Genomic DNA, 144,179 nt, shown 5'->3' on the forward strand with positions numbered 1-144,179 from the left:
AATTTGCTTCATACGCAAAAAACAAACTTGTAATAAATAATTCGTCCTATAACCACACAATAATTCTTTAGCTAAGTGGTAAAAGCGTTTGCTCGTCACACCATACATCCGGGTTCGATTCTCCACATGGGTACAACGTTTTAAACTCATTTCAGGTGTCCCCCGCCGTCATATGGCTGGAATATTACTCAAAACGACATAAAACTATATTCACTTATATTTCAGTTGCCATCAGGCTTATTATGATCAACGCAAATTAAGTTTACATCCTGAATTCTAACGGTTAGGCTGTAATGATTATTATTGTTGCTACTATGAAACTCTTAATGTCACTTTTTTCTCAGTTTGAAAGAGAAACAAAAGTACTTTATTACTTTGACCACATATTGACTTTTCCTGGAATATATGCACTGTTATTTTTAATTATTCTCATTTCTCAATATCAATTACAACAGTTTTTAACAAAGTATTAATCAGATAATTTTAATGTTTTTTGGTCGTTTTTGAAATGGTTTCATTTATATACTACTCAAAAGAAGTTAAACAACACTCGATGTTTTCATATGACTATAGTTAATCTCTCATGACGTTACAGATTAACCATTCACATGAAAAAATCGATTGTTCCTTAACTTCTATTGAGTAGTATATTGCTTTTTGTATTGAACCGATCCACGAGTGAGAGAATAAGTGAGTGAGTGAGTGAGTGAGTGAGTGAGTGAGTGAGTAGTAACTCAAACGGCTTTGAACACTATCACAGCGGTGGACACCAAGAATGGTTTGTTAGAATATGTCAGTGCTGGGACTTGAATCTGTGCTTTTGACGTGACAAGTGAGAGCCTTTAACACGTACCCACTCGTTCCTTCCATCTGACTCACCTGCACTGACTAACTACCATTAAAACGATGCTGTACTGACATGGGGAGTGGATGGTTACTGCGAACGCCACGTGTTTGCTTGGTTCACAGACGATTACCCGACCGCCATGTGTTAATTAATATATTCCTCTGTGTGGATGTCAAGAAGTCCCTTCTCGATCACTACTCTCCCGAATCACCCCACCCAACATTTTGTCCCTAACCACTCTATCCAAACCCCCTAGCTCCAAACCCTCTCCGCAGCAAATCTCCTCCAAAACCTCCAACAACTCTACCCAAAAACCCCAACAACTCTACTCCAACCCCTCCCCCCCCCCCCCCCCCCCCCCCAACAACTGTACTCACCCAACCCCCAACAAATCTCCTCCAAACCCTCCAACAACTCTACCCAAACCCTCTCCCCAACAAATCTCCATACAGTGAGCATACTTCCACTACCATTACTAGAATAGGCTTGCGAAAGTCGTAGTGATACGGTCGCTTTGATTCCTAAATTGTTATTGTTTCTGTTAAAACAACAGACATGTAATCTCAACTCACGAATGCAACCAAAACGGCCAACTAACTGGCATTACCCGCAGTGGTGAATTTACAGATGGACAAAAGTACAAGAGACCAACAAGAATAAAACACATATTACCGTCGACCCCGTCGTCTTCCAGTAGTCGCTGCCGGGTCGGGTCACCGTCCCCTCCATGTGCTGGACCCATAGCGGCTTGTCTGACTTCATGGCTACCGAAGTCAATAACACGTATCACACACAAATTGTTTCAGGAAAATATATGAAATCAATCCACTTCGTCACATCCCTATTCCATCCGTGATAGAATAACCATCCGACCTCTATCCGGGTTCAAATCTCCCGTATATATGACGGCAGAATTGAAAGTGTTCACCAGATCTTCACCCCGTGTACTTAATCCACCCTTGGTGCAACGCTTTAAGCTCCCTTTACCCTGTAGATGGCGCTGTGGGTATCGCGAGATGAGCACGTTGTCCGAGACGAGCACGTTGTCACTCCGGTTGTGTAACGGGCCCTGGTCTCCACTCCCCTTTGCACGTGCCCCGAGGGTGGACTTTGATTCTTCATCACATGGTAAGGAGGCAAGTGCCCCAGCAAGATCTGCCGGATATTTCAACACGATCTTCAGGGCGGAACCAGTCACACACCGAGTCACGTGATTAATGACTGTCATGGCGGCTTACGTGGCGTAACTGCAATTTCGAAGTCGGAATCGAGAGCGGCGGCGTTTGATGCTTGCGCAGGGATGACTGTGGAGCCGATGTGACGGGGTTGGTGATGGATGAGGTTGTCGGAGTGATGCTGATGGGGATGCTGATGATGGTGACGATGATGGAATTACATACGTACAATGCCAGACATGGCAGTTGACAAGGTAGCGGTGATTTGTGTGCTGGATGTATTAATGATGATCAGAGATGTGATGATGTTGAGGATAAAATGGCTTGTTAACAGATCCATATTAACGTAACGCTGAAGATAGATTGAGTGCGTTTCCATGTTGACATAATGTGTACGTATCAACGCAATTTAACAGAGTTCATTACTAACGGGGGTCACGGGGGGGCCCAGTCGTCTAAGGCGCCGCGATTCGCTGTGCAGAGTTGCGGCCCTTTGGCATGCCAGAAACCTATGATTGTGGGTTCGGATCCCGGTTCGCCCCAATTGTGTTTCTAGGTTTGTCAGCACCATACCCGTGCTCGTGGGTTTCATCGAAGTGGTAAACGTCTGAGACACGCATCACTTCGGGCTTTCCTCCCACATTAAGCTGACACGCCGTGATATAACTGGAATACTGTTCAAAGCGGCGTTAAACCCAACTCATTCACTCACTCATTTCTAACGTTGTTACTATGCAGGAACATGTAGATCATTCGACTTTTAAATATTTCAACCTCTAAGACTAACAAGCTGGTTAAAAGCACACTTTACAGGGTTATATTAAGGTTTCCCCTTTGCTGTGATGTGACTTGAATATTGTTAAATCGGGCGTACACTTCCACTTGCTCACTCTCTATTTTAGAAAGAAATATTGAACATTTAAAAAAAATTCGGACTTTGTGCCCACATGGGACCCAACTGAAAGCGGGAACGCGTTAAGAATATCTGTCAGGGAACCTTAAGATCCAGATAACGGATACGTCTAAACTGCGAAATGATTTTACGTATAACTACTATTTTAAAATGTTGAAGACTGCCTCCGTGGGTCCGGAATTCGATCCCCGGCCGCGTCATACCAGAAGACGTTAAAAGATGGTACTTGTTGTTCCCCTGTCTGGCGCTCGGCATTAAGGGGCTAAAACAAGGACTGGTCGGCTCGGAGTCAGTATACTGTGTCTGAATGGGGTAATCATGTTAAACTGCGGCATAGTATCTCAGTGAGCTAGCACTATAAATCGGCATCAGTCCGGTCTAGTACAAGCAGCCACACACACACACGTGCATGCACGTCGCTATATAAGTGCAATAATCTTGGACGCGACGTTAAACCCCATTTCACCTCACCACCTAAAATGTTGAAACCTTCTCAAACTACAAACACCGATTGCTATCCACATAACGACAAAGACTTCCATGAAAAATGATTATGCGTGTTCGTGCGTGTGTGTGCTTGATGCGTACCTATGTGTGTTTGGGAGTGATGTTTAAAGCCGCTTTCAGCAATATTCCAGTTTTGTAAAGGCGGCGATTTGATGACCAATGTACCACAGAATCGCTTGTGAAAAATGACAAAGTGTATTATCTTTTATCTGTCTATTTGTATCAAATCATTACATGCTCTTACGTTCATCACTCCCAGATAATACTCAAGAGGACACGGTGCTAACGTATGACAGTATTATCTTAGGCCTGTTTCAATTCAAATTAGTTGATTTACGAATATTGTTCTCAACCTTGACGCTTTGATCGATATGAAATTAATTTTGGACTCTTCAATCCTATTGCTCTGCAAAGAAAGGGTAGGAGAAAGGGATACAATTTCTCTACAATACAATCTCATTTGTCTCTTTGGTGACAGTATTGTGATTTTTGTATATAGGTTTCAATGGGAACAAAGTCCCACACTAATTGTAGTACTGGCAAGGTTACATAAACTGTATCAATTATGGCTTCATGTCGTACTCTCAGCAAATGTTCCACGTCAAGATCCGGGTTAGAATTGGTCGCCAGGAAGCCATTCTTGTCATATATCGTACGACGTCTCAATTGCGTAGATCGATCTCATGATAGTCAATAACTGGACTAGGTCTGGTCCTGGAATATTGCTGAGTGCAGGTAAACCAGACATTTGTTTTTGCAAATATGGTGCGTCACTTACATGAGTCTCGCAGAGCAATGATTTGTGACTGTATTCTGTAAGTGTTTGTTTCGGGATCGGCGGTCAATACAAAAGTCTTCAATAGTTTCAGTTGATTTTTGGGGTCAACAGACCAAAATAAAAGCTTAAACAAGAATGCATCTTTATGTATAACAAGTTCTTGTTTATTGCACGTAGCGACGTTTCGATGTAGCTTCTTACACCGTTAACTGGCTGGAGAGATGCGCGAATGAGGCAACTCCATGGTCCGTCATGTTCAAAGCGCGTTTAAACAAAACTCACTAACTCACTAAACCCACCCCTGAATTGTCTCCAAGATAGCATGTGTACGAGGATTACATTCACATAATATATTGAGAGTATGTATACGAGGATTACATTCACATAATATATTGAGAGCATGTATACCAGGATTACATTCACATAATATATTGAGAGCATGTATACCAGGATTACATCCACATAATATATTGAGAGCATGTATACCAGGATTACATCCATATAATATATTGAGAGCATGTATACGAGGATTACATTCACATAATATATTGAGAGCATGTAGACGAGGATTACATTCACATAATATATTGAGAGCATGTATACCAGGATTACATTCACATAATATATTGAGAGCATGTAGACGAGGATTACATTCACATAATATATTGAGAGCATGTATACGAGGATTACATTCACATAATATATTGAGAACATGTATACGAGGATTACATTCACATAATATATTGAGAGCATGTATACGAGGATTACATTCACATAATAAATTGAGAGCATGTATACCAGGATTACATTCACATAATAAATTGAGAGCATGTATACCAGGATTACATTCACATAATAAATTGAGAGCACGTATACGAGGATTACATTCACATAACATATTGAGAGCATGTATACGAGGATTACATTCACATAATAAATTGAGAGCATGTATACGAGGATTACATTCACATAATACATTGGTAGCATGTAGACCAGGATTACATTCACATAATGAATTGAGAGCATGTATACGAGGATTACATTCACATAATAAATTGAGAGCATGTATACGAGGATTACATTCACATAATACATTGAAAGCATGTATACCAGGATTATATTCACTTACTACGTTAAGAGCATGTATACGAGGATTACATTCACATAATACATTGAGAGCATGTATACGAGGATTACATTCACATAATACATTGAGAGCATGTATACAAGGATTACTGTCACATTATACAGCAACCCATGCGTGCCGTAAAAGGCGGCTATGCTTGTTGTAAGAGGCGACTGACGGGATCGGGTGGTCAGGCTCGCTGACTTGGTTGATGCATGTCATCGTACCCCAATCGCGAGGGCCGATGCTCATGATGTGAATTACTGGATTGTCTAGTTCAGACTTGATTATTCATAGACCGCCGTCATGTAGCTGGAATATTGCTGACTGTGGCGTTATACAACAAACAAACAAAACAAACATTATACAATGATAGCACGTGTACAAGGATGACATTCACATAACACAAAAGGTCGACATGACTGCAATATTTGCATTAATGTAAGGTTGGTTGGTTTGTTGTTTGACGTCGCACTCAGCAATATTCCAGCTATATGACGGCGGTCTGTAAATAATCGAGTCTGGACTAGACGATCCAGTGATTGATATCATGAGCATCGATCCACGTAATTGGGATACGATAACATGCATCAACCAAGTCGGCGAGCCACCGATCCCGTTAGTCGCCTTTTACGACAAGCATAGTCGTCTTTTACGGCAGGCATGGGTTGATGAAGACCTATTCTACCCCGGATCTTCACGGGTGCCTTGATGTAAGGAGCTGTGGGTTAGCAATATTGATAAAGCGTCCATTAACTGGTACAAAGGTTGATCAGGTCGGTGCGACACGGCAAGACTATTACTAAACACTGCTATGAGGGATATATACTACTCAAAAGAAGTTTAGGACCACCCTATTCGTTCATATTTCTATGGTTAATCCGTCATGCTATGGAAATGTCCCCCTTAGGTACCCCATTTAGTTTATATGACTTTATGTTTATACGGATATAAATAGATCGGCAATCTATATCGCGGGGGAAAGATTCCTAATATAAAAAGTGATGATATTAATCTAGGTGTGCTTAAATTGCTCTATCATTTGTAGTATGGTTACAACAGAATTAAATAATATCATAATTAGATGAGAGATGTTTGTTAAGAAGTACCACAGTACACACTAATACATAATACATGATACATTCAAGACGCCAATGATCAATGTGACGGGAGTGATTTTCTTCGTTGTCCGTGAATCTGTGGCGATTATGTGTTGGTCACCATTGATCAATTGGACGATCATTCGGGGGTGATAAAAAGTCTGTGTTGAATAGATACTGAAGCTATTTCATCGATTGCTGCCGATTGCTGTAGACTGTCACTGTCAGTGTAGACATAGATCGAGTCCATAGTTTGGTACCCGTGAAGATCCGGGTTAGAATAGGTCTTCAGCAACCCACGCTTGTCGTAAAAGGCGACTATACTTGTCGCAAGAGGCGACTAACGGGATCGGGTGGTCAGGCTCGCTGACTTGGTTGATGAATGTCATCAATCCAAATTGCGTGGATCGATGCTCTTGATATCAATCACTGGATTGCCTAGTCCAGACTCGATTATTTACAGACCGCCGTCATAAAGTTGGAATATTGCTGAGGGTGACGTTAAACAACGTCGTTTTGTATTCTAGGGTGGATCGTAGCGAGGGTAGTCAATTAGAGGCATTCTGTCAAACACTTTGACTTCTTCTAATGTATCCTAACACGCCAAATTCAGGATTTAAGAGTATAAGTTTCAGAAACAACGTTTTTGTATTTGTTCGTGCTAGGGGCTCCCCGGGGCTTCGTATGAAAGTAGTCAGTCAGTGTTTACATCATTTCAAGAATATAGTATTAACGTTAAAGTGTGTCGGTCATACGCTTATGAACGTCAGTTTCGCGGTCATGTGACCGGCCCCCCATCCAATGAAAGAACCGTATATCGCGTAACCTTGACATTGAATTATTGTTTATTTATACACAACTTCATACCGAGCTCGAGCTGTCAAGTATATTTGAACTCAAACACTTTTAACCGGCGGTGAACCCAAATAACTAACTTATTATTCACATCCCACCACGCATCAATTCAGTAAGGACTACCGTCAACTCACATACACCCAATAATCCGTTAAATACTTCCCATCTACGTTAAAAATAGGACGACATCAGTGTTAATTCCGTTTTCCAAATCCCAGCTCTTAACGCCAATTGAGGTGAATCGCCCCATCGTGAACCTGGCACATTAGCCTGACATCCCCGGGCAGGTACAAGCGGTCAAAACAAGCACTTCCACTTCGGCGTGACTGAAGATTGTTTTCGTCTACGTTTGCAACCCTGTCCCTCTGTAAACCAGAGTCCGCTCGTCAATCATGGCAGGCCATGTTGATATGCCCACACACACTGGGATCAATACCCCGACAATTGCTATTGATCGAGTGCTTCAGACAATCTGATCTGCAGGTCGGTCGTGTTATACAACAGGGCGGCATGCCAGATGCAATTGCTTTAACTTTGCAAATTCGAGGTCGACAAAGATGGCATATGAGTGAGTGAATGTTGTCAAACGCCGCAGACAGATTAGTCCAGCTATATCATATCGGTGAATAATCGAGTCTGGACAAGGTAAACCAGTAACTGGATGCATGAACAGCCATCTATGCCCTTCGCGACACGGTGACTCACAATCAGCACGTACCAGAGCCTGATTTTACGGATCCCTGTTGTAATCGTCTCTTACGACGAGAGGGGCGTGAGGTAGCTTACTGGTTAGTGCGATCGCTCCTCACGCCGAAGGCCTGGGTTCGTTCCTCACATGGGTAAAACGTGTGAAGCCAATTTCTGGTGTCCCCAACTGTGACGTTGCCGGAATATTGCTAGAAGCGGCGTAAAACCATACTTACTTTCTAACAAGCTTTTGGTAAATGGAAAGCAACTGAAAGAAAGTCCCTATGTTGCTTCAATTTGTTTTACAAGATTTGTTTCTCCTTTGTGATTTATGTTGTGCTTGTTTGTTTGTTGTTTATGCCGCACTTAACCACATTCCAGTAAAATGACGGCGGTCTGTAAATAACCTAGCCTGGATCAGACAATCCAGTGATCGACATCATAGCATCGATGTACTCAGCAGGGATCATGCTTCCCATGACCCTCTTACGTCAAGCATGGGTTGCCGATGACCAATTCTAGCCTGGATCTTCACAGGGGTAGACAAGTATTGGTTGCTGATCATGAGGACCAATTCTAGCCTGGATCTTCACAATGGGAGACAGGCATGGGTTGCTGAAGACCAATTCTAACCCGGATCTCCACAATGGGAGACAAGCATGGGTTGCTGAAGACCAATTCTAAACTGGTGTCAAATCTGCTATCGTTGTTTGTTTCATTTTAGCAACGAAACATAGGTGTATACCTTCTTTTGCCCGGCAGGTTACTTGATCATTGACATATCCAACGGACTCCGTTCCACAAATATCCTTGGTAACGTTCCTTGGTAACGTTCAAATGAAAATAATAACTGGAATCTCTTTGACTCAAACCCAATTATCTTCTGGGCGATGTTGCTTCGTGCATATTTCTAATCCATGTCCCATGTCCAAGGAGTTAATTAAGAAGCTGCATCTGTAAATGATGAGGTGAGGTGAAATAGGGTTTAACGTTGCGTTCAAGATTATTGCACTTATATAGCGACGTGCATGCAAGTGTGTGTGTGTGGCTGCTTGTACTAGTCCGGACTAGTACTCGTGCTGGTTTCATAGTGCTGGGTTTCATAGTGCTGGTTTCATAGTGCTGGTTTCATAGTGCTGGTTTCATAGTGCTGAGTTTCATAGTGCTGAGTTTCATAGTGCTGGTTTCATAGTGCTGGTTTCATAGTGCTGAGTTTCATAGTGCTGGTTTCATAGTGCTGGTTTCATAGTGCTGAGTTCCATAGTGCTGGTTTCATAGTGATGAGTTTCATAGTGGTGCTGGTTTCATAGTGCTGAGTTTCATAGTGGTGCTGGTTTCATAGTGCTGAGTTTCATAGTGCTGAGTTTCATAGTGCTGAGTTTCATAGTGCTGGTTTCATAGTGCTGAGTTTCATAGTGCTGGTTTCATAGTGCTGAGTTTCATAGTGCTGAGTTTCATAGCGCTGGTTTCATAGTGCTGAGTTTCATAGTGCTGGTTTCATAGTGCTGGTTTCATAGTGCTGGTTTCATAGTGCTGAGTTTCATAGTGCTGAGTTTCATAGCCCACTGAGATACAATGTTACAGTTTAACACGAATTCCCCACTCACACACAGTATACAGACTCCGAGCCGACCAGTCCTTGTTTTAGCCCCTCAATGCCGAGCCCAGGCAGGGTAACAACAGGTACCATTTTTAACGTATTTTGTTATGACGCGCCCAGGGGATCAAACCCACGACCTTCCGCTCTCCGGAGAAACGCTCTAACCACAAGACCACAGAGGTGTTCCTTTAACTAATAGTGAATTAGGAGATTCGGTCTGTAACGAAACTAAATAGACAGAAAGAATACCGGCAGCGTGTTCCAGAATGTTTATGTCAAAATTGTACAATTATTTTCCTGTTCCGGACTTACGGAAATGACGAGTGATTGATGACAGTGCATGTCGTCCGCTCAACACTATAATTGAAACTAGCAGCTTCACCCTCGTTAATGCTCATCACCACCAAAGTAGCCGCGATCACGTATTGTCGCCGTTGTCGTCGCACTGTTTTTAAGCATAAATATATCATTAAATCACTCTCGGCTCTGAACACTAATTTTCTGGGCTGTCGTCATCGAACACCAACGTGCTGTAATGTCACGTTACATGTGCATGCATCCAAACTAATCGATGCTGTGGTGTATTTATGTATCGATTGTTCAACGGAAGTCAACGCCAGTGCAGATTGACCTCCTCACACTTATTTAGACCATCTGTTGGGAGGTCGAGTTGTTCGTGCATTGCAAGCAATTTCTGTGACATTTGTCATAAGAAGTAAATGTCTTCCTTCACACGCATGTGCAAAATGATGACGTCCCTTGAACGTGATAACATTAACGTCATGATCTGGTCATGTTAATATCATTTCGTGCTACATCTATGCCTTTCTATGCTGGGGGCACGGGTGGCCCAGTCGTCTAAGGCGCCGCGATTCGCTGTGCAGAGTTGCGTCCCTAGAAACGCCAGAAACCTATGATTGTGGGTTCGAATCCCGGTTCGCCCCGATTAGGTTTCTAGGTCTGTCAGCACCATACCCGGGCTCGTGGGTTTCACCGAAGTGGTAAACGTCTGAGACGTGCATCACTTCGGGCTTTCCCCCTCACATTAAACTGACGCGCCGCGATATAACTGGAATACTGTTAAAAGCGGCGTTAAACCAAACTCACTCACTCACCTTTCCATGCTTCAATTCAGTAAGAATAATTCATGTCCAAGTACCGTTATCCCTCAGAAATATTCTCACCTGAGACATGAGTGACACCCTACTTTTATCCCTGTCTCAGCAACATTCCCACATGTAAGTGAAAGTTTAGCCTTTTCCGTGTCTTTCAAAACCATTTTCATATTCATAAGAAATCTCTGCTAAAAGAAGAGTTGATTGTACGATTCCGACCATACCATGAATATGTGTTTATGAATCACTATCAAACAGTGAAGATACCAGGTGTTCGCGAAATTGTGAGCGTATCCTCCCCCATCGGTGGCATCCGCCACAAACACATGCCAAGGCAAGTCAATTGTTCACCTGCGAAAACACGGGAACATATAGTACAAGTCAAAATAGGGAATTGCATCGGTATCGATTTCAATTTTGAATACCTTATCTAACTGTCTACATTTCATTGTTAACAAAATAAATATGATAACTTGTCTAAAATGCGAACTGATTTCGTACATTTTGTTCCTTCATTTGTTAGAACCATTTCAAGCGAACAATCAAATTTATTCTCCACACTACCAACATAGGTGCATAAGTATATCCCTATACAATTATACAAGAATGATATCAAAGACGGCATATATATATATGCTAATTATTCTATTTAATTTTTTAGTTTTAAGTTGCAAAATGAATTTCTCGAATTCATAATGATACAATAGTTGAATAATTTACCATTTTTAAACAAATTTAGCCGCATTATACATTTATTAGGAATTAAGACGATTCTTCGAATGCGTTGGAGGGGAGCTTCACATTTTGAGAGATAACGAAACTCGCCTCCAACTGCAGTAGAATTACATCACTGGCAACGGCGATCTCCTCCAGGTACAGGACGCCAGTGGCCAGCCTCAGTGGGTAAGTTATGAGTAGATGTGCGCAATTTTAGAATAGGGATGAAAGTATTTTTGTAGAGAAGAAGATAAAGTTCAAAATGTGGTCTTGCTTTGAAGTGTTCATGATATAGTCCCTGAGGAAGCAAGTACTGAAAATAAATATTCATAATCCACTTGTCGTTATATAAATGCATAAACCCACCTATGTAGGACCAATAGCTAAATTGGCATGAATACTTCATTGCATCCTATTGGGGTTACTGGCTGAAGCGAAATGAGTGAGTATGTTTTTTATTCGCTTTTAGCAATATGCCGGCAATATCACGACGGGGGACACCAGAAATGGGCTTCACACATTATACCTATGGGGGATAGAACCCGGGTTTTCGGCATGACCAGCGAACGCATTATAATTAACCAGTAGGCTACCCCAGCGCCCCATACTGAAGAATAAGCCTCTCCCCAACCGTGAAACGCTGTTTGCAGTTGTTTATTGACTTATGCAATATGAAAGATTAACGTCGTGTTTTGAAGCCATTAATAGCTGAGGTGTTGATTACCCCCAACCTCGCCATTTCCGACATGATGAATGGAACTAGCGCTGTATCGATCACAGCCCTCGACAGAGTGACGCACAATGACAGAAATACCAACACAACCTACACATCCGAATTGACGGAATAATTGTATTTACCTTCCTCAGTCCCGAACAGTCAAGGTCAAGGTCACATGCCAAGCTCGCTAACGTGATGGCTCATGGCTGATGGCTAGTGTTTGTAAGGCCGTATTGTATTACATTGTAGATCATTGGCCGTAAAACAAGAGATTTATCCACGGTAACAGGTCTAAATGGCGGAAAAGGCTATTATGGGATTGGCCATTGAGTGTGTGGATGTTAGCATCGGGTCCAGATGGCGGCGAGGATGTGACCCGAACGGGGAAAACAATTCAATTAATCATCAAAAGGCTGTCGTGTTAGAACGGGACTATTGAGGGACCACAACGTAAACCTGTCAGTGTTGGGGTCAGCATGTGCGTCGGTGAGACGTCATCATCACATCAACGCAACGGTGTCCTTGAACTTGTTGATTTAATTGTGTCCTTACCTTACTCTGTGTTTGTGGGGATACGTTGAACCAGTATCGCCATTCTTAGTGAGTGAGTGAGTATGTTTTTTACGCCGCTTGTAGCAATATTCCAGCAATATCACTGCGGGTGACACCGGAAATGGGCTTCACAATCATGTTGTCGGGAATCGAACCCGGGTATTCGGCGTGACGAGCGAACGCTTTAGCCACAATGCTACCCGACCGACCCATCTGTATTGTGAGGTTTTATTGAAAACATTGTACGCCTAAATGCATGAGGTGTATTTCGGTTGAACATTATAAGGCGGTTGTTAGTCAGGGTCCCTGTCCCATCACACATCTTGACTTGCGCAATAATTTTTAGTTTGAATCTTTATTTCTTGTTGAAATTAATATTAAGAACAAGTTGTCCCTATAAGAGACTGGCGTTCTTGTACTGTCCACATATCTAGACTTGCCTATTTTAAGGATAGAATTACTACACATCCATGGACTTATCGTTCAGTAAAGCCTTTGAGCAAGGCTATTCATACACCCTACACTGTAAAAAATATGTTTAGATCCAAAATATGTGGTGATAAAAAAATGAAAGAAATCACACAACTCTGTGACTGAATTCTTGATTTCCTCCAGAGCCAACTGAATTCAGATGTTTGGTTCAGCATAATAGTCTACCCTGGTACTCAGATATATTTTCATTATCAGCTTTCCTGTATGACAAATTCTATTCTAACACATTTTTGAACACAACACTTTAATTGGTTGCTTTGTTGTTAACGCCGCGCTCTGCAATATTCCAGCTATATTACGGCGGTCTGTAAATAATCGAGCCTGGACCAGACAATCCAGTGATTGATATTATGAGCATCGATCCACGCAATTTGGATCGATGACGTGCATCAACCAAGTCAGTGAGCCTGACCACCCGATCCCGTTAGTCGCCTTTTAAGGCAAGCATGGGTTGCTGATGACCTTTTCTACCCCGGATCTTTCACAAAACTTTAAAAAAAGCAAAAACAAAACAACAACAACAACAACAACAACAAAACAAAAAAAGGCGAGATATGAGCCTCCAATCTATTTGGTTTGTAGTCCGCCACGCTTCCACCTATTGTTTTCACAAAAGTCAATTTTTCTATCAACCGTTTATTTGGCTTTGTTTATTGTCAACCTTTATGTTGATATTGTACTAAGTTTTTGTAAGTCCTGGTGGTATATGTGTTATGCAAGTGCACGTGAATCTGATTTGCACGCCTAATTTAAATATGTTTCCGACCCACCAGGAAAACATGGCCTTTATGGGTGCTAGGATACAATTGTACTGTGACGTCATGAAGAAAGGCGTTTGACGTCAATTTACTTCCTTAAAAATCGCCATTTGTACTGTACAAACATATTTTATTTTTTCTCGTTACTTCGTAATGTAATGAAAAAAATATTGCAAAGATTTTAGCATAAATCTACATGTCTCCGTTCAGTTGAACAGATATTATATCTAATAACTACATTATAACGTTAACGGTTATATGTCTGAAAATGGGAAAATTGATTCCAATGTTTGATGTCATGTTTCTCTGTAATATATATAGATTGAAGCTGTTGAATTGTATTGTTGTATTTCCAAGATTCCAACAAACATACCTAAGTGATTTATTTATTGATTGAGTATGGTGATACGCCGCGCTTAGCAATATTCCAACAAAATCACGGCGGGGGACACCAGAAATTGGCTTCATACATTGTATCATGTGGGGAATCGAACGCGGGCCTTCGACGTGACGAGCGAACTTTTTAACCTCTAAGCTACACCAGCCAGTCAGTCAGAGTGAGTGAGTGAGTTGGGTTTAACGCCGCGTTTAACAGTGTTCCAGTTATATCGTGGCGTGTCAGCTTAATGTGGGAGGAAAGCGCGAAGTGATGCAGGTCTCAGACGTTTACCACTTATGTGAAACCCACGAGCACGGGTACGGTGCTGACAAACCTAGAAACATAATCGGGGCGAACAGGGATTCGAACCCACAATCATAGGTTTCTGGCGTGCCCAGGGACGCAACTCTGCACAGCGAATCGCCATCCGTGCCCCCAAGTCAGTCAGAAATTAGTGGCCACAGCGGTCCCCAATCACGATACAGACAGGGGACTGCGGTCGATATTGCCTGGATATGGAATAGTCCATATCATTAAAGCATCCCTGTATCCGACAAAACCATTATCATATGTTCAAACGCCAGTGGGCAACAGGCATATTATTACGCTAATGATTATTATTATCGTTGTCGTCGTCGTCATCGTCATCATCATCATCATCATCATCATCATCAAGTAGATCAATGTTTGCAGAAGCTGATAGCAGCAAGTCATCATTACCCTCGGTCTTGTTAAGCATTTCGTCCACACAGACACGTTCATATGATACGAAGCTTGATTGATAGTTTAAAATTTGTTGTTCAACGCCGCACTCTGTAACAAGCCAGCTCCTTGACGGCGGTCTGTAAATAAAGCGAGTCTGGGTCAGAAAATCAAGTGATAGACAGCGTAAACAGCGATCTATACAATGGAATCAATATACGCTTACATGCACCAATTATGTCAGCGATCCTGACAACCTGATCCCGTTTGTCGCTTCTTACTACAAGCATGAATTGCCGAAGACCAATTCTAACCCGACTCTTCACGGGGGAGAAGCTTGATAGGGAGATGCTATTATGCACACTGTCTAGACGTGAACAATCTCGAAGAATAAATGGAAGTTTATTACAGTGGATTATCCTGGTTAATCTGTATCCCCCTCGTTAATCTGTATCCCCCTCGTTAATCTGTATCCCCCTTGTTAATCTATATCCCCTTGTTAATCTGTATCCCCTTGTGAATCTGTATCCCCTTGTTAATCTGTATCCCCTCGTTAATCTGTATCCCCCTTGTTAATCTGTATCCCCTTGTTAATCTGTATCCCCTCGTTAATCTGTATCCCCCTTGTACAGATTAACAAGGGGATTAACAAGGGGGATACAGATTCACGAGGGGGTTACATATTGTATCCCCCCTCGTTAATCTGTATCCCCTTGTTAATCTGTATCCCCTTGTTAATCTGTATCCCCCTTGTTAATCTGTATCCCCTCGTTAATCTGTATCCCCTTGTTAATCTGTATCCCCCTTGTTAATCGGTATCCCCCTTTTTAATCTGTATTCCCCTTGTTAAGAAAGACAAATAGACTAATTTGACGACCATTAACCATATCTTTGTGGAAGACTGGTCAAATGTGTTCTGCCTACTGATTGGCTGTTTGTTGTCAGTGTGTTTGTGTCGACAGACGTCCTATCTATAATCATTCACTCGGCTGCATCGCCGTCCAGACCCCTTTGGACGTCATTGAAGACTTTGAATCCCAGTTCGTTTTGTTGCTGTTTTCATCTAGAATCAAACTGCCTCTACCTCACTGATAACAAAGCGTAATTTGTTTGTTTGTTGGTCGGTTAGTGCCACACACAGCAATATTCAAGCAAATAATCGAGTCTGGACCAGACAATCCAGTGATTGATATCATGAGCATCGATCCACGCAGTTGGGATACGATGACATGCAACAACGTCAGCGAGCCTAGTACGTGAAGGCATCACTTTGTGGAGATCACACGAATCTGTGTTTGCGTTGGGATTCTGGGTTAGGATATGTTAGCAATCTGTGATGTCGCAAGAGGCGACCAAGTGGATTGGATTGCTTTTCCTGTGACGTGGTTGAATACATCATCGTATACTCCGACGTGGACGTTACTCATTACTGTAACCGCCATGTCGTTGCAGCTGTCTACAGCCGGCAGCAATAGAGCTGTAGCATTGAGTGCTATATAATTAACCAGCACCGATCAACTTGGGTACCAGAATACACGGGGAATTATGGGTCTGCAATGTCCTTGGCCAACTTGTGCTTGACTTCACGATGAAGACACAGATCAGTAGGATTGTGTGGGTGTTGTCACGATACTGGTGCCTGACCGTTTCATCAATAACACATGTCAAACAAAATCTCCTGTGGTAATAGTCAGCCAGAAATATGTTATATAACATCATTGACCAGAGTGCATTTCTTTACATGGAATTTTTTTCTATATGTGTTTCCGTGACAATGCCTATTATTATATATACGGATTGAAAAAAAGGGAATGTGAAATATTTTTCGGTTCCTTTTATAAAATTTAGTTTTATGTCTTCACTACAAAAATAGCCCTCAACATATTAATGATCCCTAGATTATATTGTTCAGTACATTTTATACAGCGCTTTAGGTCATTAATCACTATTTGCAATACGACGTTTAACTGTAATACTCACGCACGCCAGATGACGTACATTACAGCAACTGTATTTGAATCTAAACTGAGGGACAAAGAAGTACACCGAGTTGGTTTCTTATGTAACTGAAAATTGAAGGAACAGTTGCTAAATTTGGTTACGTCTATTTAGCCATCATTCATTCCGGCAACAGTTTGTAAAAAGTAATCTGTGATTGGTTATTTTGTGTAAAAACATATTGGTTTAATGACGACTGGAGTAAGTTTGTTTGTTTGTTTGTTTGTTTGTTAGTTGTTTAACGCCAAACTCAGGAATATTACAACTATATGACGACGGTCTGTAAATAATCGGTCCAGACAATCCAGTGATTGACATCATGTGCATCGACCAACGCAATTGGGATACGATGACATGCATCAACCAAGTCAGCGAGCCTAACCACCCGATCCCGTTAGTCGCCTCTTACGACAAGCATAGTCGCCTTTTACCTCAAACATGTGTTGCTGAAGACCTATTCTACCATAGATCTTCACGGATCGACTGGAGTAAGAAAAGAACTTGTAACCACATGACCTGTACGATGTTTGATATGTTGTAAATGTGGGCCGATGAATGTACATTTATTGTTTTTCAAAGATAAGATAATCTAAGATACCCATCAGTAGCTGTGTATTATGCGAGATTTATAGTTGTTAATCGAATCCCATTTTATAAATAAAACCATATAGAAGTATTTTTTGATTGCTGGGTAAGCTCAAGTATAGTTCATGTTTTGGATATGATTATATTTAATTTATTATAACTTAAGATAATTTCATTTGAAAATCAAACATACAATTAAATCAGAGAGGTATCGTTTCTTTTGCTATAGAATCAGTTTAGATCATAGTTTGGTGCTTAAATCAAACATATAATAAAATCAACTGAGAGGTATAATTTCTTTTGCTATAGTATCAGTTCAGATTCATAGTTTGGTGACTTGACACCCGACCAAAAACAACTTTACATGATATTTAGATTATGAAACTTCTAAATATCAACCAAGGCTGATTTCTCCGTTTGTTCTGGGAACGTAAGGGGTCTCTAATCGAATGTAACAAAACGAAGAGATATCTTTAATTTCTTGCAAAAAAAGAAGTTATCAATTGCTTTTCGACACAAAACCAATAGCGTTGTTAAAGACGAACAAATTGAGACTGTAGAATGGGGACATCGATGTTATTATTCACTCAGTACTAGCAACAGTACTGGAACTATGACACTAATAAAAGATTCAACCTTGATTCATGTTGCCGGCTTATTTAACGTATACGTTTAATTATAACCATACAATAATCCATTTGCGAACATACAACTTTCTAAAATTAAAAAGAAATTAAAATTAGTCGACCCATGGAGAAAATGTAATGCAGATAGAACTAATAATCATGACGACAAAAGAGTCCAGTTGAACAATGTCGAGCGGGCTATTTCTTCAGAAGCCATAATCTCATCAGTTACATTTGCTCCATAGGAATTAGCTGTTACAAATCAGATCACTCTTTTATATCTCTGGAGCTCAAATTATAGCTGATTGAGCGAGGTCCTGGGTACTGGGAATTTAATACATCACTTCTGAATGATATTAAATACACACAGTTGGTTAAGAAAACAATCTCAGTTACTTTAGAATTAATAGAGTTATAGAAAATGTCAAATATTAGGTAAATTATCAAAACTTGTTTGAAGTTATTAAAAATAAAAAAGAATACAACTGACAAAGAAGAAGAGAGAAAAGATAAATTAATGAAATTCTTTGGATGATGTTGAATTGAGTAACCTTAAACATTCAAGGGAAAATCTTGAAAATATCAGAACAAAAAATTTAAAAGGTTTATATTTAGAAGCCAAGCTAAGTGGTATGCAGATGGTGAACAAATTACTGAATATTTTCTTAATTCAGAGAAAAGAAACTATAAAAATAATCATGACGGAAATTATTAAAGACGAGATATAGGAACTAGCAAACAGATAAGACATACAATTTTTTACGTAAAATTATATAAGAGGCAACACATGAATGGGTGGGATGCAAATATAGACTTAAAACCTACGGAAGAAGATTATGGTTCATGTGAAAAATGTACTAGGCAATACAAAATATGAAAGAAAGAAAAAATCCGCGATCGGGTTGTTTCTTTGTTTAATTTTATAAATACGTTTGAAAAATGATATTGGTACTGTCCAATGGACACCTGTTAAATAAGCGAATGAAAACAATAGTCTTTCGGACTTTCAATGCCATGGTATCAATACATGCTTGCCTAAAGAGGGTCGGGACGACAGACATATAAAAATACAGCGTCCAGTAAGTTTGTTAAACGTTGCATAGAATGAAACAAGTATTCCTTAAAAATATTTGTGAAACTTACACTGGATATATGAAAGGCCAATTTCTTGGAGAAAATACTAGAATTCTATATGTGCTTATAAACTATTGCTGTACACAGTGTTCAGTATATGATGTAGCACAGTCCGCTGTACACAGTGTTCAGTGTGTGATGTATCACAGTCCGCTGTACAAAGTGTTCAGTATATGATGTATCACAGTCCGCTGTACACAGTGTTCAGTATATGATGTAGCACAGTCCGCTGTATACAGTGTTCAGTATATGATGTAGCACAGTCCGCTGTACACAGTGTTCAGTATATCATGTAGCACAGTCCGCTGTACACAGTGTTCAGTGTATGATGTAGCACAGTCCGCTGTACACAATGTTCAGTATATGATGTATCACAGTCCGCTGTACACAGTGTTCAGTATATGATGTATCACAGTCCGCTGTACACAATGTTCAGTATATGATGTAGCACAGTCCGCTGTACACAGTGTTCAGTATATGATGTAACACAGTCCGCTGTACACAGTGTTCAGTATATGATGTAGCAAAGTCCGCTGTACACAGTGTTCAGTATATCATGAAGCACAGTCCGCTGTACATAGTGTTCAGTATATGATGTCGCACAGTCCGCTGTACACAGTGTACAGTATATGATGTATCAAAGTCTGCTGTACACAGTGTTCAGTATATGATGTAGCACAGTCCGCTGTACACAGTGTTCAGTATATGATGTGGCACAGTCCGCTGTACACAGTGTTCAGTGTATGATGTGGCACGGCCCGCTGTACACAGTGTTCAGTATATGATGTAGCACAGTCCGCTGTACACAGTGTTCAGTATATGATGTAGCACAGTCCGCTGTACACAGTGTTCAGTATATGATGTCTCACAGTCCGCTGTACACAGTGTTCAGTGTATGATGTGGCACGGCCCGCTGTACACAGTGTTCAGTATATGATGTAGCACAGTCCGCTGTACACAGTGTTCAGTATATGATGTAGCACAGTCCGCTGTACACAGTGTTCAGTATATGATGTAGCACAGTCCGCTGTACACAGTGTTCAGTATATGATGTCTCACAGTCCGCTGTACACAGTGTTCAGTGTATGATGTGGCACAGCCCGCTGTACACAGTGTTCAGTATATGATGTCTCACAGTCCGCTGTACACAGTGTTCAGTATATGATGTAGCACAGTCCGCTGTACACAGTGTTCAGTATATGATGTCTCACAGTCTGCTGTACACAGTGTTCAGTGTATGATTTGGCACAGTCCGCTGTACACAGTGTTCAGTATATGATGTCTCACAGTCTGCTGTACACAGTGTTCAGTGTATGATGTAGCACAGTCCACTGTACACAGTGTTCAGTATATGATGTAGCACAGTCCGCTGTACACAATGTTCAGTATATCATAAAGCACAGTCCGCTGTACACAGTATTCAGTATATGTTGTAGCAAAGTACGCTGTACACAGTGTTCAGTATATCATAAAGCACAGTCCGCTGTACACAGTGTTCAGTATATGATGTGGCACAGTCCGCTGTACAAGGTGTTCCGTATATGATGTGACACAGTCCGCTGTACACAGTGTTCAGTGTATGTTGTATCAAATTCCGCTGTACACAGTGTTCAGTATATGATGTGGCACAGTCCGCTGTACACAGTGTTCAGTATATGATGTGGCACAGTCCGCTGTACACAGTGTTCAGTATATCATGTAGCACAGTCCGCTGTACACAGTGTTCAGTATATGATGTAGCACAGTCCGCTGTACACAGTGTTCAGTATATGATGTCTCACAGTCCGCTGTACACAGTGTTCAGTGTATGATGTGGCACAGCCCCCTGTACACAGTGTTCAGTATATGATGTAGCACAGTCCGCTGTACACAGTGTTCAGTATATGATGTAGCACAGTCCGCTGTACACAGTGTTCAGTATATGATGTCTCACAGTCTGCTGTACACAGTGTTCAGTGTATGATTTGGCACAGTCCGCTGTACACAGTGTTCAGTATATGATGTCTCACAGTCTGCTGTACACAGTGTTCAGTGTATGATGTAGCACAGTCCACTGTACACAGTGTTCAGTATATGATGTAGCACAGTCCGCTGTACACAATGTTCAGTATATCATAAAGCACAGTCCGCTGTACACAGTATTCAGTATATGTTGTAGCAAAGTACGCTGTACACAGTGTTCAGTATATCATAAAGCACAGTCCGCTGTACACAGTGTTCAGTATATGATGTGGCACAGTCCGCTGTACAAGGTGTTCCGTATATGATGTGACACAGTCCGCTGTACACAGTGTTCAGTGTATGTTGTATCAAATTCCGCTGTACACAGTGTTCAGTATATGATGTGGCACAGTCCGCTGTACACAGTGTTCAGTATATGATGTGGCACAGTCCGCTGTACACAGTGTTCAGTAAATGATGTAGCACACTCCGCTGTACACAATGTTCAGTATATGATGTAGCAAAGTCCGCTGTACACAGTGTTCAGTATAGCATAAAACACAGTCCGCTGTACACAGTGTTCAGTATATGATGTATCAAAGTCCGCTGTACACAGTGTTCAGTATATGATGTAGCACAGTCCGCTGTACACAGTGTTCAGTATATGATGTAGCAAAGTCGGATGTACACAGTGTTCAGTATATGATGTAGCAAAGTCCGCTGTACACAGTGTTCAGTATATGATGTAGCACAGTCCGCTGTGCACAGTGTTCAGTAAATGATGTAGCACAGTCCGCTGTACACAGTGTTCAGTATATGCTTCATGTCATCACACTGTACAGGGTTTTTAGTATATGCTTCACGACAACCCTGTAGAGGGTGTCTAGTGTATGCGTCACGTCATCTCAATGTACAGGGTGTTCAGTATATGCTTCACGTCATCTCACTGTACAGGGTGTTCAGTATATGCTTCACGTCATCTCACTGTACAGGGTGTTCAGTGTATTGCTTTACGTCACCTCACTGTACAGGGTGTTCAGTATATGCTTCACGTCACCTCACTGTACAGGGTGTTCAGTACATGCTTCACGTCATCTCACTGTACAGGGTGTTCAGTATATGCTTCACGTCATCTCACTGTAAAGGGTGTTCAGTATATGCTTTACGTCATCTCACTGTACAGGGTGTTCTGTACATGCTTTACGACACCTCACTGTACAGGGTGTTCAGTATATGCTTCACGTCATCTCACTGTACAGCGTGTTCAGTATATGCTTTACGTCATCTCACTGTACAGGGTGTTCAGTATATGCTTCACGTCATCTCACTGTACAGGGTGTTCAGCATATGCTTCACGTCATCTCACTGTACAGGGTGTTCAGTATATGCTTCACGTCATCTCACTGTACAGGGTATCTAGTATATGCTTCACGTCATCTCAGTGTACAGGGTGTTCAGTGTATGCTTCACGTCAACCCTTGTAGAGGGTGTTCAGTATATGCTTCACGTCATCTCACTGTACAGGGTGTTCAGTATATGCTTTACGTCATCTCACTGTACAGGGTGTCTAGTATATGCTTCACGTCATCTCACTGTACAGGGTGTCTAGTATATGCTTCACGTCATTTCACTGTAAAGGGTGTTCAGTATATGCTTCACGACATCTCACTGTACAGGGTGTTCAGTATATGCTTCACGTCATCTCACTGTACAGGGTGTTCAGTACATGCTTCACGTCATCTCACTGTACAGGGTGTTCAGTATATGCTTTACGTCATCTCACTGTACAGGGTGTTCAGTATATGCTTCACGTCATCTCACTGTACAGCGTGTTCAGTATATGCTTTACGTCATCTCACTGTACAGGGTGTTCAGTATATGCTTCACGTCATCTCACTGTACAGGGTGTCTAGTATATGCTTCACGTCATCTCACTGTAAAGGGTGTCTAGTATATGCTTCACGACATCTCACTGTACAGGGTGTCTAGTATATGCTTCACGACATCTCACTGTACAGGGTGTTCAGTACATGCTTCACGTCATCTCACTGTACAGGGTGTCTAGTATATGCTTCACGACATCTCACTGTACAGGGTATCTAGTATATGCTTCACGTCACCTCATTGTACAGGGTGTTCAGTATATTCTTCACGTCATCTCACTGTACAGGGTGTTCAGTATATGCTTCACGTCATCTCACTGTACAGGGTGTTCAGTATATGCTTCACGTCATCTCACTGTACAGGGTGTCTAGTATATGCTTCACGACATCTCACTGTACAGGGTGTTCAGTATATGCTTCACGTCACCTCATTGTACAGGGTGTTCAGTATATGCTTCACGTCATCTCACTGTACAGGGTGTTCAGTATATACTTCACGTCATCTCACTGTACAGGGTGTTCAGTACATGCTTCACGTCATCTCACTGTACAGGGTATCTAGTATATGCTTCACGTCATCTCACTGTACAGGGTATCTAGTATATGCTTCACGTCATCTCACTGTACAGGGTGTCTAGTATATGCTTCACGTCATCTCACTGTACAGGGTATGTAGTATATGCTTCACGACATCTCACTGTACAGGGTGTTCAGTACATGCTTCACGACAACCCTGTAGAGGGTGTCTAGCATATGCTTCACGACATCTCACTGTACAGAGTGTTCAGTATATGCTGAACGACGGCGTTCTAGTTGTTCAGTACATGCTGCGCATCATTTCACTGTGCGTGCACTCGAATCAATACCTACTCTTATTTAAGACCACGTCTTCTTTTCCCATGTGTTCAAAACCTGTCTACAATGCTCAGCTGCATTTCAGCTCTCAATCACTCACAGCAACTCTGGCAAGTATTTCTCGTACTTAGTCAAATCTGTGATGATACTGGAGTCAAGGCTCCTCCCGGCGGAGTCTGGTGATATGAATGTACACTGCACAATGAACATCAGCCGGTTATCTCTCGGTGTATTAGCGTCGGGCACCATTATCTCTGGAGAACCAGCTGGTGGAATCCTCAGAGATATTTACTGTAAAGGCCTGAGCTGATGTGGATTAACAATTGATTTATTAGAAATCGATTTAAAGGGATAGTTTGCAACGAAGAGTATTTTTGGATAGTATGACTGTATGAATAGATTTATATAACTCATTTATACTAATGGACATATGATTTTCTATACCTAGACGCAAAAAGGTTAGAGACCATGAATATTTTTGGGGAATGTTTTTTTTATGAAATTGTGAGCTCAGTCTTGACTAGACCGCCTCCGTGGTCTAGTGGTAGAGCGTCCGCCCGGAGAGCGGAAGGTCCGGGATTCGATCCCCGACCGCGTCATACCAAAAGACGTTAAAAGATGGTACTTGTTGTTACCCTGTCTGGCGCTCGGCATTAAGGGGGCTAAAACAAGGACTGGTCGGTTCGGAGTCAGTATACTGTGTCTGAGTGGGGTATTCATGTTAAACTGCGGCATGGTATCTCAGTGGGCTAGCTCTATAAATTGGTATCAGTCCGGACTAGTGTTTGTGTTTGTGTTTGTGTGTTTGTGTGTGTGTTTGTGTGTGTGTGTGTGTGTGTGTGTGTGTGTGTGTGTGTGTGTGTGTGTGTGTGTGTGTGTGTGTGTGGTTTTTTCTCTCTGTGTGTCTGTGTGTGTGTGTGTGTGTGTGTGTGTGTGTGTGTGTGTGTGTGTGTGTGTGTGTGGTCTATTCGGTACATACATTTCATATATCATGTGTTATATGGACTGCATGTATCTCAACCTTGAGTCACTGTGCGTATACATTGAGAAACATGAGACAGTTAGCGTGACGTATATACCGGCTATGTTTGCGTGACCTGTTCTATTCCTGCACATCTATAACAGTCGAGTAGACTAGCATATCTCACTCACATTCTGTGTTGGTCGTGGAGGGCAGCTGACTCCGTTGCTGGCAGCGTGGTCAGGTTTCTCCGCATCCAATATTGCACTGCTAATTTGACGATTACAGGTTTTCTATCGCCAGCGTTCTAATGACACGTTCAGTGTCTAAATATGTTTTGATAAATTGTAACCATGTTAATTAATAAACAATTATCAAAATATCTAATCTCCAACCCCAAAACAGCAATCTGTGTGAAACTATGGATTTGATGCTGCGATTTGATGTTGTATTGCGGCGATTTGGTGTTGTGATGCTGCGATTTGATGACTGTTGTGATGCTGCGATTTGATGTTGGGATGCTGCGATTTGATGTTGTGATGCAGCGATGTGATGTTGTGTTGTGGCGATTTGATGCTGTGATGCTGCGTTTTGATGTTGTGATATTGCGATTTGATGTTGTGATGCTGCGATTTGATGTTGTGATGCAGCGATGTGATGTTGTGTTGCTGAAGACCTATTGGACAGGTAAGTGGTGATGGTTATCAAAATGGGAACAACTGCCGTTTGCCGGTATGGATATCCGTTAGGATTACCTTACACAGTGTCCATTACGTCAAGTCCACTACTGAAGAAACACATCCCCATACGGGGGCACGGGTGGCCCAGTCGTCTAAGGCGCTGCGATTCGCTGTGCAGAGTTGCGTCCCTTGGGCACGCCAGAAACCTATGATTGTGGCTTCGAATCCAGGTTCGCCCAGATTATGTTTCTAGGTTTGTCAGCACCATACCCGTGCTCGTGGGTTTCACCGAAGTGGTAAACGTCTGAGACCTGCATCACTTCGGGCTTTCCTCCCACATTAAGCTAACACGCCGCGATATAACTGGAATAATGTTAAAAGTGACGTTAAACCCAACTCAATCACTCACACACCCATACCATTACCGATCCCCCACCACATGGGTGGGTCTCTAGAATGCTGTGTGCAGCCATGACTGTAGTTGCCTGCCTCCAGACACTTGTATGACTATCTACCATATATAACAGGAACTGGCTTTCATCAGAGAAATGGACACTCCGCCATGATGCAATATTCCAGTTTAGGCGTTGATGATAAAATCATACCAAACGAGCCGCTTTATGGGCCTGAGTTAACGCTGGACGTTTGATTGGTCCTCTGGCTCTGTATCCAACTGTTTTGAATAGATTTCTGATGGTTCTGGTAGAAATCGCTCTGCCTGTGCTTTTAAAACTGTATTATTGTGAAATGGACGTCGACTTAAAGCCTTATATACGATTATCGTCTCTCCTGGATGTCGTGCGAGGCTGGCCTGTACTTAACGTCATTTGTTGTTCGGTAGTTCTGCACTTATCTTAGAATTGCAGTATGGTGACGCCCACATTCCCTTCAAGACATTCCTGCGTTTTTCACTTTAGTTATCTGCCATCTTACCACTTCAGACAATCTAAGACGTGCCAGGATAATGCTTTGTAAATAGCATGCAGACTTTGTTGGGAAATGCGTACCTGCAGTGTTTTGGGACATTTCACTGGTATTGTGCTTCACGTGCAGTATGTGCAAAATCAAGCGCGTTGGTGGTGGTTTTGCACTGGTATGGTGCGGGAAAAGGGCCATAATATCTGATATATGGATAGATCTTACTCATTTTCCAAACTTATCATTCTGTGTCATTTTGATTTCTGTGGCGTTTACATATTTTCCAGGTATTTCAAACATCAAAACAAATTAAACATTTACAGTGATTGAGTATGGTGTTGCGCCACTTTTAGGAATATTCCAGCAATATCACGGCGGGGGACACCAGAAATGGGCTTCACACATTGCACCCATGTCGGGAATCGAACCAATGACGGGCGAACGATTTAACCACAAGGCCCAGCATTATCAGTATACAGCTCTGATCCACTGACTCAAAACGTCCTTCCCACAAATCTGGTCGGCCATGACGTCGTCGGCGATGTTGTCGATTGTCACGTCGCCCCGTCCATCAGTCGCCCACGTGCAAATGCGATTTCACAATATCCTTTGTGTAACTCTGTGGTTAAAATCGGAATCACTCGGGATTCATCGGAAATTGATGTCGATTGATTCTCCCATGAGAAAGGTCTCTTGTACTCGGAAAGGAGGCGGTTCATCAACCATCAGACTTGATTTCCTGCTTGCCATCCCCCGGGTCCCATCTGAAAACATGACCCCGCTCCATCCGTGCTTGGATGTCAACGTTTAATTCAATACTTCAGGAATTATCCGAAATACCATCAGTAAAGTGTTCTACACAAAACTTTAGGTCCAAATGCATGTTTAATAGGAAACTGCTGTGGGTGCAGAAATTTGGTGAGTTGACACGTCAGATTTTTCAGCACAATAACATAGCTCTACAGGCGGCTCAAGTGCGTGTATGTAGCAGTTGTTTTTGTTTGTTTTTTTGTTTGTTTGTTTGTTTGTTTGTTTGTTTGCCGCACTCCACAATATTCCAACTATATGAGGGCGGTCTGAAAATAACCGACTCTGGAACCACATCCATGTAATCCTGTGATTTACTGATGTCACGACCGCCTCCGTGGTCTAGTGGTAGAGCGTCTAGTGGTAGAGCGGAGAGCGGAAGGTCCGGCGTTCGATCCCCGACCGCGTCATACCAAAAGACGTTAAAAGATGGTACTTGTTGTTACCCTGTCTGGCACTCGGCATTAGGGGGCTAAAACAAGGACTGGTCGGTTCGGAGTCAGTATACTGTGTCTGAGTGGGGTATTCATATTAAACTGCGGCATGGTATCTCAGTGAGCTAGCACTATAAATCGGACTAGTACAAGCAGCCACATAAACACACACACGTACATGAATGTCGCTATATAAGTTCAATAATCTTAGACGCGACGTTAAACCCCATTTCACCTCACCTCACCTGTGTTTGACATCATCAACATCGATCCACGCAATTGGGATACGATGACATGCATCAACCAAGTCAATCAACATGCATCATATCAGTTATATGGTATTAAGCAAATATTAGTTATATAAGATTAAATATATCACTATCAGTTATGCAAGATTAAACAAGGAAACTGTCAATTCTATAGGATCAAACAGAAAATATCAGTTATATAGGATTAAACAGAAAATATCAGTTATATAGGATTAAATATATTTATTACTATCAGTTATTTTAGATTAAACAGAGAAAATGTCTATTCTATAGGATTAAACAGAAAATATCAGTTATATTGGATTAAATATATTTATAACTATCAGTTATTTAAGATTAAACCGACAAAATGTCAATTCTATAGGATTAAACAGAAAATATCAGTTATATTCCATTCTTCCACCTATCAGTGCTAACTACCCCGTCCTCCCGTTTGTCCAGTGTCCATTACCTATTACTTATCTATGATAACTTAAGTACTGGTTTCCATACCTTCAGCGCTAATTACTGTAAAGTGTTAAATTCCATTGTCCATTGCTGATCACCTATCAGCGCCAATCACCTGGCTTCCCTTGTTATTTTCTACCCTTTGTTATTTTCCACCTTTTCTTATCTTATCAATTTTGTTGTCCTTACATGTACATATATATGCTCTCTGCCTCATGGCATTCATTCAACTGATGAAGGAGTAAGCATATACTCCGAAACGTTGTGTTCTCTTTCTTATGTGCATCACTTATAAATGCCTTTCAAAGACCTGTTATGTAGGTTTAAACAAAGAATATCAATTACAGAGGATTAAACAGAAAGTATCAGTTGTGTAGGATTAAACAGAAAATATCAGGTAAATAGGATTAAATAGAAAATATCAGCTTTGTCACATGACATCATTACTTCGCAATATGCACTTTGTCACATGAGATGACAACCTAATATGCACTTTGTCACATGGGATGACAACGCAAAATGCACTTTGTCACATGAGATGGCAACGCAATATGCACTTTGTCACATGAGATGACAACGCAGTATGCACTTTGTCACATGAGTTAACAACGCAATATGCATTTTGTCACATGAGATGACAACGCAACATGCACTTTGTCACATGAGATGACAACGTAATATGCACTTTGTCACATGAGATGACAACGCAATATGCACTTTGTCACATGAGATGACAACGCAACATGCACTTTGTCTCATGAGATGACAACGCAACATGCACTTTGTCACATGAGATGACAACGCAATATGCACTTTGTCACATGAGATGACAACGCAATATGCATTTTGTCACATGAGATGACAACGCAACATGCACTTTGTCACATGAGATGACAACGCAATATGCACTTTGTCTCATGAGATGACAACGCAACATGCACTTTGTCACATGAGATGACAACGTAATATGCACTTTGTCACATGAGATGACAACGCAATATGCATTTTGTCACATGAGATGACAACGCAACATGCACTTTGTCACATGAGATGACAACGCAGTATGCACTTTGTCACATGAGATGACAACGCAACATGCACTTTGTCACATGAGATGACAACGTAATATGCACTTTGAGAAACATCTAGGCGTCGAGATACGGTTACGCCATGTCACCGAGGCTGACCACCAGATATTTAGTTGCCTGGTAGACAAACATGTGTTGTTTGGTACCTAGTCGGACCAGGATTCCCCACTGGTGAGCGTAAATATAATATATACCGTCCACTCTGTGTCTTGTGCTGATGCAAGTCCCAGATGAGGTGATTGTTCTACTTTAGCCAACGACTATTAATCCCGATGACCGCCTCCGTGGTCTAGTGGTAGAGCGTCCGCCCGGAGAGCGGAAGGTCCGGGGTTCGATCCCCAACTGCGTCATACCAAAAGATGTTAAAAGATGGTACTTGTTCTTACCCTGTCTGGCGCTCGGCATTAAGGGGCTAAAACAAGGACTGGTCGGCTCGGAGTCAGTATACTGTGTCTGAGTTGGGGTATTCATGTTAAACTGCGGCATGGTATCTCAGTGAGCTAGCACTATAAATCGGCATCAGTCTGGACTAGTACAAGCAGCCACACAAACACACACACGTACATGCATGTCGCTTTATAAGTGCAATAATCTTGGACGCGACGTTAAACCCCATTTCACCTATCCTTCATCCCGACATTCTGAGTCATGTCTACAGACATACTGAAGGTGAGTGTGGCAGCACTGCGGCAAAAGCTCTTGCTCGTTACACCTAAGTCCCCGGCTAGATTCCCACATGATCCATCGTGAAAAGACCCATGAAGTTCCGGGTATTAGTACAGGTGTTCAGCAACCATCCTTGTCGTAAAAGGCGACTAACGGGATCGGGTGGTCAGGCTCGCTGACTTGGTTGATGCATGTCATCGTATCCCAATTGCGTGGATCGATGCTCATGACCCAGACTCGATTATTTAAAGACCGCCGTCATATAGCTGGAATAGTGCGGCGTTAAACAACAAACAAACAACACATTGTGAAAACTCCACTAGTACTCTTTCGATCCCTCTCTGGAATATTGCTTAAAGCAGCGTAAAACCATTCTTGTCCAATCCACCCTGGGTGGACTGGGATCTGGATGGGGTAAAACGTTCACACGTCACGCCCAAGGCCTGGGTTCCATTCCTAACATAATTACCGTGTTCTAAGCCCCCTTCTATTGTCCGCGCATTTTTGTTGCTGGAACAACCCTGAAAGCGTCGTAGCACTGCACTTTAATTGTCTTCGAAACATTCAAAGCTAAATAAACATACACTGATCATGAACCAGAAAAGTTCATTCATGAAATGTGAATGATAAATATTATTGGGCATATTCACTCCACAAAACTTCTTTTGTTCCGAGGGGCGGTCGGGTAGCCCAGTGGTTAAAGCGTTCGCTCGTCACGCCGAAGACCCGGGTTCGATTCCCGACATGGGTACAATGTGTGAAGCCCATTTCTGGTGTCCCCCGCCGTGATATTGCTGGAATATTGCTAAAAGCGGCGTAAAACCATACTCACTCACTCCGTGAATTACATCCTGTAAAGTAAACAAACACAAAGCCATTTATCACAGTCATTTATTTTCAACAATAATTTACAGATGGATTTTGATTGATAGACAGCAAACTTGGCAGAAATAACAGGGTCAACAATCAACACGAAACAGTATCAGGAGTGCTCGAGTAGAAAAGCAGGCTTACTGAGACAATGTTAAAAGCGATACAGTAACCCTACACTGTCTAGATAAACATAACAATTTTCTAAACTAACAAAAATATTCGCAAAAAGAACGTTAGAATGGTAACCATGGAAACACGTGTACGAATACAGCCCTCTATTGTTCATCATCGATGGTGCGAATACGTGATACAGATCAGAGGGTTTTATTTGAAACAGAATCCTGAATTAACTGATGCAGTAAAGTAAAACATATTTGGGCTTGTTCTATGTCTTATTCATGTCATTGTTTTTATCATTATGTTCTAACCAGTGTGTGGTCAGCTGTGGAGAGATGGTTGTTCAATTTCTCAGTCGACTGACGACTCGCCGGAGTTTGGAAACAGAAAAAATGGTACTTTCAAGTATGCTTCTATCAACACCACATGAAGGATGTATATGGATGTTATATATGCACAATCGACGGTTAGACGGTTAATTTGTCATACGTTGGAACAGAGGTGTCAAATACATGATAAACACCATGTCCCCTGTAGTGATAATTTTAATTAGGGTTTTGTCGCGTTTCTTACGAATTTCAGCACTATGCTTGTTTCTGTGTCGGAAGAAATCTGGTTTTGACCGGTTTTTACAGCTTTACATTTTGTTTGTTGTCTTTAACGCCGCACTCAGCAACAGTCCGGCTATATGACGGGGATATGTAAATAATTCGAGTCTGGACCAGACAATCCAGTGATTGATATCATAAGCATCGACCCATGCAACTGGGATACGGTGACATGCACCAAGTCAGCGAGTCTGACTACCCGATCCCGTTAGTCGCCTCCTACGACAAGCATAGTCGCCTTTTACGGCAAGTATGGGTTGCTGACGATTTATTCTACCCTGGATCTTCACGGGAACATCAGATTAACATGTTCCGGTATCTCAATGACCAAAGACAGTTCAACCTGTCCTTAGAGGGCACATTACTCCCGTAGAAATCATTCATCACAATATATTGTGGATAGCTAGAAAGATGAGGTTCTCAATGAAACATCTGTATGCTGTGTTTCCTCGGTGGGTTTAGATGACAGAAATATTTCTGTTTGTAAACATGATGAAATATCATGTCTGTAATCATATCAGAACCAAAATGGTTGAAGGTTGCCATCAACAAGTTGTGACTGTGATTACATGAATATATAACATAGTTTAATAACTATTTCAAAAAGGATTTGCAACTGATCTTCAAATCTAAAATACGACATGACTACTACATACGTTTGTATGTTATCCGTATGTCACAGGCGTTTTTGGACTAAATGTGTAACCGGTCACTGACCTTGGAATTAATTTTTGAAGGAGTTCATGGCGCGATTAGTTTTACGTTGCAAATGTCACAACACTCTCAGCATCACACTGTTAAAACAACACGCCGCTACAGCAAACACTACTGATACTTGACCATAGAACAGAAATGTATAAGAAAAACAGTTGATTGTCAACATGAACATTACTGTAAGCTCGAGCGTTCGGAAATAATGTTCTTGGTAATTAAACGCAGAGTAACGGTGACAATGTAACAACCACTTATGTAACTTATTAAACTCCATGTTACGACACAATTAAAGTGAATATGATTATCTTAGCACGAACGACATCTGAAACCAACATAAACAAGACCACAGAACGACATCTAAGGTGAGAATTGTCTATTAACAATATAATGAAACCATTTAGCTTGCAAAATCATCTCTGTTAAAATAAATATATCTTTAAGTACTCTCTTAACCCAACGTTGTATCTAGCACCAAACAGTCTACCACCAAACTCAAGCAGAACGCAAACCTGTACCGTCTATGCTTTGCTTTAGAAAGACACCTAATGATTAAAACGAATACACCAATGAGTGGTTTCTGGTTGTCTTGATGTAAATGATTTTGAACCATCCGTGTTTGACAAAACTACGGCTAATACGTGAATATCACTCCGTCTATTGTTTCCACACGGTGGGAAGTCCAATCTCATGGGTTAAATTCTTATTCCTTCGTCGCCTTCTCAAGCCTGTCCTGCTATACAATCCTTTCAACAATCAGTCGTAGCCAATGCTATCCGCAAATTGCTTCACGTCACCGGTTGGTCGGACAAACGTTTGTTTCGGTCAATCAGTCGTAAACACTCCCGTCTCTGGGAGACAGGGGAATTAACTCTGCAGAGCCCTCTAGAGACCAATATATTCCTCTGTGCAGGAGTTATCGCAGGCTGGCTCGTAGTACGTGCTGTAACGGTGCTTCAGCTTGAGTTCCCGGAGGAAGAGTTCGGCTTCTATCACACAGTCGCCATCATCATCACACAGCGCATCAGCATCGGCTCGGTAGAGGCTGTCGCACTCGCCCTGCTTCACACGGGAAGTAGCGCCCTAAGGGAAGATAATCAAGGATCAAGTACCGCCCTAAGGGGAGATAATCAAGCATGAAGTAGCGACCTAAGGGGAGATAATCAATCATGAAGTAGCGCCCTAAGGGGAGATAATCAAGCATGAAGTAGCGCCCTAAGGGGAGATAATCAAGCATGAAGTAGCGCCATAAGGGGAGATAATTATGCATGAAGTAGCGCCCTAAAGGGAGATAATCAAGCATGAAGTAGCGCAATAAGGGAAGATAATCAAGCATGAAGTAGCGCCATAAGGGGAGATAATTAAGCATGAAGTAGCGCCATAAGGGGAGATAATCAAGCATGAAGTAGCGCAATAAGGGGAGATAATCAAGCATGAAGTAGCGACCTAAGGGGAGATAATCAAGCATGAAGTAGCGCCCTAAGGGGAGATAATCAAGCATGAAGTAGTGCCCTAAGGGGAGATAATCAAGTCTGAAGTAGCACCCTAAGGGGAGATAATCAAGCATGAAGTAGCGCCCTCAGCGGAGATAATCAAGCATGAAGTAGCGCCCTAAGGGGAGACAATCAAGCATCAAGTAGCGCCGTAAGGGGAGATAATCAAGCATGAAGTAGAGCCCTAAGGGGAGATAATCAAGCATGAATTAGCGCCCTAAGGGGAGATAATCAAGCATGAAGTAGCGCCCTAAGGGGAGATAATCAAGCATCAAGTAGCGCCCTAAGGGGAGATAATCAAGCATGAAGTAGAGCCCTAAGGGGAGATAATCAAGCATGAAGTAGCGCCCTAAGGGGAGATAATCAAGCATGAAGTAGCGCCCTAAGGGGAGATAATCAAGCATGATAAGTATACAAGCCCCAACATCTCCCACTTTGCAGCTTTCTCCTTCACATACGTGTACCTAGCAACAATTACTGCAACAATTTGATGTCTTCTTTCTACTTCTACTACCTCTACAACTACCACACATTTGGGATACGATGACATGCATCAACCAAGTCAGCGATCCTGACCACCCGATCCGTTAGTCGCCTCTTACGACAAGAATGGGTTGCTGAAGACCTATTCTAACCCGGATCTTCGCTGGTCACTACCACTACTACTACTTCTACTACTACTACTACTACTACTACTACTATTCTAATACTACTAATACAGCTACTTCTTCTACTACTACAACTTCTACTATTATTACTACTACTACTTCTACTGCTATTGGTACTACTTCTACTATTACTTCTACTACTGTTGCTACTACTACTTCTATTGCTGCTACTAATGCCACTACTACTACTACTACAATTACTACTACTGCTGCTGCTACTTCTCCTACTGCTGTTGCTGCTACTCGTACTACTGCTACTATTATTACTGATGCTACTACTTCTTCTATAATTGTTAAGCTGCGTTTTAGCGCCCATTATATCCACATTCGTCACGTTTTGCCGTTACATTAAATTTGGATACAGACTAATGTCAAAAACGAGATACTTCCCCAAAATGCACTGATATTTAAATGGGAAACTGTCATGCATCATTTTCGTGAAGAGACGTTTCTTTTGCGGTTCAGTATACTACAAATACTTATATTGCCAGTACTTCTACTAATACTATTAGTGTAAAGCAATCGCACAATAGACTCGTGTATATTCATCGACCTAGAGGGGCGGTCGGGTAGCCTAGTGGTTAAAGCGTTCGCTCGTCATGCCGAAGACCCGGGTTCGATTCCCGACATGGGTACAATGTGTGAAGCCCATTTCTGGTGTCCCCCGCCGTGATATAGCTGGAATATTGCTAAAAGCGGCGTAAAACCATACTCACTCACTCATTCACTCTTCGACCTTGATACCGTCCTATCCACAAATATATGCACATAAAGATACCAAATCGACTAAATATCACGACGCTAATATCTGCAGTATTCATGATGTCAGAACAAGAACTTTTATAGAACGGTTAAATAACAAATAAATATTTAATCATATAACGAGTATAGCCCTCATTTCTCCTCACACTGAAATTAAAATTTAAAATTTAATTTCTCGTTCTCGATTTCGAAATCATCTCGCTGAGGCTTGCCGCTCTGCGGTTCGGGTGCACAGCGAATAGATAACGGGATTTCTACTTACACAAGTATAACACATCTCATGTCTGTTACACAGCTCTCTGGCCTCATCATCGATAGGTAAACCCTGTAGGTCGGCGAACTTGCAGTTAGTCAGCAGCTCTTCAGAGGGACACACACCTGGAATGTCAAACGTAGGTTACGGAACCACCATGTAACGTTCCGAGGCTTCAGTTATTGCTGAAATATTGCTAAAGCGGCGTAAAACCATACTCACGCATTCAGTATCACTAAAGTAACACAACATTGCTCTAGCCCATGACACTAGTGGGATTGGACGGCTATTCTTATAGGCTCAAAGGGGGCGGTCGGATAGCCTTGTGGTTAAAGCATTCGCTCGTCACGCCGAAGACACGGGTTCGATTCCCGACATGGGTACAATGTGTGAAACCCACTTCTGGTGTCCCCCGCCGTGATATTGCTGGAATATTGCTAAAGCGGCGTAAAACCATACTCACTCACTTTAGTTATTGTTAAGGTATTTTGTCACTTACGGCTTCAAACCGCATTTTGTTTTTTTGTGAAATGGGGAAATTAAAACCTGAGGCCTAATCTTTTTCTGCAACAAATTACTATAATTGTTTAAAATCCCAGCCAATCATACGGGAATATTTGAAAAATAACAAAGAATCTAATTTTGCCCCCCATCCGTCGTTAATAAGGATTCTTACCCATCAGAACCGTAAATTTAATTTTTGTGTTGGTAATATTCCCATGGGATCGAACGGTTTCAATGCCACTCCGCTAAAGCAATAATTTACTTTATTGAGCTGATTGTGGTCTGTATAAGTTACAGCTGTGGTAATACAACTCGCAGTGGGACTGTGCCGATGATGAATAACAGTTCGCTATGCTACAGGAGGGTACGGAAATTGCTAACGTGGCAGTTTTATTATTTTCATCATGTAATCTTTGGACTCTGGGGAGTCTAAGGCGCCACAATTCGCTGTGCAGAGTCGCGTCACTTGGGCGCACCAGAAACCTATGACTGTGGGTTCGAATCCCGGTTTGCCCCAATTATGTTTCTAGGTTTGTCAGCACCATACCCGTGCTCGTGGGTTTGAACGAAGCGGTAAACGTCTGAGCCCTGCATCACTTTGGGCTTTCCTCCAACAAGCTGACACGCTGTGATATAACTGGAATACTGTTAAAAGCGGCGTTAAACCAAACTCACTCACTCACTTTGGACTCTGGGCCAGTTTTTATTTTGGTTTGACATAGAACTAATGTATATTATCATTTCAATATTAATGCGCAGTTAAACGGTTCTGCAGAATACGTATTTCCAACGGCCTGTGTTATTATTTACAATTTCTTGTGATTGAGAATTTTTACATCACTCTGAATGTAGTAAGCCAACTTTTGCTGAATCGACGGTCTAACATTAAAACATTTCTGACGAACATGGCATATGTTTGCTTACTTACTTAATATACTAAACAGAAAGTGAAGGATCGGGAATTTTGGAGTGAAGACACAATTTCATAAAAAAAAATCTTATATTGTTCAGTATATTATAATTATCTCACCATTTTAAAAACATGCATCTATGTAGAGTCTCACCGGAGTGTCTTCCAAGATCAGATATATCGAGACTATTTTAATAAAAGTTTCAAATATCCTAGGCTTGCCGAGAATGTTTTTCTGTTATCAACGAGTCTTGATATAACTAAACTTTGGAGACACAAAGGCGAGATTGTATTTATCATACAATGACTCTTTGCAAAATTTTCCAGTTTTGTATTCAGTAATAACCTGTCTCAGTGTAAAAACGTAGAGCTAACAGGCTTCAGTGTCAGAGAAATTAGTGATGTCATTTCATTGTGACGTTATGGAAGCCGATGACGTCACAATGGTTTCCAAAGCATTGTGATGCAAGTTCATTAAATAAACAGTGGATAATCAATGAGCATAGCCACTCGTGAAAATATCCCCTTTCCCCTTGTCACTCGATGAGAGATATTTCACTCGCCACATGAGATATCCTATTTATTATATACTTTTGTGTAATTGTCCACGGAAAATTGAATTATTTCATTACAAATGTAAAACCTTGAAACATACATTCTCCCTACCTAACACGCAGGGACGTTTCCACAACCCTTGTTTATAAAATATAAACAAAAGTGACACAAAAAAATTAGTCTTTATCATACTTTTGGATATGATTATATACAAAATCAACATCAACAAAAAATATTCTTGATATCTACGAGACCATTGTTGGAGGTGAAGGAATACACGCTGGTGAACAAATATGTCGTTTTGGGACAAATGACAAATTACAGTTTAAAACGAAACATTTTCAAGAGAACAACACACGACAAGAAGCTATATAATTGACCATTTGTCATCACTTTGCCATTTCAATGTGGAACTAACGTAAATAGGAAGTCAACAGTGTACGGACTAAACACCTATGATAAAGGGAGATAATTGGCGGGGAGGTAACTCTTGTAAGACAATAGTTCCGCCAAAGTGCAATCTCATTAAAATCAGACCTTAGTACTCGCTACCGCTAAACAAAGATCTGAAGACATCCCATTAGGGGTCACGTCAGAACGACCTTTCATCCGACCAATCAGAGCGTCGCTTACCAGATTATGAAAGTGACAGTCGAAATGTGATTTCTAATCATGCAATTTCGAAAACTTTAACACGGGGTATTCCGAACGATAGTTACAGGTTTAACGACTGAATCCATACAACCTAGACCATCTATTAGCCATTCCAGAATGTTCTTTTGTTTAGGTTTCAAATTTGTAATCGACAATTTTTCAAAATATGTTTCGAAGCGTAGTCGCCAATTTGAAATTAGTGCCGTAAAGCACGAGAGAGCTTCCTTCTGATTGGTCATTCCATTGGTCGGTCAAAGTTCGCGCAAGGTCGGTCTGACGTGACCCCTAATGGGATGTCTTCAGATCTTTGTTAAGCGGGAGCGAGAACTAAGATCTGATTTTAATGAGATTGGCCAAAGTGTTATGTTCACTAAAGTGAAATATCACGTTTTCTGTTCACTGCAATCAAAACATCACGTTTCCCGACTTCAGAAACCTCACCGTCTTTCACACGATGTATGTATGAAATGGCGATATCTCCTACGGAAGAGCGAGCATAAATATTCATATCAGCTCTTCTGATGTTCCTTTCAAGTTCAAGTGTAACCCCGTTAATCCAGACGCATCCTTCCATGTAAATATATTAACAAATGTCTGGATTAACGAATCATGTATAATTGCTATAAAATGATTACTATCATGTGTGAGGCCGAGTGATTATCTCTGTGTAAACATGATAATCCTGGACGGTTAGATTGTATTATTTTATAAACCATATGTTAGCACAAACAAGTTGGTGTTTGAGTGACCAGATTCAATCTTTCGAAGCCTGCCGGGTCCCCTAGTTACTGGTCTTGAAAAGAATTACAAACATTATCAAAACGTAACTGAGCTAAAATCAGTCGCCGACACACTGCGCACGTAACGTCCAATACACAACAATGATACCCGTATCAAATCCATCCCCAACGGATAACCATTTTCTGCATGTTTCATTTCACGCCACCATCAAAAATGGGTGTATACTTTCTTTTACCCGTCAGTTTATTAACGGATTTTCACTCCTTGATACTTTAAAACTAGAGGTTTTCCCCGGCAGTTTATATTTTTGTTGTCCCTGGTCAAAATTTAATTTTTTATTATTTGTTCATTCAATTAACCAAGTGGTCGATTCAATCGATGAAAATGGCCGTCTTCTATTTATGTGCACAGTTGATTGTGGCCATACTTTGTATGAGATGACTCCAGGCGTGACGCACTGGTGTATTCAACGTGACGCACTGGTCCAGTCAATGCCTCCAAAATGAGGGCTTTGAACAAATACTCCAACCAATAATCAATAATTGCACCCAATGGCAGCGTCTTTGAAGTTCCGTCATAAAGAGGCTGTTAACGGTATAAAAGTGATGTCCTTGCCACCTCGTACAGAATCAAGATGTTAGAAGTAACTCGATGGACGTATTGAACAGTGTATTTTGTGTCAGAAGGTATTAGTTTGAATGATTAAAAGCGTTCCTTCTAGTCTAAAATATCTTAAGAACACAAAATGCCAACAGTTCACCTCGAAGGGAAAATAAAACATGAGATAATTTGAACTGACAATATAAAAAAAACATATTGTAAGGGTTTTTAAATGATTACAAATGATGGGAAGGGGGATATGTGGTAACATTGCGAGGGGGGATTCATCTGGGGTTCCAAGAGAAAGCGAATGGCAGTGGCCTGATATTCCATACTGCTAGGTTTATAAATAACATAATTTGGTATTGAATTGGTCATGAATATCCTTCATGAAATGACAGCATCTGAGGAGTTATAGCCCCGTGTTTTATCACTGGCTGCCACGCGCAGGTAATTATTCTGACCAAAAAAGTTAGCGATCAAGATTTTTTCATTGGACTTTTTTAGTTCAGTATATATCAAGATATGAGGGGGCACGGGTGGCCCAGTCGTCTAAGGCGCCGCGATTTGCTATGCAGAGTTGCGTCCCTTGGGCATGCCAGAAACATATGATTGTGGGTTCGAATCCCGGTTCGCCCCGATCTTGTTTCTAGGTTTGTCAGCACCATACCCGTGCTGGTGGGTTTCACCGAAGTGGTAAACGTCTGAGACCAGCATCACTTCGGGCTTTCCTCCCACATAAAGCTGACACGCCTTGATATGACTGGAATACTGTTCGGCGTTAAACCCAACTCGCTCACTCACTCAAGATATGGTAGTCGACATGTTCGTACCTGCTTCGGGCGGAGTGCTGTCTTGGTAGGTTGCTACTCTCTTGTCCGTGTTCTTGAAGTAAGCCGGCATCGCTGACATCCTGTTGTATATACCTGTTCAACACCAAATACCGTCACATTTAGACACATCGTTAATGTCTTGCTTGTTTGACGCCGCATCCACCAACATTCTAGCTATATGACGGCGGCCTGGAAATAATACAGTCTGGACCAGACAATTCATTGAGTGTTTGTTTGTTTGTTTGTTGTTAAACAACAAGGAAACAAACAAATTTATTTACACTCGGGTGAGTTTGTATATGTATAAAAATATTGTTTCTCCATTTCTACTTCCTAATTTATGCAATGCGAAATGTTAATATAATATTTCTTTGTTTGTTTGTTATTTAACGCAGCACTCAGCTATATTCCATCTTATGATGGCGGCCTGTAAACAATCTAGTCTGGACCAGACAATCCAGTGATTAATATCATGAGCAACGATCCACGCAATTTGGATAGATGACATGAATCAACCAAGTCAGCGAGCTTGATCACCCGATCCCGTTAGTGATATTGTGATTGATATTGTGAGTGAGTGAGTATGGTTTTACGCCGCTTTTATCAATATTCCAGCAATATCACAGCGGGGGACACCCGAAATGGGCTTCACACATTGTGCCCATGTCGGGAATCGAACCAGGGTTTTCGGCGTGACGAGCTAACGCTTTAACCACTAGGCTACCGGACCGATTGATAATCGTGAGCAAAGAGTCACGCCGTCTGGGGACTCAACCAAGTCACCGAGTATGACCACCCAATCCATTTCGTCGCCTCTTCCGACCAACATTGGTTGCTGGGGACCTATGCTAATCTCACCTGGAACCAGGTCCAGCGTCTATCACAGAACTATAGAAAACAATGTACTCATGTAAACAGGTGACGCCGTTTCTCGAATGATTGTTATTGTATCTCTGGGCGCATATATGCTGGAACTGAACATGTTTCTAATGTCAACGAGTGTCCCCCTGCTACTCTACTTTTACAATTTTATTTTAGCAATATTCCAGCAATATCACGGCGGGGGACACTAGAAATGGGCTTCACACGTTGTGCCCATGTCGGGAATCGAACCCGGGTCTTCGGCGTGACGAGCGATCGCTTTAAACACTGGGCTACCCGACATAACAAATGACATGTGTGTGTGTAAACAACGACTCAGACGTCGTAGTCCACTGAGTTGCGTCCCTTGTCGTGCGAGGATCCAAAGTTTAACCAAATTGGTATTCATTAAAAATTGGTGCATTGCTTTCCTTCAATAATGTTCTAACCATAATGGTATTCCTTTATATTCTGGTCATTTAAGCAGTAACGCGATAGCTTAGCCCACGCAGAAAATATATTTAAAAACATGGACTTATCTCCTGTAGTTTTATACATTATGCATATCTACCCGCAACCATTTACACGTTAATAGCTTATTACAAATAGTCACATCAACTTTATTGCGTCATAATAAATTCAACAATCTCTACTTCATCCTTTCATTCATCGGTTAATCAATAAACCCACATCCCCGACCAAAAGCAATAAATTCATTATCGTTAATAATCAATTAATCATTTCAATACTTCATCACGTGTATCTCCATCAAGACCAACCTTGATTCTCAATGTCATCGTCGGTGATGTCGCTTTGTTCTGACTCTGCCAGCCGTCCTACCATGGCATCGATCGCTGCAACCAAACAAACAGCCATTAGCACATCTGATGCCATCATGTTTGTCCTGTAACCCCGTGTCTGCCGTCTCCATCCCCTCTGTAGAGAAACTGCATTGATCCAGCTGTGTCAATACCCAAAATGTAATAATCCTTTGTGTAATTGCGTTTATCGTTCAATCCAAACCAGTTTGCTTTTAGTGCTACCGCACCGTACTTAAACTTTAACAACCATTTTCCGTAATTCCAGCTATAGAGGCGCGTGCGCCTATTTGTCAGCTTTGCTCTTTGTTCATTTCTGCTCTAAGACAAAATGATTGAAAATGAGAAACGTTGCTGTTTCCTAAAGCTTTGATAATTTTGATATGATCTCAATTTGAGAAACTGGTGATATTTGGGACCGACTTTTATGGAAACCGCAACCGCCTCGATCCCCGATGCATCTCAGGCCTAAAACTGTCCTACTCCCCATACTTAAGCGTCGACACACGATAGTCGTAAAGCTAAGACCTCTTCGTGAACAGGGAGTACGGGTGGGCCAGTCGTCTTTATGCGCCGCAGTTTGCTGTATAGAGTTGGGTCCATTGGGAAAGCCAGAAACCTTTGATCGTGGGTTCGAATCGTTTCGCCCCGATTATGTTTCAAGGTTTGTCAGCACCATACCCGGGCTCGTGGGTTTCACCGAAGTGGTAAACGTCTAAGACCTGCATCACTTCGGGCTTTTCTCCCACGTTTAGCTGACACGCAGTGATATAAGTGGAATACTGTTAAAATCGGCGTTAAACCCAAGTCACTCACTCTGCCTGAACAACGCCAATGTTCCGCAACACGTACTTAGCTCGATAACTACCGAAGGTCCATGTCAATTTATGGAGTTACGAATTTTTTAGTGCTACCATCTTACCGAGGCAAGAGCGTCCACTAGCCTTTTTCTCAAAGTCTTGTTGCCAGCCTTGCCACATCAAACCCACATACCGATATTCCAATCAGAGAACGTTTAACAAAATCAACATCAATGACTGGTACACCTTCATATGGAAGTGGTTTACCGCTGCCTGTCTTTGTTTACAAGAATATGACGAAGTCGTCGCCTATGGTAATCGCCATTTGTGTGGAGCTAGCCGAGATGTGAACAGCGATCTGATTGGATAACGCGTTTTCGTTACAAGGGACACAACTCGTGACCTACGCGAGGTGGCGCCAGGGTCGAGCCAAGAAAAGTGGCCTTGAAGCGGCAAGGGTAGAAACTAGGCTTTAATATAGGCTGGTGGACACGCTTGCCTCGGGAAGATGTAGTGCTACGTGCCAAGCTACCTTAACGTTGCGACTATCGTAAGTTGCGACTAACGCTACTGGTTAAAGCGTTCGCTCGTCACGCCGAAGACCCGGGTTCGAGTCCCGACATGGGTACAATGTGTGAAGCCCATTTCTGGTGTCCCCCGCCGTGATATTGCTGGAATATTGCTAAAAGCGGCGTAAAAAACTTCACTCACTCTAAAAATGGGAAATGCGATAGTCGGATCAATGCGTTTCCGGGTTGCAATATAAAAACGGCTTCGACTAGAGTGAGTGAGTGAGTATGGTTTTACGCCGCTTTTAGCAATATTCCAGCAATATCACGGCGGGGGACACCAGAAATGGGCCTCACACACTGTACCCATGTCGGGAATCGAACCCGGGTCTTCGGCGTGACGAGCGAACGCTTTAACCACTGGGCTACCCGACCACCTGGCTTCGACCAGAGCGCAGATAGTTGAAATATTGGAATTACGACAATCGTAATCAAAAGAACATTTTATAGAACGGGCCTCGAATTCAGACTTTACGGTATGCCATATAAAACTCTCGTCTCTTCTTGACGGCATTGATTAACATTATATAGAAAACGGGTGTAATACAAGCGTTCGTCTTGTAAAGAGATAATATCGTGTTCCGTTGTTAACGTAACCGCTCAACGATAACCATCGCGCCCCATTACACGGCGTTCAATACTAAGCTTGGCCCGCCCAATACCATACGACTACGACAGTGTTATAGATATTTATTGATACGATAGTACATGTTCAACACACATCCTGTTTATTGATCTGCAGGCAGGGTGATTAATAGATCATATCCATTTCAGAAATAACACTCATCAGGGATCATAACCATTGCTTTTGGTATGGTGGAATTGATATGGTGGAACTGACGGGCAAAAGAAAGTAATGCTTGAAGTTTGGATTTGAACAAACAATGACAAACGTTCTCCAAACGTTACTAGGCTGAAAACAGTCATCGAAACACTGCAAGACACAATGATGCCCGTATCAAAAACATCACCATCGACTGATCATTACTTTCTTGTTTCAGTTTCATCACCATCAAAACATTCTGCCCGGCTGTTTAATATCAGATTATGAGTGAGTTAGTGAGTGTGGTTTTAAGCCGCTTTTATTCCAGCAATATCACGGCGGGGGACACCAGAAATGGACTTCACACATTGTACCCAGGTTGGGAATCGAACCCGGGACTTCGGCGTGACGAGCGGACACTTAAACCACTCGGCTACCCCACCGCCCCTCATCAGATTATGACTTGATACAGTAGCTTTAGACATAAAGGTTTTGTGGACGGACTTTTGTTTCTGTTGCTATTGGACACCCCTGCATAATAACATGAAATAGTGGGTTTATAAACCCGCACATATGCCTGCTCGCTCGCTCGCTTGCTCACTCACTCCCTATAAGCCCGCAAATACGCCTGCTCGCTCGCTCACTCACTCACTATAAGCCCGCACATACGCCTGATCGCTCTCTCACTCACTCACTATAAGCCCGCACATACGCCTGCTCGCTCGCTCGCTCGCTCACTATAAACCCGCACATACGCGGGTTCTCCATGAACTCCTATTAACTTGATTGGACGTAAATGTATCAAAAACAGATTCATGACGTATGTAAGTTTTACGTCTAACCAGTTGCGTTATTGCGACTGCCTGCTAGGCTATATCTGCCCATTAGTAGAACAATCCATTGTAAACCGTGGAACTATTCCACTGCCAGGCTTCTAGAAGTACACTGAAGCCCAAATAACTCTCACCTAAGGCTGTCGATAATCTGGGAAGCGAAATCGGGCCTCGGAACAATCCTCATTAGTGACCAAATACGTCTCACAAATTGTCCCCAAGGCCCTGTTTATCCATACTAATTGTGGACACGTCTGGTGAAGCGAGTCTACTCAAGTGCAGCATTCGCCGCTCATTATCATTCACAATTTACATATGGGACGATATCTCGGCAGTCAAGCTCATGGGGACTGTGCTGCAAAATGCATCACTCCTACTCTAAACGATGAGCATGCTGTGGGCGATTTTATTCGACACTTATTTGACACAAAGGGCCACTTCTCCCCAGCGCAATGTGATGAATGAAAGCGAGTGGGTAATGTTGATCCATGTCAGGTATTCCGTTACATGAAAGGCGAGAGTTATGGGGAATAATGCACCCTTTGTTTTAGTTGCCCGGGTAAGTGCCTTGTCAACACTGGACGCGCTGTGAGCTAAATGTCAAACAAAAGAGGCACTACGTGTGAGCATAATAATAGCTCCCGAAGGGCTTAATGTTAAATCTATACGCGATGCATGTACCGCCAGAGTACTCAGATAACCGTTTATTGTCACCCGTTTCATGCTGATGATGTCACCACAACACATCTATAACACATAGAAACCTTAAAAGGTTTAATGCAAAGAAAACCCAAGCAAGCATATCACAGTATTTCATCTGGATCACGGGTTGTTGTTTAAGCATTATGCCATTTTCTTGTAGGGATATTGTTTACATAGCTTTATAGTCGTCCATGCATACATTTAGAACTTGTGGGTTTGGTGTGAAGTGTAGGTGTGCTGGTGCGGGTGCGGGTGCGGTGTGGGTGTGTGGGTGTGTGTGTGTGGGCGTGGGCGTGGGTTTGGGTTTGGGTTTGGGTTTGGGTTTGGGTTTGGGTTTGGGTGTGGGCGTGGGCGTTGGTATGCGGGTGTGGGTGTGGGTGTGGGTGTGGGTGTGCGGTTGCGGGTGTGGGTGTGGGTGCGGGTGTGGGTGTGGTGTGGGTGTGTGGGTGCGGTGTGGGTGTGTTGTGGGTGCGGGTGGGGGTGAGGTGTGGGTGTGGGTGCGGATGGGCTGTGGGTGTGGTGTTGGTATGGGTGTGGTGTGGTACGGGTGTGGGTGCGATTTGTTGGTGGTGTGTTGTGGTGTGGGTGTTGGTGTAATGTGGGTGCGATGTGGGTATGTGGTGTTGGCGTGGGTGCGGGTGCGGTGTGGTGTGGTGTGGTGTGGTGTGGTGTGGTGTGGTGTGGTGTGGTGTGGTGTGGTGTGGTGTGGTGTGGTGTGGTGTGGTGTGGTGTGGTGTGGTGTGTGGTGTGGTGTGGTGTGGTGTGGTGTGGTGTGGTGTGGTGTGGTGTGGTGTGGTGCGGTGCGGTGCGGTGTGGTGTGGTGTGGTGTGGTGCGTGGCCGCAGTGTCCCGAGTGATACAGAAAAAACGAATGTCTGCGGTACTCGGTATATCAGGGTTCGGGTTAACCAATCAAGAGTATGTCACTCACCATCCTGGGCATCAAGGTACCTCTGTTCCTCCTCCCTCTCCGCGTCCTCCCTGAGGGGTCGGTCATACCAGTGATTCACTTCCTCCTCCTGCACCCGCTTGGGGGACCTCTTGTTGCTAGGCAACATCAACATCCTCTTGGCCGCTCGCTTGTCACTGGGAAACATTGGATAGCTCTGTTCCAGATCCGCTTCATCCATCCTCTTCTCCTTCTTCCAATCCGGCTCTCCACGTTTCATCCCGCCACCGCCACCCAAAGCATTGGCAGCGATCAGTTCCACGATGAGAGGATCAACCTTGCCGTTCTTAAGATCCTGCAGAGCTTCCTCAAGTTTAATGGCCTGCTCCAGAGAGCCGAACTCCTTTTCTGACACCGTGCCTTCCATCTGAGACAGCGTGGCTTCATTCAACGTCTGGGTCAGAGCATCGTTTTCCAGATCCTCAAGTTCTGAAACCATCTTCAGCTGCTGGATCTCATCCCGGAGCGTTTGGATCTCCTGCATGTAGGTTTCCTCCAGAGGCACTGAGTTTGGGGGTTGGGCCACAGGTGCACGTTTCGTAAACCTCTTCTTTCGTTTTTCATCACCGTTAAAGTAATCCTTTAGCAACCAATAATTCTCTATGGACGATAACGGATCCTTTTCGCCCAAACGATCTTCGTTTGCTACTTGGTCGTTGACTTCCTGAAGCTCTTCTCCCCTGGGAGGGGCCGGTCCCCCGATGGCAACATCTGCAACTTCATCTACAACAGCCTCCGAGTCAGGTTCAGTGCCATCCTCTGAGTCATCAAACACTTCACTCAACTCCTCTTTACTAACAGGCACTGGGTCCGTTGTCGGGACTTTAATAGCACTATTTTGGGTGTCTTTTTTACTTAAAGCTCTTTTCTGTAATTTTTCTACCGCGCTCATTAACGCTTTGAATTCGTCTTCAGTAAGATTTTCTAATTCGTTTCCCGTTTCTTCAGTTTCATTTTTTTCTGTAACCTCTTTTCCGGTATCTTGTACTTCATCCTCTGAATGTTCCTCAACAGCATCCTGGCTTTTTTCACCATTCTCTGAGTCTCCAAATATACTTTGTAATTCTTCTTTTGATGTTTCCACTGTCTCGGGTACGCGGTCTTCATTGGACTCACTTGATTCATCTACAAGCTCGGGAACTGCATATGAACCCTCATCATAAGGCGACAAACCATAAGCATTTTGCAACCACTCCTCCTCCTCCCTGAAAAAGAAAGTACAAGAGTTCAACCAGCTGCGTGTTCAATTGTTGTGAAAGCAAACAAGTAAGGCAGAAAATTAGTAATAGCTGTTTTCATGACATCGTTCCCAAAAGGCGTAGATGGTTGCTATGATAACAATCACTGATTAGCCTGCTCCAGTCTGGATTCTATACATCCCGGTGTGATATGGTTGTGATATTACTGTCTGCGGCGTAAAACAACAATCATTCACTCACTCGTAATACTCAATTTACCTGCTAGGTACCCCCTGACCCCAGTCTTCAAGATCTGAGGGTGAGAGCTGTACTCGGGGCTCGGGCAGCCGTGAGGCAGCCAGATAGTCCTCCTCTCGGATCCGCCGCCGCTGACGCTCCAAAACTCGGAAGGCCTCGGAGAGATCCGTGCTGGGCGACTCGCGACGCCTGATGGAGAAGCCACTGACGTCACAGCACAGTACCGCCAGCCAGAGAACCACGACTATGGAACTGTGGGACTGCATCACTGCTACAACATCCTGAAACATAAGGTACGTGTGAAGTCCATGCCAAACCTCCTTAAACATGAAACCAAGGGTGAACACCCTGCCAAACATCCTGAAACATGAAGCCACGTGTGAAGTCCCTGCCAAACATCCTGAAACATGAAGCCACGTGTGAAGTCCCTGCCAAACATCCTGAAACATGAAGCCACGTGTGAAGCCCCTGCCAAACATCCTGAAACTTGAAACCACGTGTGAAGTCCATGCCAAACATCCCTAAACGTGAAACCAAGTGTGAAGCCCCTGCCAAATATCCTGAAATACGAAGAAACGTGCGAAGTCCATGCCAAACATCCCTAAACGTGAAACCAAGTGTGAAGCCCCTGCCAAATATCCTGAAATACGTAGAAACGTGCGAAGTCCATGCCAAACATCCCTAAACGTGAAACCAAGTGTGAAGCCCCTGCCAAATATCCTGAAATATGAAGAAACGTGCGAAGTCCATGCCAAACATCCCTAAACGTGAAACCAAGTGTGAAGTCCCTGCCAAATATCCTGAAACTTTAAGACACGTGTGAAGTCCCTGCCAAATATCCTGAAACTTTACGACACGTGTGAAGTCCCTGCCAAATATCCTGAAACTTGAAGACACGCGTGAAGTCCCTGCCAAACATCCCTAAACGTGAAACCACGTGTGAAGCCCCTGCCAAATATCCTGAAACTTTACGACACGTGTGAAGTCCCTGCCAAATATCCTGAAACTTTGAGACACGTGTGAAGTCCCTGCCAAATATCCTGAAACTTTACGACACGTGTGAAGTCCCTGCCAAACATACTGAAACTTTAAGACACGTGTGAAGTCCCTGCCAAACATCCCTAAACGTGAAACTAAGTGTGAAGTCCCTGCCAAATATCCTGAAATACGAAGAAACGTGCGAAGTCCATGCCAAACATCCCTAAACGTGAAACCAAGTGTGAAGCCCCTGCCAAATATCCTGAAATACGAAGAAACGTGCGAAGTCCATGCCAAACATCCCTAAACAAGAAACCAAGTGTGAAGCCCCTGCCAAATATCCTGAAATATGAAGAAACGTGCGAAGTCCCTGCCAAACATCCCTAAACGTGAAACCAAGTGTGAAGCCCCTGCCAAATATCCTGAAACTTTAAGACACGTGTGAAGTCCCTGCCAAATATCCTGAAACTTTACGACACGTGTGAAGTCCCTGCCAAATATCCTGAAACTTGAAGACACGCGTGAAGTCCCTGCCAAACATCCCTAAACGTGAAACTAAGTGTGAAGTCCCTGCCAAATATCCTGAAACTTTAAGACACGTGTGAAGTCCCTGCCAAACATCCCTAAACGTGAAACTAAGTGTGAAGTCCCTGCCAAATATCCTGAAACTTTAAGACACGTGTGAAGTCCCTGCCAAACATCCCTAAACGTGAAACTAAGTGTGAAGTCCCTGCCAAATATCCTGAAATACGAAGAAACGTGCGAAGTCCATGCCAAACATCCCTAAACGTGAAACCAAGTGTGAAGCCCCTGCCAAATATCCTGAAATACGAAGAAACGTGCGAAGTCCATGCCAAACATCCCTAAACGTGAAACCAAGTGTGAAGCCCCTGCCAAATATCCTGAAATATGAAGAAACGTGCGAAGTCCATGCCAAACATCCCTAAACGTGAAACCAAGTGTGAAGCCCATGCCAAATATCCTGAAATATGAAGAAACGTGCGAAGTCCATGCCAAACATCCCTAAACGTGAAACCAAGTGTGAAGTCCCTGCCAAACATCCCTAAACGTGAAACCACGTGTGAAGCCCCTGCCAAATATCCTGAAACTTGAAGACACGTGTGAAGTCCCTGCCAAATATCCTGAAACTTTACGACACGTGTGAAGTCCCTGCCAAACATACTGAAACTTTAAGACACGTGTGAAGTCCCTGCCAAACATCCCTAAACGTGAAACTAAGTGTGAAGTCCCTGCCAAATATCCTGAAACTTTAAGACACGTGTGAAGTCCCTGCCAAACATCCCTAAACGTGAAACTAAGTGTGAAGTCCCTGCCAAATATCCTGAAACTTGAAGACACGTGTGAAGTCCCTGCCAAATATCCTGAAACTTGAAGAAACGTGCGAAGCCCCTGCCAAATATCCTGAAACTTTACGACACGTGTGAAGTCCCTGCCAAACATACTGAAACTTTAAGACACACGTGAAGTCCCTGCCAAACATCCCTAAACGTGAAACTAAGTGTGAAGTCCCTGCCAAATATCCTGAAACTTTAAGACACGTGTGAAGTCCCTGCCAAATATCCTGAAACTTGAAGAAACGTGCGAAGCCCCTGCCAAACATCCCTAAACGTGAAACCACGTGTGAAGCCCCTGCCAAATATCCTGAAACTTGAAGATACGTGTGAAGACCAAGCCAAACATGTCGCTTTTATATATGTTAATATCTAGATGCATATAGTACCATCAGTCTTTTCCACATCCACTGATACCTTTGACAGAAGTCATACTTTGTGGTATGTGCATGTGTGTGCTAGGGCGTAATATAATCTTTCTCTACGTTCTAAAATGTGTAAGTGGACTGTGAAGAAATATGCTGTGATGTAAAATAAAATGTTGATGTCTACGTTCAGATGATGGAGGAGAGTTTGTCGTGGTTGTTTGACATTCAGTGTGGGACCTGAACCATTTGGACCTGGACCTGGACCTGGCCCTGAACCTGGCCCTGAACCACATCATATATTTCTCAATTTTAACACTCAGTCTGGAAGAAGTAGGCTTGATACTTCACAACATGGAACAAATGCCATGGGTAGGGTGTACTTTGAGTTTTTACCTGTGTCAGTCACCCTATCATGAGTTCTTGTAATAGTGACCTGGTGACACCCCCCTCCCCCCCACCCCCACACACATCCATTTGCCCCCCCCTGTACACCCACCTCCTACCATCCCCCCCCCCCCACCCCCACCCCCACCCCCACCCCCCTCCACATCCATCCGCCACCCCCTCCTCCCTCTTGCATAGCCCCTACGCATTGATGTCTGCACATCCCGTATAGACAGCCGTCGTATATTCCTTGGATTGTACAGTGTAACATCCCGACAAATCAGTTTCGATAGGTACTGCTTCAAGAGACAATTCCTCATCAGAAATATTCTCGCACGGTCTCCCAAATAATGAACCAATGATGAGGACATTCAGTTGGGAATATCACAGGAGACCAAATAAACAGTAGCCAAATAATTATATCGTGTTACTAAAAATACAGGTAATTTGGTTGTAGATGAGGTGACGAGGTGACATGGGGTATAACGTCGCATTCAATATTATTGCACTTATATAGCGACGTGCATTCACACGTGTGTGTGTGTGTGTGAGAGAGAGAGAGAGGGGGTGGGGGGTGGGGGGGTTATAGTGCTTGCCCACTGAGAAACCTTGCCACAGTTTCACATGAATACCCAACTCAGACACAGTACATAGACTCCTAGACGACCAGGGTCCACTTGCACAAAGCGATCTTAGCGCTAAGACTATTGTAAGCCTATGTTAAAGTATGGGAGTTACGATAATCTTAGCGCTAAGATCGCTTTGTGCAAGTGGGCCCAGTCCTTGTTTTAGCCCCCCAATGCCGTGCGCCAGGCATGGTAACGACACATACCATCTTTTGGTATGACGTGACCGGGGATCGAGCCACTGACCTTCCGTTCTCCGGGCAGACGCTCTGTCCACTAAGCCACGTTGGTGGTCGGTTGTTTCTGAACCAGCCCCCCAAATTCCATCTAATTACATGATTGTTGTAAATACATCAATCACGTACATGAATCATATTAAGCACAGGAAAAGGTAACAGTCATATTCAATAGGAAAGTATAGACATAGTTGACGCATGACAAAACAGCACTAAATAGAACTCATCTTGCACGACACTAGACTGCACATTCTTCGAAATCCCTCTGTGGGGGGATCCATAAAGATCCGGGGTAGAATAGGTCTTCAGCAACCCATGATTGCCGTAAAAGACGACTATGCGTGTCGTAAGAGGCGACTAACGGGATCGGGTGGTCAGGTTCGCTGACTTGGTTGATGCATGTCATCGTATCCCAATTGGGTGGATCGATGCTCGTGATATCAATCACTGGATTGTCTGGTCCAGACTCGATTATTTACAGACCTAAATATTCTTTCATGCAAAGACTACATGTGAACCAATTCCTAATCCTGTGCAATAATCACATTACATACCACACATAACCTTTCAAGAACTCTTGCTGGCTGAATATATAGAACAATTACTAACAGTACAAAACTAACACCCCATGATTCTCTACTAGGTGAATATCCAAAATACAGTAAACTACGTTTATAACGAACACGCTTATAACGAACTGACTGATAAAACGAGCCTTTTTCTAGTTCCGGACATTTGCTGTATATCTGTTGAATAGATGTTTTTAACGAAAAATGGTTATAATGAACTAAAGTAAGTACAGTAAACTACGGTTATAACGAACTCAAAGGGACCACCAATTTTAGTTCGTTGTATCCGTGGTTCGTTATATGCATATAGACAGCATAACTACAGCAAATAGTCAGTATAAAAAATTAAGTTCGTTATATCCGTCAGTTCGTTATAAGCGTGTTCGTTATAACCGTAGTTTACTGTAGTCACTTTGATTTCGTTGTGACTGTATCACTGAGAGTGCGAGAGGCGGACAGCTAGTTCTATGGCGGGTATAGATTTCGTTGCAAAAGCGTACATAATGAAACAAGGTTTTGGTGATGTGCTGTCGTCCAATGTACTGCACGCCTTTCAACCCGTGAAGAAGACCGACTGGAGACGATTGCCTATAGTCCTGCAGGACCTAAGAAACACTCATTAACTTTAATTCATAAATACGGTAATGAAGTTGACGAGCGGTATTCCTCTGTTCTCGTGTTATTTACCTGGTACCGGGAGAGCCAAATCCCGTGTCAACGAACCGTGTGTGATCCCTTACTGGTTCCGGGAAAGCCAAGAGGATTTTCCCTCCTAAATATCAAATGTGGCACTCCAGGCCGACACCCACAAAGCCATCATCCCACGATGCTATACCAGGTGAATATACTAATTAGTATACTCAGTAAACACCAGGCCTAGCGTCCCAGGCCGGTGTACTAGTACTGGATGATTATACAGAACGCTTGCAAACTTTGTGAAAGACGTACTCGATCCCCCCAGAAACAATGAATTATGAATAGCAACTATATGTAAACTCGGCACCTTTTATATACCACTATATCATGTTTACTGCATCAACGACAGAATCAATGGCTAGAGATGACAATCTCAGCAGCTTAACGGTCGAGCTAACTACCATTACACACTTGTAAAGAAGACATGAATATTTAAACCTGTTTCTGCACACTAAATCCCCCGCAAAGCAACCCTTTATTCCATGCTGCCCTAACGATAGAGCCTCCGAGGAAGATTCTCCAGGTGACATCAGCATAACGCGTTGATGAAGACGCGGAATAAATTCTTCATGAGCATCACTTTGGCAGCCGCATTGTCGCAGACCGATATGGCGTTTGCGTCAGCAATACACTTAACTGGGGAATTCTTTCTTCAGAAAGAGCCGCTGTTTGACGTGCTTGGTTTTGATCAAAGGCTGAAGAACGGCAATTACGTTAAGATCAACTGTAAGAAATGACATGGTTTCCCAAAGCTCGGAGTCAACTTGTTGGCCATAACACATGCTCATGATATAGTCGGAACGGTAGTCTGACTCTGCTTCGGGAAGATTTGTCGTATGACTATTAAGACGGTCTTGTCGCTTTTATTTTATTAACCTGTCGTATCTGCCATTAGTGTAGAGGATTTGCCAGGTTGCGAGGTGCCACGTGCATTTGTCTTGGTTGAGGTGTTCAATTAGAATGATTCTAAGTGCGTGGTATCATTTTACGCTGCTATTTAGCAATATCCCCGAAATATCGCAAAAAAGTTGATTAACACGCTGTACCCACTGTGAGAACCAATATCAAACCGATATGTTAAATCGAATCGGGTATCTGTTATAAACAGCCAGGCAAAGAAAGAATACACCTATAATATGATTTTACCAAACAATTACAAAGCTATCGAAACGTTACAAGGGTGAACACAGTCGCCAAATCATTGCAAACGCAAGCTTAATAACACAACTTTGATACCCGAATGAAATGCATTACCATCGAATAACTTCTTGTTTGTTTAGTTAATATAAGCCACCATCAAACATGGGTGTATATTTTCTTTTTAATTTGGATAACTGTTAAAGTACTGTTTTAAGCAAGGGGTGTTGCTTAAAGTTCCGTGTATTTGAAACGACGAGTCGAGTACCGATGTCACTTGGTTCAATCCTGAAACCAACAGTGTAATTTGATTGAACGTTTATTTTCAGCATCGTGTGGTTCGATTTGGACAAAGCTATAGTGGCGAATGGTCCCAGAGTATTTAATATCGAGATAGAACGAGATGCACTACCCTGGATAATGTGAACCCTCTAGATGTAGCTTCATCACGACGCTAAACATCTTGTTATTTTACAAAAAATAAATAGAATCGGTAAACAACACATCACAAGGAATAAAAACAACAAAATAGTTTCTTTATTCATAATAAATCTCTTCTCAAATCAGAGTTCATTGTACGGTTCCGACTATATTATAAGCATGTGATTATGCCTCACTATCAAATAGTAGTGGTACCAGGTGTTCGCGAAAAGGTGAGCGTATCCTGCCGCACCGGTGGCGCCCGTCATAAATACATGCAAAGGCAAGTCAACTGTTCACCGAAGAAATGGTACAAGTCGAAATAGGGAATTGCATCGGACATTATTTGGGTATCGAATCAGAGATCCCTGACACCCAGTCTACGTGGAAATGGCACATTCGTGATGACAGCTCAGGTTTAATACGAGAGCAACGTGTGAAATACTTTTGTTTACAGTCGTAGCAAGTCGGGGTTGCTTACGGAAGCCTCTTAGGGCCATTTGTTGTTTTTTCTTGAAATTTCAAGATACTAAATTGAAATTGTCAGCACCATACCCGTGCTCGTAGGTTTCACCAAAGTGGTAAACGTCTGAGACCTGCATCACTTCGGGATTTCCTCCCACATCAAGCTGACACGCCGCAATATAACTGGAATACTGTTAAAAGCGGCGTTAAACCCAACTCACTCACTCACTCACTCCTCCTGGCCATGCATCCCATCACTCGGAACAAAGTACCGATAATACCCGAACACAACGGACTATAAGGGGCCTCCTATTTCAATTACATATTATTAATCCATTACCCTCATACATCGATGTCGTGCGCCCGGGATCCGGCCACAGAGCAGACCACATTCACAAAAGCAGCCATTGGGGATATAATGTATTCACATCATGCCATCTTCCTTTTCATATAGAACGCATGCAGCATTGGGCTAACTGTTGTCCTTGGGCTATACACTGCTAGCCTTGAGTGTTTATGTATTAATATAGCTGAGGGTATTGTTCGGGTACATGGCGTTATATTTCCATTATGGTGTCGTGCATGAGTACATTTGCGTCGTTTGAAATCGGATGCAGAAATGAAGCAGATAAAACATGATCAGAGAGCATAACATTATTACCCAGGTCAGTTTGCATTCATATTGCATTCTCAGCTCCTTGGGGACTATAGAACCCAAGTTGCCACTGCCCTATAGGTTTAAATTACTATTTCATCCGACTGTGGCATACACTTGTCTGGTATACGTACAGACACAGCATGTCGGTCAGTGTAAGGTCGGATCGGGCCTTTGAAACACACTGTCAAGCATAATCTACAAACTCGGTCACCCATCTTCCCACCCTCCGCCGCCAGCTTGACTTCACTTGATTTGTGATTCATCAACTTGAATCTAACGGCGTTAATGCTCATCTCCTAACTTTGTGAAATACCCTTGCCTGTAAATTATGTATGCACATTGAAATAACCTAGTAGACTGAATTTATTCCGTTTCACCTATTTGTGTAAGGTGATAGCTAACCAAACGCTATCTCCCCTCATATTATGTCTGGTACCGACACTACAAAGCTCCAAGCTAAATGAAATATTAACTGTCTTGCACAAATCTGCGTTTCATTCATTTCATTCATTGCGTTTTTCAAAGCCGAATTATCATCGGTCAATGACATATGACGTCATGCAACGCCATTCAGGTATCCTTATGTGACTGAAGCCATCACGCGGCGCCCTAATGGGCACAGGTGAAGCGGCGGTCACGTGGACAGGGCATATAGACTCACGGACGATCGGTCAGATCACTGACGTCACGGAACGGTGCGAGTTGACGCTTTGACTTCAGGACAGCGCTGGTAGCGCAGAAGTCGAGGCAATACAACGAGGAGAAATATGAAGACAAAGAACGGAAAACGATAAATAAACAGGCTGAAGATTCCGATCGCGTGTTGAAAAAAAGTAATTAATCGTAGAGCTCAAGATTCTATGACGCAGATATTTCAATTTAATCCAGTTGCATCAAATGTCAATGCACATGAATTCTATGAGTTTTGTATACATTGTATGGAAATATATGCGAATAAATTTTAACCCGAGAAATATCTATATTGTACACCACGTCTTCTGCCAGGGGCAGGTGCTTGAGTGCCCGTATCAACGTTACAGACGACGTCTCAAGGGGAATGCAGTCTGACGCCGGTGTGAAACGTGACGTTAAGCAAACCACACATGATATTTTACACTGATGTTTTGCTCCGCGGGGATTAAACTAACCAAATACACAGAGTCTTTATAGAAGGTTAAAATCTGTCTGGCGCAATCGTGATTAATATGTTGCAGTGTCTCTTGCAATGTGGCCGTAGACACACCGTCACGATAAAGCAACACGCAGGAATAAACCGAATCACCTGATCGAAATGACATCCCAGCTTCGTTCTATTTCAGAAAACTGGGTGGAAAAGCATTTCCAGTTTGATATGCCACATTTAAACCATCCGGTACAATTATTCCACTGAACGAGACAGACGTTGTGGTCTAACATCGCTTGAGGAAATATTCCAGGAATTTATAAACACCCATTATTACTTCTACCAGTTGTCGTAGCCTGTCATTCGGCTTGTCCCGGAATGACACGAGTTGGTCACGAGTGATCACGCAGGGATACTCAGACAGGATTTCAAACAAAAGTAGATTATTTCGGGAGGACGATTTAACATCCATACCTATTACCCCCTCTCCACTCACGAAGCAATTGAAATAATCAGTTCATTTAGAAACAAATCTATCATCAAACCACTTCTATTCAGATACTATAATACAGTTTTTTAATGAACAATCGATCTACATTATTAGCAAGCGTCATGACTGAGCGAGTGAGTATGCTTTTACGCCGCTTTTAGCAATTTTCTAGCAATATCACGGCGCGGGACACCAGAAATGCAGTGGAATCTGCATCTTTGCACAATGCTGATTTACACTGTAAGCTTAATAAGCAAGGAAATCATGTTTCGGTGCATACTAATATATCATCTTGTGATTTTAGATTTGCTACATTTGCGTTGCTACTTCATAAATAAATAAATAGATAAATGAATGAATGAATGAATAAATAAATAGATATTATTAAAATCAGTTACATCAGTGCACCTCAAATTCGTGCTTTTAATAATTATGTTTCATTTGCGTTGCTACATGATGCAAAACTAAGGACAATAATCATGATAATAATTACATTTATTATTATATAGTTTCGGGATTTAATCATGTTTCAGCCATTGTAATCTGTCAAGCCTTCTCTGAGTTATGATTCCATTACAACGTGATTAAGAAAAGAAGCCGGGGCTTGATTCTGTTACACAACGAACTCAGTCGATAAGTGTCGAGTTTCCCATCATCAAAACACGCGTTCAACCAGTGCAGATAAATGATTATATAGATGTTGCCGACATATCGATCGTAATTAGCAGTATGATGGAGTAGAGTTGATAAGTAACGCGATAAGCTGTCACTGTGACTCATATTCAGCAACTAACTAACCCCATGCTGAGATTTTCTATAATCCATCAGTCGTAATATCGACCCATCGACCGATGCCCACTGTATGAATAGAGGCGACAATTATCCAAGGTGAGTTTGATGTCTTAGTGCGTTCGGTAAATCATGTATCATCAGGGTCGAACTTAATGATGAGATCTTTGTGTTACGAAAGGGATCTATGCCTCATTGTTTGAAATATTTTTATTCGAAGTTTGTATTCATTTTGGGGATAGGGGGCACGGGTGGCCTAGTCGTCTAAAGCGCCAGATTCGCTGTGCAGAGTTGCGTCCCTTGGGCACGCCAGAAACCTATGATTGTGGGTTCGAATCCCGGTTCGCCCCGATTAGGTTTCTAGGTTTGTCAGCACCATACCCGTGCTCGTGGGTTTCACCGAAGTGGTAAACGTCTTGGACCTGCATCTCTTCGGGCGTTCCTCCCACATTAAGCTGACACGCCGCGATATAACTGGAATATTGTTAAAAGCGGCGTTAAACCCTACTCACTCACTCACTCATTTTGGGGATAAACATCACGAAGATATCAGATTGAGTTGATTTTTCGAGGTTGCATCAACAAAGTATTTGTTCCTAGAAATGGCCGCGTCATTTATAAAAAAAAACGTTGAAAAGGTGGTACATGTACGTATTACCAGTAAGGAGCCTGGCATTAAGGGGCTGAAACAAGGACTGGTTGGCTCGGAGACAGCATACTCTGTCCGAGTGGGCTATCAGTGTTACACACTACGGCATGGTATCTCACTGGGCTAGCACAATAAAACTGGGCTTTGACAAGAACAAGGAATGTACTCCCTTACTTTAAAAACATCCTGACTTTTACACTATGACAAAACATTCTCATGTGGAAAATATTTGCGAAATTAACCGGACCTGTTTCCTTTCTGACTTGTTTTCTGCATTTGCGAGTGGAATGTGCTCTCTGGCGCGCGTGCGAAAAGAAAACCATCGCGAGCTGATTTACGCAATGTATGGTACAGGGCTGTTTACAATTTCGTGGGCTCCTAAACGAGTAATTTTTTTTAAAAAAAACATGCTGGCGATGATAGGAGGATATCTAGAGCCCTGAACAAGGATATATATATGATTTTCACGTTTTTTCTCGTGATTACTTCAACATGTGTGAGTGAGTATGGTTTTACGCCGCCTTTAGCAATAATCGAACCCGGATCTTCGGCGTGACGAGTGAACGCTTTAACCACTAGGCTACCCGACCGCCCCTACTTCATCATGAACGTCATAACATGTTACAGGATGTAACACAACATTATACATATTATTGCCTAATTATATAAGCTTCTGAGAATTATACAAATACTTTATATCAGGTGCCGCCGTAGGCTAGGTTCACTGTCACAAGTCCTCAAATCATACGATGCGGCTCCGAGATCCGCTAGTGACACACGTTCTCTGACAAAATCACTTCACTTGAATGTCTAAATAAAAAAGAAACAGTTCCGTCTATTCAAAATGTAAATAATTTATTTGCTTGTTCGTTTGTTGTTTAACGCCACACTGAGCAAAATTCAATACCGAGTCTGGACCAGACAATCCAGTGATTCATATCATGAGCATCGATCCACACAATTGGGATACGATGATATGCATCAACCAAGTCAGCGAGCCTGACCACCCGATCTCATCAGTCACCTCTAACGCAAACGGGGGCTGCTGAAAACCTATTCTAACCTGGATCTTCGCGGCTAAAATGTTAATTAAATGAAATAGGTGCTTCACGATATAAATAATTGAGTCAATGAGTCCATCCTTGAAAAATAAAAATGGCGCGTTTAAACAATAGAATGAGGTCATAAATGTGTTTTAGTTGGTAAATCAACCACAAACAAAACCCAAGAACGAGTTCAAACCGTTGTTATCTGCTACCAGTCACTTTGAATGACTGATCAGAATGCTTAAGACGAAAAAGTTTTCAAAGCCTCTGAAAGCCGTATTTATACATTAGCTATATCAGGACGCAACCGTCACGTCAAGAAGCCACACAACCTCAGACACGGTGCCGAGAAGAAGGAATCCTTATATCTACCGGATCAATTGGATTATCTGCCTTGTTTTCGATTGGCTACAGCTCAGGCAGATATCGTACTTTTTCGCTCTTCAGGCATATGTTTTCGCGACTGAACTTTGATTAAAACTCTATTGGTTCTAATTCTATCAGGTTATGTACTGAGGGTCTTGGCTTCCGATTGTTCGGTATAAACAACCCTAAGAATTAGGCACTTCTTGTGCAATGAGTTATTGATGTTGCGTTACGAATATTAATTACAGTGTACGATTTTTATTGAAACATTTACTTAACCTGAGAAAAAGAATAACGCTTACAGCCGCATCAACAATCTTGAAGTAAGTAGACCATATTCTGACTGGGAATATATGCTGATAAAAATATAGATATAGATAGATGTTTGAATCATTGTCTCTCTTCACAACATAAAACGTCAACGCCAGAGAGTAACCAGTCTCGATTATCGGCAGAAACAGATTCCTTTGGCCAAAGGCCAAATAGCTGTGAAAGTTACATGAATTGATCACTGAAAATCAGTGATGCCATCAGGTCTTCTCGAGTAGGGTGAACAAGTCCTGCAACTCAAACTATCTTTAAGTGATGTTAATAATTACACTTATAAGTATAGTCAGGATTGTACTCTTTGTTTCAATAGTTAAAAAGCATCCGGTATTTTGGTCATTTTCACTTGCAAAATTCGTCGTGGACAAGAACGATTAAGACAAAGGTATTCAATCCCAGATAATATGTTTATTTTACAGGCTATTATTATGAAAGAATATACAGGCACAACGGGGAATGGTTTTCTATATTTTTGTTGATTTTTTAAAGCATTTGATTCCTGATTTATATGAAGAAACAAACTTGGTATATATGTCGTTATCATTGAATTATGACATGGGCAAATTATTAAAAAGTTCAGCATTTCGGTACGGCGTGTGGTATGCATGCTCATACTATCAATCACTGGTTGGTCTGGTCCAGACTCGACCAAGTGGGCGTCATATAGCTGGAATATGTCCGACTGTGCGTAAACCGGGCTACATGACCTAAGAATCGGTCGTCAAGCCACTTTATCGAAATAGCAATCAAATCCAAAATGTAAAACTTAATACATTCTAAACGACTTTTCCGCGACACAATTCTGACAATATAAGGCGTCGTAATAATACAAGAAAATAGTCAATCGAAACTTTAAATTGCCTTCTCAAAGGATATCCTTCTTTTCTAGTTTAATCATAGTCTAACCTTTACAACAGAGCGAGGACAACAATGCTGAAATGGACACAATTTACAGAGGCGAGAAGACATAGGCAGGGGCTTGTGCAGCTCGACCTTGTGATAAGCTTTGACTTTGAGGAATGCTGTTCTCAGCTGTAAACTGTCTATTTACAGCCTGGGTCTACACGACGTAATCCATGCAGTGTGTACAGTGGTGACGTTTTATCAGCATGAAGTATCTTCTAAATACGTATATAGAACAGCACCAAACTCCAAGCTCTCTGTTGTCCCCAAAACTTGAATTACATTTTCTTTATAGATTTCTATCGTGATATCTGCGCGAAATGTATTGCCACACATCCTTTGAATATTGTAACCTATAATTGTAGATTTAATTATTTAAATATGCCTACCGACAATGACCGAAAGAAATTACTATTCTAAGAATATTAGCATATTGTGATGCGGCCGTCAAATCGGCTGTTTCAATCAGGAGAAGTTTATTGTGATTTGACAACCTCTGATTGACCAATCGGAATCGAGTAATTTCCAACCTTATGGTAGAATTAGCATCAAGTATCTTCTAAATGAATAAATAATCCAATTTGTCTTCGAAGTCAAACATTTAAGAATTGAGTTCCATATTTCTTGATTTTATGGAGCTTAAACGAAAAATAGGTGTGCATCGCGAATTTATGTATGGAGTGCACAAAATTGAAGTCATTCTTATAAATGTCGAAGTAAACACTAAAAACTTACAGACCGCTTATTTAAACATTAACACAAAAACCGTTGACATGTATGTTGAAATCAGCGACAAAAATGCAACACAAGCCCCGCCCATTCTTTCATCAGCCCAAAGAGTGACAGTAGTCTGTGCTGGTGGGCGTGGCCCTCTTTTTCGTTCATGATTGTTTAGCCAATCAAATGCATTGGACTTACGTGCAATTTATTTACTCAAAAATAAAGGCTGAAGATTATTAATTCAATGTTCTTTGAAAGAGATTGAAGACGAATTTATTATATACTTCAGTGTGAAAGACTGCGTTTTCTGAAGTTGAGAAAAGTAATATTTTCATTGAAGTGAACTTATTATTAACACTTGATATTTCGCTGCAGTGAACATAACACTTTGACAGAATTATTGTCATACAAGAGTTACCTCCCCTCCAATTGTCTCCCTTTATCGTAAGTATCCAACCCGTACACAACGACGACGCTCGTTTAACGTTAGTCTAGTTACGTACATCCACAAGGCAAAATAATGACAGATGGTCATTTATGGAGTTAAAATCGCTTCTTGCCGTTTGTTATTCGTGAAAATATCTCCTTTACCCTCGTCACGCGTTGAGAGAAAAATATTTCACTCGACACATGAAATATCCCCAATATACTTTTTGTTAATTTGTTGGAAATATAATGATTTAAGGAAAATATATATGGAACGATAATATTAATTACATCCTGATTATAGAGCGTCCGCCCGGAGGGCGGAAGGTCCGGGGTTCGATCCCCGACAGCGTCATACCAAAAGACGTTAAAAGATGGTACTTGTTGTTACCCTGTCTGGCGCTCGGCATTAAGGGGCTAAAACAAGGACTGGTCGGCTCGGAGTCAGTATACTGTGTCTGAGTGGGGTATTCATGTTAAACTGCGGCATGGTATCTCAGTGAGCAAGCACTATAAATCGGCATCAGTCCGGACTAGCACAAGCAGCCACACACACACATGTGCATGCACGTTGCTATTATATAAGTGCAATAATATTGGACGCGACGTTAAACCCAATTTCACCTCACATCCTGTTTAAGATAAAACTAAGAAATATGTCTATCTATCTACACACTAAAAGCTTTTACACACCTGATAGTATCTAAAGAAGATAATGCTGAAGATAATGTATCGTCGAAATATGATATACTATAATAGCATTTCATTGTGGGGAAATCGTCAATATGAAACACGTAACTATGTTTTTCGTTTGTTGTTTAACGTCGCACTCAGCAGTATTCCAGCTATATGACGGCGGTCTGTAAATAATCGAGTCTAGACCAGACAATCCGGTGATTGAAATGATAGGCTTCGATCAACGCAACATGGTAACGATGACTTGCAAATCACCCAACTTGAACCAAACTGCCCAACGGTCTGCGTTTCCCAAATCCCAAAGTGACAGAGAAATAAATGTCACATTTGGATTATATCAATTAATGCTCAGATACACATTGCACATATGAACGTCATCTGCGCTTTTGGTTGCGAAACACACTAGCCGTTTGTTGATTAGCGGTATCCTCGTAATACTGGCCAACTCGGCTTCGTGACGGGAGTGTGGCCAACGCCAGCAAATTGTCGTCTCACCCTACTCCCTGGGGGTATATGATTCATAGATACAATTACCGTCTGGACGTGACTACCGGGACTTCCCGTATTATGGCCCAAGCGTAATTACACTCATGGGCCTAAACACGGAAATAATTCCGCATTTAGGCAACTGGACTTAAATTCGTATATTTATCTTGAAGTGACCTTCCTTTACTTAATAACTTACTCCCTTCGAAAGTTAATACGTTGCGATGCACTACACGGGGCAAATCCCAATTTGAATTCAATAGTAACTCCTGTTCAAAGTGAAAATTCATGTTTCATATTTCCTCTTTTAAAACAAGTTTAAAGTTTCTGATTTTTTCAGCAAAGGGTATCCTTGTTTTAGGTAAGAAAGCGTTAACTTCCGCAATTGAGCCCAGGGCTTAATTTCGGATTACATATTGGAAATAAAAAACACACTATTTTCCGGGGAGTCCCGGTAGGTGCCTGGTACTGACACACACACATGTTTTTTGTGCTTCTTTGGAATGGATGCTGTGTTATTAATGGCTTCACTCCTGGAGTTGTTCAGCGTCTGCGAAAGCGGAGCACCCTATCAAGAGATGTTTTTGTTTTGTTTGCTAATTTGTTTGTTTGTAACGCCGCACTCAGCAATTTTCCAGCTATATGACGGCGGTCTGTAAAATAATCGAGTTTTGGACCAGACAATGCAGTAATTCATGAGCATCGATCAACTCAATTGGAATACGATTACATGCATCAACCAAGTCAGCGAGCCTGACCACCCGATCCTGTTAGTCGCCTCTTATGACAAGCGTAGTCGCCTCTTACAGCAAGAGATGTGATGGAATGAGAGGGGAAGTTGCAAGGGGCACGAACTTACACATAGTACGAGATAATACTGGCTTTGATGGAGTTAGTACTGTCAAGACGTTAATTCTGGGTCTCGTAAATTTATACTGGCTCTCAACTCTCAAACGTTTTTACTTATAAGTTAATACTGGATCTCAAGAAGTAAATTAGTACTGACAACGTGGTTTTACGCCGCTTTTAGCAATATTCCAGCAATATCACGGCAGGGGATACCACAAATGGGCTTCACACATTGTACCCATGTCAAGAATCGAACCCACGTCTTCGGCGTGCCGAGCGAACGCTTTAACCACTCGGCAACCCGACCGCCCCTATATGGGCGAGAGATATTGACGATGCTAAGTTAAACGTAGCATACAACGTCAACCCCAGAGATTATTGTCTTTCTTTAATATATTATAATTTACGCCTAATTAATTACTCTTACTACAGTTTATATATATATATATGGAGAAAACATACGCGAATCATTACGCAGCGAGTTGACAATTCTTTTCGCTATGCCAGTTTGCGCTAAAAAAATAGCCATGCGAGGGGCATGGGTCGCTGTTCGGCTTATCCCGGAATAACACGACTTGGTCACGAATGAATTCAAGGGTTTCTATCTGTGACGTCACGACAATGTGAATGTACAGTCATTTGTCACCTGTCAGCCTGGTAGGATGGCCGACAGTGATCAACACCTTTCTGATGTTGACGTTTCTTCTTACAGGCAAATAAATACATTTTAACGAAACTCCGTCTTCGAATACTTGTCTGGGACAACTAGAAGCCTGACCCTGCGGCACCTGTAACAGCGTTTCCTATTTCCTCTGTCCTGTCAGCTTCTATTATCACCTTATTTCCCGCTCTGAATCTTTTCTGTATTCTTAAAATAAGCCGGGAGGCTATAACATGCGCTGTTCGTTAACACAGCTACATCCCTAAGGCCGTAGTTAACTTTTTTTTGACAGGGGGACAAATAAGATTATTCATTTCATATTCAAGTTAACTTTCACAAGGAAAAATGTTATCTATAAAAAATCCCCCGCTGGCTACGGCACTGATCCCACTCAATGTGCCTCATCCTAGATCAATAAACAGGGCCAAATCGTGATGTATATTTTTAACAAATCTTTTTTTTTAAATTCCCGACATAATATCCTTGTCCATGACATAATCCTCTTGAGGCGGATCGACGTATGATGGCATGTCCAAATCAAATGTCGGAATATCACGACTTAGGTATGAAACCCACTTCATGGATTCTGAAACTCGATCCTATTTGTGGAAAACTCGAAGCATGGCTGTTCTTAAGCAAAGGCTATTAGTCCTTTGTATGTGTTCATTTCAACAAGCAATCGCATTAGTTGTTTTAAGTGCGACACTGTGAAGGCATGTTTGTGCCATTTTCAGCCACCCCCACAAAAGTGCGCCGTAAATCCAAGAAGCAGATAATCAACGGCAGCTGGTCTGCGATTCGCCGAGGGCAGGTGGACAGAAGACTGATGACATCATTCACTACTATACTCTTCTCGCGCACGGTTTGACCTTGAACAAAATAAACTACCGAGGCAAAGATAGTATACGCTTGAAAATTGGATTTGGCCAAAAAGTTACATACGTTATCAAAACGGTACTAGGTTGAAAACGGTCGCAGAAACGCTGCAAACTTTAGGTCCAAAACACAACGGGATACCCGCTATCAACATTAGACGATCAGGGTTGTAGTCATGAAATACATCACAATCGAATAACCGGACCCGTGAAGATACGGGGGTAGAGTGAGTGAGTGAGTGAGTGAGTGAGTGAGTGAGTGAGTGAGTGAGTGAAATTTAACGTCACATCGGCAGTCTTCGGCAACCCATGCTTGCTGTAAGAGGCGACTAACGGGATCGGGTGGTCAGACTCGCTGACTTGGTTGATGCTTCGTCATCGTATCCCAGTTGTGTGGATCGATGCTCATGATGTCAATCACTGGATTGTCTGGTCCCGACTCGATTATTAACATACCGCCGTCATATAGCTGGAATATTGGTGAGTGCGGCGTTAAACAACAAACAAACAAACAAGCAAACAATCGAATAACCATTTCTTGTTTGTTCCATTTGTATCTACCATCAAACATTGGTGTATACGTTCTCTGACCCGACAGTTTAGTTCTTGAAAGACTGAGTGAGTTGGGTGTAACGCCGCTTTTAACGGTATTCCAGTTATATCATGGCGTGTCAGCTAAATGTGGGAGGAAAGCCCGAAGTGATGTTCTTAAAACAATTATTGATAATCAAATGTAAAACGTAATGCCAGTTTGTAGACACAGTTTCAGATTATCGAGACGACAGTCTGGACACACGAAGAAACATCGTTAACACGAATCTTCCGGGATTATCATATCACATCGATTTATCCGTATTTCGAGACAATGGAGCTGCCAACACGAGGTCAGTATACAGATACGGATTCCTGAGAGACCACATAGACAATTTATGATGGCGTTCTATTGACGAGGTTTCATTGTATGGGTAATATCTGAAATTGATCACATTGTACTCCATCCTCATCAGATCGATATGTGGATGATATCGATCGTAATCGGACAGTCTGGAACATAAAATTCCCTCTAGATCAACTTTGAATCATTGTTCGTTTCTGTTAAAAATATATTATTGGTATACACAATTCTCTTTCTGCCTTTAATCCGTGTCTTATTTGTACCAGATAAAGCCTCGGTTATCCGGATCATATGGTTTGTATGGAGTTGCTAATTGGCGGATAAATGAAGGTGTGTCATGAACTTGATCAAAACGCTTAAACCCGGAATGTGGAATTTTAGGGAGATTTTTAAGATTAAATGTTTTATCCTAATATATCTTGGCGTACTCGAACAATCCTGTAGTATTAATAGTTAACATATTTATATATATTAACATTTGTAAGCGCTTTGAGCACGCTTAGGGGTGAAGGTTAGCGCTATATAAGATGTTATATTATTATGTGTTTATTATTAAACACACCGCATGACTCACCGTCAAATGAGAACAGGCACGTAGCGTGTCTCAGTGTGAAACACAAAATAACAGTCAAGTGGTGGGCAGATGAGCATGCAAATAGATTATCGTGTTTGTGATCGATTCCATACATTCATTGCAACACGTGCACGTCACTTTTCAATAAGGGTTCATAGAAACTTGGACATGCGGAGGACATGTTTGATTTTCAGTCGCCCACCCTCTGAATGATGGTTTTGTTTTGCCACCCACCTCTCCAGATGTGAATTCATGATATAAGATCGAACCTATCCTTGATCAATTTCGCGTGGGCCCCCGCTCTACCGTTCTTAGTCCACCAAGTGATACCTCGAGGCGGAGCGCGGTACGATATAATCAAATATTAATTAAGCCTTTGAGCCCATGGCCATAGCAATTAAGGGCCGTCAATCTGATTCTATTCACACGTACACCGACGGCTACTGGATCTAACGCCGCTAAAACACGGCATCGTAACCTCATTGCATGTCAAAGGGTTAACTGACGTAAGGCAGTGAGAGAGAAAGACAGAGAGGCATAAACAATGGCTGTGGAAGTGAACAAATTTTGAGTATTATACTCCCACCAGGCGCCAACTGACCCGTTGAAAACACTGTGGTATATTGCAACAAGTTGGACTGTAATATTCGCCACGCAACAACACATACTCAATCATCATAAGAATACAAATCCGGTCCATCGTCTCGTAGACAACACCCTAATTCAGTACACACAATCACCACTGTCACGTACACAACACCCTAATCCAGTACACACCCCCACCACCACTGTCACGTACACAACACTCTAATCCAGTACACACCACCACAACCACTGTCACGTACACAACACAGTACCCTAATCCAGTACACACCCCCACTGTCACGTACACAACACAGTACCCTAATCCAGTACACACCCCCACTGTCACGTACACAACACCCTAATCCAGTACACACCACCACCACTGTCACGTACACAACACACTAATCGAGGATACACCACCACCACTGTCACGTACACAACACACTAATCCAGTACACACCGCCACCACTGTCACGTACACAACACCCTAATCCAGTACACACCACCACCACTGTCACGTACACAACATCCTAATCCAGTACACACCACCACCACTGTCACGTACACAACACCCTAATCCAGTACACACCACCACCACTGTCACAACACCCTAATCCAGTACACACCACCACCACCGTCACGTACACAACACCCTAATCCAGTACACACCACCACCACCGTCACGTACACAACACCCTAATCCAGTATACCCAAGCGTGATCATGATGTGCATCTAATGGTTTTTCGGAGTGTTAATGGATCTCAGTGCAGAAACGGGAACGCTGGAAATCTGATTGTATGAGATACATTACCGTCCATGACAACGTGACCTTCACGCCTGTAGCCTGATCATCTACCGACGCCTCTATGTGTCACTGATGGGAAGGAGTCGAACCTATATCAACATGTGTGGCGTCACGCGGGACTATAACACACACTTTGTAAACGCCGCTAAGTGCTTTTGGAATATCCTTGGTGAAAAAAGAACATTACCACGACTGGTGAAAGTGTAAAGTAAGGGAGACCTTGTAACAAAATGCAGAGGTGTACTTACCACCGCGATACAAGATTAGCATCGTAACATTATTTTGTTTCATATGAATTCGAAAGTATTCGCTTTGTTTCCGAAATCTCATTCCGAAACTATGATTAAGCACTATTGCCTTTCGGCAAATGGGATTGGTTTTGCTAAAAGCTGGTGATTTTTATCTCCAGCATCAATTTCACACGGGACTAATTACCGGTTACAATAGCGCCGGAATAGCTTTAGTACCTTTTTCATCCATTTAACAAATAAATATCTCTCAACAAATGATCGTATTACAACAGAGAGTGGCAAAATGAATATTTAAGTGAATATTTAATTTATAATATGAAGTAGAATGTGAAGAGGGCTTAGCGGGGGGAGAGAGGGCGAGATAGAGAGAGGAAGAAGGGAATAGGGATGAATGGAAGAGATACAGGGAGTGAGAAGGATAAGGGACGAAGAGGTTAACTGACCAGAGAGAGAGAGAGAGACAGAGAGAGAGAGGGTTTTATAGTGCTTTCCCACAGTACATAGACTCCTAGACGCCCCCTCAATGCCGTACGCAAGGTATGGTAACGACACATACCGTCTTTTGGTTTGACGTGACCGGGGATCAAGTCACTGGCCTTCCGCTCTCCGGGCAGACGCTCTGTCCTATAAAGCCACGGAGGTGGGGAGAGAGTTGATATTTATTTCAAACCTAAACTATGGCAGTGAAAGCGAACCAATTCTGACGCATCATATTCCCCCCAAGACGTCAACTTACCCGTCGTATGACACATGACAATGTCAAATTCATTATCTGAAGACCCCTCGTCACAAATGGAACCAGATTTGGTTTTAGAGTTGATTAACAGAGTGTGCAATCAACTGCCATCATCAAGCGTCGCGTGTCCAGTCCGACAATGAGGTGAACAGATCGAATACGTATTGTCAATTTGCTTCCAGTCATAACTGGGGATGTTCGTTTGATTCGCGGATCGTTAATGCTGCACCAAGACGTCATGAAGATCAGGTGAGTGAGTGAGTGAGTTTTTACATCGTTTGAACAGTGTTTCAGTCACGACGCGTCAGCTAGACGAGCACGGATATGGAGCTACCAAGCTTAGAATCATTGCAGAGCGAAGCGGGATTCGAACTTACAATTTACGGCGCGCTTCATTCGTTCGTTCGTTTGTTGTCTGTCGCCGCACTCAGCAATATTTCCAGCTCTATGACGGCGGACCAGACAATCCAGTGATTGACTGACATCATGAGCATTCATCTACGCAAATGGGATACGATGACATGCATCAACCAAGTCAGCGAGCATGCCGTCCGATCACGTTAGTCGCCACTTACGACAAGAATAGTCGCCTTTTACTTTAAGTATAGCGGTGCGTTGGATGACTGGGCTAGTCGTGCCTAATACGTTTTCAAGAACAAGCATCAAGGCTTAAAGGCGTTTTGAGTGAGTGAGTGAGTGGCCGCTTTTAAAACCATTCCAGTTATATTACGGCGTGTCAGCTTAATGTGGGAGGAAAGTCCGAAGTGATGCAGGTCTGAGACGTTTACCACTTCGTAGAAACCCACGAGCACGGGCATGGTGCTGACAAACCTAGAAACATGATCGGGGCGAACCGGGGTTCAAACCCACAATCAATAGTTTCTGGCGTGGCCAAGGGACGCAACTCTGCACAGCGAATTGCGGCGCCTCAGACGAATGGTGTTTAGTGTGATATGTCGGCCGCGTATGTACAATAAGCTACGGGTATGGTGCTGACTGACCATCTATCTTAATGAGATCGATTCTGGTCTGGGTGTCGAACCTAGGACCTTTTAACCATTGGGTCAGTATGCGACATCGAAAAAGAGTTTCACATTTACTCTGCCAAAACTCACGTTTATGTTTTTTTATGAGTATTTATCAACAGATAATAAATTTTGGAGTACATATTCACGGGGACGGTGGGCTAGCCTAGTGGTCCGCTCGTCATGCCAAAGGACCATGGTTCCATTCCCCAAATGGGTAGAATGTGTAAAGTCGTGGCATTGCTGGAATATTGATTGAGCGGCATAAAACAACACTCACTCACATAATCACATGGATATGAGAATGTAACTTTCAATTCGCATATAAATGTCAAGTATCTATAGGTGAAAAAAATGTTTAAAAAATATCTATGGGTAGATTAAGTACAATTGTTGTTTGATAGGTCAAAAGCAATCCGCCAACGGCAGTTAATTGACTGTTCATTTCACAGGGCCATTGATCTGTTCTTTGTACAGGAAATTACCAACATGACGCCACGCAGAAGACAAAATCGCTGACGAAGGGCAAAAGATATGATATTTTGATTTGAAGAGAAGATCGTCTCTTGAAGGTCGTGACTGTATCTAACCAAGGTCATATTGCCTTAGCCGTGCCGGAATTGCAATTTAACTCCATGATACGCCCTTTTTAACCTTTGTCGTCAGCACCATACCCATGCTCGTGGTTTTCACCGAAGTGGTAAGCGTCTCAAATCTGGGTCCTTTAGGTGGTCGGTGATTCAATCCCACGCCGCACCATACCAAAAAAAGGTTAAAAGAGAGTTGCATCCCTTGGGCAGGCCAGAAATCTATCATTTGTGGTTTCGAATCCAGGTTCGCTCCGATTATGTTCCTAAGTTTGTCAGCACCATGCTCGTGGATTTGATCAAACTGGTAAACGTCTAAGACCTGCATCACTTCGGGCCTTAAGCTGACATGCCGGTATATAACTGGAATATTGGTAACTGTTTAAAGCGGCGTTTAGCCCAACTCACTTCACTTTATTTCAGTACTTGTAGCCCACGGGCCTTTTTGTACAGACGAAATACAATTAAGAGGCAAACAGTATAAGATATAATCATTTCTTTGCTTTTTAACAAAAGCAGTTTTAACATAATTGCACATAAAACAAGTACTTTGCTGTATTCATATTGATAATATGGTCTTGCGATGACAGTAGTGTATTAAACTTTAGAATATTTGGAAAGATGTCAAATTTAGATTTTATGTAACTTTGCTTAAGATGGCTATAAGCTGGACAAATTAACAAAAAGTGATATTCATTTTCGATATGGTTTAAGTTACAAACTTTATCTTTTGTCGTCCACGTTCAATTTCTAAATTGTGTGAACTAAGCCGAAAACGAGTCGATGTGGTTCTGAATTTATGTACTGTTATACTACTAAAATAGTTCTCACATAAAACTAATGTTTTAAACTGTGCATGATAAGCCATTTGGGGGCTTTCAGATAAATCACTATGCCAAACCTGAAAAAAAACCTTTTAACCGTTGACATAACATATTTAAAAATACGGTTTTATTACCACATGTTTGAAAGAACCAGACATCACCAAATCATAATCTAAACTTCAAACTAACCCAACTCGTTCCCTCAATGTTATTACGAGTAATACAATCCTAAACACAATGTTTCATCCAAACCAACTAGCCAAGCCAAAATGTATACTAGGAAAATGTCAAGTTAGGATTACACATGAACCTCTTGCTGGTTACGCTTGTTTGGACTTACATACACGTTGACTCTCTCTCCATCAATATGGATGTAGCCTAAGATTCTTGTATTGACAACTTCGTAGGTTTACCGTTATTCTCATGCAGCCTTCAGAACCCAAACGCAGCTACATACATGTTGAACCATATATTTTGAACTCGATTCCCAGGAGTAATAGAAGTGCCTTAGCCAAATTCAGAAGCGGAGTAGCCCCAATAAACATAGAGACTGGACGATACACAAATACACCGATGGAGGAGAGAACGTGTTTTTACTGTAAGGATGAAGTTGAGGATGAAATCCATGTTTTCTTACACTGTCCCCTTTATAATGATATACGTTCTACCCTCTTAAGTATATGTGTGGATAAATGTTGTACCTTAAATGATTTTACAGATGTACAGAAAGTTAGCTTCATCTGAGCCCATCCGGATGTTGTTGTTTTTTTCCGCCAAAACCTGCAAACTTTTAATACAGAAGCGGAAACAAGTGTTATACTGTAATCGGTAATGGTGTTTATTTTATGATATTTCAAATGGTATATTTTCTATGTTCTTAGTTTTGTAGTGATAACCTTTTATGTGTATATAGTTTTATGTTTTGTGTATTTTTAGTTCATATACAGTCTCTCGTAACCCGTAAAGGGTGGTTTACTTTTTATTGTATTTTGTATAGCATATTTTTACCCGTACTTGTGAGCTGAGACTTAAATAAATTATCTGTCTGTCTGTTACAATTAGATTACCTCACTGCAATAGAGCTGTGAAAAGAGAGACAATTGTTGTCCAGTGAATCAATCCTCAGTTCATCCCTAATTTATATCTTTATTTCCTCGGAGTAGAATTGCGGTTATTTTTGCTGATTCAATGTCCCCCGAACCGTGGAATGAGTGTGGCAAATAACGTCATTCAAAACCCTTCGTGAGAGAATCAAGCCGGCTCGCAAAATAATATCGCCAGGCCAAGCACGTCTGGCGCAATCACACAAGTCAGCTGGTACGTTAATCTCATGCTATCAATCATCCAAGGGACATTGTCCAATGAAATTACTGAGCAAAATGGGACGGCGTATGATCCAATCAGATACACGTGACGGGAAAAGAAGTTCAACAGGCATCCTAGCTGGCTTTGGGGTCGGTCGGAATCAGAAAAAAATATGCGTATGCGAATAATTGAAATCTCAGCCTTTTTTGCGATTTGTTATTAAGAATAAATTTCTTTTACCGTAAAATAAAACAACATCAACACGCTGTTTGATTACAATTTGAGTTGTGTGATATTGGCAGATCCAGCACGACTATTCTGACCCCGAGGCGCCTATTCTGACCTACATGTGTTAATTCTGACCCCGAAGCGTCTATTACCATCTTCCCGAGGCAAGGAATTAAAATACAAGTAGGCTGGAATTTTTCTGGGCTCGATTGCAGCGCCACCAGGGGAAATTACGAGTTATGTCCCTTCTATGTCCCTACTCTTGACCAATCAGATTCCACCTCTCATATCACTTGCATTTGTTTCAAACAAAATGGCGGCGCCCAGTCAAAACGATCTGATCGATAATCAAAATCTATGTTGCAATTAAAAGGGTCTTACATCAAATCACGTCAGCACCTTCATTAGCAAAATGAAAAGATTTGGAAAATATCTTTTGACGCCAAGATGACGGTACACATGCTTTGCAAATCCTGCAATCGACCGAAATCTGCACCGCAGTTTACGCACCGGTTATGCGATTTTGATTGGACTATGCATAAACTCGTTAGTCCAGCCAAAATGTAACTCCATAATTGCAGCCTAGTTCGGCAAAGATGGAAACTGGACTTTTAAGGACTGTTAACTCCCTTGCACAGGGAGGATGGTCTTTTCCAAGCTCAAGATGCCTTTCTGACCCTCATGGGTCTATTCTGAATTGGCTGATCGGAGATTTAAGTAAAACGCGCCTCCTCAAAACGTATTACGGTGCACGGAGTTATACGATATGTACATGTGTATATTCTTGTAAATATATACTGGGAGTCATATCCATGCATTACCTATCTATACGTATCTGTCCACATACGTACATCTACCAACCTACCTATGTACATGCTCCTACATATACTACCTAATTACATTGTACCACAAGTGAAGATTCGGGTTGGAATAGGCCTTTGAACAGCAACCCATGCTTGTCCTAAGACATTTGCGTAGATCGTTGCTCATGATGCCCATCACTGGATTATCTGGTCCAGACTCGCCTTTTTTCAGACTGCCGTCATATAGCTGGAATATTTGGCGTACCTACCTACCTACCCACCCACCAATCCTTGGCGTACGGGGATATATCTCATGACGAGCAAAACCTGTTTCGACCGGCTCTGGTTCTCAACCTCATTTTGAAAATTTAAAAATACACAATCTGAAACATTTTCTCCAAGAAAAGACGCTAAGAAGTTGTACGGCTTAGAGAAGAAATAGCACTGATGGTCTTCTACTTTTAGGTGTCTCCTTAAAAAAAGGTATAACCGTAAAAGTGTTTCATTTTCCTTAGAACTGCTGCAATCGGGTTTACTGATTATGTCCGATGCCGAAACCAGATGCTTTCATTTCCTGGTCGAATCCTACAAAACTCGAAGCAGGCTTCTTTAGCCGATAACTGTCATACACACCCGCCGAATGACGTCATACCGCGTGACTTATTGACAGCTGAGGTGACTTGAATACATGTCATTTCCAAACCGTATCGACCGAAGTGTTGATACCGTTAGATTGTCAATACCGCCATCCTCAAAGCAGTAAGAAATCCAGGACTTCATCCAATCCAGAGTTCAGAGTGTGTATGATGAAGGAGACATAACTCCCTGTGCGATTAGCATCGCTGTAGAAACGGCTTTTGGTGGCATTACATCCGCTTTTATTAAGGTTTTATTAGGAAAAGATTAGTGTCTTTGGACCACAACAACAGCGCATTATCTTCTCTAGTTGGGCTGATTGGCGGTTTAATGCCTGGTGTAGCTCCTGGTTACGACATGGTATTCATTTGAAGTAAACGATGGTGTTCATAGCTTTCTGATAAATCGTTGTGTTCATAGGATTGTCATGGGTTTTTTTATCGGAGCCCTGATGTCTTAGGGTAGGACATATTTACCCTTTTCGTGTTCGGGGTGATCGTTGTCCCAGTTAATTCGCTGTGCAAAGTTGCGTCCCTTGGGTATGCCAGAAACCTATGATTGTGGGTTCGAATCCCGGTTTGCCCCGATTATGTTTCTAGGTTTGTCAGCACCATACCCCTGCTCGTGGATTTCATCAAAGAGACCTGCATCATTTTGGTCTTTCCTTCCACATTATACTGACACGCCGTGAAATAACTTGAATATTGTTCAAGCGGCGTTAAAACCAACTCACTAACTATCTCTGAACTTATGTTTTTTTCTGTAATCTATCTTACAGACAAACGTCGTGTTAAGAATGCATCTTGACTCGCCACAGAGCTCAGATGACTACTGAACTAGGCACCAGCATGTCAAAAACACCAGAGGCTTTAAACAAAAAAACACACTTGCAGCATCCTAGCAAACTCTTCAGACCACTGATGGAAACATGCAACGATCCCCATGTCTTTGAAAAAAACAATATGTGTGGTTTCATTGAATTTCCTACTCCGCAACAATACTTTCGTGAGGGTTGAAGTACTGAGATGCAAGGCCAGCATCTTTATGGCCGAGCCGCTGGTCATTGGAGCCTGGCCTACAGAATCTTGAAGCAGATGCTTCAACAAACTACGGAAATCATTCATTTGAGAGTCAATTCCAGAGCATCGATATTGGTAATGGAATGAGAGTTGGACGTAAGGCTGATTCCACGCTGGTTAACAGCAACGGATGCTATGTTTTTCGCAACGCGCATTCTCAGAACTCGGAGACTTATTTTGTTATCGCATATTAAGAATATACGTCATGGTCTGTAGGCTTTTTCAGTTTTCTATAGGAAACTGAAAATTGCCTTTGTGTGGGGATTTTATCAACTGTATCAAATAGATACGCATCATACGATTGCAGTTAGCAATTTCAGATTGATCATCATAGACACTGACACTGCATAGATTGATGCAGACACTGCATCCTGATATTAACTCTCTGGTTTCTCGTTTTGGTTTCTAAAAATACGATGCTGCAAAAATTGAAGAATAAATATTTTTGTATTTAAGTCATGTTTTGGTCCAGACATCTTCATAAAGTTTCAGCCCTCGGTTCTTTTGGTTTCTGGGGCGATTGAGCAGTTTCTGGATTATCAATCATCCGTTTGGGCAAATAAGAAGATCGACAGGTGGACAACGCACCTTGCCATAGACCAAATGGACCATTATGAGCTAATAATAATACGCTGACAATAAATACAACTTGCTAAGGCTGACGGAATGAATTACACCGTGAGTGAGGTGATAAGTTGGTGAGCTTTTTGGCGTGAGCGTGAATTTCAAGATAAAATCGCGAATTACATCAAGAACAACCGCGAATCGTAGTAAGACCTGAACATACTTCACAAAGGTGAAACACAAACGCTAGCGACAAGAGTTGTGAAAGGATTCACATCATTTTTAAACTGATATTCTCAGCTTGACAATGCTTGTCAGTTTTAAGATTGTCATCACTATTGATTTTTCCAAGATTTCACCTAACAATCCTGTTTTGAAATCAGCTAATCTCAAATTCCATATTCATTTTTCGTCAACCCCACCAGCTGACTTCAATCTCGACGAAACCGTATTGGAGCAGGGTGATAACTATTGTTTTGGACAATTCCATTTAGTCGGCTTGGCCCTCTTTTCGTGCCATCCTAGGTGTTGAATAATGCCGCTAATGCTGTTATCGTCGTCTCTAATTATTTCATTCTGCATCCCTATAGCAACGCCTATTACCAAGTCTTTACCATCTTAAGGGCGTGACAAGAGCACAGGAAGGGTTGATTGAAAGTTCACTTATATCTTCATGGCAACGGCCTCTGACGTTTGCCAGGAAACTATCGCTAATATGTACTCTACGTGGAGTATTAGTGAATGGGCCCTTGTATCATCAGCTTGGACGAAATAAAGGGTGAGGTGAGTTGAGGTGAGGTGAAATGGGGTTTAACGTCGCGTCCAAGATTATTGCACTTATATAGCGACGTACGTGTATGTGTTTGTGTGGCTGCTTGTACTAGTCCGGACTGATGCCGATTTATAGTGCTAGCTCTCTGTGTTACCATGCCGCAGTTTAACATGAATACCCCACTCAGACACATTATACTGACCCCGAGCCGACCAGTCCTTGTTTTAGCCCCTTAATGTCGAGCGCCAGACAGGGTAACAACAAGAACCATCTTTTAACGTCTTTTGGTATGACGCGGCCGGGGATCGAACCCCGGACCTTCCACTAAATAAAGGGAGCATACAACTTTCTGTCATACAGTCGATAGCTGGGCATGTCATTTAAATGACAAACACATGTATTTTCTATGTGTCGTCATGAGGAACATAGTACAATGCTTTTGTATGTTTGTTGTTTAACGCTGCACGCACACATATTCCGGTCTGTAAATAATCAAGTCGGGACCAGACAATCAAGTGATTGACATCATGAGCATCGATCCACACAATTGGGATACGATGACATACTTCAACCAAGTCAGCGAGCCTGACCACCCAATCCCGTTAGTCGCCTCTTACAAAAAGCATAGTCGCCTTTTACGGCAAGCATGGGTTGCTGAAGACCTATTCTATCCCGGATCTTCACGGGTACAGAGTACAATAACATTTTGTTGAAGACAAATTCGTCGCGGTGCACCAGTTTTATACAGTTTTGCGTGGACAGGTATAATAATAGTCAGGTAAGTATTTATGCTCAAATCTCCACATAGTGAACATATTAATAATCGTATTCATATACTAGGTAATATACTGAACCAAATTAAAAACTTCACAATCCTAAAATTTTGACATTTTGACCAGCTATCATTGTGTATTTGAACAGTAATGGCCACGTATTGTCTTCAGATAACACCCGTTTTTGTGCAGGTGAATCGATCAGAATCATGTGCACAGCACTATAGTGGCAAAAGTGTTTTTTCACGTGGAACTGGTCACGTGGCCATAATACCGCACGTGTTTTCAGCCATACTTGTTAGCAGTCATTATCAAAAAAGAAAAACACAAGAAAACAAAAGTCTTTACGGCCATTTGTCATGCCACGCCTTCAAATGTGCAACGTGAACGTGCCATCGGCATGTTGCAGACGGGAACGTCCGTAGCTGAAGTCGCAAGGACGATGGGTTGTAGTCGACGGACTGTTTATGATTTACAGACGCGTCTACAGCAAACGGGTACCACCGATGATCGCCCAAGGCCAGGTCGACCACGTGTGACGTCACATGCAGAGGATCGACAGATTGTCTTACGTCACCTTCGTAACCGATTTTTGACGGCTACATCAACCAGAAATGAACTGTTTAGGGGTTTAGGAGTGCGCAAACTGTTCGAAACCGTCTGAGAACTGCTCACCTTCAAGCACGACGCCCATACTGCGGGCCTATTCTGACTCAATTACACAGACGTCAAAGTCAATTGTGGGCACAGCGACACTTACGATGGACTCAGAGGAATTGGAATCAAGTCGTCTTCAGTGATGAATCCCGATTTATTCCGCGAATTGCTGATGGTAGGACGAGGGTGTGGAGGCGCCGTCATGAACGTTACGCCCAGTGTTGTGTACAGGAAGTTGACCGATTTCGAGGCAGAAGTGTCATGGTGTGGGGTGCTTTCTGTGGCAATGCACGTTCCAGGCTTCTTGTCATCCGTGGCAACCTCAAGGCTGCTGCTTAACGCGACCAGGTACTGGCACCAGAACGTCTGCCTTTTATGGCAGCACATGGACCCGGTTTGATCTTTCAACACGACAATGCCAGAAACCACACAGCAATTTTAACAAGGAATTTCCTTCAGAATGCGGGAGTCAACGTCATGGACTGGCCGTCAAGGTCTCCCGACCTCAATCCCATCGAACACGTCTGGGATGCTCTTGGCAGACGTCTGCGCACTCTCCAGAACCAACCACAGATTTTGCAAGATCTTGGCACCATTTTGCAGCAACAATGGCGTCGTCTTCCCAATCATGTGTTCACAAGCATCACAAGGTCCATGCGGAGGCGTTGTGTGGCAGTTGTCAACGCACATGGTGGCCATACACGCTACTGAACTTGTGTGCAATCAGATTCTCGTGCTTGGGACTTTAACTGCTTTAAACTGTTCAAGTTATTACCGAATACCGTAGGTGCTTGGAACAAATTATGGTTACCACCGTTAGTTAAAATCCTTCTTTGGACATTAATGATTAAAAATTACCTTCTCTGATACATTTGTCCGTTGTATATCATATATGGGAATACTTTTAAAAATGTGAAGTTTTTATTTTGACTCAGTATATTTGCAACAAGGACACGACGAATTATCATTTTCGTTGGGATGTGTGTACAAATGTATCTTAAGGGTATGTATACCACATCTGAACTTGACACTATGACACTATTTGTCCTAAAATAAGCTGGTCGTAAGAACAGTCGCAAACAAACAAACAAACAAACAGACACTTTTCAAACCTAGGGTCATCCTCGGGGGGAGCCTGGAATAAATGACTAAGACTAAAATTCGTCGTCCAGTTAGAGTTTTATCGGAGAGATAAAATATATCATGAATTTATTTACTAATATTGAAACTAGGTTTGGGGTCGGTCGGGTAGCCTTGTGGTTAAAGCGTTCGCTTGTCACGCCGTGTTCGATTTGTCAACGCACATGGTGGCCATACACGCTACTGAACTTGTGTGCAATCAGATTCTCGTGCTTGGGACTTTAACTGCTTTAAACTGTTTAAGTTATTACCGAATACCGTAGGTGCTTGGAACAAATTATGGTTACCACCGTTAGTTAAAATCCTTCTTTGGACATTAATGATTAAAAATTACCTTCTCTGATACATTTGTCCGTTGTATATCATATATGCGAATACTTTTAAAAATGTGAAGTTTTTATTTTGACTCAGTATATTTGCAACAAGGACACGACGAATTATCATTTTCGTTGGGATGTGTGTACAAATGTATCTTAAGGGTATGTATACCACATCTGAACTTGACACTATGACACTATTTGTCCTAAAATAAGCTGGTCGTAAGAACAGTCGCAAACAAACAAACAAACAAACAGACACTTTTCAAACCTAGGGTCATCCTCGGGGGGAGCCTGGAATAAATGACTAAGACTAAAATTCGTCGTCCAGTTAGAGTTTTATCGGAGAGATAAAATATATCATGAATTTATTTACTAATATTGAAACTAGGTTTGGGGTCGGTCGGGTAGCCTTGTGGTTAAAGCGTTCGCTTGTCACGCCGTGTTCGATTTCCGACATGGGTACAAGGTGTGAAGCCCATTTCTTCTGTCCCCCGCCGTGATATTGCTGGAATATTGCTAAAAGCGGCGTAAAATCCTACTCACTCACTGAAACTGGGTTTGACAATCAGACAAACATCTAAATCGATCTCCCGTATGTATAAACTCCATTATTTTTTTTTAAAGCTCCAAAGTAGTATTTTATCAACATACTTAATACTCCTGGGATGTGTTCACGACCGACTACTGCAGACTCCAGAAAAGTAATATGACCAGGTTAAATTTAGTTAAATTCATGAAAATATATCGAGGTACAAGTAGTTTGTAATCGAGACAAGTGGCATGCCCATAAAATTGCCCCCTATACATCGACGTAATGACAGTTTACAAAGGACATCCTCACCATCAACTAGCGACGTGGCCCTTACACTCGGGCATACGTCATCCCGAAGTTTTAATGTCCTGCCTACTGATTTTCTCCAAATAGATGATCTTGTCAAGAACACTCATGTCCACATTATTAACGAAGGTCAAGGTCGCATTCAGAAATTGATGAGCTGCCAGGGCGGAAGGATGTTGTCCTTGTAGTAGGAAGTCTGATGACGGAAGCATATTACCTAATCGTCTCTGATTGTAAGTGCAACTAATACCTCTAAATAAATGTTACATTCCTCTACCCAAATATCCGGGACAGATAAAAAGGGACCAACGCAACGGTAATTTATGGGCATATGTTCATCAGATTTTAATCTATATCAGATTTATTTAGGTATTGTCTTTAAATATAAATAGAAGCGACAATACTTTTTTTCATATTTATAAGAAATCTCTGCTAAAGCAGAGTCGATTTACGATATCGGGTGTTTGCGGAAAAGGTGAACGTATCGTGCCCCACCTGTGGCATCGTCAAAAACACATGCAATGGCAAGTCAATTGTTCGGAATCACATTCAAACAGCCCAGGGGTCGCAGTACTAGGTATTATCGCCAAAGAGCGGCACATGGGTACAATTAATGAAGTCATGTCTTTGTCCCCAACTGTGATGTTAATGTATCTTAGAAAATAAATGGCGTTAAACCCAACTCACCTTCTTACTGTATCACTCTCATTTACATCAAGCAACGCAATTCACAAAGCAAGGATTTAGATACAATTTACAACGAAGGACACCTTTCTGTCCACTGAGCGTTTCACTGATACAGTTATTGGAACCCCATCTTCCCGAAGCAAGAGAGTTTACTGACTTTAAAAGTCCAGTTTCCACCCTTGACGAAGTGGCTATTACGAGTTATGTCCCTTCTATGCCTCTCTTGTGGACCAATCAGATTCCACCTCTCCTATCACTTACATTTGCTTCAAACAAAGCGGCGGCGCCCAGTCAAGACGATCTGATCGACAATCAAGATCTATATATTGTGATAAAACGAGTCTTACATCGCGAAGTGCATCAAATCACGTGAGCACCTTGATTTAAAACATGAAAATATTTAGAAAATATCTGTCGACAACGAGTTGGCGGTGCCCATGCTTCGCAAATCCTGCAATCGACCGAAATCTACATGAGAGTTTACGAACCGGATTTCGATTTCGTTGCGCGATTTTGATTGGACTATGCATAGACTCGTTAGTCCAGCCAAAATGTAACTCCATAATATCAGCCTAGTTCGGCAAGGGTGGAAACTGGACTTTTATAGTCAGTTAACTCACTTGCCTCGGGAAGATGTTGGAACCCTGGTTTGTAGCATGGTGAAAGGTGGTTTAGAGTCGCGTTCAAGATTATTTCACTCATATCGATATACCGACGTCCATGTTAACAAACTAGCTCATACATACAATAAATGTCAAAAGTGACATAATCCAAAAATAATCTTTATAAATCACAAGAATCACACTATAAGATACTTTAGCCATTGCGCGATCAAGACCATCTGCCATATATGGCCAAAAGCAAAGAAACGGAAAATCAGGCTTTAAATAGTAAAAATTATTATATGTGCAGTCAATAAGGGTTACTCCTTAGAATAGCTGCTGTCTATACTGCCAACTAAAGCCTCAGATTCCAGGGTCCCGTTCCACAAAGCGATCTTAGCGCTTAGACGATCGTAACTTCCGTTCTTTAAATATAGAGAACGTGTGAATAGTTATGGTATCTGACGAGCGAAAGCGAAAGTATTAATGTAATACCCATCAGCCCATCTTTAGAATTCAGGGGTCAGTTCCTCAAAGCTATCTTACCTCTACAGGGTTACGTAACTCCAATACTTTAACGTAGACTTACGACAGTCGTAGCGCAACGATCACTTTGTGAAACGGGGCCCTAGTCTTTATTCAAGATCGCTTAGTTGGTAGTCAGTCGAGGCCTGTCAGCCTACGTGACATCAGCAGGATTCGAGGCCATACACAATACTCGCACCGATCTGATTCAAAGGGTACTCTAGTACTTGACCGCGAGAGAGATGGGTTCACGTGTCAGCCTCCCTGATGAAGCAATTCTCCCTTTATTGTCTTGTAGTGTCTGAGCCAGCCTCTTATCTTTTCAAGACGCTCAACTCTGAATGGCACCATGCCATGCTCACCTCGATGTATATTGCATGTCGATAGCAATCAGCTGATCAGACGCATGTATATTTCAAGTGAGCCGAAGGTCAGGAAACACGACGGAACGGCGTTTGATGGATTAATAAAGCCTTATGTGGCGGTCTGGCACGGAGACGTCCTTCTGTTTATCGTCATTCGGTGCAATTTCGGAATACGACCGCACTTTTTACATCGAATTAAGTGCGTAACGACAAAAACGATCTGATCCAATGTTGATTTAATCAATTTCAACCCGCTAAGCCAACCTTTGCTCGGATGAATAAAATATACTAGTAATAAGGTGTCCGTGTTCTGTGTTTGAATTTTCTAATATTGCTAACACACGAGGAAGCATAGGAAAAAGATAAACATATATTTTCTTTTATTACCTTGAAATACACTAATGTGCCGTGACAGATGTATTGTATTCAATTGTCTGTCTAGCCTGGCTGGTCGAAGAAATTGCTTGTGTGGATAGATTGAAGACAATAATAGTTCGTCTGTAAAGAAAATCCCAGGTGCCTTGAAAATAAAATTAGTAGTCCCATGTGGCCAATAACTGTTTACAGAGCATCTACGCGGTTAAGAATAACAATAATAACAATAATAACATTAAAAAGGACGAAGTAGACGAATAATCTTAAGTATCGGAAGCGACATGATGGTTTAGCTCGATCATTTTATTCGTCATGCTTGTGGTTTTGACACAGAGGTCCATCCATGTACGAACCGGAATATGTAGAGGGCGTCAGGAAAAATGATAAAAATAAAATCCTTTGGAACAGGCCCGTTTACAGCCTCAGACGTATCCAGGCAACAAACCTGATCTTGTCCTTTTTGATAAATCCAAATCATTTATATTATTGAATTTTCTGTCCCTCTTGACACTAATGTGATTGACAAGATTGAAGAATATACAAGAATATGCAGACCTCGCTTTCGAAATGTCACGGTTGCATCCCAAATACCAAGTTGTCCAACTCCTCATTGTTCTTGGTGCCTTAGATTTGGTACCTCCCAATCTATTGAATGACATTGGGAGAGTACCCGAGTTTGCTACCAGGAATACAACCCTTCTGACAATCTGGGTTCTGGGCGGGTTTGACAAGGCAGCGCTTCCTGGGAGAAGTCCCATTCGCTGTCTGGGCTGCGTGTAGAGGGGGCAAGAGCTGATGATAGCCTAACCAGTCTGACTGTACCAGGATTACCTAAACCTTCTTTGCTGCATGTTTTTATTTTTATCTGTAAATAATAATAATAATAATAATAATAATAATAATAATTCGTCAGGTTCTATTCACCAAGTGAAGGCTCATGGTACAACAACAATGCTATTACCCCGGGCTTTGGAACAATGTACATCAAATTTTATCGTCAGCTCCCTGGGGAGTATACAAACCATAAAGCGCCGGATGAAGCTCTAGAAAGTTTACGGTCAGTCACATACAATGTATTACGATCTCATCCTACCGGGTAACAATTTACAACTTAGTAAACATAGGCATATTTCGATATCTCTTGCCTATGGAGACCTCTGGATTCAAGCTGTCGAACTCGGTCACCCATCCACCTTCTCTCCGCAACCATCGTTGATTAACTTGATTTGTGACCTGTGTGCAGTGCACAGGACCACATGCATGTGCATCTGGCTTTAGTGGTAATGGTTTCAGTGAAACCCATGAGGGCGGACTAACATAATTGCTTTCAGGAGCTAGTGGACTACTCGCACGTTATCGTGGGCAGGGTAGGGCGTGTTTACTGCGGGCATTCTTGTCATTATTCATCGTGTTTACCTCGGGTAGATAAATATCGATAATAAAGCTTGTGTCAGTGGAAACTATAAGATAGGACATTAAAACAATAGATAGTTAAGTGAGTGAGTGAGTTTGATTTTACGTCGCTTTTAGCAATATTCAAGCAATATCACGGCGGCGGACACCAGAAATGGGCTTCACACATTGAACCCATGTCGAGAATCGAACCCTGGTTTTCGGCGTGACGAGCAACCGGTTTAACCACAAGGCTACCGACCGCCCCGATAATTAAGTAGCTATGCAGGTATACCCGTGCACATCCGGGTTAGAATTGATGGTGGTCACGCCCAGTGACGTGGTTGATCCATGTCATATTCCAACTGCGCAGATCGATGCTCATGATGTCAATCACTGGATTATCTGGTCGAGACGCTATTATTTACAGACCGCTGTCATATAGCTGGAATATCGTGGAGTGCGGCGTAAACAAATAAACAAACAAACAAACCTGTGCACCCAGGGCAGATAAACCCAGATGGAAACACTTTGGCTGGAGGCATTCCTTACTGTATTGTTTTAAAATGAATTTAAATAATAAAATATAATAACCAAAATTTCTCTCTTTGCTGATTGTGTTCCGAATACATCAAAAGGTATACATTTCTTTTAAAATTGTATTTGTTGTAGCAGTGTGCTTATTTGATTTACGGGAACGGGTCAGAAATTCGTACTGGAATCGGGGGCACGCGTGGCCCAGTCATCTAAGGCGCCGCGATTCACTGTGCAGAGTTGCGTCCCTTGGGCACGCCAGAAACCTATGATTGTGGGTTCGAATCCCGGTTCGCCCCGATTATGTTTCTAGATTTGACAGCACCATATCCGTACTCGTGGGTTTCACCGAAGTGGTAAACGCCTGAGACCTGCATCACTTCGGGCTTTCCTCCCACATGTAACTGGAATACTTTTAAAAGCGGCGTTAAACTCAACTCACTCACTCGTACTGAAATCTTAAAAGAGTCTACTGAGAAATTAAAATCCCATCACCCATGGTCTAATGTTATTTGAACCCAAATTCCAGTGGATTATTAAGAAGGCAAATGGACATACGTGGTTTAATCCCACAGGCAACAATACTCGTTATGCTTATCATGGTTTCGACGTCAAAACACATAATGAGATTTTAGATCAATGATTAACAAAACAATTAACTAAAATCAATCATACAAATCAAAGGAATAAAAAACGAAATACATGATTTGTGTATACCACTCAAAAGAAGTTAAAGGACACCTGATTCTTTCATATTACCATAGTTAATCAGTCACGCCACGAGAAGACATTAAAGAACGCTCGATTATTTCATACTACTAAGCTTAATATATCTGTTAGTGTCGTGGCATGACAGATTTACTACAGCAATACTAAATAATCAGGTGTTCGTTACTTCTTTTGAGTAGTACATTGCAATCAATTGCTTGGTTGCAAGGAAACAAGTATTTATTACGCTGACGTGTTTGGTTGATTGTTAATTACGCAGACCGCGGAGTATCGATCTATGACATTTGCTGAAGTGGCGTAGACAAACATATCACAGACATGTCAATCAAGGTCCGGTGTTTATTTCACTGAATCAGACATCCGCAAAGGGTATCAATGCACGGGCACGTTCTTGACCCGGTGTTCATTGCATGGCAATTCATGCAATGAATACGAACTGTGCATGAATGAAGCGTGCGCTTGTCGGTGAAGGTTAAAAGTGAGTGTAAAAGAGATGAATTATTTTCACAACGCTCGAATTATATTTGTTGTAAATAATATCAATATGTTCGGAACTTTTGCCAATGCAGAGACCGCACAGCTGTTATTGAAATTGACCACCACCCTTCTTTAAATCAGTCTGCTAGTTGGGAGTTTCGGAGGTCAAGTAGTGTGAAGCACCGAAATTCGTTACGCAGAGTTGCGTCCCTTTGGGTAGCCAGGCTCCGATGATTGTGGATTCGACTGTCAAAGTCGCCCTGACTATGATCCTTGGTCTGTGCTCGAAATGTTAACGGTTAAGATCTGTATCTCTTTTGGGGTATCACGCTTAGCTGAATCGTCTTGATATATCTTATAATACTGTTTAAAGCGGCGCTAAACCTACAGTCAGTCACCCACTCACTCGCTCACTAGATCACTTTCACACAAACACTTCACTAATCTATTCACTCACTCACTCACTCACTCACTCACTCACTCACTCGGTCGCTCATTCATTCACTCACTCACTCACTCACTCACTCTATCACTCAATTTGGTCACGCATGTTGTATATGTCATACAGAACAAATTACATTCAAACAAGTAGCCTGTAAGTCATGACAAAGGCATTTTAAATCAATGCTTGAAAATCCATGAAGAAGACAGTGTACGACAAGAAGAGAGTGCCACGAAACACAATCAAGTAACCGATTTCCTGGACAGCACAGAGACAGGCAATTGCTCTGTCTGCTGCAGATGTCGCTAATCAGGGTAATGTTGGATGGGCGAACTGCTGGTGTTGTCTATAATGTCTGAGCCATGTCGTACCATCTAGCCTCAATGGAGGACCCCAGCTGGACACTTTGAATCCCAGATTCACCGACCTGTCAGAACCATGCCCGTCCTAGATTGACCAATGATGCAAACATCTGCGGTCCCGTGAAGATCCGGGGTAGAATAGGTCTTCAGCAACCCATGCTGCCGTAAAAGGCGACTATGTTGCCGTAAAAGGTGACTAACGGGATCGGGTGGTCAGGCTCGCTGACTTGGTTGATGCTTGTCATCGTATCCTTATAGCGTAGATCGATGCTCATTATATCAACCACTGGATTGTATGGTCCAGATTCTATTATTTACACATCGCCGTCATATATCTGGAATAGTGCGGCGTTAAACAACAAACGAACAAAGGCAAACGTCTCAGACCTGCATTACTTCGGGCTTTCCTCCCACATTAAGCTGACACGTCGTGATATAACATATATACTGTTGTAACTGTTGCTGGGATACACGGACATTTGAAAAGTACATCGTTATAAGCGTGTTCGTTATATCCATCAATTTTATATGATAAAGTATACCGCAAATGGCCGGGACCAAACGAACAGTTCGTTATATCCGTCAGTTCGTTATAAGCATGTTCGTTATAAACGTAGTTCACTGTACAGTTACTGTTATGTGTACAGTTAAGTAAGTTCCAGGTACATAGCGCAGTTAGGGCAATGTCGCGTCAGAGATAACTCGGTTTAAACTTACGTTGTCTTTGTTCTCTGATACAGGTTACTGGACTACATTCCTGTGACGCGAACAACCCACAGTAAAATAGTTCTTTCAGTTTGCAGTGAATTGTGAGCCAGAATGTAGAATAGATGCGCGTATTTCAACGGAATAATATTGACGAATGCACAGCAAGAATTGATATCTTCCTTTGTATCGCCTGCTGTCACAAAACTGTGATTTATAATAATATGCTTTTTTCTTTATGGCGCTTAAGTTTGTGTGACGCTTAAATCGACATAAAGAGACTTCGATAAACAGATGTCGAATGACGGCTCAGTTTGATGAAATTTATATTTAACCACTGCATCAGGTACAGTAGACTACGATTAAAACGAACACGCTTATAACGAACTGACGGATATAACGAACTTACTTTTTGGTCCCGACTATTTGCTGTAGTAATGCTGTATATGTGCTTATAACGAACTACGGTTATAACGAACTAAAATTAGTAGTCCCTTCGAGTTCGTTATAACCGTAGTTTACTGTATATGGTACGATGGAATGATACGCGTGGGGCAATTTAGCTAATACAGTGATAAATTGTAAATTTCATCAAACCAAGAGATAATTTTGCATCTGTCTCTACATCCGTCGATGTTAAATTAGTTTCATCCTTGAGAGCGAATAACATGCATGTTTTTTAGCCTTGGTTGACTCACGTCCCCCCCCGGCCATGTCGTGAGCTCGCTGACGTACACCAGGAAGCTTGAACAGACGGGCTTGTATAAAAACAGGTAAATTAACTTATTTCCAACAGAAGGAGGAGACTTTGGGGGACTTAGGGGATGCTAAGGGCTCTTACTGGTCTACGGAGCAGCTTTCCTCGGGGTCACGATAATTGCTAGGGGGAAGGAACGGTGAACTCTATAATGACGTCCTCGCTCAAATTGGCAAACATATTACTAAACTGGGCTGCTGTGGGCGGCGGATTAACGCTGTGTGGAGTACAAGAGCGGGGTAAATAACGAACGCAGCCGGTCAGAAAGGTCCGAGACAGATTTGTAACGATCGTAATGTAATTGTTTTACCAGTGCGCAGGAGTCCCGGAGCAACATCTGAGCGGAGAATAATTTAGTGGACGCATGTCATCGTATCCCAATTGCGTGGACCGATGGTCATGATGTCAATCACTGGAATGTCTGGTCCAGACTCGATTATTTACAGACCGCCGTCATATAGCTGGAAATATTGCTGAATGCGGCGTTAAACAACAAACAAACGAAAACGGTTTTGCGCCGTTTCCAGCTTTATCTCAGAAAGAAATTAATTCGTACGCTTTCTGAAGTCCAGCAACCGAACCTCATGTTTGGCGTCGTGGCGGAAAGTAATCACTCATTGGACCATGCAACATCCCGATATCAGCTTCAATAGTAAGGCTTATGTAACCATGGTAACCGTGATTATTGTTTTCTTTCAGATTAATACATGATAGTAGTTATAACAGTGATGCACTTTCGTAACATACATAACCATACAAGAATAACTGTTATAGCCCAAACATCAAGACAACGAGTATTCAAGTATTGATATGAAACTCTCGCATGAACAACCCCCGTGTGTGAAGGCTTCTATAGACAGAAACAAGATGTACAAAATTCATCCAAGCCCTCCGAAAGTTTCCATTGCATGTATAATGTAGATACATGCTTAACCGGTGAGTATCTGTTACAATCTGTCTTCAGCAGCCAATGCTTGTCGTAAGAGGCAACTAACGGTTACGCTAACTTGGGTGATGCATGTCAGTCACTGGATTGTCTGGTCCAGACTCGATTACAGACCACCCTCATGCTGCTGGAGTGCGGCGTTAAACAACAAACAAACAAACAAAAATGTGGTTAATAACAATTAATAAGTGATGAGGATGTTAAATGACTACTCTTTCTAATCAGTTTAATTATTGGGGTTTTGCAATCTGTCACTATTCTGTTAGCTGCACAATTTACATATGGACCTACCACAGAGCATCACACACTAACTGCTTGTAAAAGTGCATAATTGAATACATTATCATGTCTCTAGATGGCGCACATGTATCTAACAGTCCCTTTTGTGAACGTCCTATATAGCTCAGCTGGTTGACCTTTTCTTGACCTTCGATGCGTCAAATGCATAGATTCAATAACACCTACCCTCTTGAAACACGTATGTACGTGGGGGCACGGGTGGCCCAGTCGTCGCGATTCGCTGTGCAGAGTTGCGTCCCTTGAGCACGCCAGAAACCTATGATTGTGGGTTGGAATCCCGGTTCGCCCCGATTATGTTTCTAGGTTTGTCAGCACCATACCCGTTCTCGTGGGTTTCACCGAAGTGGTAAACGTCTGAGACCTGCATCACTTCCGGCTTTCCTCCCACATTAAGCTGACACGCCGTGATATAACTTGAATACTGTTATAAGCGGCGTTAAACCCAACTCACTCACTCACGTATGTACGTTGATTCATCGCTCCGAAACCTCAAACTTCAAACGGTGTTGGGGTAATTTGAGTTTAAATTTGGATTAAGCTTTCTGCAATATTCGGTACAAGAAAACGTCTAGCTGGTGACCTTCCCTCGATGTTAAATATAGTTAGATATAAAAAATATATCAAGGAACAATGTATGTTTACAAGACTGTTTATGTCATGTTTTCAGATCAAACAACCATTACTAAGTTTAGTTAGACATTTATATACATCAAAACATAGTAATGTTTTGCCAAATTACTTTTTCTCGTGTTTTGCAGGGCTATAATGTTCTTTTTTGTACAAATCAGACAACCATTACTAAGTTTAGTTACACATGTAATTACATCAAAACATAAATACATGTTTTGCCATATTACTTTTTTGACGTGTGTCACCAAACAGTCATTCATTACGAAACATGGACGGTTAGCGTCGCTGACCGGGAGCACAGCGGTGTCCTCCAATAGGCCAACATTCTCCACAAGGATAAACTATTGATATTGGATCATAAACACAGTGTTTCCGGGCGTTTGGGTTTCATGTGCGGATTATTACAACTGATTTATCACTTGATAAAGCCTTTGCTTCATATAAATGTCTTTCCATCGTGTCTTATTGTCTCTGCTTCGAGTTAATGCTTTTCTTTCATGGAAGCGTAGTCGATGTCTGGCGCTGGAGGCGAGGGGCAAATTATATGAAGTGCGTCCCCTCCGGGGAGCTCTGGACAACAGATATGCATGGATGTCTATTGATATTCGATAAAGTCCGACCCTAACTAGGGAAACAACAAACGACAGGAGACATGGTACGACGAACTGGTTGCCATCGCCTGTGTCGCTACATATACATGTTCCAGTACACGTATAACTAAAGAGAATTAGGTTAATGGATTCAAGTATTTTAATTGACCATTGATTCTTACAAATTTACATTATTTCACGTAAAAGTTTCAAAATGCACTTGAGTTTGTAAAAGGGTATGTAACTGTATATTTCAGACGTGTGTTTCAGGCTTTTCAGTGCTATGCGAGACTTCTGGAATTGAGAGTTGATGACTGTCATTTCCGTTGTCGATTTATTCCGCGTTTACTTGAGTTGGGGAATTGTTTAATGGGATCGTGTTCATTTAGCAAACCATGCCACACAAAAACTGAATCTGGACAGATTTATATCACGCGAATAAGACGACTATCGATTACACTACCGCAACGTCCAGTCAGTGCCGACATTCTGCTTGTCTATATTAAGATGGCATTTCTTGTTACAAAGGACGATATGGCTGGATAGTATTTCTAGTTATAAAGGATAAATGGCTAGATAGCATTTCTAGTTACAAAGGGCGAATGGTTAGATAGCATTTCTAGGTACAAAGGACAATATGGCTGGATAGCATTTCTAGTTACAAAGGACGATATGGCTAGATAGTATTTCTAGATACAAAGGACAATATGGCTAGATAGCATTTCTAGGTACAAAGGACGATATGGTTAGATAGCATTTCTAGTTACAAAGGACAATATGGCTGGATAGCATTTCTAGTTACAAAGGACAATAAGGCTAGATAGCATTTCTAGATACAAAGGACAATATGGCTAGATAGCATTTCTAGTTACAGACAAATGGAGATATTGTTAGATAGCATTTATTGCTGCAAACAACAGTGCTAAATAGCTTTGCTAAATCGTCTATCAAATCCTGTTTATTTCGGTGCTTAGGCAATCGGGCGGCGTACAATAAAGTATATCATAATCATTTATACATGAGAGTAATCCACATTCAAAATAAATACCTTGCATTATTGAGCAGTGACAAGAGATAATAACGAATGCCCATAGCCGAGGCTTACACATTTGTTTAATCGTGATTTACAAATGGAGTTTACAGTATAATAGCTTTGAACATTTAACAATATTTAAGCCATTTCCAAAGATACGCAAATACAATAACACGTAATGAATATATGCTTAACATTCAAAAATATAATTCATGTCGATGTATCTTTATTTTACATGCACCACTTGGTCGTACAAAATCTCTGCTTACATTTATTACATCGCAATGGTAGAGTTTATATACTTTACAGTAAAGAACGTTTATAACGAACACGCGCATTACGAACTGACCGATGTAGCCAACTTATTTTTTATTCCCGGCCACTTGCTGAGTATATGCTTATAACGAACTACGGTTATTACGATCTAAAATTGGTGGTCCCTTTGAGTTCGTTATAACCGTAGTTAACTGTATATCTTCTGATATCTTTTATATGAATGTTAGCCACGTAATAGTTAATATCTAACAGTCACGTAATATGTATATGATGCACGAAATGTGGTGAATTCCCAACCTTTCCAAACACATGTTGATTATTACAACCCACTAAACTCAAAAAATGAAAATAAAGTGTTTTACATTACCTCCGTCTTGATTAAACCTGACAAACCCAAAACAATCTAAACATAACAATGCTTTAAATGATGACCAGTTATGGCTTTCTGCCGCGTCTAACTTTTTCATCAGTAAAAAACATTGTTTTGGATGACGACCCTTAGGCATTTTCAATAATAATAATGATGATGATGATGATGGTGGTGGTGGTGATGATGATGATGATGATGATGATGATGATGATGATGGTGGTGGTGATGATGATGATGATGATGATGATGATGATAATAATTATAATAAGTTACACATAATAAGTTACACATTTACAAAAATAAGCAAAATATATGCCTGTTCTCCAAGATTCAGATAAAATAGCATGACTTGAAACAATGTGTGCAAATTGTCCAGTTACAACGGTGATGTATGGTTTTCAGCAGTAAGTGCATTTTTGCATTTTGTAGCCTATTATTGTACCTTTTATTATTGAAATATGCCTACAACTATGACTGTAAAAGAAGTTCTATTCTAAAAAATATTAGCTTCCGCGAGAATGCGGCCGTCAAATCGGCAGTTACGATCGGAGGGGTTTTATTGTGATTTGACAACTCTGATTGACCAATCAAAATAAAGTATTTTCCAAATTAATGGTAGAATAATGGTTAAACACTTGAATTATATCCTGGGGCAATATCCACACAACTATTTGACATTGGGCTTTGACACTTCTCGGCATAATCAAGTTTGACTTAGATTATGACACTTATATAACGACGTGCATGCACGTGTGTGTGTGTGTGTGTGTGTGTGTGTGTGTGTGTGTGTGTGTGTGTGTGTGTGTGTGTGTATGGCTGTTTGTACTAGTCCGGACTGATGACAATTAATAGTGCTAGCACACTGAGACACCATGCCGCAGTTTAACATGTATACCCCACTCAGACACAGTATACTGACCCCGGGGCGACAAGTCCTTGTTTTAGCCCCTTAATGCCGAGCGTCAGACAGGGTAACAGCAAGTACCATTTCTTAAAGTATTTTAGTATGACGCGGCCGGGGATCGAAGCCCAGACCTTCCGCTCTCCGGGCAGACGCTCTACCACTGGAATGCTCTAATGAAATGGAGGAAGAACGTCCCAAGTAACCAGCTGAACTAAGGGTGTGCCTCACAAATGCCGTATAACGTAAGGAAACGTACGTTTCATGGTAGTACAGGTATTTCAAAGCTATCACTGTACCACTGCAACAGCTGTATCTAAACTGGGGTACAAAGGAAAGTATACCCAGTTTGTTTTTTATGTAATTGAAAATTGAAAGAGTGAGTGAGTATGGTTTAACGCCGCTATTAGCAATATTCCAGCAATATCACGGCGGGGGACACCAGAAATGGGCTTCACACATTGTACCCGTGTCGGGAATCGAACCCGGGTCTTCGGCGTGATGAGGAGCGAACGCTTTAACCACTAGGCTACCCGACCGCCCGAGAAAATTGAAAGAACTGTTCTTAAATTTGATTATGTCTGTTTGACCATCACTCATTCCTGCAACAGTTTCTAAGACGTTATCAGACGCTGGGTAATTTTGTGTGAACATAACTTGGTTCAATGAAGACTGAGGTAAGAAATGTATTTGACACCACACGACCTGTGTAATGTTTGAAATTTTGTAAAGTTATCAATTTTCAAAGCTAAGATTTATAACATACATACCTATCAGCAATGTGTATTATGCGATTTTCTTTTATTTAACCACGTAGAAGTAGTCTTTGAGTTCTGACTAAGCGCCATCACAATTCATGTTTTGGATATAGTATCGCTAACTCAGGATAATTTTTAATAACAAATCAAACATATGACATACTCGTGGCCACGTACACAGCCTTATCAGTGCCTAAACGTGTTTGTAATAAATGACAAAAAATATGAATTTGTCGTTTGAAAAAAGTATCTGAGTGCTTTCCCAAACATCACAATACTCATGCAGACGTGGTAATTATATAATACACTGTACGAGTTACCAGGTGTGATGAGGCAATTGGTTGTCCGTTATAAGACGAGGCTGTTGCCATCAGAAATCTCCCGAGTTATCCAAAGTTCGAGACAAGCGGAGTATCTACATTAGAACATATTGCAAATTCATCGAGATCATAACGGTACATATATTAACTCTTTAATATGCGACCGTCACTTATGGATGGAGCGTCATCCCAGTGAGCGAAAACACGTTAAAAGATGGCACTTGTTGTTACCCTGTCTGGCGCTTGGCATTAAAGTGTTGAACATTTATGTCATTGAAAAATGTTACTTGAGCAAGGGCAAGTATGACTAACATTCTTACTCGGTTCGGACCTGGCCTGAGTAGGATATCCATCTTAAACTGAAGTATCTTAGTACTGCTCAGTGCGAGCACAAAAAACAGGCATCAGTCTAGACAGTACAAGCAGTCACAGTGCAATGGTCTTAAACGCGACGTTAAACTCCATTTGAGCCCACTTCTTAAATACGCGAACCAAGTATATGATGTTTGTACATATTATTAAGTAAATGTCATGTATAGTGAAAGGTTTTGTGTCACACAATGTTTTCTTTTGAAAATTCTATATATGAAAATTCTCTGAAACATGACTCTAGTTGGTAATTAATCGAGACCTTCAACTGACTAATATCGTTTGTATAATTAAACACGACGTGGGATAATAAGGAAATAATACGATGTATGAATTGCCGTCACAGTGCAATCGGTAACAGCTATTTATATACAGGCAATTTATGTACAGTGAAACTTTGTCAGTCAGGACACTCGTTAATCTGGACATGAAGTGTCCGGATTAACGGGGTTCGACGTTAACGAAAGACAAGGACGCAAGACGGCGGTAGTGGCAGATAGCAACACCAAGATGAGAATAGCGGTATTAATGTTAGCACCTTGCTCCGGTTTAGCAGCTAATTCCGCTAATCGCTTGCATTCGACTTGGCTAGTTCCTTTCAGGATTTGAAATACATCTTTGATTCGTTTAATCATGACGACTGAAGGCACAGACGCCGCATTAACCCGTGTAGAAAAAACAATACACCATCTGCTAGTTCAGTGTCAATACTAGGCAGAAATAGACACATTGAAATGAAACGTGTTCAGTTGGCATAAAATGAAAGCTGCGTGATCTCTCTCTCTCTCTCTCTCTCTCTCTCTATATATATATATATATATATATATGTGTGTGTGTGTGTGTGTGTGTGTGTGTGTGTGTGTGTGTGTGTGTGTGTGTGTGTGAGTGTGTGTGTGTAATGTAACATCGTAGGTGACTTTTGGACAATCGTGTTAACCAAAGTCCGAAACAAGCCATGTGTCGATGTGAGACCATAGTAGCGATCTTCTACATAAGGTCTCTTACATAATTTTGAACGACTTTTTGGATTTAGACTATTTTGTCATCAGATACAGCATTGTATACTATTAGAATGGGCAGGTTACACAATTCACAATAAAAACCCTTTCAGTCGAGCTCAATCGGCATATCACTGAAGACGAGAAACTTCATGTTCTGCCGGAATACCTCTTTAATATAACATTGCTTGATTCCTCTTTAGTCGAACTCGTGTCTACGCCTGTATCGAACATGTACATTCGGACGAGATACATCCTATTTTCAGTTCCATGAAATAAAATCCACCACATAAAAAGTGAACGTTCAAACAGTCATTTGTCTCTCAGACTATCAGAACTTTTAACAGACACGAATCACATATAAAACACCTTAGTAAATACACATTGCAAGGCATCATGTATCAAGTCTTATAATATTCATAAATATGCAACAATTATATTTAACACACGCATTTTAGAACAAATGTCAATGTCATGTCAATTTGAACACACCAATCTGACAAATATATGATGGCCACCCGAGCACATGACGGAATAATCCTGCAGTGCATCCTCGGACCCCATCGGGCCTCATCAACAAGATGTGTCTGCTGAATGTCAACTTGACAACAGAGACATACATCTCGACTGCCAAACATGATGCTAAAGGAAGTCATGAACGCCTGCAGAGGGATAGATTAGAAATGGTCAAAACCTACCAGGTAGCAAGGTATCCCAATGTGTTAAGTCCCTGACGGTATAGCTGCCGTGCTGGCAGGAAGGCAGGCAGTAGGCAATGGCGGGCAACCCAGCTCGCAGCTTAAATCCAGCACCGACTATCGATCTACACATGATGTCAGCCCCACAAGCCAACACCGTGATGCCAAGCTATGCCGTCGCGTGCTGTATTGATTCTGTTGCTATGGAGACACGCGGAAGCTCGAGATTTTATGATGACTTGCGCAGTTTCATGCCGGGTGGAAGGCAAGGTTACTAGAGAAGATACCCCGATAACGCATCTACCCGTTTTATGAATATTTTAAAACCCTTTTAGTCATTTTTATATTCTGTATGGTCATGATTGAGTTATTACATCAGCCTTAGCGTGTGGGCAGAGTTGATAGATTCGATCTTTGGATACGTTTATACTTGGATTCGTGATGCTAATATATGTGGATATTTCAGTGTTATTTACCGTTTCCCCGAGGCTGACATTTATATATAATGAATGCATCACTATATAACTTGGTTCGGTTGTGTTCCAAATGAAGATAATCACATTTTGTAATGGTTGTTCACGTTGGAATTGATCCCGGCGTGTATCGCTAATGCACGTATAATGTGATAGTTACGTTTTCCATTACGATCACATCATAGTCATTGCTGGTGAGAGTGTCATGAGTGAGTGAGTGGGTGAGTTGGGTTAACATCGCTTTTAACAGTATTCCAGTTATATCGCGTGTCAGCTTATTGTGGGAGGAAAGCCCAAAGTGATTCAGGTCTCAGACGTTTATCAATTCGGTGAAACACACGAGCACGGTATGGTGCTGACAAACCTAGAAACATAATTGGGGCGAACCCACAATCATAGGTTTCTGGCGTGCCCAAAGGACGCAACTCTGCACAGCGAATCGCGCGCCTGAGACGAGTGGGCCACCCGTGCCCCCGGTGAGAGTGTCGATATACACGATAACAGACAGACAGACAGACAGACGGACGGGAGGACAGACAGACAGACATTGAATACTAATGTTATGTCGCGTGAGCTCAATGTTGGAGCAGAGCCCGAAGTGATGCTGGTGAGGATGAAACCCACGGGGATGCTGCTGACAAACCCTGATCATAAGGCCGAACCAAGATAATACTGATTATAATTATTGATCATCTGCAGAAGTATTAAACTGTATCGTGTTGTCTCACATGCAACCTGATAACAATATTCTTTAATTTTTGGAACTCGATGTTTTTGGGCACATGCAGGTACACCATGGTGACAGAATATATTGTATGTTTGATCTCCGTGTAGCTATGGCAATACTGTGTGGGCCACAAGGTTGTACATAGAGCGTTTCCTGATAATTGCACGTATAAAGAGGTTTACTCAGGGTTGCCAGCAAAGCAAGGTTTCCACAAGATTGCCCACAAGGATGTTTAGCTAGTCTGCAAGTACTTGACTACGTTCCTCAGGTTTGTCCATTTTCTAAACGTTCCTGACCAGCGTAACAATTTGCTCAATTGACTCAAGTTGTATATATACCTCTATGACAACAGGGAATGTCCACAACAAATGGTTTCACTATGACGCAATTCCTTCTACACTGATGTGATGAGGCAGGGTGACACAGTGAATTACCTATGTTTGCTTCAACAAAATACAGTTCCGGGCAAAAGACAGTATAAACTAGAAAATTGGATTTGACTAAAATTGGATTACTAGACTGAAACAGTCGCCAAAAGACTTAAGCTCCAAAACACCACTGTGATACCGGTCTCAAATACATCACCAACGAATAACTATTTCTTGTTTGTTTTATTTCGGCGACCATCAAACTTGGGTGTATCTTTTGCCCGACGGTTGATGCGAGGCTCAAAACCTATCTGCCATCCTTTGTATTCCACACCCAGTGAGATAGTATCTTTGAGACACACTGATTGAATTCTTTTCTCCCCTTTGCAAAATCGGCCATTTCTCAAATGCAGGGAAGTCGACCATGTTGTCCTTATCAATGGTAGCTTTCTGTACTGGACATAATGATGAAGTACAAAATGATGAAGTACGCACGTGATGATTTCATCCGCTTACGTGATGGGCGTTGTTGGCTGTGACATTTCGCTACAAGACCCTTGCGCTAATATAGGAGTGAGTGATTGGGTATAGTTTTACGCCGCTTTTAGCAATATTCAAGCAATATCACGGCGGGGGACAACAGAAATAGGCTTAAAGCATTTCATTATATACATGTGAATGAAATACTGGAATTTATCAGTGACGATAGATCAAGTTATCAGTCACTAGTGACTGATATAAAAAAGTTATATCAGTCACTAGTGACTGATATAAACAAGGTGCCGGAACTACTTGCTCCTGAATCAAAACATTAAAGAGTTATCCATTTTAAACAGGAATGTTTAATTATTACAAACAAAAATGTCCACGGAACTTAATACTCGATATGAAATAATATATTTCGCATAACATATATTTACAGGGCTAGTTTTATTCACAAACTATATTCTTTACGCAAACCCCCTTTATACGGCGGTGGTAAAAGGGCGACAGGGAGAACTTAGTAATTTATCAGACACTGTTTTCGAAAAAATATATAAATTGCAAGTAATAAAAATAAAACATGTATATAATAGATAGAAAATTCAATGTGTTTTCTCAAATACCACTTTCGTGAATTGGGGAGAGTCTAATATTTTCACTCGTGACTGCGTCACTCTTGAAAATATTAGACTCTCCCCACTTCACTCGATGAGATAAAAGTGGTATTTGAGAAAACACATTAAATATCCTCTATGTACCAATGTCGGGAATCGAACCCGTGTATTCGGCGTGACGAATGAACGCTTTAACCACAAGGCTACCCGACCGCCCCGCTCATATAGGATAGGAGGAGATATGTACTTTCAATTGCAATTCTTTGCCTAAAATTTCTCTCTTGACCCGTACCCGGTGAACTCTCCACTTTAACAAATGTCCGGATTAACGAATCATGTGCAGTAGGCAATGTCCATATGTCAGAAAGTCCGGAATATGAAGGTCCGCACTAAAGGAGTTCACTGTGAAACAAAGAAGACAGAACTTATGTACGCACACACGTGTAAATGAAGGGAGGACAAACACATACCCGTTCCACCAGGGACCCGTGAAGATTCCGTGGTAGAATAGGTCTTCAGCAACCCATGCTTGCCGTAAAAGGCGACTAACGGGATCGGCTGGTCAGACTCGCTGACTTGGTTGATGCATGTCATGTCTGGACCAGACAATCCAGTGTTTGACATCATGAGCATCGATCTACGCATTTGGGAGACGATGACATGCATCAACCAAGTCAGCGAGCCTGACCACCCGATACCGTTATTCGCCTCTTACGACAAGCATGGGTTGCTGAAGACGTATTCTAATCCGGATGTTCAAGGGTTTCGTGGTTAGTGATCGTGAACAGATTCACTACGGATTTTCTATTCAGTTACCGCTGAGTATGCTGAGAGTATTCAAATCAAGGATAATTACATTACCATAACAAAGCCTCAACGAGATCACGCGGTGAAATGATTAATACCCGTGTCCGCTTGGTCACGACTAGCCGCATATAGACATTTAGACATTCTATGTACCACGATGTGACTCTGTGTACCACGATGTATCTCTGTGTACCACGATGTGGCTCTATGTGCCACGATGTGGCTCTGTGTACCACGATGTGGCTCTGTGTACCACGATGTGGCTCTATGTACCACGATGTATCTCTGTGTACCACGATGTGGCTTTATGTACCACGATGTGGCTCTGTGTGCCACGGTGTGGCTCTATGTACCACGATGTGGCTCTATGTGCCACGGTGTGGCTCTATGTACCACGATGTGGCTCTATGTACCACGATGTGGCTCTTTGTACCACGATGTGTCTCTATGTACCACGATGTGGTTCTGTGTACCACGATGTGGCTCTATGTACCACGATGTGGCTCTGTGTACCACGATGTGGCTCTATGTACCACGATGTGGCTCTGTGTAGCACGATGTGGCTCTATGTACCACGATGTGGCTCTATGTACCACGATGTGGCTCTATGTACCACGATGTGGCTCTGTGTAGCACGATGTGGCTCTATGTACCACGATGTGGCTCTATGTACCACGATGTGGCTCTGTGTACCACGATGTGGCTCTGTGTACCACGATGTGGCTCTGTGTACCACGATGTGGCTCTGTGTACCACGATGTGGCTCTATGTACCACGATGTGGCTCTATGTACCATGATTTGGCTCTATGTGCCACGATGTGGCTCTGTGTACCACGATGTGGCTCTATGTGCCACGATGTGTCTACCTGAGCCTCATGTGGCCAGCATTCGGTGGTGACATCATGTCGACAGAGTCCCTGGAAGCAATGTCCTGGAGTGACTAGATGCCAGGAAGTGACCACTTCACATACCAACTAACTTGACTTAGTTCCAGACATACTACATTTGAGAGTGGTAATCTGTGTTTCCATATTCGAGTCAGATCTATAGATAACCTTTTGGATATTTTAGGTATTTAATCCCCAAATATCCACAGATTTTAGAGGGTATTCAATTTTTTTCCCCACCTGTTTCTTGACATTTGGGCATTTGATTTAAAACCTGTTTCGTAACCATCCCTGTAAATCACTTAAAACTATGTGAATAGTGGTATACCCGTCTTTGTCTGCTTGCAGCTCCCTCTCCGGGAAGCCGTTTTTTTGTTTACAAAACCTATCATTGTAAGAAAGGTGATATTGTTTTAATTACCAATCAGCAATTAATTAAGGTTCAGCATGTACATTGACTTGGCACGATATGCTTTAATTTCAATGTGGCACCTATCAGAATGTTTGTCGCAGAAGCTTTTCCAAATGTTACTGTCGGTAAGTGAATTTGGCGTTCGGCTGATACACACAATTATTTTATCTAAATTGTAATGTACGCAATCGTTTTATCTAATAGTTGTAATATACGCATTAATTTTATTTGAAAAGCGTATATATAGTTTTTGCTGCGTATTTGATACGCTAGAATTTGATTTGACTGCGTATTTCAGTGTATTCAATGCGTATTTTACGCAAATACGCAGCTTATCTCGAGCTATGGAGATAATTCTGACTGGCTGTTTGGAGATGTACGAATCGGATGCGATTTGGGCTTATTTTTATAATAAACAAAAAGTAAACATATTGTTGTCTCCGGACTTTCGCTAGGGCGTGTTCTTGCGCAGTATCCCTATCAGGAATTGAGTGGTATTGTTCAGGCCTACACAGCTAAATACAATCAGGACCCGTGGTATCGTCTTTTTGGGCGATAAAATAAACCTGTATGTAACGTGAATTAACTCCTTCCAATTCACCACAGTCTTACCACAAACACCTGGTGTTTAAACATTGCTATACCTATTGCAGAAATCTTCTATAACAACCATGGAAGCTCCCATGACTACGTTTGTAAATATTTACTTGAAATATAGCTTAACATGCATCAATATTTACTTGAAATAAAACTTAACATGCATCAATATTTACTTGAAATAAAACTTGACATGCATCAATATTTACTTGAAATAAAACTTGACATGCATCAATATTTACTTGAAATAAAACTTAACATGCATCAATATTTACTTGAAATAAAACTTGACATGCATCAACATTTACTTGAAATAAAACTTAACATGCATCAATATTTACTTGAAATAAAGCTTAACTTGCATCAATATTTACTTGAAATAAAGCTTAACATGCAGTACTCGCAACATCTCAAAACAACCAGACAGAAATATTCCCATCTTGACATTCTGAATATGTCTATCAATGTTTAGAAATACAAGTGGTACATTTAGATGGAGTATGTCGCTACTGTTGGTATGACCGGTTCCGTCAGACAGCTCATGATTAGTCTTACAAAGACGCTGCCTCAGTTAATATAATAATTTACGATGAAGGGATAAGGACTGCTAATGTATCTGAACTATTTCCGTAGTTTCTTAATGTGGTCGGGGGATGGGGTGTTCAAACCAGCACGGCCACATTTTCTCGTCTTGTAACATTTGATGCCCTATTATTACTGATTCTAAAAGCCTTCCTAAAAAATACAATCATGATTCATCTTTGTCCTCGTATTCAGTTTCGTGGAGTATATAGAATACAACAACGAGAGAAGATGAAATAATTTGATCATTTGAGATTCGAGTTGCTTTGAGGCCGTCGATGTACATATCTTCTCTTAACATCGTAACATGGGCGGTCGGGGACCCTAGTGGTTAAAGCGATCGGTTGTCACGCCGAAGGTCTGTGTTCGAATCCCGACATGGGTCAGTGACAATGTGTGTAGCCCATTTCTGGTGTCCCCTGTTGTGATATTGCTTGAATGTTGCTAAAAGCGGCGTAAAACCATACTCACTCACTAAAATCGTAACACTATTCAGTATTCATCAGTCTTGGACAACAAAACCATCAGAGACGAATGATTGAGAAACGAAATGATGACAGCTGAAACACATCGTGTCCTTTTCGTCTATGATTGGAGGGGCGGTCGGGTAGCCCGGTGGTTAAAGCGTTCGCTCGTCACGCCGAAGACCCGGTTTCGAATCCCGACATGATTACAATGTGTGAAGCCAATTTCTGGTGTCCCCGGCCCGCCGTGATATTGCTGAATTTTTTGTTAAAAGCGGCGTAAAACCACACTCACTCACTATGAGTTGAGGTGGGGTAACATAGTCTTTAAAGAGTTTGTTCGTTACGCCAATGACCCGAGTTCGATGGGTATAATTCGGACCATGATCCGTCCCATGAAATTGATGGTGTATTTTCTAAATGCAGCGTTTAACGAGACTGCCAAAGTCAACCTGTGGGGCGATGGGGTAGCCTAGTGGTTAAAGAGTTCGCTCGTCACGCCGAAAACCAGGGTTCGATTCCCAAAATGTGTAAATGTGTGAAGACCATTACAGGTGTCCCCCGTCGTGATATTGCCGGAATATTGCTAAAAGCGGCGTAAAACTATACTCACTCATTCACTCACTCATTCAAACTGTGTCTGTTATAATGTAATTGACACCAATACCTTTCTTACGTGAGAGTTTATTGTTATCAGACGAACTGGGAACATATGATTGACGTCGTAGGTTGTGATCGATTTTGCGAATGTCGTCATTAAACAATACCACTACTGCCATTACTCTCACGTGGGGGTAGCCAACTTGGTTTGATGTTTTTCATCACGTTAAATTCTCAGGTTCGACACTTTACTTGTTCAGATTGTGCATGGCGATGGAGAAGGACCCTGTCTACAGGTTCCTAGTACCCCATGTCTTGGTATGCCAGGTTCCTAGTACTCCATGTCTTGGTACAGCAGGTTCCTGGTACCCCATGTCTTGGTATAATAGGTTCCTAGTACCCAATGTCTTGGTATGCCAGGTTCCTAGTACCCAATGTCTTGGTATAACATATTCCTAGTACCCCATGTCGTGGTATAATAGGTCCCTAGTACCCCATGTCTTGGTATAACAGGTCCCTAGTACCCCATGTCTTGGTATAACAGGTTCCTAGTACCCCATGTCTTGGTATAACAGGCTCCCTGTACCCCATGTCTTGGTATGCCAGGTTCCTAGTACCCAATGTCTTGGTATAACATGTTCCTAGTACCCCATGTCTTGGTATAACATGTTCCTAGTACCCCATGTCTTGGTATAACATGTTCCTAGTACCCCATGTTGTGGTATAACAGGTTCCTAGTACCCCATGTCTTGGTATAATAGGTTCCCAGTAACATGAAGAAGCAGCGGAAACAACACAAGCGTGAGTCGAAACATCTGTTGTTATGGAACTGTCACAAAACAAGTCTTTAAATATTCAGAGTATGCCATTTAGTAAAGGAAAACAAACCTTATCGTCTGAAAACTAATTGACGATTCGAAACAATGGCAATTTAACGTTTATCCAGGTGTCGCGTTGGCCTGGAGACGAAAGTCCTGTGTAAGTTGCTGCCGGTATCTTGGTGATTTATCAGAGTCGACGTTGAGGAGATCCTGTCATGTCTGGAGCTGCAACCTTCACAGGGCACACACTGATTGATCATCCCAGTCAAGTTACGACAAAGTCTTTACTCTTGATTTTGATGGCTGACATAAATCTTCGCGTGCTTCAGTTCTGTTCTGATCGTGGCCATGTTACGTGACCTTCAGTGTGACACACGATATAAGGTGAAGTGAGTGAGTTGGGTTTTACACAGCGTTTACCATCGGTAAAAGCCTAGCAATATCAATGCGGAGGACACAACGACATGGGGGGCACGGGTGGCCCAGTCGTCTAAGGCGCCGCGATTCCCTTGGGCACGCCAGAAACCTATGATTGTTGGTTCGAATCCCGGTTCGCCTCGATTATGTTTCTAGGTTTGTCAGCATCATACCGCTAAACGTCTGAGACCTGCATCACTTCGGTCTTTCCTCCCACATTAAGCTGACACGCCGCGATATAACTGGAATACTGTTAAAAGCGGCGTAAAACCCAACTCACTCACTCACTCACAACGACATGGGCTTCACACATTACCCATGTTGGGAATGGAACCCGATCTTCATGAGTGACGAACGCAAGCCTCATCCACTGGGATACTCCATCGTCCATCCTTCTAGTCCATGGCAACGTGCAAACGACTCGAGGCTGTAACATGTTATTATTTGTTTGTTGTTTAACGCCGCACTCTACAAAATTCCAGCTGTATGACGGTGGTTTGTAAATAATCGACAATCCAGTGACCAGCATCTAACGAGTCAGCGAGTCTGACCACCCGATCCCGTTAGTCGCCTCTTACGACAGGCATAGTCGCCTTTTACGGTAAGCATGGGTTGCTGAAGACCTATTCTACCCCGGATCTTCACTGGTCTAGTCGCCTCTTACGACAAGCATGGGTTGCTGAAGACTTATTCTACCCCGAATATTCACTGGTCTAGTCGCCTCTTACGACAAGCATGGGATGCTGAAGACCTTTTCTACCCCGAATCTTCACTGGTCTAGTCGCCTCTTACGACAAGCATGGGTTGCTGAAGACTTATTCTACCCCGGATATTCACTGGTCTAGTCGCCTCTTACGACAAGCATGGGTTGCTGAAGACCTATTCTACCCCGGATCTTCACTGGTCTACTCGCCTCTTACGACAAGCGTCGGGTGGTGAAGACCAATTCTACCCCGGATCTTCACTGGTCTAGTCGCCTCTTACGACAAGCATGGGTTGCTGAAGACCTATTCTACCCAGGAAGGGGTACACCACTGGTTGACAGCAAAAACAACATAAGCCACAGAGTCTGACCACCCGATCCCCATTATGGGAAGCATGACGTTACTTGGGACTTTCGCCAACCCGGATTCCCAGCAGCAGAAGCTTTAATTTTACCACGGAATACAAATTGGATTGTGCTAAATTTAAAAAGTTATTATGCAATACTTACATCATTAATACATTACTAAGATCGTGTTACCACATGGATTAAGATGCCCGTTCTTTTCGAAGTGGATAATTTAACGAGCCGGTCGTGATAGAATGAGAAAATGATAAATATTTGATAGATATCCCGTGAGAACATTCTCGAAGCCACAACGTACTGAGCACATCCTGACACCCTTGAGATACGTGTGGTGATTATCTATTTCCGTTCACAGAATACGCCTACTTGAATATGTAAAGTTTAATGTTTTTCAAAGTCTTCTTAATCGCATGTCGTCACAAAAGAAGCCTATAATTTAACAACTACAATTATTTGTCCACAGAGGCTTAAATGTGAGGCAACACGCGCCTGCATCAACAGGGTATTTGAATACATAATGTCATAAAACACGCGTTTTCTCAGTGAAAGTGATCTATACTGATTATTAATATCCTATACATGTACCAACCTGATAGCCTTTGAAGATCCGGGTTTGAATTGGTCTTCAGCAATCCATGCGGGAGGTCAGGCTCGTTGACTTGGTTGATGCATGTCATCGTTTCCCAAATCCGTAGAAAGATGCTCATGATGTCGATCAGTGTATTGCCTCGTTACAGACCGCCGTCGTGTAGTTGGAACAGTGGGTTAAACAACAAATAAACAAAACAAGCATGATATCGCATTGCTGTTATACTGTACTTTTCTTGTATATGAGATCTGAACTCACATACCGAAATAAAGTGAGTGAGTGAGTTGGGTTTAACAATATTCCAGTTATATCGCGGCGTGTCAGCTTAATGTGGGAGGAAAGCCCGAAGTGATGCAGGTCTCAGACGTTTACCACTTCGGTGAAACCCACTGTGCTGACAAACCTAGAAACCTAATCGGGGCGAACCGGGATTCGAACCCACAATCATAGGTTTCTAGCGTGCCCAAGGGACGCAACTCTGCACAGCGAAACGTGATGCCTTAGACGACTGTGGCACCCGTGCGCCCCGAAACAAAGAATTGAATTGAATATACTATTCAAAAGAAGTTAAAGAACCACAACCTTTTCATATGCCATAGTTAATCTGACTATAGTTAACTTCTCGTCAGATGTATATGGGTACATTTTGCTTGTCATTCAAGAAAGTGAAAATTTAATGTTCATGTTGTGTTCATTGTAAGGTGTTGAGGTGAAATGGGGTTTAACGTCGCGTCCAAGGTTATTGCAGTTATATAGCGACGTGCATGTACGTGTGTGTGTTTGTGTGGCTGCTTGTACTAGTCCGGACTGTTGCCGATTTATAGTGCTAGTCCGACCAGTCCTTGTTTTAGCCCCTTAATGCCGAGCGCATGAGTTGAATTTTACGCCGCTTTGAACAGCATTCCACGGCATGTCAGCTTAATGTGGGGGGAAAGCTCGAAGTGATGCAGGTCTCAGACGTTTACCGCTTTGATGAAACCCACGAGGTATGGTACTGGCACGCCTGGAAACATAATCAGAGTGGGCCGCGACAGAAACCAACAATCATAGGTTTCTTGCGTGCCCGGGAGACGAGTTTTAATTGTAAGCGTGTTTTATGTTCGTATATAAGATAGCTACGCAATAAATAGCATAGAACAAAGAAGAACGATTTTCACGATAAAACACTGTTCTATAGAGACGTCATTTCTGAAAAGTTTCGAATATCCGCTCGCAACTTGATGACGTCTCTTATTGGACGACGTTGTTTTTGAGAGGGGTGTGCCTAGTAAGTTGGTCCCCATAGATGTAGCTGGGATACGCAGATAAACGCAGTGGCCACACGATCGCATCCAAAAGTGGGAGAGATCTGACAATCGGTTTTAGGAGGAAAGGTGCAGATAATCGACGGGAGGATTGTGAAAATATGCGGGAATGATCAAACCCACCTGTTCGTAAAATGGACTTGCCCAACATTTCCGAGGTCGGATTCTATTCAGGGAGTCATCGTTATTGCAATTAGGGTAAATATGTTTAAAGCTTGTACATTTTAAAGATGCTTGAATAATGTTGATATATCATGTAAGATATATACGATTTGTTGTCCTTGTTTATCGTACAATAAACCTCCCTCGTGGTTTATTCTCCCAGCAGTGTTTGCTTATGCAATAAACAACTCCCACGCGTCGTTTATTTCGTTAATAATTCAACAATTGTGTGCCATGTTTTTTCTTTTTCTTCTGTGTGTTTCATTTTAGATATCAATGTTAATAGTCTGTGAATGTCGAAGAGATCGATATTATGTATGTAAAATGTAAAACGCGTACCGGCAGATGCGCCCCGTTGGGACGCCCTTCAAGTGCTTCGTGTGTAGTTCTTGTTTGAAGTGTGTGTATTTGAATTTAGATACCGGTAGATGTATCTTAAACTACTCACACAGAAGTTATTCAAATTATGTTTAAATTCCCTGTTGCTTGCTGATGGGTTGTTTGTTAGAGTACTGTTGTGATTTTATGAACGCTTGAAACAATCTTCAAATAACAGGGCTGTCGTCATTATCTGAGACCACGTGACAAAGCAGAAAGCGTGAGTGAGTGAGTGAGTGAAAATTTAATGCTTATTGGCAGTATTTCAACCATATCGTGACCATAACATGTTATACATAATATGTTTATATAAAAAGCTATCAACAAAGGGCAAAATACAGTAAACTTCGTTTATAACGAACACGCTTATAACGAACTGACGGACATAATGAACTTATTTTAGTCCTGAGCATTTGGTGTATATAATCTATATGTATGCTTATAACGAACTACGGTTATCACGAAGTAAAATTAATGGTCCCCTCGAGTTCGTTATAACCGTAGTCTACTGTAGCTAGACTGATGAAAAATCTTATTTAAAAATAAAACATGTATATAACTATAAAAATATATCACTATACATTACAAAACATGATAAAAACTGGCTATAGATCGCCAGCAACTAAAGGTAGATCACCATACTAGGGACCATGGGGACTTATAGTACCTTTGCTACCTGCATGGACCCCAGCAGGATTTACATCATCCCTTCAGCTGTTGGCCATTATTGACAAATTTATCCGAAATGTATTAGAAAACTTATCCTACAAATACACCTATAGTAGGAATAATATACTTTGAATGACATATGGTCTTACGATACCCTCTCATGGGGACTAAATTAAAGCAGAATGTAAACAATTTACTTGTTTATGTTTATGTAAGTTAGTCCGGAACCCCTTGGTGCGGGTCCTATTATTCCGGAACCCGTTAGTGCGGATCCTGTTATTCCGGATCCCGTTCGTGCGGATCCTGTTATACCGGATCCGTTAGTGCGGATCCCGTTATACCGAATCCCGTTCGTGCGGATCCTGTTATACCGGATCCGTTAGTCCGGATCATGACATACCGGATCCCATTAATCCGGATCATGATATTCCGGATCCCGTTAATCCGGATCATGATATTCCGGATCCCATTAATCCGGATCATGATATTCCGGATCCTATTAATCCGGATCTTGATATTCCGGATCCCGTTAATCCGGATCATGATATTCCAGTCACAAGTTGAGTGAGTGAGCGGGTGGGTTGGGTTTAAATTCCGCATTTTATTGCTGTTACATCAGCTTAATGTGGGAAAAAAAGGCAAATACTCGGATTATTTGTTTGTTTGTTTGTTTGTTTGTTTGTATGTTTGTTTGTTCGTGGTTTAACGCCACACTCAGCAATATTCCAGCTATATGTCAACTGGGGACACATGAGCAATATTACTCTGTCAGTGTTTGCAGGGACGTGTCCCTCATATCTCACACTTAATGTACAGCTGTCTACAATCTCCAAAGATCTGTCAGCTTTAGTGTTGCTCTTTGGCGACAGATGCTTTGTGAAATGCTTAATAATAATAATAATAATAATAATAATAATAATAACCCTCTTTGCTGCAATTTTTATTCTAATCTGTAAATAATAATGATAATAATGATAATTATGATGATGTGATGATGATGATAATAATAATAACCCTCTTTGCCGCATTTTTTATTCTAATCTGTAAATGATGATGATGATGATGATGATGATGATGATGATGATGATGATGATGACTGACAATGGGAGAGTACCCGGGTTTGCTGCCAGGACAATGTGGGAAATGCAGAAGACTGCAGTGTTGCGGAGCCACATTCTTCGAATTTTCAAATGTTTTTGGCGCTTCCTGGGAGCAGTGCCATACGATGTATGGGCTTAGTGTAGAGGGGACAATGGGCGCTTTAGACAGTTCGAAAAACTGTAACTTCAAGTGGGTGACTGATAACTCGTACAAAAGATCAACATTTCGTAACCTAATTGCGGCGACAGGCGTCCCGAGGGCAGGAGGTGTCAGGCGGTACTTCCTCGCGACCTTGATCTTAAATATATCATTTACCATACACTGGCTTCATATTATGGTCAATGGGGTAGCCAAGTGGGTATAACGTTTGCTCGTCACGGGCTCGAATCCTAACATTGACACAAAATCAGCGAAGCCCGTTCATGCAGGTTCAGTGAGTGGAATATTGTCAAAACATACCTACCAACCCCCTCCCTCTTCAAAGGGGTACAGAGTACACGTCAGCCACAAGTCTGTCGAGCTTCCGTCACCCTGGATCTACGTGTCGCTAATTACACCTGGTAATCTTAGCAACAGGCAGCAGAACTGAGATGTGATTTTGTCACTGACGTTAAGTATGGATAAATGGCAAAAGTGCAAATCAGCCATGCACTTCTGGTGATATAACCTTCCATTGTTTTCTACACACGCTATCATCACGACGAATAGTCTTCCAATATTGTGTAAAGTTCATACTTTTTGCTATGGAGCTCGTCTTAATAATCCACGATGTTGTTCACTTGTTAACTAGACTTAACTTGAGATGTGTTTATAAACCTATAGGCAATGATCCTATTGTTTTCAGGGTGGCTTAAGTTTGCTGCTAAACCTCGAAGGTAGTCCTGTATTTCCCGGATGTTTTTCAACATTTTGAAGGACCTCTCACGACAGTTGTGTTACATCACCATATACTTATAAAAAAACATCCTTTTAATGTTCATCTAAAGTTGATGTTTTGACTGGACTTTTCTCTCGTGTTTAATCTTCAATGGATTTACATAACGAACATCGTGTTTGTGACTTTTCTTCCTATTTAGAAGTATGAAAGTATAATTAATAGGAATGTACTGAACCGCCATAACGCATTGTCTGTTTAGGAAATTCAGAACTTCGACACATCCGGAGTTGTGGAAGGATTACTATACTCATGTTATGCCCCGTACGAAATCGACTGAATAATATTTTATTCATTGGAGAATAAAATTCATATTCTATGTGTGTATTTGAATAATTTAACCTTTAATAACTTAGCAATAATCTTCTTCGGCCTATCCCCGACTACACAATCTAAAGGAATCCAGCTTAATCCCACAATTCTTCTCAATGCAACATCTAAGGAGTCGTGGATATGTCAGTGTTAATGCACTCTTCAAAAGAAGAAACGCACAGGTAGTATATTGTTCACTGAACCTGACTACACAAAAAATCCGGTATGTTAATTGGATATATGTTATTGGCAAATGTTGGTGGCCTGATATTCGACAACCGGTGCGTCAAAACGCAGCCATTGTCGATTTGCAACGTCTTAAATGACATTGTTTTCACACTTGTTCAAAAATGTCATGGAGGAAAACAGTAAAGCATAATGCACGTGCAAGTAATTAGGGCATTCGTAACTCGTGGTAGTAGCTATAAAAAGGCAAACATAAGCCAATATTTTGTCATTCAAATGTCAACATTTTTCAAGTTCGAAGAGACTCAGCGCTCCCGATCGGAACATCGCCATAGGACGTATCCAAAGCACGGAATCGCAGTCTTCTGTTGCGCGCCACTTCAATGTCCACCATAGCACCATTTGCCACAGTTCAATTCCACTGTAGACCGTCCGAGAACCGACCGACCGACCAAGAGTTAACACCCCTGCACAGGATCGCTACATTCGACTGCTCTACCTACGTCATCGCAATGCCACAGCTACGGAGACTGCAGGACACATCCCTGGTTTGAGGAGGATTAATTATTCTGTTATGGACCAGACAATCCAGTGATTGACATCATGAGTATCGATCTACGCAATTCTGACACGATGATATGCATCAACCACTGCCACTCCCAGTGCAGCGTTGTTTGTCTCATCGTGATGGTTCGCATCCTGGGTTCGCATCCTGGGTTCGCATCCTGGGTTCGGCAAGAAGATACTATTTGGTCGGTCTACACGATACCAATGCTAATAAACATACACAAAGTGTCACGAAGCTTATGCCGTGTTTCAACTGATATGAAACATTAAATCACTTACGAAACGAGTGAGTCATGTTGAGTCACTCATTCACTCTGTGTTTCTGGAGGAAACAAGGACTTACTGAGCACCTGGGGTGTTGAAGGTAAGACATTTACGCAATTTTCCATTTTTCCTTGACAATTGGAACTATTATATCTCTTCTCACTGTGGAACCCTTCTTGTCGGAGAATTAGGCGTTTAATACCACATGCCAACAAATAGCTCCCACTGTACGTGCAGTTTTCAAACACATCCCATCACGCCATCAGTTCGAGTGACTGTTCACAACTAAAGACCCGTGTCCACTATGCCTATTTAATCGCTGGAATATTTTCCCTGATTTCTGGAATCCTTATTTTCTTGGAATCATGCTTTAATCGCGGAACGACGTCCCGTGGTGCCAAGGCCAAGGATAAGCAATTCTACGTGAAGAATCCGGGATAGAATAGGTCTTCAGCAACCCATGCTTGCCGTAAAAGGGGACTATGCTTGTCAGAAGAGGCGACTAACGGGATCGGGCGGTCAGGCTCGCTGACTTGGTTGATTCATGTCATCGATCCCAAACAACAAACCAACCAACCATCAGAGAGCTTTTAGTGTGCGAGAGGGTTTTACGCCATTCCTTGCAATGCCCCACCAATATCTCGGGAAAGACAATTCGCTGAAACAGCTTTCAATCTTCGAGGGGCTCGATCACCGGCCTGCAGCGTGAGGAGCTGACGCTTGAGCCACTAGGCCAACCCACCATCCGTCGAAGAAGACATTGCTTCAAGTAGGAGGAGAGGATACATCGTAACGGGTGATTGTCTTACCAGAACCATGTACGATATGAACAACACAATAGAGTGCACGAATTTCCGTCTGTAGCCTGGCTCCTTCAGTCTTTGACGGAAACGGACACATCGCTTCTCTTCATAAACAACCTGATCCGCCGTTTTGCCCGTCTATCGCACCATTTCTGGTATCTACGAAATTAAAAAAAGGAAGAAAAACATACAAGAACATGCGTGACTAAGTGAGCGAGTGAGTGAGTGAGTGAGTGGTCATGTTGTTTTCGACAGCTCAAAAAAATACCGGGCAAAGGGAACTATACAATAGAAACAAGCCCCCCCCCCCCCCCCAAAAAAAAAAAGGGAAGAAAATAGAAAAAAAAGCAACGTTATCAGAACTGGAAACACTGCATTCGCGTGATAGCGTAATGTTGGTGGAAAGTCCGAAACGTGAAACGTGGTGGACGTTAACCACTTTGTTGTAACTTACGGATACCCTGCTGACAAACCAAGGATCATAATCAAAGGGTAAATATGGGATTTGAACACGATTCGCGCACCCTGGCACGGCAACGGGCAACAACTCTGAGATGCCTTAGCCGACTATAAATAAGTCATTCGTGCCCAAAACCATACAAGAACAAAACAATTTGTCATGTAGGGTTGCTTTCTCCGAACGACTGGGACAAAATCTGCCATAACAAACAAAGCCTCTTTAAACCAGTCGACCGATATTACAGACGCGTTGTCTGTAATATCGGTCGACTGGTTTAAAGAGGTTCCCAAGTTCAATAAACATTAGCTCCACGTACAACAAACACAATCAATCAGTTAACCTCGACGACCCTGCCATATTACCTCTGGCTATGTCGTCTATTTATAGTTGTGCTACCTTCCGATTTATGTACATCAGCGACAACGCGATCGAGGAATGCTGTTGAGCTTGACTAAGAAATTATAACCGACTTGCACAGCCATGAAGGGACAGTGCTTGACACCCCGTACAGTGACATCCCGCTTTTCCGAATGGAAAGAGTCCGGATTAACAATATTAAGGAGGCATCGGGGATAGTTCGTTTGTTTGTTTGTTTGTTTGTTTTGTTGTTTAACGCCGCACTATGTCAGCAATATTACAGCTGTATAACGGCGGGCTGTAAATAAAAGACCGAGTCTAGACCAGATAATCCAGTGATTGACATCATGAGGATCGATCTACGCAATTTGGATACGATGACATGCATCAACCAAGTCAGGGAGCCTGACCTCCCTATCCCGTTAGTCGCCTCTTACTCTCATGGGTAGCTGAAGATCTAGTCTTTACCCGGAGCTTCGCTGGTCGCATCGAAATAGAGGAATGTCCCTTGTGTATATGTGAACATTCATTTAGAATTTGTGAAGGTTTCAGAAGACGGTAATGTTATTTAATGTTATTCATTTTCTATCAGAAGTTCGTTATTGAAACAGAAACTAAAATTAACAGTTTCATCATATCAGACAATGCATACTAAATGCTTTTCTTAGATATTACTACATTGTTCAAATGAGACATGCACAGTCAAGTACGTGCACATGGGTTAGCATAACGTGATGCATAGGTACATTACATATCAGCTACCTGAATCACACGAAGAAAGGTTAAGAATAGTGTACCTTACCACCTCCAGTCGACCAATCAGAGTTCGTCATATCGCAGTATTATCTGAGAGGCTTCACAACAATAATTTCCCAACATGACGTCAACACAATGTCAAGGTCATGCTCAACCAGATATCCATACGCCCTGCTCCAGTTAAACCGGAACTGACCACGTTTTTCCTGATAGCATATCCGTGTCCCACTTCCAACTTAACAGTCTGAGAGCCAGGACGGTGACGATGCATTCCCTAGGAAGCTGCATATCAACCCATTTTCAATGTTTATTAAACTATGTCGATTGTATGAACCGGTAGCATACCACGTGCATTTGCCAGTGTGTGTATCGGTTATAACACATAACATCAACGTCACATAACATCAACTGTAACATCAGGTTGTATGGGAAAGGCAGTCAGGCACATACAGGTGAACACAATAGATTATATGCCATGGAATTGTTTCATTACATGCGGGTCATATGTCTTCGTGAACGGATTATAACGGTGTCTTACCTGTAAGCATGGCACGGTCAGGCAAATGTAGAATAGTTCAAACACGACGGCTTATCTTGTGATTGCATACACTACATGTCGGCCGCAGGTATATATATATATATATATACACCCAAACACAGAGCCAGTTGAAAGGTCATTCATGGGTCGGCATAAATAGGACTCAACATTACCTGAGGGAGGGTGTCGTGAACTAGGATTCGTCAAGCTTGATGGGTTTATTTGATTTGACGTTCTTACAGGTATAATGCATCGTCTTTACAACAGGTATGTGTAAATATGTTTCTGATTCAGATGCGTTGGAAAAACAAAACGATTAAGTTATAGATAATCAGTTAGTATATAAATCAATTGTTTGGACCGTCAATTTCATATTCTGTGGAGGGGTGAAAATGGTTGAGTGGCTGGTCAGATAGTTGGACACATCAGTTATATTACGGCGAAGTTGAGTGGCTGGTCACATAGTTGGTCATATCAGTTATATTACGGCGTTGTTGAGTGGCTTGTCACATAGTTGGACATATCAGTTATATTACGGCGTTGTTGAGTGGCTGGTTACATAGTTGGACATATCAGTTATATTACGGCGTTGTTGAGTGGCTGGTTACATAGTTGAACATATCAGTTATATTACGGCGTTGTTGAGTGGCTGGTTACATAGTTGGACATATCAGTTATATTACGGCGTTTTGGCGTGGCTGGTTACATAGTTGGACATATCAGTTATATTACGGCGTTGTTGAGTGGCTGGTAAGATAGTAAGTCATATCAGTTATATCATGGCGTGATTGAGTGTTGAGTAGATGATCAGACAGTTGGACATATCAGTTATGTCATGGCGTGGTTGAGTGGCTGGTCAACTCTACCATGACAAGGTGGTCTGCTGTTCACCTGTGCACTGACCTGTTTGGACCAGTGTGCTTCTCACATGGTCCCACATGGGATTCTATGTAATATTCCCCACATCAATCACCTCCATGGACAAGTATGTCACAGACATATTTTGACTGGTGACGTCGGTCCTATGGATGTCTGCGAATGCTCAAGGGATCATTAACCTATCTCATGTTTGATATTTAATGCTTTCAGCGTCACTCACATGTTTCGATACTTGTACCCAAATATAAATCTCCTGACCTCCCGTCTTCTGTCACACAATGATGGACACATGCTTGGCGTCTGTACTGAAAGTAATTCCTCAGGGAGCGAGTTGGATATAACAGCCTTGGATATTACTTGAGATACATCACGACGTGTCAGCTTCACTAGGAAGGACGCCGGGAGTGATGCAGGTCCACACGAGCGCAGACATGGTGCTGACAAACCTGGAAATATCACTGAAAAAATACTAGTAGCTCTTTTATGAACTTTCCAAACTTTCCACTCTTTGAAAAAACACATTTCAAAGTTTGGAAAAATTATGTCTTCAGGCATGGACATGTTTGGAAATTTTGGAAATGTTTGGATATGTTTGGGAATTTTGGAAAGATTTTGAAAGGTGAAGAAGATTGTTTTGTAATTATGGTGTAGACATATTTATCCCCCCTTCACTTTGTTTTGCTCAATGCAACCCTCATTTTTCCTTTTGGCTTCAACATTCAGGATTGTAATAATTTCTATGCGTGTACAGACATAAAAGTGATTAGCAAAGCACTTGTCGTTTCTTTTCTGACGCTGCCCTAATTTTTGTTCCACAAGAGGTCCACATTGGTTAAAACATCTACTTCATTGTTATCACTTCTGTCAAATTGACATTCGTTACAGTTATGTTCATCCCGCTATTTAGGTAAAGCATTTTACTCTCATACAAAGTATATATTATAACAGTATCCAGCCATGGATAGTAAAGTTTTGTTTGTTTGTTTGTTTGTTGTTTAACGCCGCACTCACCAATATTACAGCTATATGACGGCGGTCTGTAAATAACTGAGTCTGGACCAGACAATCCAGTGATTGCTATCATGAGCATCGATCCACACAATTGGGATACGATGACATGCATCAATCAAGTCAGCGAGTCTGACCACCCGATCCCGTTAGTCGCCTCTTACGACAAGCATGGTCATGGATCTGAAGATCTTTTCTACCCCGGATCTTCACGGGTAGGGTAGTAAAGGCACTTAAACATTAGTGTGAAGTAATCTATCTCTTTGACGAAACAGGGATGACAGATAACTTTTTCAGATTTATGACCTCCATCGTTATGTTTCTGATGCGATATTATCCAATGGATATGAATGACGAGCATGTTAAAAAATATTGACTCTCGTGAGAGTGTTCGCTGAAAAATCTATCAAAACTTTCACGTTAAAATGACTAAAGTTATTGGCATATTGAATAGAAAAAGATGAATGCAGGAGACACTTGCATCAGGATGAGTGAGTGGGTATGGTTTTACGCCGCTTTTAGAAATAGTCGTGCCATATCACCGGGGGGACACCAGAAATGGGCTTCACACATTGTACCCATGTTGGGAATCGAGCCCGGGTCTTCGGCGTGACGAGCGAACGCTTTAACCACTAGGCTACCCGACCGCCCCTGTAACAAGATGAAGTATAACGTCGACCTTCAAACGCCCTAAACCATTCCTTGACATTTTTTATGCACCACAATACACATATTATATATATAAATACACACACAAGCACAAACACGCACGCACGCACGCACGCACACACACACGCACGCGCACACACACGCACACGCACATACACACACACACACATACACAAATGATGTGTAGTTTATTATTAAAGCCCTTTAGACGTGTCTCATCAGATCAGAAGAGACCCTTCCGACATCGCACATACATCTTGTGCAGTTAAACAATCTCACTTGTGAAATGTTGATGCAAACAATAAAATGTGTATACATGTGTTCATATCAAGTCCATATATTACCTACTTAAGTCTAAAGTGTAAACTCAGCCTGTTATGCTGCAGTTTGAATTGAAACATGCACAATTGTAATGATCTCCAGGTCCCGAATTCACTGGTATTGCATACTAATAGTCGAAGACTCGCTATGTCCAGTATCAGACAGACAGCTTAAACAAACTTTATTAATTTTACTATACACTGATATCTGAATGGCAGAGGGATGTCCTACATGTTGTAAATGAGTGAGTGAGTATTGTTTTACGCCGCCTAGCAATGTTCCAGCAATTTCGCGGCGAGGGACACCAGAAATGGGCTTCACACATTGTACCGTATCGGGAATCGACACCGGGTCTTCGCCGTGACGAGCGAACGCTTTAACCACTAGGCTACCCGACCACCCATGTCGTAAATGAGAGGATTGTGTTGCTTCTCTTAAATCACGTCTTGTACTTAAGAAAAACATGTAAATTTCATAATTGAAGACATATGATTTCATATGATATATGTCGCTATGCAAGATACTAATTGGTTTGACATAGAAATATAAATAATTGAAATATTGCATTTTATATATATCTAACACCGTACTTCTTTCTGTCAGTCATTTGCCTAACATACACCAACATGCAAGGGTTAACAAACCAGAACATACTGAATGTTTAATTAGTGTATTGGAGAGCAAACAAAGATTCACTGAGTGAAATGTATTGAATATACGAATGTATCTTATTCTTGTAGTTAGGCACATTATCCTTTATATAACATCCAAATATACCCTGCCAAAAAAGTAGGGGACTGTGGAAATCATCAAGATATATCTTCTGATCGATGTGGTATTGGAAATTGGAAATTATATGATCATAATCCTCTGGGGGGTAGGCGATGAGATGGTGAGATCGCTAAACAGGTCTGGGATCAAATTCGAAATTTACATTGTAAACCAAACGTCTCTAATATCGGGTATAAGTACCACAGTGCCCCAGACATTTACAAATTCTTCGAGTCATGCTTCTGATGAGTCGATCAATTTTAGCTTGACTCATGTTAAGTCTTTAGATGGTATTTAAAAGTGATACGCATACAAAGAGAGATTTTATTGATGTTCATATTTTGAGGAACACACCGGTTCCGAGTATATGGTTACTCCTCCATCAGGAGAATGACTCACGTGGTTCCAGTGAGAACAACACCGGGTTCATTGAGAATGGTAGGTGGAATTTGACGTTGACGTACACGTCTGTCAAAATGACGTTCCAGACGTGTTCAGTTTGGGACAGAGTGCCGGTCGTGGCATGACAATGAGTGTAAACTGCGGCATGGTATCTCAGTGAGCTAGCACTATAAATCCGCATCAGTCCGGACTAGTACAAGCAGCCACACACACACACGTGCATGAACGTCGCTATAGAGGTGCAATAATCGCGACGTTGAACCCCATTTCACCTCACCTCGCCTCACCTCACCTCACCTCACCTCACCTCACCTCACCTCACCTCACCTCACCTCACCTCACCTCACCTCACCTCACCTCACCTCACCTCACCTCACCTCACCTTAAAGAAAGTATGCGCTTACAACCGAGTCTGAGTGACAGTGATAAACCTGATTTACCACCCCTTTCAAGTGCTGTCATGACTGTCACAATGTTGTGTTTGGGAGCTTGATTTCTTCGGAAATGTTCTTGTCACACACTTTCAATGCCAGACATTGGTGTATTTTCCTCCAGTTTCACCTCAAAACAAAATATCCCCTACATTTTTGCATAGTGTATATAATGTTTCCAATAGTGAAATACTCGTTTAAGGTAAAGATAAGATTTAAATACGGAACTATGGGGAAATGAAAACGAAACTCACACAAAAAACTATCTAATCTTTTGCAATCAATTCACTTATTTATTTTTAAGATAAATAGAATTACACGATTCATTAACTGTATAATGATGCATTTAGAATAAGATTCTACTCAAGTCTGGAGAGACCATATTTAATACACGTATATAACTGGAAACTATACCCAATGTATGTGTTATTAATTCACTATGTTATGAAGGGCGATACAACTAATTATATAACGTTTGGTGTAACGGACACCATGTCCCCGTACGTGCATTATGTTGAAATAAGATACACAGGAAATTGTTTATATCAGTCAATCGTTAATCGATGCAAAGATAATTATAAGTCTAGACATCTAAAACATAACTGTCATATCACGTGTTTTGCCACTCCGTGGGTACCACGGTTAGAAAAGATCCACAACTGTGGCTTGCTGTGAGATAAGGCTATCGGTTCAGAGGATCAGGTGGAAGGGCACGTTGACATGGACTCTTGTGTGTCAGTCTACCCCGACATCGTGTGACGCTGCCAATAATGTCAATCTGTGACTGATTTGACTGACCCAGACTCGATTATCGTCAGGTCGCCCTGACATAGAATGAATATTACAGACTCCTAACGCCAGTACTTAAACAACATATACACGATTTTAGATGCTGTATAAAGCTTCGTGATGATACTGATACCCGTTACAATTTGAGTAGAAAATATTAAATATGTCCAAAAGAAATTTTAAATCGTGGAGAAATAGAATTGAAAAGATTGCATGAAATAATAACCTTAATGACATTTTAACATCGCCCCAAACAAGAGATAAAATATTTGAAAATATCAGAGATATTCTTATTAAAGATGATAAGAAAAGATGGAGCAGAAAATTCTGTAATGGCCGAAATAATGTAAATGACAATAAGCTTCAGAACTTACTTGCAATTTAGGACGCAAAATGTTGTGGAGTCGTATGCTCTCTATGCAAAATATAGTAACCACCAATTTTAGCTTTGTTCAGTTGTGGAGCTTTACCTCTTGCCATTGAAAATGGACGTTTTAACAAACAACCAACCCCTCTTCCAGATAGAATATATACTCAACAACAAAAGTTCCTTTGACACCAATATTTCAGTGTATTTTTCAAACAAGTAAAGTTTGGTTTTCAATATTGTAGTACATGTATGGAATCAAGTCACAAAAACGCAACTGCTACAGAAAAGCGTGCATTCCATGCAAAAGTTTGCAAGCCCCATGCATGTCACTACCCAAGAATAGGTATAAAAACATGTGCGTTAACGGGATTCCATATGCATTGTTTAGCATCGTGCTGACAACAACCACCCAGAAAAACAACAACATTACGCAATTATTCAACAGTACGAAATGCCACGCCTGTCCGAAAATGAGCGTCTGCGAGCCATTTCTATGCTTGAAGCAGGATCGAGTCAACGGGATGTTGCAAGACAATTTAACGTCCACAGAAACACCATTTTGTGTTTATGGCAACTTTGGCAACAGACGAATGCAGTAAGAGACCATCCTCGGAGTGGCAGGCCACGCGTAACCAATAATCGACAAGACAACTGGATTCGAACAACACACCTACGAAATCGATTCTAGCAACAGTGACTGCAAGAAGCATCACTGGCCTTCGACAAATATCTTCACAAACCGTACGTCGTCACCTCAGATGTGCAGGGATTGTCACAAGAAGACCCACCAGACGTCCCATTTTGACAGGAAACCACCATCAAGCACGTCTACAGTGGTGCAGTCAGCGTCTACGCTGGACGGCCATGTAGTGGGGACAGGTTCTATTTACTGACGAGTCTCGTTTTCACCTCAGCCACAGTGATGGACGGATTTCGAGTGTACCGACGTCGAGGTGAATGTTACGTCAATCATTGTGGCAGAAGATTGGTTCGGGGGCGGCAGCGTTAGGGTATGGGGTGGGATTACAGCAAGACAGAGGACCCGTTTGATAGTGGTGGATGGAAATCTCAATGGACAGCGCTACCGCGACGACATCATCGACCCTGGTGTTCTTCCGTTTTAGCGTCGTCATGGCCCAGGCATTACCTTCCAACATGACAACGCCTGGCCTCATATTGCTCGACTTGGTCATGATTCATTTCAACAAAACAACGTGAATGTCGCTCCCCTGATCTTTCACAAATCAAGCACATGTGGGATTATCTGTTGCAAACCGAAATGGTTTCAGATTTGTTAAAAAATATAACTTTGCATCAAATCTTATTCAATGCCATAGGAACTTTTGTGTGTTTACTGTTTTCTTGTGTCTCATTAGCCTTATGGCTGAGCTTGATTTATTTAATTTATAAATTATGATAACACGTGATACATAAATCTCTCTCTGTCTCTCTCTCTCTCTCTCTCTCTCTCTCTCTCTCTCTCTCTCTCTCTCTCTCTCTCTCTCTCTCTCACACACACACACACACACACACACACACGCACATTAATTGTTTTATTAAATGTATCCTCGAGAGTCAGTAAGAAACTAGAAATAAGTGCCTTTGTTCTGTAAACCTCACCAAGTTTCAGCTTTCGCCTCTTCCTTTGTGGAATGAGGTTTCACATGTGTAAAATGATCTCTCTGATCTGTCTGTACCATCAACTTAACTGCCCTCATCCCCTGCAGTTTTCCCGTCCCATATTGCCAAGCAGGTGACCCACAACGAGGAATACCGCCCTCCAGCACATATAATTCAGTTTTATTTCAACAAAAACGGAAAAAATCGGATCCTACTTATTTTGTGGATACCATAACAATAAATCAAACCAATAGATCGTTTGAGCTGTCATGAATATAAACCAATGATTAGCTTGCCGCTTGAATGACAAACATTAACACATACATTTATATGTCCCCTAAATTCCTACGTATGATGGATACATTTGTTAATACCTAGAATCATACCTCGCCGCTACTTTAGCAGATGGCTGTCGAGTAGCCTAGTAGTTAAAGCGTTCGCTCGTCACGCCGAGGACCCGAGTTCGATTCCCGACATGGGTACAATGTGTGAAGCCCATTTCTGGTGTCCGCGCCATGATATTGCTGGAATATTGCTAAAAGCGGCGTAAAACCATACTCACTCACTTCATGAACTGCCTAGTCTCTTCTGTAATGTTAGGTAGAGCAAGCGTGAAAAAAATATCCGAAGAACGCTAATGTTGCCATCTATGTTTATATGGTGGAAATCATGCAAAAACAAAGCTCAAAGGTCCTACAGAATATACTGATCTTCAACAAGTGATACTTGTGTAAAGGTATAATAGGATAGTGCTTTTCTGACACTCGTGATATTATTTGATAAAGAAATATTTAAACAACGACACAAGGGTCTGTGGTCCGTTGCTCTAGTTATGAGACTGCGGAACGTTATGTATGTCACAGAAGGTCGCGTTGTGTGTTTTTATGTCAGCCCTGAACGGTTCCACCGTGAGTGGTTCTATGATGGTACCGACAGCAAAGACAAAGACTTAGTGTAGAATCTGTATAAACATCTTGCCGCCCACATCCCACGTGCTCATCATGTCAAAGTTTCCACCTGAAAACACATCATACCTACATTTGATACTTTATTTGAAAAAAATATTATATTCTACTAAATATATAGGCAACGTTAAATGTTACTACTACTACTACTACTACTACTACTACTACTACTACTACTACTATTACTTACAAGCATGAAATACCCATATCCCCGCCAATATGACATGTCCGGTCTAAGTCAAAGTCGTTTCTGAAAATCCCGAACTATCAAAAGGCACCAGTTCAGCACTAGACCTATCTGTGTTCCAAGTTTGGTTAAGATATATTTCATTTTGTTTTAGTTCTGCTCCTGAAACGAAACGTGGCGGACGAAAAGATGGATGGACGAACGGACAGCACCTCTTCCATTATCCCCTTGCCACTTCGCGGCGGAGGATGATAATAATGATACTACTTCTACAAATTATTACAACTATCACTACTACTACTGCCCTACGATATGCACAACGCGCTTCAATATTACCCCGTTTAATGGATCAGTATGAAGTTTATTTTCATTCTTAGCTCCTTGGGGAATATACAACCCGAGCTGCCTGTGAGGCACTGGAAGGTGACCGTCTCGTTCAAATATAAATTATGTTATGTTCAATAGAAAAAGAAAATAGTTGACCTTACAGGGTATTGCCTAACTTTGTTCTATGCGTATATAAACCAATCACTGGATTGTCTGGTCCAGACTCCTTTATCTATAGACCGCCGTTATATAGCAGGAATACTGCTGAGTGCGGCGTTAAACAACAAGCAACAAACACATATATACACAAAGAGATCCGGCAATGATTTTTTGTGCATTCATTCGTTTTACGAAGTCGTGAATCGACAGTGTGTTTATTTACTGTTGAAGTTGTTAAGTCGACGTGTGTTGTCAGCGTGTAAAGCTCTAACTACACCATGGTCAAACTTATCTAGCTTCAAACCGTTAAGCCATACTTATCTAACCCCTGATAAGATGACCTAAATTCAACATTCGACAGTCACCACAGAACGATTGCACACATGAAAGACAGAGCTACCCAGGTTTATTTGTAAAGGTAAGACGTTTGAACTTATATATACCGGTACAGAAAGTGACTGGGTGTGTTTTTATGACGTTCATTTGAACAGCAATTCAGTTATAAGAGTGGGTGGCTCTAAGCCAAGATTTGACCATGATCAATCGTTTGACAGAACCATACATGTGTTCGCCAAATAACGTTTTCGACCTGCGTCACTTTGGGTTTTCCTACTACACACCGGGGTGAACCTGGAACAATGTGCGAAGGGGCGTTCAACCCAACTCTCTCACTGGCAATTTAGGGAACTGAAAATTGTTCTGAATGGTTTTCAAAGATGTGTAACCACAGGTAGAGGTGTGTACAAGTTGAATGTGTTGAACAAACTTACAAACAGGTGAGGACAGTGACCTACTTGGAAAACATGACTAAGGCGCTCCAGTGACAGTGTTGATAAGAGTGAGTGAGTGAGTGAGTGAGTAGGGTTTAACGCCGCTTTTAACAGTATTCCAGTTATATCACAGCGTGTTAGCTTAATGTGGGAGTGATGTGAGTGCGTAGGTGCGTGCGTGCGTGCGTGCGTGCGTGTTGCTTGCTTGCTTGCTTGCTCGTTCGTTCGTTCGTTCGTTTGTTCGTTCGTTCGTTCGTTCGTTCGTTTGGTGTTTCACGCAGCACTCAGCAATTCCAATTAGAATGACGGCGGTCTGTAAATAATCGAGTCTGGGCCAGGCAGACTTATGACTGATATCATGAGCATCGATTTACTCAATTGTGATACGAAGACATGCATCAACCAACTCAGGACGTCTGGCCACCCGATCCCGTTAGTCGACTCTTACGACAAGCATAGTCGCCTCTTACGACAAGCATAGGTTGCTGAAGACCTATTCTAACCCAGGTATTCGCGGGTGTGGGAGAGAGTGAGTCAGTGGGTGAGGTGGAATGGAATGTCAACGTGTCACATAGTAAGGCCAGATGCTTACAGGGTCAGCAGGTGCAATGAGTCTAATCGCAGTTGCGTCAGCAAAAGATAGGGTGGTGCAATAAACTTGAGTTCCTGAGCTATAAATAGAAGCGAAAGTTCTTGCAAGTTAATATCTGTTACTAATGGAATACTGTAAGGGACATTCTCGCCATCTCGCCATCTCGCATTCTCGTGTTTTGGGCATATTTAGCTCGTTTCCAAAGGTCGAGATCGCGAGAAAGCGAGAATGTCCCATCTCCAACCTATCTGCTTAAAGTTGGTTTAATATTCGAAGGAGCTTTTGTACCATTCATTTACAAGGGTTCTTTTGTACCATTTTACAGGAGTGTGTGTGTGTGTGTGTGTGTGTGTGTGTGTGTGTGTGTGTGTGTGTGTGTGTGTGTGTGTGTGTGTGTGTGTTTTGTCCACGAGAGTGTTTCCGTCCATCCTGAAGGATTACACTAAATCGTCTCATGATGTTCGTGCTGTAACAGTCCACAAAACACATATAAACAAATCCAATATACGATACGCTTCTGTGTGTGTGTTAGTGTGCGTGCGTGCGTGCGTGCGTGCGTGCGTGCGTGCGTGCGTGTGTGTGTGTGTGTGTGACCCCTACCCCTACCCAAGGACATTAACTTGCAACACCATACATGCTTCACATATTGATTTCTGAGGTATGAAGACTTTCGGTGTGTTTGATAGGATGCGGTTGTTGATGGCTGAAGTTGACCAGTTCGAGTGTCGACTTGGGGACCTCTGCCTGTCGTATTGCCTGTTCCCATGTTGTTGAATGGATGGGGAAGCAAGCTAGTCAGTTTCAGTTCTAAAATGGTATTTGGCGCTGTGACGTAGAACAGTTTTTAAATTGACACGTTTACAAGATTTTCTAAAAGTGCCTTTGTACCTGACACGCTGGTCAATCAACAGTAACCTAGCTATGAAAGCAAGTTAACACGACCGTTAGAAAGGCAGTTAGCAAGGCCTTAACGGCTTAACTATTGTCCGACCGACTGACTAACAGTGACTTACAAAGGCATATATAGGGGCGAATAAATCTTACAAGCTTTTTTGCAATCATGTATTGTGAGACTATTTCAAAATTGTACAAGTGCAACCATATGATTTGTTGAGCCATGATTGTACGTGACAACTCTGGCGGAGATGGTGGTCAGGCTAATTACTAGTTCTGCGTGTTCTGTATTTTGTCGGGAACCAAAGGGTTAACAAGGCAACAATGTACCGATGCAGTGTGTGACTGAGACTGTTTGCAGCACTTTGCGTCTCTGACGTCATCGCTTTGAGAGTCGAGAAACAGCCCACAACAGCATGTGGTAATCAAAGGATGTGTTACCGTCAATTAGAGACGTCTACGGCGTTAATTGACGTTACCATTGAAGAAAGTTGGAGTGTGAACCAATCATGATATCGCGCCCAGAACCTCTCACCTTCTGTTTCACGATCAAGGAGAAAACTACAAAACAGAACCTTGATCCTTGTGTTTGGTCTGTCTTACAGACCCTGATACAAGTATATATCAAATACAGCCCATGCAAGTCTATGATATTTGGCAAGTCTAGATTACTGCAGTATCTGAAAATGAAGAGAGTCACTGGGCTCCCATTTATGATACTTTGATTAAGATAACTGAACAACTGTTTTTTTCTGTACGATATGTTTATTTCAGAGACTACATGTTAGTCTACCTTGTGTTCAGAGCGTTGACAGGCAGTGACTATTGCACTCAATATTGAGTTGTACTGAGCGTCTTTGTTATGTATTCATCATTTTATGTATCACTGCTGATGATATTGTTTGATGTACAGTTTGGACTCGGTTAATTATATCTATACGATATTTTCTTTCACGTAAACTATATTATAATCGGGCGTATCGGTACTCAGACAGTGATATTGTCTAAAGAGGTTGTAGTTTATTGACACATTGACGTTTTAGATAAAGGCGATTACTTAATTATTCTTTATTTATTTAAATGTTTGGGAGCATATTAGGCGTTTATTTTCATTTGGCGTTTTCCGTACCTTAACAACATACTGAGATCAGATCCTCAAACAAAATAAAAACACAAATAAATTCGGAATTGTACTTTAAATGCTTCATATGATGATGACAATGACGAGTATAAGTTTATGATAAAAAAAATTATAGTTTGGGTGATTCTCCCTTTCATAATCACGTTTTACCTCTTAAACATAATCGTTATGGAGAAATCAAGAGAATCAACAGATTCGAGTGAGTTCTCCTACTTGAACCATGTTTTGGTTGATATATAATTTTTTTACTAAGATTTTGCATAATGATCTATATTTCCGTCTGTTTTACTTACGCAAAATGCATCTTCAGAATAGCCAGTGAATTCAGAATCAACTGCAACAACTCCCCAACCCTCACGTTTGGGTTCGTGGATGTTATCCTCAATAAATATTAAAAGTGTTTGAATTAGGATGGATTCTTTAAAAATCCTTCATAAATGGAAGGTAAAGTAAGAAAATCAGAGCCATTCAGAAACTATCTAATAGGTCAAATAGCACATGAGCAATCCAAACTTGGCCTGGTGTTAAAATCAAGACATGTCAAGGTTGAAAGTCAACCAAATCGGTCATTATTAACTGAGTCAGAGATTATATAAATTCATATCTATAATCTATATTTTTGTCACTCATTATCTCATGGAGAGGCTTAGAAGGGACATAACACTTAATAACCACCGGAGGCGCTACAATCGAGTTTAGGAATTCCAGCCTAGTTCGGCAAGGGTGGAAACTGGACTAATGTGGACATTATCTCATGGAGTGTTTAACGTTTCTCCAGGAGTGGACAGTAAAATCAACCCCCGGATCAATGGAAGCACAAAAATGAAATGATCAAAGTGCCTTAACATGAAGTAATCATGCCATGTCAGTATTTTACCAGTATATAACCAGAATATATACCGCCAACAACATCACAAGCTTGTACAACACAACTGATCATTCCATGTCCTCAATCGGTTATTACTGAAATATAATATTCAACTTTAATGCAGTTGATTTGGTCATTCAAATTAAAAAGGCATTATAAGAACCATTTCAAGTGGAATATTCCCAATTGTGGCGTTAGGTATTATCAGTGGGTATTAACCATATTGAGTATACTGTTTTCAAACTGTTTAAATGCAATGAATCGTTTTAGGATTTGGTATTTCTTGTACTTTTGAGATAGAATCATGAGCAATTGTGTTCTCGAGCGTTGGAATTTCCCAGGCATTGGAAAGAGAGGAGATATATATATAAAAAAATAGTTTTTTTCTCGCCCTTCGTACAGACAGTGATAAATACCTAAATACTAGTACATAAGACTTGGTGAACAAATGTTATCAAGGATTTACGCATAATAAAAGGTAAAATAAATCACCATTTCCAACGTTAATATTGACATATCATATACATATTGTACATTTACTATCACACATCCACTCCCACAACTCACCACCGTCTTATTCAATCCTTCAAATACCCTCACATAAACACCCTTGTGTTCCCCCAACACTCCTACCCACAAGATACCTAGTGATATATATATATATATATATATATATATATATATAAAATGCCTACATATATACATGTACATGATATACAGCGTTCAAATACCAGCATATAACTTGTTGTGAACATATAAATAATTTCGCACTAACATCTTGCTATTGAATTAGGTAATTTTGTGTTTAATAAAAGTGTCTGCGAGAGTATTTTAAATATCATCACACAGCATAATAGACTTGAGATTTTCTGTTGCGATGATGTCTCTAAAGTTAATCGGTGCACACCGATATCTAAACAGTTGATATCTAATATAGTCATATGTAGAACAATATGTTAAGCAGTGAGTTTCGCCTTACAAGTGTAGCCAAGTCGAGCATCTAAAGGCGTGAACTGCCTTGCATAACGACCTTTTTTCTATTCCTTATGGTTATGAGATGCAGCGACATTTTGCAAGTATCTTTCTCTTATGTCTGGACATAGTACACTGAAAATACTTCTCTGCCATTCTGTCTTGCTTGGGTTCTGTACGTTCTGGGTTTATTGCCATGTGTTAAATTCCTATCATTCCACAGTTCTTGAAACCACATCTGGCTGTCTCTCACAGAACACCTTTCTTTGATATGAGAAATATGTTTTGAATATGAAGCGTTCATAAAATCCACTTTCAAGGGATATAACTTCTAAAATCCAAGAATTTCCATCTGCGTTTGGACCATTCTACCGCAATCTGAAGTCGATATACTCCTAGAAAGAAGAACCAACAGGCTCTGTTTTTGTGGCATTGATGCATCTGTGTTCCCTCAGACCCCCGACATCTGGTACACAGAGCATAATAGTTGCACACATACTTCATAAAGTCTTGAGAAATTTTCATAAGCCATTCCCCCCTCCTTCAAAATACTTCTCCTGAACTTTTGACAAGACTTTACTGGCTGCTTTCGCGATTATGTTTGTGTCAAAGTTTTCATTTATCCTAAAACCAAGGTGAGGTGAGGTGAGGTGAGGTGAGGTGAGGTCGGGTTTAGCGTCGCGTTCAAGGCTATTGCACTTATGTAGCGACGTGCATGCACGTGTGTGCGGCTGCTTGTACTAGTCCGCAACTATAGTGCCAGCCTACTGAGATACCATGCCTCAGTTTAAAACGAATGCGCGACTCAGACTGACTCCGAGCCGACCAGTCCTTGTTTTAGCTCCTGAATGCCGAGCGCCAGCCAGGGTAACAACAAGTACCATCTTGAAACGTCTTTAGGTATAACGCGTCCGCGGATCGAACCCCCGACCTTCCGCTCTCGAGGCAGACGCTCTACCACTAGACCACGAAGCCGGTCCAAAAGCCAAGGTACTTATACCTAAATGTATCTGCTGAACAATGTTTTCTAAAATGCATTTTATTTTTCCACTTGTATCTGTAATGTCCATCAGTATACAGTATCCAACATTGTAATGGTTGTTCCTTTTTTGCTTGGAGAACATTATCACCTGCGAACAATAGCAATAAAAGGGCATATTATCAACATACCACAGAGTTAATAGCATCTGCTGGATCGTTAATGCATAAGGAGAACAAAGTTGGCGAGAGAGGGCATCCCTGTCTTACACCGCTATTGAAAGGCGAGGCCATGTTGTTGTTGACTTAAATTGAACACTGGGCGTACGTCCTCATTCAGAACCTTGATCATTGAATATATGTTGCCAGAAGATCCGGGCCTTCTCAGTTTAAACCATATTCGGTCATTATTCCCATTATCAAAGCTTTCTCAGCTCTATAAAGCAGGAAAAGGTACTTTGCCTTTCGATTTTCCTACATTTCACAATAGAGTTAAGTGTATAACTATGTACCAGACAGCAGCGTCCTTTTCTGAAACAATTCTGCTCATCCACTGACAATCCGTTATTCTCTAGTCATTTGGTTAGTATTTGGTTCAGAATTTCACAGAAACTCTTGCATGGCACAGATACTAAGGTAATGCCCCTTAACGTTGATGGTTTCCGCATAGCTGTGATTCCAGCTTTAATCATTTGGTTGACTATGCCCTGTATCCAGCATCCTGTTGGATTTTCATGTTAAAAACAAACATTTAACAATTTCTGTAGCAATAAACAGTTTGATCTTCAGTGATTCTGCTGGGATGTTACGTTAAAGTTTTCTTTTTCCGTTCCTTTTCATATGTTGTAAGTGTGTGGAGTATATGGGAAGTACACGGAGTACCACCAGGTAGTGATCACTTCCCCATTAATATAACTTTAGGAGACGTAAATGTACCAATCCCAACCCATAACCAGCAACCAAAATTTCATTATAACAAAGGCAACTGGAACAAATTTCAGGAAATCGGCAATCAGGCTAACCTAGCTGGTCTAGAAAGTAACGACCCCGACACCTACTACCAAAACCTAACAGACTGTATAATTTACGCAGCCAAAAACTCCATCCTATTCAAAACAACCATAATAGGCAAACCTTCGGTCCATGGTGGAACGAAGAAAGAGAACAAACTAGATGAAAACGCAAATCTGCATCTAATAAAGCCAAAAGTGACTCCAAACATCTAACGATGGCACACGAACTTAACCACCAAGTAAAAAGCCTAGTCAAAACAGCTAAAACAAGAAATTGGAAAAGAAATTGCGAAGAAATCAATCACCACACAAAATGGCAAAATCCATGCCATTAGGTGCCTTAAACGCCATTAAAAAAAACTCCTAACATAAACAACTCAACAAACTCCTCCCAAATAGCAAATAACCTAGCCAACCACTTTTCGGCCGTCAGTAGCAACAGCAACTTCAACCGAAAATTCCAAGAACAACTAAAATCAGAAACCAAATTCACCAAAGAACCAAAAAATGATAATTTAGAAATAAATCTCCTTTACACAATGGAGGAACTACTCTTCGTCATCCAAAATAGGAAAAGGGCACAGCCCCAGGCTTGGATATAACCTCATACCAAATAATCAAACAACTCCCCCTTAACTACTCCATGCTCTATTATAACTGTATAACCTCATCTTTCTAAACGGTCAGTCCCCTTCACCTTGGAAACAAGCTCTAATCACCCGAATCTGTAAACCAAATACACAAGCAGATCAAGCAAACTCATTTCCCTAACTTCCAACTCATGCAAGGCAATGGAATCTATGGCTAAAATCAGACTACAACCCTACTTACTATAAAAAAAACAAAAAACATAATTAACCCAGACCAAAGCGGTTTCACTCCGGGGCAGTCAACCTTAGATAACCTCGCCCAATTAGAGCAGGACATAAAAACAGGCCAACTCAATAAACAACATAAACAACTTTTAAACATTGACAAGAACGGTCAGCAGACATACTGCCATGGCACGAACACTTTGAACAGCAAGTTTATCAAAAAGATAAATCTTGAACTCTGACTAGAATTGAGGAAAAAGCTCCACATGAGAGTAAATAGCCAACTTAGGTCATTAAGTTACAGTTCCAGCACCTCATATCTCTTGATTTTTTCAATACATGGGACAACTTAAAAGCACTCAACAATTATCAATATTACATTGAAAATGTGCTTTGACCAATAAAACGTTTCCAGTTTACATCAAATATATCACGTCATTAAGAGTATTGGAGAACAAGAAGTCAAACCAATTAAATCAATAAAATCAAAATGAGCCAAGACAATGTGAAGACATTATGGACTTTGTTTCATAATGAATGTGGATTTTGAAATACCTTTTCACAAGAAATAGAACAATAAAAGGTAATGCTAACTTTCAGTTTAAGAATACTTCTGCCACATACAATACTGAAAGAACACTTAAACTGATATAAAAATATTATTATAACTTCAGAATGTCATGTTTAAAAAGTCAAATAGCATCAGAACTCATATTCTTCTTCAAAAATAAGAGTTGATCAACATGCTCAGGATTTAATGCAGGTCTCTGTGCAGTAACTATGTCTCCAGCAGTTGAAAAAAAAGTCTCAGAGGGCACTGATGTGGCCGGTATGGCAAGATATTTCCTCGCTAGGAGTGCCAAGGATGGATATTCTCCTTGGTTTTGGTGCCAACATGTGAGTTGGTTCATAGACATAGATATTGGTTCTACCTTCTTGTACTTAGTGATTTCTTCCTCCACTCTCACAAGGGCGGGTTTGGCAGGTTTGGTTTTCAGTATGAACACATCAACAAACAAACTTGACATGGCTGTAGGTCTGTCATCACACTTATCACTTGTTGCTGAGACACGCTCCTCGTCAGAACTTCTGTTTGGTGATTCAATTTTGACTACAGGAGGAAAGTCGACCTCCATGTTATCAGTCTGATGGCCTGAGTTCTCATGTGAGGGAAGATCAGGTAATGGCTCACTCTTTACTTCTGCATGTGCTTTGGTCTTTGTTTCAAAGTGTTCTAGCATTTTGACTGCTTCAAATGTCATAGACTGGTATGTTGCCTACTTCTCGTTGTCCTTTAGGAATGGTCCAGACTTAAACCTAGGATCCAAAAGTGTTGCAGTGAGTAAATGCTTTTGATTTTTTCATCTACATAGCGTCTTCCCAAGTCTTGGGATACAGCTTTCTTGACATCTTTGGTGAATTTGGTGTCATCATCATGTGCTGCAAGAGTGTTATTCAACAACTGCTGTTGAAGAGGTAGCACGATTGAGAGAGTAGGAACCTTCTCCTCACATAGTGCCACTGTGGCAGTTTTCAATGGTGTAAGCTCAGACAATAGTTCTTCAGCAGAAGTGACGTCTTTGTCGGATAAATAGGACTCATCACATTTACCTCTCAACCCTTTTGAGGTCATCGAAGCAATGGCAGGTTGTTGTTCTAGGAACCTATCTGTCATATCCACTGCAGAGTTCCATCTTGTTGCACAATCAATGATGAGTTTATGCTTAGGAAGGCTGAGTGAGAGCTGTTTTTCTGTAAGCAAAGCAGCTGCTGTTGTGCTCCTGTGAAAAATCCAACACTCTTTCTCATACGGGCAAGTAGTTTTGCAACTGTGTCAATTGTCAAGGCTTTTCCACATGACAAGTTCAGAGCGTGCGCAAAGCAGCCAATGTGGTCCTTGAATTCCCCCTCTCGTGCCGCCACATACATGTTCGCAGCATTATCAGTTACAAGTGATGGTGAAGAATTACAAGCAAGGTGCCATTCTTCTATCCCTTGTTTCAGTACGGCAGCTATGTTTTGTCCAGTGTTGGCCTCTGGCAAAGCTCTTGTCTGAAATATATGTATTATATTGACAATGTATATTGTCTAATTTAGCAATATCGTGAATCATACTGAATATATCTATTGAATTCATTTTCTATTTACAAAATCACTTCATTTAAATTCATTAACTTTTACTGATATTTAAAATCAATTTATATGATATATTTATAAAATGTTTGTTTAAGCTGTTTTCTATTTAATTCCTTTTAATTAATTGTGATTCATATCTGATAAAATATATATTAGATCTATCCAAAATCTGATAAATGATATATCATCTCAATGGTGTAAATTAAAGTATCTTGTTCTAACTTTAGTATTAGATTTGTTTATTCTTACCTGCAGCACATAATTTTGCAGGTTCCAGTTGTCATCAATCAGAGTTCCTGTAAGAGTTATGTATGACTGTTGCACGGCTGGTCCTGCCATCTGTCGTCAGAGATACATGTGTAGCTTTACGAAGGTCAGATGTCACTTGCTTCTTGGTTTGTTCGTATTCCTTTTTCAAAGCTATCTCATAAAAATACTGACGTGAGGTTATTGTATAGGTCGGTTCCAACACTTGAATAAGTTTTCTTAAACCTGGATTACTCACGACACTGAAGGGCCGCAAATCCATGATGATGAAATCAAGAATGGCATCGGATATTGCAAGGGCACGATGTGATTTGCAGGAAGTTTCTTAGAGTTCATTGAGTATGTCAATTTTATTTGTTTTTTCTTCGGTGGCGATGTCTTACCACGTGTTTCACCGCTGGCGCTGGCACACCTTGTTGCACCAATGGAACAGTGCTTTCTTCGCATGTGATCGTACACATTTGTTGTGTTCACTATATCTAAGAATTGTTCCACAAATTCTACAACCAATGCGCTTTTTGTCGACATTGTTGTTCTCTTTAACGAAGCCAAAGTAAGTCCACACGTTTCATTTGGCGGACGGATTTGTGACAAATTCAACTTTGTCTGCCGCCATGATGGAATGGGTTGCTAAGAGACAGGAGGGGCATACAACTCTAACCGCCATACCAGTTTTCAAGCTACAGTGTTCCCTGGCTATTGTGCACTCCAATATAGCGGTAACTAGGTTATAGCGCGCGGTAAAGCATGGCTCCCAAAAGTTACAAACATTTTTAATAAACTCAAGTTTTCCAATGACAGGATGCTTTCCCTATCTCAGAAAACATTATCAACTGATCACCGCAATCACCGGAAATACTAGTCAACAAATCCAAACTGAAGTACGCAATTTGATCCCATTATTTTAATATCCGGTTATAAAAAACTTGTTCATTGTTTATCTGGTCTATTAATTATATTCAAAATTTCATTCAATAATTATAATAATGTTTACAATAATTTCGGCGAAATCGTTGGCTAAGTGATTGGTAGATCGCACAACTCACCATTATTTACAGCAACAACGGTCAGATTACCGCTATTGACGTCTTGAAACGAACTTTGCAAGAGAATGGATACACGCATATCATAGATGCCGAACCATGACTCGCTAAAAGTCATATTTGAGGCAGTTTGGAAATTAAATGTCAACATAACGTTTTCGCAATCAAAATACATGGATCGTGGGAAGCCCCTACGGTGAATGGTCAGATTGTTCTAAACGTAAAAAAATATCCTGCATACCACCTGTACCTAAGTGCTACGTTCTTATAATGTTAAGTATATATAGTAGCAGCTGCAACTAAAATAATACAATTGGAATATATTATTCGTGATAAAATAATCATTTCAGACACAACTTCTTCCGACCGGTACATCAAAATTCTTTGAATTTGAATCTTTGGGTACCTTTTAACTTAATCACCGCTAGATTGGGAGGAAATGCGTGCGCAGCTGATTGCTATTTCCGGCTTAGTTTACGAGAAAATACACACGGTAATCTTAATCTCTGCATATAAAACAATGCCTTGGAGAACCGAAAATACGTTTCATTGATTTTAAATAATATATCATCATGTCTACTGATGTTTTATATCAAATTTCATTCTTTTATTGACAAAGTTTGTTATACCTGTTTATTCATCTGAATTCGCTGAAGGAATACGAGGTGTATTGTGCACTATTCAATCAGAATACGTTTTCAACGTCATAAAGACAACACTAAAGAGTTACAAAATAAAACAAGTCCGTACACTATCGAAACTATCGATATTGGACACTTACATCGATACTATCGTTTGCAAAACGCAATTCCCCTCGATAAACTGATATCGGGGCACTCACTATTGCAATACATCGATAGTCCGATGTATTGTTACAAACCTAATAAACAATACACAACGGGCATCTGTATAGACTTCTCTAAAGCATTCCATATGATTTCCTAACAAACCGTAAAATTACCGTGGGTATAGACCAAACGCTGTCGGACCAATGTCCCCTAGAAAATGGCACTCCCAATGGCAGCATCCTAAGCCCGACACTCTTCAATATTATGATTAACGATCTATTCGAGGGACTATCCCCCAAAGTAAACACCTCAAAATTCGCGGATGAGGAAGCCCTCTGAATCACCACTAAAAGCATATAAATAGCCCAAAACTTCCCACAAAACTCACTAAATAAAATCCAACAATGGGCTGACAAATGAGGCTTCTCCCAAAAACTCAGAAAAAACAACAGGAATAGTATTTAAAAACAATAATATGCAACCCGCCTCCCCAAAACTCCAACTAAATAACAACCAAATCAACTTCCAGAAACAAACCAAATTCTTAGGACTAATCTTTGATCGGCATCTCACCTGGGATGCTCACATTAAAGACCTCATAACCAGATGCAGCAAAGATCTAAATACGCTTAGATGTCTCACGGGCTCCAACTAGGGAGCCTCAAAAACACCCTACTATCACTATACATTTTGCTGATTAGATCAAAATTAGACTACGGCAGCGGCATATACAACACTTTAAATAACTCTCTAAATAAAAAAAACTAAACTCCATCCAGTATCAGGCCCTTGAACTAATCACCCGAACTCAACATGGTACTTCCAGCACCTCACTCAAGGCTTTAACGGGAGAAATCCCACTAGAATTAGGTAGGGAGCGACTAACCCTAAACTTCTGGGCTGCGTCCCAATCAAACGCTCTAATTCAAAATATCTTAAAAACAACATTAGCCCCCAAAACCAAGCGTTAGCCAGAAAAAAAACTCCACTCACCCCAATCTCACAATGAATAACAAACTACTTAAAGGAACACAATCTAAATAATCACAAACGAAATACAAAACCATCCTATATCTTCACCCCTAAACTACAAATACCTAAAATAGACACATCACTAGCAGACACACTAAACAAACAGACCCCAACACAGCCAAAACCACCACACTTGAATACATACATGAGAAATGGCCAAATTGGTGCCTCATATACACAGACGGATCTTCACACCCGAATCCAACCAACCAAACAACCAATCCATATTTACGGCCGAACTTATGGGCATGACCTCAGCCCTACCCAACCAACAAACTGAATCCCATCACAAAATTCTCATCCTCCCCGACTCAGTGGTCTCCAGGCCCTTAAAAAATATAAACACTCAAAATCGCCCCGAACTAATAAATCAAATACTAAAAAGCTCAAACGACCTAACTAAACCAGGAAAAAACATAGAATTTTTATGGATACCCGCTCATGTACGAATCATCGGCAATGAAAATGCAGACAAAGAAGCCAAATTATCTCGAAAACTACCTGACATAAGCCTTAATCTAAATCAGAAATCAAAAGTATCACTAAATAAAAAATCTCCAAAAAAATGGGAAACCAACTTCCAAAACTCAAATTAGGAAAATTTTTAAAAAAGCCCCTAAACAAGCCAAAAGTATTACACCCATCCAAAAACATCGACAAAATCCTGACTAAGCTACAGACAGGCCATACCCAACTAAACAATCAACTAAAATTAGCTTAATGACACGCAACAGGAAAATGCCCACACTGCACTCACCAAGAAACCCCAGAACACGCTCTCATATACTGCACACACTACCAGACACACAGATCAACTCTACAAACCACTCTAAACTTAAACAAGGGACTCACTCTAGAATCAATCCTAAACCCAAAATTAACTCACAAAACTTCAAAGCCCTAGGCTTATACCTTATCAAAACAATCGTATCTAAAACCACACACCACACCTATAAAACCATAACTACATAAGCCAGCAATCACACACCACACATCCCCTCCCCATCTTGGCACCTATTCCAAATCTCAGAAATTTCAAAATAATAATATAAGCAACCTAAAAACAGTAAGTAAGTAAGATTCAGTCACTTTGACTGACCAAGGAATTACTTAAGTTCTAAAATAGCCAGACAATCACGGGAAGGTTTTTTATCCACGGATTACTAGGAAAAAGGACATTACTCACCCAGCTACTAAGTTTAGGTCAATGCAACTAGAGTAAGTCAGTAGAAGATTAAAGAGTGTCTCGAAACCACTTACTATCAAAACCTGACGACGACCTGGGTTGGGGAGAGGTTAAAGACAAAAGCTCCAGACAGACATATAAATATACTGAGCGCGGACCTCAGAGAGGGAAATATCTCCTGGACCACCGTGGAATACAATAGTCTGAGGCGTAATCAAACTGTTATATCCAAACTGAAGATGTAAGTATCAAAATACAGCGCTGAACATCAGCTATACACATACACAAAAGTTAAGCGCCACCCACCATATTTGTGAGCTGTTACTTTTGGCACTTAATGATGACTATTATAACGAGATGTACGATTGTTTTAAGCCGTATATGTAAACCTCATGTGATGCAAAAGTTGTCCCAAAGCAAGTTTATCTTGTGTTCCAAAAGAATATGAGCAGAATGGAATTTTACTGAAGACCAGAAATTGAAGGATTAGAAAACATTATAAAACCATTTTTGTCATGTAACTGTCATGATATCAGCAGACTATATCAGGTGTCACATAGACACCCTAGGGAGTGCAGAGTCTATTATAAGACAGAAACGTCAGTAACGTGTGTATGATCCATGGACATTGACCACAGCTTCAACCCTACACCTCATACTCATAACAAGTCGTTGAATGCTTCTCTGAGTGAGTGAGTGAATATGGTTTTACGCCGCTTTAAGCAATATTCCAGCAATATCAAGGCAGGGGACACCAGAAATGGGCTTCACACATTGTACCCATGTCGGGAATCGAACCCGGGTCTTCGGCGTGATGAGCGAACGCTTAAACCACTAGGCAACCCGACCACCCGAAGGCTTCTCTGAGGCAAACGGATCCATACTTCATGAAGTGTGGCTCCAAGTCCAGCGAGATTTTGAACTGGGGGATCACGATGTCTGATTTTCCGGCCAAGAATGTCCCAGAGAAGCTCAATCAGTTTAAGATCCGGACTACAGGCTGGCCAAGGAAAAGTGGCAATAGCTTCTTGACGCAAATAAGCCAAAACTGCCCGAGATCTGTGTGGTCTAGCATTGTCGTCCATGTAAACAGGTCTTGTCGGAAGAGGATGGTTGTCAAAATGAGGGACTACCACTGGACGAAAAACGGCATCTTGGTATTGTTGGCCATTCAGGTTTCCACAAATTGTCACCAGCAGAAGTTTGCAGTCGAAGGAAACACAACCCCATATCATGACAGACCCCCGCCACATGCCAAGGTCTTCTGGATGTTCCTTGGTGCAAAACGAGTGTTACATTGCCTCCAAACACGTATTCGACCATCAACAGTTCGTAGCAGCATTCGACACTCGTCCGACCAATGGATCCTTCTCCAGTTGGCCAAGTTCCATCGACTACGAGCACGACACCATATCGGACGATTCCGCATGTGCCTCTCATTCAGTTGAGGACGTTTTACTGGTCTTCTGGCGTTATAACCAGCCGCTCTGAGGCGAAGCCTTACGGTCATCGTCGAGAGTCTCTGATGGGTAATCCACTGCAGTCTTAAATCTGTTGAAGTGGCAAATGGATTTCGTCTGACTATCCTGAAACGACGTCTATTCTCTCTGTTAGAGGTCTTTCTTGGCCTACCAGACCTATGCCTGTCATTGACATCATTGGTTTGACCATGTTTGACAATCAAACGAGTGATAACACTGTGATGACGACCCATTTGTCTTGCAATGGCCCTGCATGACATGCCAGCATTTTTCATGCCTATCACTTGCCATCTTTCAGCGTCCGTTAACTTTCTCCTCACCATGGCTGATTTTCAACCTTTATTGGAAGGGGAATCTCACACAGGAGCAAAATGCAACCACGTGACTGAAACTTGAATTTCACTATTTATAGGGTAGGGAAACTGCACCAACACGTAAAGCACGTTTTCCTTGTGGTATCTGGACAAATTTGGGTTCATGAAACTATGGAAGCCTGATTCAGTCATACATCTTCATATTTCGTATTTCTGATTCCCACACGTGAAATCAAGATACTATGAATATGGTGGGGCTTAACGTTTGTGCATGTGTATATCTGAGTGTACAAAACATTCCCTTATGTTTGAAAATCATATTTACAAAAACACATTTTCAATACAAGAATAAGGTAGCGAACATGTAGGAGATAACATACATCCAGTGAATACAAGGTATGAGAGTGCCATTAGATCCCAAGAGAATGAAATAGTTAGGCCACCAATTACCAAACACAGAATGTAATGACACTTAGGAGATAAACCTACTGTGTTTTGAAATTTGATGTAGTCCCACTGTAGAATAGATACCTCTTTATTATAATTTTGAACCGAGCGCTTTAGCGCGATGTTCCAAATTATAATAAAGAGGTTTCTATTCTACAGTGGGACTACATCAAATTTCAAAACACAGTAGGTTTATCTCCATTCTACCATGACGGCAACAACGCTTTGAAAACGGCGCTCTCTTGCAACGTGTAATAACACAGGAGCACAGGTCCGCGATCTTAGAACATTCCGAAAAGTGATCACAGGTAGTTATATATGTAACAAATATTACTAAAGTTCAAGATTAAAAAACACATAAGTCGTGAGTAGTCATAATAAGTGTTCAAAACACATAGTTTTCCAAACAAAGTTGACAAATAACACTCCTAACCTAATCCAAAGAGAGATGTTTTAATTTCTTTCAAACTGTTGCACAGTATTGAACACTGTGGACTGGCTGTCGTTTCTCGGAAATTTGTGAGAGAGGTCATTTCTTTGAAATCGAACATGCCATCATTTCTATTGTAGGGGTGACGGGTAATAGAAAAAGGTTTTAAAATGCTAAACGAATATATTTCTACAGCAAACTTTATGAATTAACATTCTAATATACATTTAACATGTCCAAGAGTTATTAGTTAGATAGCAATTACCCCCAGTAAACAATAATAACATCCCGAACTTGGATGTGGCAGAACTTGACCTAAATCCCGGTTACCCACACCTCACATCTGTCAATGGCTGACAATCATGTGTTAACAATTAACTTGATCTAGTTAAAAGAAGCAAGATGACAACCCCGATCTATGATGTGGTTCAACATTTACCTGTAGATTTACTGGGATTGATCGAGCCTGCTGGTACATCCATATGAATACCAATGGAACTGAGTATGACTGAACAGCCGCTGTTTAGGCTGCAGACGAGCTGGAAACGAGGAATCTGCATGGTGTGACCTGTCAATTTCAAGATTTCACGGATCCAAAGCCAAATAGTGACAGAACCTAGACATTTCTGGTCCAGAAATAGTAGGTCGTGTATAATTTTCATAATTGTGCGTGTTCTGAAATGAATTTCAACAAGTTTGATAAGCTATCACTTGGGACATTGTTTTCGTGGACTTTCAAAAGAGATTGTTTTCTGATGCACTTTCAAATCCCCTCCTGCCAAATTCTAACGGTGGTGGTTGACGGAGATGGTAATGGATATCGATCAAAAAAGGTTGGTAAACACCATGTTGTCATGAATAAAATGTCTCCATCCACATTTTATTATGTCATATTTCACTTTCATTGTCGGTTGTTTCAATAATGAAATTACCTGTTCGTGGGTTTCAGAAAAAGTTACCAAAAAAATGAACAATTATTATTTTCTCAACAAAATTTATTAGATATCACTCTTTCACTTATTTTGAATGTGTGAATCTTTGAATTATACCTCCCCACCCTGAAATGAGAACCGTCCTAACGTGTCCCGGTTGTCACTGTTTCTGCACTACACTCTCAGTTATGGCTGCCAAAGAAAATGTTAACAGTAACAGTGCTGTTAAAGAATTGACTAACTATCCCTGCTGATGTGATGTTGTTTTTTCAAACAATTTTTATAATGTTATATTTTACTTTCATTGTCGGTTGTTTCAAT

The 144,179-nt window shown here is 41.5% G+C and overlaps 1 protein-coding gene across 1 annotated transcript; it reads right to left on the reverse strand.

The window, feature by feature from the left end:
* Positions 1-31,590: 31,590 nt before the first annotated feature.
* Positions 31,591-98,291, reverse strand: LOC139447334 (enolase-phosphatase E1-like). Its single transcript, XM_071228637.1, has 7 exons — positions 98,160-98,291; positions 48,347-48,606; positions 46,872-48,094; positions 42,236-42,310; positions 40,596-40,688; positions 35,808-35,923; positions 31,591-33,705 (listed from the first exon to the last, which is right to left on the reverse strand). Exons 2-7 carry the CDS (start codon positions 48,589-48,591, stop codon positions 33,508-33,510), a joined length of 1,950 nt encoding a protein of 649 aa, XP_071084738.1. The 5' UTR covers positions 48,592-48,606; positions 98,160-98,291; the 3' UTR covers positions 31,591-33,507.
* Between the last annotated feature and the right edge of the window lie 45,888 nt (positions 98,292-144,179).

Source organism: Haliotis cracherodii, unplaced genomic scaffold, assembly GCF_022045235.1.
Source record: "Haliotis cracherodii isolate W230 unplaced genomic scaffold, xgHalCrac1.p SCAF_7, whole genome shotgun sequence".
NCBI lineage: Eukaryota > Metazoa > Mollusca > Gastropoda > Lepetellida > Haliotidae > Haliotis > Haliotis cracherodii.

Bases quoted from the DNA above. Each gene is read 5' to 3' on its own strand.
- LOC139447334 (XM_071228637.1), bottom strand. From the start codon at position 48,591: ATGCAGTCCCACAGTTCCATAGTCGTGGTTCTCTGGCTGGCGGTACTG. The intron at 42,311-46,871 runs GTGAGTGACATA...GTTTGGTTGCAG, and splicing joins GTACCTTGATGCCCAGGATG to CGATCGATGCCATGGTAGGA. The intron at 35,924-40,595 runs GTACGAACATGT...TTGACATTCCAG, and splicing joins CAGCACTCCGCCCGAAGCAG to GTGTGTGTCCCTCTGAAGAG.